This window comes from Eschrichtius robustus, chromosome 8, assembly GCF_028021215.1.
Source record: "Eschrichtius robustus isolate mEscRob2 chromosome 8, mEscRob2.pri, whole genome shotgun sequence".
NCBI classification, from domain to species: domain Eukaryota; kingdom Metazoa; phylum Chordata; class Mammalia; order Artiodactyla; family Eschrichtiidae; genus Eschrichtius; species Eschrichtius robustus.
In genome coordinates, this window is record NC_090831.1 from 129,132,124 (window position 1) to 129,275,576 (window position 143,453).

The 143,453-nt window shown below is 46.0% G+C and overlaps 1 protein-coding gene across 4 annotated transcripts; it reads left to right on the forward strand.

Moving 5' to 3' along the window:
• Positions 1-1,066: 1,066 nt before the first annotated feature.
• Positions 1,067-119,119, forward strand: UBE3C (ubiquitin protein ligase E3C). Of its 4 annotated transcripts, none has more exons than XM_068549769.1 (23): positions 1,067-1,486; positions 22,718-22,771; positions 26,078-26,152; positions 27,002-27,148; positions 31,335-31,450; positions 38,602-38,759; positions 41,483-41,636; positions 42,052-42,272; positions 42,776-42,930; positions 45,596-45,783; positions 53,375-53,461; positions 58,343-58,500; positions 58,660-58,892; positions 66,794-66,898; positions 68,914-69,001; positions 69,327-69,424; positions 70,231-70,363; positions 78,870-79,117; positions 96,303-96,515; positions 103,131-103,319; positions 103,422-103,488; positions 108,112-108,242; positions 117,564-119,119. In XM_068549769.1, the coding sequence occupies exons 1-23, from the start codon at positions 1,421-1,423 to the stop codon at positions 117,732-117,734; spliced, it is 3,255 nt and encodes a 1,084-aa protein (XP_068405870.1). In that variant the 5' UTR covers positions 1,067-1,420; the 3' UTR covers positions 117,735-119,119. The 4 variants fall into 4 exon arrangements, with proteins under 4 accessions (XP_068405870.1, XP_068405871.1, XP_068405872.1 ...); XM_068549770.1 differs by having other exon boundaries at positions 69,330-69,424; XM_068549771.1 differs by lacking the exon at positions 26,078-26,152.
• Positions 119,120-143,453: the final 24,334 nt, after the last annotated feature.

Below are 143,453 nucleotides of genomic sequence, written 5' to 3' on the forward strand. Positions count from 1 at the left end.
GTAGCTTATGTGTTAACTGGAAAACTGCACTAATCACTGGCTTTCAAAGTCTTTTGATCCTGACGATTGTGACCTAATTCTCATATATATATATGAGAATATATATATAGTAGGTGTATATATGTGTGTGTGTGTGTGTGTGTACATGCAGGATTTTTCAAACTGAGATTGAAACCCATTAGTGGGTTGTGAAATGTACTTAGTGGTTTGCAGCTGGTATTAAAAAAAAAAGACAACAGAGTAAAAAAAATAGTGCATCCCACATAGCAATGAAAAACATTAGTTTTTAAGATTTGATTTCAGTCGTGTGTATATGAAATATATGTACGTATATGATATATATTTATGTATATGTGTACGCAATATATATTTCTCTGTGTATATGTGATATAGATGTATGTATATATATGTGTATATGCTATATATTTGTGTATATATTGATGTGCATGTGAGTTATGTTAACTGTATGTATGCATACATGGTATACTTTTATACATGTGCATGTGTGTGATATACATTTGTATCTATGTGTGTATGATATATATGTGTATATATTGAAATATGTGTGTATGAAGTTCACACATAACTGGGTCACAACGTTAAATGATGCACTCTCTACGGGCATTAAGTAATAAAGCTGATATTTTTCCCCTCAGATCAGTCAAGTTTGGTATCATCGAAAGCGTGTAGCCCGCTTCCCAGAAAAGTGCACAAACAACATCCTAGTCTAACTCCGGGGCGCAGGCGCCCACCGACCCCTGCAGCCGCCCTCGGCGCACTGTGGAGACGGGATTCATCCGCACCGCTCGGGACGCGCGCCCCCGCCTGCCCCCCCCGCTCCCCGGGGCACCAGCGCCCCCGCGGCACCTGCGGCCCCCCTCCCCGGGCACCTGCGTCCCACCTACGCGCCCCGGCCCCGCCCCTCATCCCTCCCGCCGCAGAGCCTGGCACCGCCGCTTCTTCCCACGCTCCGGCGCGCCGTCGATGCGGGCGCGCGCACGCGGGCGGGGCGCCGGGAGCAGCGCCGCGGCGTCGGTGTCGGGCGCGCGCACGCCGGCGGGGCGGCGCACGGCAGCGGCGGTGGCGGCCATTTTTCTTCCCGGCAGCTGCTCCGGGTGCAAGTGCGGGGTCCGCGGCCCTGCCGGCGCTCGGGCTCGACCGGAGCGGCGGGGAGGCGTGGATGAGGGGGGAGGTGGCCGAGGGCTGCCCCCAGTGTCGCCGCCCCTCCCCCCCCAGGGCAGTCCGGGCGGGCAGAGCGCCGGCGGGCGCGGGCTCGGGGTCACTTCCTGGCGCGGCCTCGTCCTTGCCGCTCCCGTCCCGCCGGGACCCTCCCCCGGTCGCTGTCCCCGCCGGGGACCCTCCCCCGGGGCCCGCCCGCGCTCTCAGGGTCGGGCCCTCCCAGATGGGATAGGCTGTAAAGATGTTTAGTTTTGAAGGGGATTTCAAAACCAGGCCCAAGGTGTCCCTGGGAGGCGCGAGCCGGAAGGTAAGAGCGGCCTGCGTGCGGCAGCGCCGCGGGGCTGGGCGGGGTCGGCCGCGGACTCCGGGCGGGACGGCGGGCGGGGGGCCGGCTCGGGGCCGGGAGGGGTCCATCCCGGCGGAGGGAGGCGCGGGGGGCGGGCTGCGGGGTCACCTGCTCCGACGGCTCAAAGCGGGTCTGGAAGGAAAGCTGATGGGGAAAAGGGCTTTGTGGACCGGAATCGCCCAGAAGCTGCAAGGATGCTGAGGGTGGACGGCCTTTTATACTTAGGTAGTGGAAAACTCAGGGCAAAGGACACAGTGTTTCTTTCAGAAATGAACTTTAGATACTTTATCACACTTGACATCTGATGGTGGTTGCATTTAGAGTACTACGTGGGGGGTCTTGTCTGCTCTAGAAAGTAAGTAGAATGTATTTGTTCATGACAACAGTCTCTGAAGTTGAGGCGGAACTCCTCATCATTGGCCACGTGTTTGAATCCAAGGCCATGAAAGTCGTCCTTTACCAGCCTTTTGGAAACATTTCTGGAGAGACTCTAGCACGTTTTTTCTGTTACGACTGGTCGTATGATTATTCTTAGGATAGCAGTTTAGAATAAGGGCGGACAAACTAGTTACTGTGCTGTCCTCTCTGATGACTGGCATATACTGATTCGGTGGAATTGCTAACAAGTAGCTCAGCGTCAGTGTTGCTTCATTTGCTTGCTTTTTACCACTTCTTCACTGGATCCCTTCCCTGCCTGTTTTAGTTTTGTCAGACTAAAAATAAAGTGTGGTCGCCCTTGCTTAGAGTGTTGAAAAGTTCAAGTGAGTATAATTAGCGGATTGTTTACTAAATAATTTTCTAAAGTGTTCTTTCAGTGGTTCGTCTGTTCTTTCTTCTGTATTAGTGTATCCTGTATGTTACACTTAACGACGGGGTTGGCACATGACTCTGAGCGGATGCTCAAGTCCATGTAAGAATATCCGTTTTAAATTGTACTATGGGGTATGTATATGATGGTTTCTGAGGGTAGAGGAGGGGAACCCAGCAGGGATTTGGGAAGGAAGTTTGCTGATAATTTACAAGCTTTGGGTTTTGCGTGATGGTGACTGGTTAGAGGCTGCAGAACTAGGTGCCAGACTAGGTGCTGTGTAGGTGTTGTGCAGGGCTGGCGTGGGTCACATTCAGTGGCTTGGGTGTTCATGAAAATTCCAAATGAGATCAAAGGACTTCTGCCATTGGAAGGGGCCTTGGAGAACCTCTGGGCCAGATCTAGTTTACAGGTGGGATAGAGAGCTGTTGAGTGATTGTACAGCCACATAGCAAGCTGGGGGCAGGTCACCACCTTAGAATCCATGTCACCTCACTTATGTAGGACCTTGTGACTTCTGTTACAGACAGGAGTGCCCTGGCAGGTCCTGCTAGGGTGTTGATCCTGTTTTCTCACCACGTAACACATCTCTTCTTTAAGGAAAATAGTTATCTATTGATCAGAATCTCAAGGGGAGATTTCACGTCTTGCTTTTCAGCTGTGCGAAACAATTTTTTTCCCCTTTTTATCACCCTTTTCATTGAGGTTTAGACTTAACATACAGTCAGGGTTACAAACATTAAGTGTCTGTGTCTTAGGCCATGTCCCCTAGAAGCCTGAGGAGGAAATCCTTGTGCAGGTGACATTGAGGAGGGAAGAGGAGAGGGCAGGGGACAAGGGGTTTTCTGGGTTGGAGTTTATCTTTAGCCGGATCCCAGCGACAACTCTGGAGCGTGGCTGGCGTCACAGAGTTGTTCCTTCTTGAGGTGAGGGGGCTGGCATTTTGTATCCCCGTATCATTTAGTCGTTGTCTGCAGGCTGCCCCTGGGGTGGGTGGGAGTATAATTCTCCAGAGAGGGTGGCAGTAAGGAGCCCACCGCAGTCGCTCTGCAGTGGCTGGGGGATGGGTGCATTGGCCTGGTACCGGAATCTGGGCAGGGGATTAACTGTAGTTTCGGCTGGAAGGATTTTTACATATGAACACACCCGTGGGCCCACCACTCCCATCAAACAACATGCGCAGCATTCCAGAGGCCCCCATCTGCACCCTTCCATTCTAAGCCCTCCTACCCAAAGGTAACTACTATTCCGACCTTTATTACCACAGATCAGTTCTGCCTGTTGAACTTCTTGTGCGTAGCGGCCCCTCTTTTTGGAGCTGGCCCCTGTGGCTCAGCATTTGGTCCGAGAGGTGGGATCCATCATCTTATTCTGGTTGCATTGTCTGAACGTACATAGCACAGTTGATCCGTATTTGTTGTATGTGTCTCTGGGTGGACGCATGCTCTCACGTGCTGCTCACACATGGCAAGTGGGTTTAGCTCCAGTGCACTCTGCCTCGTTCTGAGCGTTTCAGTGGCTCCACTTCCTTGCCAACACTTAGCGTTGTCAGTCATTTTAATTTGGCAGTTCTGGTGGGTGTGTAGTTTCATTGTAGTTTTTTTTTTTTTTTTAAAGTTTTATTTATTGATTGATTGATTGCTTGATTGCTATGTTGGGTCTTCATTTCTGTGCGAGGGCTTTCTCTAGTTGCGGCAAGCGGGGGCCACTCTTCATCGAGGTGCGCGGGCCTCTCACTATTGTGGCCTCTCGTTGCGGAGCACAGGCTCCAGATGCGCAGGCTCAGTAGTTGTGGCTCACGGGTCTAGTTGCTCCGCGGCATGTGGGATCTTCCCAGACCAGGGCGCGAACCCGTGTCCCCTGCATTGGCAGGCAGATTCTCAACCACTGCGCCACCAGGGAAGCCCTCATTGTAGTTTTAATTTTGTTTCCTAACAACTAATGATGTTGAGCACCCACATATGCTTATTTTCCTTAATTCTTTTGCTGCAACATAAATCCCTTGCCTCATTTAAAAAACGAAAACTTATAATGATCTTTCCCCCATGTCTTAAGAAGGGAAAAGTTCAAACAATAATTTAAGTTTAGTGGAAACTGAATAGTTGCCACTTTTTGAATAAATACATCTTCCCCCCCCCAAATTAAATGAATATTTAAAATGTTTATTTGTAAAGGTTCTTTGAAGGATCTGAAACATTGTAAGGAAAAGTTCATGCGTTGTAATCTTGTTGGGGAGATAAGATTTACACAGTTAAACATTAAATAACAATAGAGAGAGCAGTTACCACATTCTGGGTTTCCCTTGGGCTGATTCAGGAAAGAATAGAGTTGGTTGGGGCTTAGTCTTGAAGGATGCGTGGAATTAGGGTAGCTGGGAAGCAAGGGTATTCCAGGTGGGTGGAAGGGTATACATTGAGTAGGTATATACTGGATTGGGTAGGTATATACTGAGTCTAAGTCACATAGGTTTCCACTTTTTAATATTTCTAAAGTCAGGATACATGGTGGCATGACATAGTTTATTGGCAGTATCTTTTTCTATTCTTGGTAGTGCATAGAAGAATATCTTAATGGTCATTTGATTACAAGTATAGAAATCCACTGTTATTAGCATCTTGCCTTAATGTGGTTCATTTGTTACATTGATGAACCAATAGCAGTACATTAAGATTCATTCTTTGGGTTGTGCTTTAAGTGGGTTTTGACAAATGTATAATGACATGTTTCCGCCATTACAGCATCATAGAGAATAGTTTGTTGCCCTAAAAATCCACTGTGCTTTACCTATTCATCTTCTCCCTTATCCCTCACACACCGCCGCCCCCCTGCCCCCAATCTCTGGCCACCGCTGATCTTTTTACTGTCTCCATAGTTTTGCCTTTCTAGAATGTCATGTAGTTGGAATCATACGGTGTGTAGCCTTTTCAGATTTGCTTCTTTCACTTAGCAGCATACATTTAAGGTTCCTCTATGCCTTTTCATAGCTTGCTAGCTTGGTTTTTTATCTTATTTTTTATTAACAGACTATTTTTGTAGAGCAGTTTTAGTCTTAACAGAAAAAACTGATGGGAAAGTACAGAGAGTTCTCACTCCCTCTTCCTAGCACATTGTTTTCTCTATTATTTCCATCTTGCCATAATGTGGTACGTTTGTTACAATTGATGGACCAATATTGATACCTTATTATTTAAAAAAAAAATTTTTGTTATTATTTATTTTATTTTATTTATTTATGGCTGTGTTGGGTCTTCGTTTCTGTGCGAGGGCTTTCTCCAGTTGCAGCGAGCGGGGGCCACTCTTCATCGCGGTGCGCGGGCCTCTCACTATCGTGGCCTCTCTTGTTGCGGAGCACAGGCTCCAGACGCGCAGGCTCAGTAGTTGTGGCTCACGGGCCCAGTTGCTCCGCGGCATGTGGGATCTCCCCAGACCAGGGCTCGAACCCGTGTCCCCTGCACTAGCAGGCAGACTCTCAACCACTGCGCCACCAGGGAAGCCCCCCTTGATACCTTATTATTAAGTCAGTTTATATCAGGGTTCAATCCAGGTGTTGTACGTTCTGTGAGTTTTGATCTTTTGAGACTGGCTTCTTTAACTTAGGAATATGCTTTTAAGGTTGTTCCAGGTCTTTCCTGGCCTGATGGCTCTTTTTTTTTTTTCCCCCCTCTAAATTGCTGAATACTATTCCATTGTCTGGATGTGCCACAGTTTATTTGTCCCTTCACCTGCTGAAGGAAATCTTGGTTGCTTCCAAGGTTTAGCAGTTATGAATAAAGCTGCCATAAACATACACATGCAGGTTTTGAGTGTGGACATAGTTTTCAGCTCCTTTTTGTAAATATCAAGGAGTGTGATTGCTGGATCGTATGGTAAGATTATGTTTAGTTTTGTAGTTAACTGCGAAACGGTCTTCCAAAGTGGCTGCACCGTTTTGCGTTCCCACCAGCAGTGATGAGAGTTCCTGTTGCTCCACATCCTCGCCAGCATTTGGTGTTGTCAGTGTTTAAATTTTGGCCATTCTGATAGGTATGTAGTGGTATCTCATTGTTTTAAGTTGCATTTCCCTGATGACATGTGATGTGTAGCATCTTTTCATATGTGCTAATTTACCATCTGCGTATCTTTGTTAAGATGTCTGTTCAGGGACTTCCCTGGTGGTCCAGTGGGTAAGACCTCACGCTCCCAATGCAGAGGGCTGGGGTTCAATCCCTGGTCAGGGAACTAGATCCCACATGCATGCTGCAACTAAGAAGTCCGCATGCCACAACTAAGAGTCTGCATGCTGCAACTAAGACCGAGCACAGCCAAAATAAATAAATAATAAATAAATAAATATATTAAAAAAAAAAAAAAAGATGTCTGTTCAGGTCTTTATCCCAGTTTTTAATTGGGTTGTTTGTTTTCTTACTGTTGAGTTTTAGCAGTTCCTTACATACATTTTCAATGTATTTGTATATATTCTGCAGATATAAACTCTTTTCAGAGAGGCCTTGTGCATATATCTTCTCCCAGTTTTGAGCTTGTCTTTTCATTCTCTTAACAGTCTTCTGCAGAGCAGAGGGTTTTAATTCTAATGAAGTCCAGTTTTATCAGTTTTTTTCTTTCATGAATTGTGCTTCTTATGTCGTATCTGAAAAGTCATTGCCAAACACAATGTCACCTGGCTTTTTTCCTGTGTTAACTTCTGGTAGTATTATAGTTTTGTATTTTACGTTTAGGTCTGTGATCCATTTCGGGTTAATTTTTGTGCAAGGTGTTAAGGTCTGTGTCTAGAGTTTTTAATTTTTTCTTTCTGTTTTGGCATGTGGATATCCAGTTGTTCCAGCATATTTGTTGAAAAGCTGTCCTTTCTTCATTGAATTGCCTTTGCTCCTTTGTCAAAAGATCAGTTGGCTGTGTTTTTATATGTCTATTTCTGGGCTTGCTATTCTGGTCCGTTCATCTATTTGTCTGTTCTAGATTTTTTTGTTTTGCTTTGTTTTTGCCAGTGCCGTACTGTCTTGATTTCTGGAGCTTTATGGTAAGTCTCAAAGTCAGCTAGTGTCAGTCCTCCGACTTTGTTCACCTTTTTCTTCAGCATTGTGTTGGCTTTTTTGGGTCTTTTGCTTTCCATATCAACCTTAGAGGCAGTTTGTTGATATTCACAAAATAACTTGCATATATTTATATATATATTTTTAAAGCCACTGTATTTTAGGTGTATTTGTTGCATTTGTTTTTATTGAAATATAGTTGATGGTACAATATTATATAAGTTACAGGTGTACAATAGTAATTCACAGTTTCTAAAGGTCATACTTATAGTTATTATAAAATATTGGGTATGTTCTCTGTGTTGTACGAACTTATTGGGATTTTGATTAGGGATGTGTTGAATCTGTAGATCAAACAAGTTAGGAAAAATTGATCTCGACAATATTGAGTCTTCCTATTCAACATGAAATGTCTCTCCATTTGTGCATTTCTTTGATTTTATTCATCAGGCTATTGTGATTTGCCTTATATAGACCGAAGTATTTCTTTTTTGGGGGGTGCTAATATAAACAATACTGTGTTTTTAATTTCCAGTTCCAAATGTTCATTGTTGGTTTACAGGAAGGCAATTTTGTTTTGTATTTACCTTTTTACCAATTTCTCCCTATTTCCCCCACCCCTATCCACCCAGCCCCTGGCAGCTACTTTTCTACTCTCTTTTTTGACTTTGACTTTTTTTTGGTTTTTTTTTGTTTGACTTTTTTTGGTTTTTTTTTTAAAGATTCCATGTATAAGTGATACCTACAGTATTTGTCTTTCTGTGGCTTATTTCACTTAGCTTAAGGCCCTCAAGGTCCATCCATATTTCTACACATGGTAGAATTTCCTTCTTTCTCTTGGCTGAATAATATTCTCTTGTGTGTATGCACCACATCTTTATCTGTTCGTCTGTTTGATGACCACTTAGGTCTTCGTATCTTTATTATTTTGAATAATGCTGCAATGAATATAGTGGTGCAGATATCTTTTCAATACCTGTTTTCATTTCTGTTGGATAGTTACCAAGAAGTGGGATTGCTGGACCATAAGGTAGTTCTATTTTTAATTTTTTGAGGAACCTTCATATTGTTTCCATAGTGGAAATGTTATTTATTTATTATTATTATTATTTTTTAAATGTCAAATTCCAGTTCATTGATGGAATATGGAACAGCAATTGACTTTTGTATGTTAATCTTGTATCCTGCAGTATTGCTATAATCACATATTAGTTCCAGGAGTTTTTTGTTAATTCTTTGGGATTTTCTACAGAGATGATCAAGTCATCTGTGACCAAAGACAGTTTTATTTCTTTCTTCCTAATCTGTATAGCTTTTGTTTCCTTTTCTTGCTTTATTGCATTAGCTAGAGCTAATGATGTCAAAAAGGAGTGGTAAGAGAAGATATCCTTGCTTTCTTCCTGATCTTAGCGGGAAAGTTTCTAGTTTCTCACCATTAAGCATGATGTTAGCTGTAGGTATTTTGTGGTGGTTCTTTATCAAGTTGAGGAAGTTCCTATCTATTTCTAGTGTGTTGAGAATTTTTGTCGTGAATGGGTGTTGGTTTTTTTAATTTACTTTTAATTTTTTAAATTTTTAAATTTTTATTTTCTTTTTTGGCCATATGGCGTGGCATGTGGGATCTTAGTTCCCCAACCAGGGATTGAACCTGTGCTCCCTGCAGTGGAAGCATGAAGCCCTAACCACTAGACTGCCAGGGAATTACCTGGGTGTTGGATTTTGTCAGATGCTTTTTACTGTATGATCATATACTTTTCCTTAGTCTGTTGATGTGATGGATTACACCAAGTGTTGTGTGAATGCTGAACCAGCCCTGCATACCTAGCGTAAATCCCACGTGGTTATGATGTATAATTCTTTTTATACGTTGTTGCATTCAGTCTGGTAGTATTTTGTTTGGGGATTTTTGCATCTGCGTTCCGGAGAGAGTAGCTTTTATTTCTCGTGATGTCTTTTTCTGGTTTTTGTATTAGGGTACTGCTGGCCTCGCAGAATGAGTTTCACTGTAGAGCCTACCGAAACCAGCTACTGTAATTTTAATTTCCCCTTTCGATAAGTCTAGAATACTCTTAGGATTGTAAGCACTCTGATTGGTTAGTTTTATATAACTGTCTTCTATTGTGTAATTGGAGGTCTTACCTAAAATATTTTAACCTAAAAAAAAGTCCATGCTATTTCGTTTTGAAAAGCTGGCAGTTGATGTACATGTTGTCGTACTACTCTGTGTATGTTGCAGTGGAACATAAACTGTTTTTTATACGTCTGACATCAAGTAAAGTAGAAACGTTTTCTAAAATCAGATTTTAAGATTTACTGTCAGAACTGGTATTATTACCTTCCTGTTTTATCTAGCAGCGCCACATCTGTTCTCTTGAATATGATTTTCCATACTCTTCACATACGAGACAGAACGCTGTAAGTTCTCTGTAGCATATAAGGTCAGGAACTCTTGATCTGGTTCCTAGGGAAACCAAGCAGAGTGGAAGGGCTGAGACTTTGTCTAATTCTCTTTGGACTTCTAATCAGGGTCTAGGGTGAGGCAAGCAAGGCACGTAGGGCACAAAATTTAAGGAGGCTCTGACTCGAGATGCATAGGTGCAGGGCTTAAGGTGGCACTCGGGTTCATGGCCCTGAGAGTGAGTGCCTCCTTAAATTTTGTGCTCAGGCACCTACCTGGCTTGCCTTCCCTAGTCCTGTCTGGCTTTGCACACGCCAGTGTGTGCTGACTTTCTTGAGTTACAGAGTTAGTTGCCAACTAGGTCTCTTAGCTAAGGTAATAAACAGGTCATCTCATAGGACTGTAGAAGAGCCCTCAAAAGAGGTTATTGCAAAAGCAGTAAAGAGTTTTCCTCTGTCTCTTTCCCTTTTTTCTTATAACTTTAAAGAATGCGGGCACCTAGGAGTTTGGAAGTTAAGCATTTTATTCTTTGACCATGACCCTTATTTTATACCACCGTGTCCTTGTTCTCCGGCCACGGCCTCTTCACGCCTTCTGTTGCCTGTGCCGCTCGTGAGCATGAAGGCAGGAGCAGGAGCTTCCTTCTGGCCGAGTGTCTCCGGAGTCCATCACCTTCAGTGGTGATCAAGTTAAAGTTGGAGATGCCTGCTGGGGGGTGTGGGTGGCAGCGTAAATCGGCACAGCCTGCCTGGGGGATGGTTTAACAGCACGCATCAGGAGTCGTAAACAGGTACGACCCCTCTAAATCCAGTAAGTCTACTTTTAGAAATTTATTCTAAGAAACTAATTTGACGGGTGCGTGGGATAGATGCGTGAGAAAGAAAAGATGGTGTTTGTGGCATTACTTACAGTATTGAAAAATTCAAAACAATCTAAATGTCTAACGATAGGAGATTTGTTAAATGGTATCACAGTGCGGTGGGGTACTATACAACTGTTCAAAGTGGTCATGATCTATATTTGTTAATATTTATCATTTATTGATGTCTACTCATTCTATGTATTAAACTGTGTCATTGTTAGTGGAAATAAGCAGGTTGCAAAGCAGTAGTGCAGTCTGCATTTAAATTATGTTACTCTGAACAGTCATGATCTCTGCTTTACCAGTGTCTTGATTTCCAATGAACAGAGGTCTGGTTCTCTGTTCGTCCATCATAGTGGCTTAAAGCAGCACATTTTTGTTCTCGCGCTCTCGCTCTGTGGGGCAGGCATCCGAGAGCAGCTTGCAGGGTGGTTCTGGCCTAGGGGCTCTGGAGGCTCAGGCATCGGAAGCCTTGCCTGGTGCTGGGGGAGCCACTGTGGGGCTGGCTCATGCCTGTGCCTGGAGGCCAGTGATGGGTCCTGGCGGGAGGTGTCAGCTCCTGCCACTTGGACATCACCTTAGGGCTGCTTGAGTGTCCTGCTGACCTGGCAGCTGGCTTCCCCGGAGCCAGTGACGCAGGAGAGCAGGGAGAACGAGGCAAAGCCTGTTACGAGGGAGTCCTGAAAGTCACATGTTGTCACTTTTGTCCTATTTTATTTGTCAATCCAGTCCACACTCAAGGTGAGAGGAATCAAACTCCACCAGTTTGGAAATGTAACAAGGAAAGAAGTTGGTAAACTAGGAACAGCTTAGAAAACTGGTGAAATAGAGAACTGACTTAAAATTCCCTTCTCCCAGGCAAGGCTCCCTGACTGTGAGCTGGCCTTTCCTGTGAGCTGTTAAGCTCTTGCGTTCCTGCACGGTCTTACCTGAAATGTTATCTGTTAGGCAGTTTATTTGAGGTAAGCATCTTCCTCAAAAAAGCCTCAGAATCATGAGAGGCTGCCATTTATTTGCAGCAATTTGAATTCACTTAGATCATTTACCTTTTTAATCCAACCACCCTTGGAGAAAAGGGGGGAAATATACAGGGGAGTAAGTAATATGGGAATGAAAGTGTTTGGCTTGTCACTTTGACAGCCATAGGGCAGGAGGTAGATGCATCAGGCCATTGGAGAGAGGGAGTGAAGTAGGAGAGCATCAAAGTACATTTCTGGCCATCTGAGAGCTGCTTGGGGCGCCTTGTGCCAGAACGGAGGGAGGGAGCCTGTTTCCCTCCTTTTCCAGGGCCTATTCTCAGGGCCCTGGGCGGGCAGCATAATGTCAGTGCCCTCGGCTCTTGTGTGCTGGCCTGGGATTCTCACCACTGTTGACAGATTGAACGTCGTTGCCACCAGTTAGAAGGATCAGCACGGGCAGAGGCGTCCGACCCTGGAGAGGTGGCAGTCACCTACAGACTGTTCAGCTGGCTGGAGTTGGGGGCTGGGGAGACGGGCAGTCACGGGCCAGGTCATAAAGGGGCACCTTGGGAGCCACTGAAGGCTTTTGAAGCAGTGAAGTGACCCTGAGCAAACTCAGGTTTTAGAGAGACGATTGTGGGGCAGTGCAGGGGCTGGACACCAGGCGAGAGACAGGCAGCTGTAGTTGTGCAGAGGAGTAGTGAGGGCCTGAAGCAGGCGGCAGGAACTGAGTGGAGGGGTTCAGGGCTGTCGAGGAGCCAGAACTGATGAGCTCTGGGGGACAGGCGTCACGTCAGGTGTCAGTCTGGGGTGACAGGAGTGGACAGTTACCCCATAATCCGACACGATGCTGAGTTCCTAGGGACGTGTTCAACGCAAGATGCTTGGGGTCGCTCACTAGGCAGGTGGGGTGCTAGTCTGGAGCTTCAGGTAGAGGCTGGGAGTCCGTCGGTCTATCAGTAGGTAACAGCTGAAGTTGTGAGATGCTCTGGAAAGTGTTCTGCTGAGAAGACATGTGGGCTCAGGACAAAACTCCGAGGGATGCCAGCATTTACAGAAACGGAGAAAGAGGGGCACGCAAGGGAGAGGTGCTGCTGGGACCGGTGCGTGGCCAGCCAGCAGGCGTGGCAGTGTGCGCAGACGGTAGTAGTGACTGCGAGGCCGCGAGCAGAGCAGAGCTCATTAGAAAAGCAGGGCTTGTTGGAGGACCTCAGACCTTTTGTACTGGTTTTGAGGTTTTATTTGCTGTAGCTGTGACTGGGTCCTGTGGACAGACCATAAGACATTTATGTGAACTCTAGGTTATTCCAAAGCTGAGGATCCAATTGTTCAGTCTATTTTCTAAAATTAAAATTTCGTTTTCTTTTTAAAATTACCGTGCATGTTCTTTGTATGAGCTGTGTATGATGAAGTATATACATGTTCATCCTTTACTTTTGGACATTTAGATTGTTTCTATTTTGTTGTGAACAACATCTTTATAGCCAATGATTTATAATTATTTTTTAGGATACATTGCAGAAAGAAGCTGAATTGCTTGGTCAGTGTGCACATAGGCTTTTGATGTGTTTTGTTCTCTAGAAAAAATTATGTCAATTTCCATTCCCTGGTCTTAGCAGTTAAGTGCTGCCTTAGCCTCTGTGCAGTTGCAGGGAGCCCCCGAGGGCACTTTCTCGCCAGGGTGTCTCTGTTTTCTCTCCTTATTTGTTAGTTACCTACACTGTGTCCCTCAGGGTTTGTCCTCCTGCTTGTTGTATGCTCTCGCCTCTTCTTGACTCCTTCTCTGTGAGGCGGAGGTGTTGGCAGCCCGTAGAGGAAGAAATCAGGGCTCAGAGATTCCACATCATTTAGTGAAGTATGTGAACCCTGGTCTGGCTGTTGGATGTTGTGTAGCCTGCATGTCTTGTGTTGTTTCTCGCTTTGCTTAAGCTCTCCTTTAACTGCTTGGCAAGTTGAGGACCGTGTCCTGCAGGCACTGAAAGGATGGCTTTTAACAATCCTATGTCTTTTTGAATTAATTTTTCTTATACTGCAGCTTTAGTGCTCTAACTTTTTTAGGAACATTAGTAAACTGTAGTGTGTTGGCAAGCAGCACAGTTCGTAGCACATCTTTACTGTGAAAGATGAAATGTAAAAAGTAAAATGGGGGCTTGAAAAAATGCTTATCTTCCTAACCAATTGTCTGCAACTTATTCATCTTTTCTGGGCTTCTTGTTTTCACATCTTGTAATGGGAAAGTCATAATTCTTGATAATGAGAAAGTTAGATTATCACTATAATCTTCCTTGGTCTAATAACGTTTCCATTTCCAATCTCCAGTCAGTGGCCCTTAAAAAAAGTTACCTTTTTTTTAATTGAAAAAGTTAACAAAAACTGAGACTCTTCTAAAGGGCATATAATGAAGTCTTCCTGTCACTGAGACTCCAAACTTCCCCACTCTTACCAGTTTCCTCAATCTTTTCAAAACTAGAGTAAATATAAATAAACATGTGCCCCTAGCTTTTTAAATAACAGTGAGAGCTACTGTTCTCCTCAGCACTGTGTCTTAGTGACGATTCCACACCAGCACCTTTACGTGTAGTTTCTCTTCATGGATGCATAATATTCCACTGAATGGTTTGTATCATAGAACCACTTTCCTATTGATAGATGTATGTGTGCAGGTTGTTTCCAGGGTTTTGCTAGTAAAACAGTGCCATAATCAATACACAGTTTTGGTGTAAGAAAAGAAGGTCTTTAAAAAAAAAAGAAAAGAAGGTCTTCTGGAATTTATTGTAATGAGATATAAACGATTGCATTTTATTTTGGTACTTTATTTATTTTTTAACAAATAAATTAATTCATTTATTGGCTGCATTGGGTCTTCGTTGCTGCACATGGGCTTTCTCTAGTTTCGTCGAGCAGAGGCTACTCTTCATGGTGGTGCGAGGGCTTCTCCTTGCGGTGGCTTCTCGTTGCAGAGCACGGGCTCTAGGCGCGTGGGCTTCAGTAGTTGCAGCATGCGGACTCAGTAGTCGTGGCTCGCGGGCTCTAGAGCGCAGGCTCAATAGTTGTGGCGCACGGGCTTAGTTGCTCCGCGGCATGTGGGATCTTCCCGGACCAGGGCTCGAGCCCGTGTCCCCTGCATTGGCAGGCGGATTCTCAACCACTGCGCCACCAGGGAAGCCCGGGTACTTTATTTTTAAATGCGCTCTTTTCACATTTTATGCTCTTTACACACGTTAATATGTGCATAAATTTTGTTCTAGTCTTTTTTCTATATAGTGTTTGAATTGGGAATCATATTGTACACTGTTTTATAAATATAATTTTTAGTAACTTATTACTGTATTTTGATGCACTTTTAAATATTTGCATGTATGTGAAGTTGGTTGCTGTTATATTTTCATAAAGGTTCTTTCTAATGGGTCTATAAAAGAAGGAAAAATCCACAGATCATCGGTTGTGCATTATTTACAAATAAAACTTTTGCTAACTTTTAACATTTTAATTAACTCAAAGTATTTTTCTTGAATATTCTTCAAATTGTGTAAAACTGTTAGCATTGTGTTAGTGCATGAGAGTGGGAAAATATACTAACTTGAAACATGTGAAACTGATTGCTCTATTTACATTGGTAAATGGAGTAAATTGCTAATGGAAAATAATCCAAATATTTTGGAAACAAAGGAAATCTCACAGTTTTTTAAAAATCAAGGTATTAATAAACATGCTAAACTTATTTTTATAAGTGGTTGGCAGTCAATTTGAGCGTTTGGTTTTATGGAAGTTGTCATGTTATGTACGTTTACTTTGACCTATACTCAAATTTTTGACCATAAATTTTTTTTTTTGATTCTGATGGTTAATGAAATCTAATTTAAACTATATATGACTTACTTCTTAAAAACTTCATTTTGTTCCCACTAAATTCATTTGCATGAAGAAAGCATTTCCCCCCCTTTAAAAAACATCTTTGTTAATGGTATTTGTGAAGTTTGGCCATATTTAATTTTCAGAGAAGATAAGATAATGTGCCTAAGGCTCAAAGGTCAAATAGAGAAGTTTGCGGTAATTTACTGTTGTTTACATATTGATGAATAGGGTTAGTGTCACAGCTGTGGAGGTGAGAGATTAGCTTTGAAAGCAACAGGTTTGCCATAGGAACAATAGGTTGAGTCATTCCAAAAACAGTTGGTTCAGTGTACTTTATGAAACTTGTATAGAACTGGGCTGGGAAACCCTAACTTGCCTAGGCCTGTAGACTCTAAAAGGTAAAAGCTATTTTCAGTTATAATAAATTGAAACCAAAAATTTGCTAAGAATGAAAATCTAAATGTGCGTTTTGCTGGTACCTTATTGTTCTCTTCCTGCCAGCCACTTAATTAATGAACTTATTCTTGGCTTTTTTTTTTTTTTTTTTTTTTTTTAAATATTTATTTATTTATGGCTGTGTCGGGTCTCCGTCTCTGCGCGAGGGCTTTCTCCAGTCGCGGCGAGCGGGGGCGCCTCTTCATCGCGGCGCGCGGGCCTCGCACCGTCGCGGCCTCTCCCGTTGCGGGGCACAGGCTCCGGACGCGCAGGCTCAGCAGTCGCGGCTCACGGGCCCGGCCGCTCCGCGGCACGCGGGATCCTCCCAGACCAGGGCTCGAACCCGCGTCCCCTGCCTCGGCAGGCGGACTCTCAACCGCTGCGCCACCGGGGAAGCCCCTTTATTCTTGGCTTTGTGGAGCTGTTTTGAAAAACTTGGGTTCTGGTGTAGCTTCATTAGTACCTTATTGTAAAAAAGTGAGGAAGTACTACACGTACTTGGATAATAATTCAAGCAGTAGAAAAGAAAGATTCAAACAAAATGATCATCTCCCTGCCTTTCACCCCACTGCTCGCTCCCCGAGTCCCTGATCCTTGTCATGGGTCTGTCTGTGTTCCCAGGTTCTTCCCTGTCCTCTCAGAGCTGCTTTCTGCGCATGGAATCACTGAGATGTGCACTCTTCTCTTGTTTGAACACACGCTAGAGCGCGTTGAACAGACTGCTGTGCTTCTCCCTCCAGCACGACGTCTGGGCATAGTTCCAGATCAGTACAAATGGATCTACTGCATTTTTCAAAAAGCTGTGTATGGGCTTCCCTGGTGGCGCAGTGGTTAAGAACCTGCCTGCCAACGCAGGGGACATGGGTTCGAGCCCTGGTCCGGGAAGATTCCCACGTGGTGCGGAGCAGCTAAGCCCGTGCGCCACGACTACTGAGCCTGTGCTCTAGAGCCCACGTGCCACAACTACGGGAGCCCGTGCTCCACAACAAGAGAAGCCACCGCAGTGAGAAGCCCGCGCACCGCAACGAAGGGTAGCCCCCGCTCACAGCAACCAGAGAAGCCCGCGCACCGCAACGAAGACCCAACGCAGCCAAAAATAAATAAATAAATAAATTAAAAAAAAAAAAGAAGCTGTGTCCGATACCCCATGTAACGAGTGTTCTGTTAAGTTATTTAGCTGTCGTGTATTTTAATGGCCATATAGTTGTTTTCAGCTTTTTTGCTAATTTAAACAGCACTGTGGTGCATATATTTGTATATGTGCCAATAATATCTGTAGGTTAAATTTCTAGAAGTGCTAGGTCAAAGGCTGTTTTCATATAGATATTTCCAAATTGCCCTCTAAGGAGATCATATCAGTGTAAGAAAGTGGCTGCTGTCCACCTTCATCTCAGTGTGTTATCCGAGGTTTAAAGTTTGCCAGTTAGATGGGTTAAAAAGCCTATCATTGTGTTTTTATTGCATTTTTTCCTAAAAATGAGTAAAGATGAAGTTCTTATGTTTAAAATATATTTTTGTTTATTTCCCTATGTACTGTTTATAGCTTTTGCTAATTTTTCCATTTATTTATTAACTTATTTTTGGCTGTGTTGGGTCTTCGTTGCTGTGTGCGGGCTTCCTCTAGCTGCGGCGAGCGGGGGCTACTCTTCGTTGCGGTGCGCGGGGTCCTCATTGCAGTGGCTTCTCTTGTTGTGGAACGTGGGCTCTAGGCATGTGGGCTTCAGTAGTTGTGGCACATGGGCTCAGTAGTTGTGGCTCACAGGCTGTAGAGCGCAGGCTTAGCAGTTGTGGCACACGGGCTTTGTTGCTCTGCGGCATGTGGGATCTTCCCAGGCCAGGGCTCGAACCCGCGTCCCCTGCATTGGAAGGCGGGTTCCCAACCACTGCGCCACCAGGGAAGTCCCATAGTGGTATTTATTTCAACACCCAATAGAAAAATTGAGCTAGGACATCGAGTCTGTGGCTTCCCTGAAGTGCTTGTTCTTTTTTTTTTATTATTTATTATTTTTTATTTTTATTTTCTTTTGGCTGCGTTGGGTCTTCGCTACTGCGTGCGGGCTTTCTCTGGTTGCGGCGAGCGGGGGCTCCTCTTCATTGCCGTGTGCGGGCTTCTCATCGCACTGGTTTCTCTTGTTGCGGAGCACGGGCTCTAGGAGCGCGGGCTTCAGTAGTTGTGGCGCGTGGGCTCTAGAGCGCAGGCTCAGTAGTTGTGTTACATGGGCTTAGTTGCTCCGCGGCACGCGGGATCCTCCCGGACCAGGGCTCGAACCCGCGTCCCCTGCCTCGGCAGGCGGATTCTTAACCACTGCGCCACCAGGGAAGCCCTGGAGTGCTTGTTCTGATGAGGCAGGCGTGGGAGCCAGGGATGGACTGCTTCTCTAACCCTGGCCCGGACGGCTAGGGTGAGTTCCTGGACGCTGACTCCCATTGTGCACTGTGGTAGGTTTGTTGGTTTGCTCTTTTCGCAGCCTGGTGAAATTTCACTTCGGGAAGTTGATAGTTATTTACTGGTCCGAGCCATGTGTAGGCACTCAGAATTGCGAGTTAGGATCAGGCCTGTGCCTTTATTTTTCCCAACTGACTGCTGGGCCTGACATACTTTGATCATTCATTACTGCTGTTTTAAGGGATGGAGTTTGTTTTGTTTTCTTATTTTCTGCTCGTCTTCAGAATAACCACACCCCGTCTGGCCCTGTGTGGCGTAACCTGCTGAAGAGTGACCTTCCACGGCATTTGGTGGCCACATCTTTGAGGATGGTGCCCGTGTGGCCTCCAGGATTCTGACTAGTGCAGATACAGTCGTTTGCTGCATGTTGAGTAGTCAGCCCTGTGTGCTGGGTACCCCGTCTGTGAATGTGAACTCACCCGTTCATTGTGTGGAGGAGTAGGAGTGGAGGTCATCTTCTCTTCATGGAAGAGATGACCTTTTAAGCTGAGTCTCACCTAAGGCGAGTGGGCGCTTGCCAGGTGCATGTCAGTGCCAGGAGGGAGGGCCAGGCTGGGGAGGGGTGGGGGGTTTGAGACTTGGAGGGTAGTTGGGGGGCACGCCGTGCTGGTGGTGCAAGAGAAAGAGGAGGAGGTGTTTGACCGGAATATTCCTGCGCCCAAGGCTGTGTTTGAACTTGACCCCTTAGAACACACTGGCCGTTCTCAAATTACGGTCTCAGGCTACCATGAAGTAGGAAAATAAGTCCAGCGTGGTAGGTTTTACATAACTTTGGTTCATGTAAATAATTGAGCATTGAGGAGAGATGGTTCCGTCTATAGTGTCCAGTGGTCTCTCAGGAAATGAGTATTAGATATTGCAGTTTTTGTTTGTTTTAAAGGCGTAGCAGCCCTCTGTGCAGGTAGAGGGTGGGAAGCCACGGAAGGAGTTTAAGCTTAATTCATGGGTGATTTGAACTCTGAATTTTCAATCCATACTTCTTCCCTGTTCTTTATTGCCTGTTGACTGACTTGTCAGTCCCAGAGATGTCTCAAGGTCAGTGAACTTTAACTTCGTCCTCCTCTCCCTTCCATCCCATGCTGTCTTGGTATATGGCTCACCTAGCCAGAGATGGGGGTCTCCCGTTCCCTCTCGATGCTGGCCTCGAGGTCTCAGCCCAGCCCCTCCCTCCAGCCCTGCTTCCTGCCCAGCGCCCCCTCTCGTGCCTCTGCTGCTTCACATGCTTCCCCCCTCTGCTGGGATGCTTTCCATCTTGTCATCCTTCTGAACACAGCCTTCCAAGATTTCTTTCGAATTCACCTTTTCTCCTGAGAGTTCTCTGAGTTGCGCAGGCAGAGTGCCTGTCCTTTCTCTGCGCTGCCTTGTCCCCGGCGCCCACCTGTATTGAGGTGTGCGCTCCCGGGGCGGGGCCGCTCCTGCTGACTCTGCTGTATTGCTGGTGTCTGGAATCGTGTCCGGCCCGTGGTGGGTGCTCCGTTCATAGGCTTCTTCTGCTCCCACCAGACTGTGCTCTCCTTGGGAACAAACACTTTTGTTACTTTTAAAACAGCCAGTGCCTAGCACGACGCATGAGTCAGCCAGTATTTGCTGAGAATAAATTCCTCTCCTGTGCCTCGTTTGAATGTCTTTTGAACAGAGATGGTCTCTGAGTTGGGGAATATAGGAAGAAGCTCCGGTTCTGATGTGGAATTCGGTAGCTAGTTCAGGTGCTACATGTGATCGTGTACATAATTTATAGACATCGATTAAGTGCTCTGTCACACTTTTCTTTCTGTGCTGAACTGGCTTTTTATGGCCACCTTTGTGTCCCAGGCCTTTGCGATTGCTTACTTCGCCTTTCCTGGGCATTCTGGATCCTTTGTTTCTCACCCGCTCCTCCTCCCCATGCCTCTGAACTCACGGTACATTTTGGCGGCCCCCCCCCCGCCCCCCCAGTTTTTTTCTGTGGCCTCCCCTCCCCACCAGCCTCCTTTCCGATATATCTTCCAAATTACGTATGTATTATGAAGACAAAAGAGTTTTAAAAATTTCTCAAAATGTGAAATAATATGATCATACTTAATGTTGTTGTTCAAAGTAAATAGTACACTGCTTAATAGCTTAGGCTCTGGACCCGTCTTGAGTTCAGATCTTGGCTCTGCCACTCTTGAACCTCACTTTTGTCATCTGTAAACAGGAAAAGTAATAGTACTTAAACCGCATTGGGTTATTCTGAGGAATATGTGATGAACCAAATCCTAGGGTTTAGAATGTTGCTTAGCACGTGGAGGGTAAGCCCTCAGTCCGTGTTAGTTGTCTGTGTGCTGGGGCACAGTGGTCGGCACAGAGGAATCGGTGTTGGTGGCAGCTGGCGCTGTCCTAGAGTCTCCTGTCCCATGTGGCTGACGTGGCCTGTGGGGTTGGTTGACCTCCCCAGCAGACCTTTCTCTCCTCCCTAAAATATTTAGGGAGCATGCGTACTCTTTGAAAAGACCTTCACATTATTTTAAACTACAGTTGAAGTCACATGTAAGGGTTTTTGTGTGTGTGTCCAGGACTTTGGATTTGCTTGCTGTGCTTATTTTATAATTTTTGAAATGAGCTGTTTTAAGTAGGAAACTTTACAGCCCTCGAGCACAGGTAAGAGAAGTGACCTTCCATTTATATGGTGTCCTCTGTCCAAGGATTTTAATCTACAGGTCATCAAAGGGTAAGGATATTCATCCTCAACACATTCCGCATTGCCTCTGGTGCGTGCGTTCATAGCCATCTCATATCGTATGCTTCAAACTTAAAGTATTCACTTAGAATCCAGTTATGCTTTTTGATAATTGGTACCTATTTTGATTTTTAAAATACTTCAACCTCGGTGCTGTGTTGTAGGTATTCAGAAGTGCTTTTCAGCTGTTATGATTACTCCTTTTAGACTACTTTGTTTTACTTAAAGGAAATGTTCGTTTGTTCATTTTTTAAATATTTATTAAATCCCTACACGTGGCAGACATTGAAGCCAATGATAGGGACCTGGTGGTAAGAGACAGGCCAGGCCCTCAAACCCACAGGGCTTTTAGATTAGTGACAGCTAAGCTTATGTGTGAAGTCAGTTTGGTGACTGTTTTGCTGGCATGTACCATTTTTTTAAAAGTAAAACGTGGGTTTAATTTCAGACATTATGTATATTTTCTCGTAGTTGTAACAGCATGTATCATTTTAAGAAATCTTAGCTCTTTAACTATAACCAAGTAATGAACGTATATTAAATCTGATTAAATGGAATAGACGGAAGAGAAATTACAGACATGTATTTATCACTCCTATTCATAAATAAAGATAATGACCAGAAATATGGCTGTATTTTTATCTAGAAGCTTTCCATAATTCTGAGCACTTTTTACTTTAGATTTTTCCATTCCTCCTCCTCCTCTTAATTAATCAGTTAAAAAAGAAATATTTTTCTGACCTTTGACGTGATAGATAAAGACTTCTTATTTGAATTCAAGAAATGAAATTCTCTGTAATGGAAAACATCTGGAGGATTTATTTCTTTGGCTGAAAATTTTGTCAGTTAGAAACTTTTCGCTCTACACATGTATTCCTTCACATATCAAAGTATTCTTTTTAAATTGGCTTCATTACTTGCTTTCTGACTCTATTCTGATGAGTTGTATGTTTGTGTTAAGAAATTTAGGTTTATTAATTTTTCTAATGATTTATATGTTGATGTCTTAGGCCTTTAATTTTATTTTGGATTAAATTTACAAAAATAAAATGCCCATACAGTATAGGCTGGAATGGTGCTGGGGGGGTGGGGAGGAGGGTCGTCTGTAAGTATTTTTATTTTATTTGAAATGTTTAACTTTCCCATTTGTTATTTCAGTTCCTTCTACATATCAAGTAATTTTATTCAAAATACAGTTTTACTTACGATGAAAAGAATTTTAAAAATTTTGATAACAATGAAAGATTGATTTTTTTCACTGAAATTTTTAGTGAGCTAATTGTAGACTCACATGCAGCTGTTAGAAATGATACAGAAAGGTCTGTTGTTTGCATTGCCTAATTTCCCCCGGGGGTTGTATTTTGCCAAGCTGTAGTATGTGCTGGCAAGCAGGATATTGACACTGATAGAATGCGCTGATCTTACTCAGATCTCCCCGGTTTTACCTGAACTAACCTGTGTGTAAGGAAATCAGATTTTATTCTTAGAACACTACTGAAATACTACAATTAGATCTGTGACCTGGGGATGGGGGTGAGGGAACCATTTAGCCTCTTGTGCCTCAGATTTCTTACTAAGTCAGACAGTTTGATTGGATGATCTCTAGAATCCTTTGGGTCACAACATTCTATAATTTTTGTATGAGAGTATTTTATAATTTGAAATTATAACCTTTATCTTTTCTCTCTTTTTTGTGTTTAGGAAGAAAAGGCTTCTCTTTTACATCGTACTCAGGAAGAAAGAAGAAAGAGGGAGGTAAAAACAGTTCTGTGATAGTCCCTGTAGATAAACATTTTTCCATGGCATCTAAATAAGCCTTGGTTTTCCTGTTTTATATATTAGATATATGTATGTTATATATGTGACATAACTTCAGTATTTATATGTATGTTAAACTTCAGAAACATTTCTGGATTTGTTGGATTTTATGTAGGTCATTTATTCTGGAACCAATGTAGAAAATATGGACTAAAAGAGCAGTTTCCAGAATAGAGGGAGAAAATAGGCTTTCAGTTCACTTACTTGCTTATGATACGGCTTCCAGAAGATGTAGAAAGTCTTCATGTATAGTGTTCATGTTTTGTCAAGCAAAAGGAGAAAACTCCCTGTCGAGGCAAGTTATCTTAACTATTTGTGAAGAAGCTGAATAAATGAAAGGAGCTAGTGACATTTGGCATTTTAGTCTTTATTTTACATTTTATCTTTTGGAGGTAATTTCTTAAAATGGCTTTACTTTGTTGGTTAATCAGCAATTGTGGTGTCTTATGGCCTGCTTTTCTAGGTCATTTTTTGTTTTGTTTTTTAATAATTCATCCATTCCTTTAACAAATATAAATTGAGAGCTTGTTATGTTCCAGGTACTTTTCTGCTGGCTGGGTATATAGACAGGGAATAAAACAGTGTTTCTGCTGGGCCGTAGAACACAGATGTTCATCAGGATCCTGAGATGGGGACTGCGAAGGTCTGCTTTGGATAGGGTGTCGAGGGAAGGCGTCCCTGAGCTTGGTGGGAGTCGAGTGGATTTCTGAAGGATGGAAAAGAAAAGCTGTGGAAGGCCGGAAGAAGAGCGTTCTTGGTCAAGGGAACAGCAGATGCAAAAACGCTCAGGCAGGGTTTCTCCACCTTAGCACTTTTGACATTCTGGCCAGGTAGTCCCTTGCTGTGGGGACCGTCCTGCACACTGCAGGACGCTTGGCGGCATCCCTGGCCTCTCCCCAGATGCCGAGACACCCCCTGCCCCCGCTGAGACAGCCACAGGTGTCTCCAGAAACTACCGAACGCTCCCTCGGTGGGGACTGCCCTCACTTGAAAATCACTGCTCAAACAAGAAAAGTGTGTACTGGTTGGTGTATTTTATCTTTTCTGGAAAATTCTCAGTCAGCCATCTCTCCCAGTCGTGCCTCCGCTCCATCCTCCCTCTCCTCCTCCTCTTGGACTCACGTGACAGAGATGTTCGACCTTTGCATTATGTCCTGTGTGTCTCCTGTACTCTGCTCGGTATATTTATTCTTTTGAATATCTGTGCTTTGGTTTGGCTATTTTTCTTCTGATCTAACTTCTGATTTACAAATTATCTCTTTTAGTGATGTCTGATTATTAAGTACATCCATTGAGTTCTGATTTTCAGTTTTTATTTGAGTTCTAGAATTTTCTTTGATTCTTTTATTTCCCTGTTCTCTTGTCTTTTCATTTCTTGTACGTAACTGTAGATTTTTAAAGATAATGTTTACTCTCCAGTGTTTGGAATTCCTGTGGGTTCGTTTTTGTTGTTTGTCCTCTTGATTTTAAATTCTTGTCTTTGCCTGGTTATTTTGGTTGAATACCGGACATTGTATGTTCCAAACTGAAGCGATATCTTCAGGATTAGAATATGGCCTCTTCTTTTTGGAGAGCATTGCATTTGCTTCTGGCAGGCAGTGGGGGAGGGATGAATCCCCTTTAAAACAGGGAAGAGCTAATGTGAAGCTGGCCTCCAGGCCTTGTGAGGACTCGCCTGTCCTCAGCGCACCTGCCAGAGAGCTGGAGTGTTACTGAGACTCTTCCCCAGCAAACAGCTGAATGAGTAAAAATAAGTGTTTTGAAAATGCATGGGATGTTATATGAGTTTTTAATTAAGTGCTGTCAGAGTCATCATAGTTATGAATAGATTCCCAAACTAGGTTTAAGTTCAAGGGTTCCCTTTTTGTAACCATCTGAAGCTCAGGAAGTACACTTTTGTGACCTGATGTTCTCTAATTCCAAGGTTGCGTGAGTGTGTATGTGCCTTTCAAGCCTGGTAGGTGGCACTCGTAGAAGATGTGAAACATTGTCACGTGATGAGACAGAGTACAGATTTTGGTGTCACACCTGAGTTTGCTCTCTGACTCACATCTTTTGGCATCACTTACTTAATCTTTATGGAAGTCTCGGTTTCTGTGTCTTTAAAACAGGAGTAATACTCACCTGTAAGGTTATTGTATGAATGCATGTGAAGTGTCTCTCTTAGGGCTGGCACATAGTAGGCTCTCAAACACTGTTAGCTGCAGTGGTTATAATGATGGTGAAGGATATATATTTTTGCTAGGTCACTGAAAGTTTTTTTTTAACATCTTTATTGGAGTATAATTTCTCTACAATGGTGTGTTAGTTTCTGCTTTATAACAAAGTGAATCAGCCATACATATACATATATCCCCATATCTCCTCCCTCTTTCATCTCCCTCCCACCCTCCCTATCCTACCCCTGAAAGTTTTAAAGACAGAGTCGAGTTGATAAAAATTGGAGTTTTCTGCTTGGAAACAAAGTGACCTTTAAAATAGATGCTTCTGTTGTCTGTATATTTTTTAATACTTAAAACAAAAACTTTAAAAAAAGGAAGTCTTTCTATGCTGGTAGAATTGTAAAATGGTGTAGCTGTTTTGGAAGACAGTCCAGCAGTTCCTCAAATGTTAATTCCATGCCTAGATATACACCCATGAGAAATGAAAACCTATGTCATAGCCCCGCAAAAGCTGGTACATGAATGTCCACAGCAGCATTATTCATAATAGCCCAAAGTGGAAAGAGCTCAAATGTCCATCAGTTAATAAGTGGATAAACAAGATGAGACATCCGTACAGTGGAACAGCCATAAAAAGGAGTGAAGTACTGACACATGGTACAGCGTGGATGAACTGTGAAAACATCATGCCAAGTGAAAAAAGTCAGACACAAAAGGCCACATATTATGATTCCATTGTACATAATGTCCAGAATAGGCAGTTCCATATAGACAGAAAATTGATTAGTCATTGCCAGCAGCGGGGGGGTCGGGGTGGGAGGACAGAGAATGAGGGATGACTGGGTAAAACCCCTGGGTACAGGGGTTTTATTGGGGATGGGTGATGAAAATGTTCCAAAATTAGACAGTGGCGATGATTGCACAACTTTGAGTATATTAAAAATTGGTGAATGGTACACTTAAAAGAGTGAATTTTGTGGTACGTGAATTATGTAGCTTTTTTTTTTTTTTTAAGTCTTAACTAGTATTTGTCGTTTTCACTGATCCTGACCCATTGTTCCCTCCTCCCTGCATTATTCAGGAAGAAAGACGAAGATTGAAAAATGCAATAATTATCCAGTCATTTATTCGAGGCTATAGAGACAGAAAACAGCAAGTAAGTTTGTTTTTAAACTGAGAAGGAATTAGGTATGAGAGAGCTTATTTTATTTTATTTATTATTATTTTTTAATAGATTGATTGATTGATGGATTGATTGGCTGCGTTGGGTTTTCCGTTGCTGTGCGCGGGCTTTCTCTAGTTGCTGCGAGCGGGGGCTACTCTTCATTGCGGTGCAAGGGCTTCTCATTGCGGTGGCTTCTCTTGTTGCGGAGCACAGGCTCTAGGCGCACAGGCTTCAGTAGTTGTGGCACGTGGGCTCAGTAGTTGTGGCTTGCAGGCTCTAGAGCGCAGGCTCAGTAGTTGTGGCACATGGGCTTAGTTGCACCGCGGCATGTGGGATCTTCCCGGATTGAACCCGTGTTCCCTGCATTGGCAGGCGGATTCTTAACCACTGTGCCACCAGGGAAGCCCCGAGAGCTTATTTTAAATATGGCCTTGGATTCTTAGAAGTGGAATTCATTTTGTGCGTGTTTTTGTGTGTACTTGTTTAATGAAAGTTAATGTGGATAATAGTATTTTCCCCAATGGTTAATTTTATTAGTTTATATAAAGATTTATAGACAGATGAGTTTTTTGGTGATTTTTAAATTATTAAATGCAAACATAGGCCAAACCATGGCTAAAGATCACAGTAGAAGGAGGTGGTGGAAGACTCCTGCATAGGGCGTTCATGGCGCTGTCACTACATTCCAGGCTTTTTGGGTTTCATTAACCGTTTACCAATGATAACTCCTCAGTAACGGAATCTTAATTGTCAGTTTCCACTACTCCAGTTTAAACACTGAGTGACCATTTAGACCACACGATCACGTGATCCTGTCTTTGTGTCTCGTTTTGTTGTCAGTACTCCATCCAGAGAAGTGCATTTGATCGCCGTGCCAGCTTGTCCCAGCCCGGTGGCACGTTTTCCATCGCCAGCGGTCCCAACCTTACCCTTTTGGTGAGGCAGCTTCTGTTTTTTTACAAACAGAATGAAGACTCAAAACGCTTGGTGAGTGTTGGCTACATTTTCACTAACCCTTGTTAATGTGTTTTCCAGCTTTTGGTTTAATGTGGTCAGAAAACCCCTCCAGCGTGTCTCACCCTTGTGACTTCCTCAACCAGCGGTAATAGGTCGTCTTGGTGATAACGTTTTACCTCTTAAAAATCGATACAGATTTTCAGTAGGCGTTTTCATTTTTTTTATTAAGGAAAATTTTGAATATAAGAAACAGCAGGCTACTCTGTTGTGCTGTCCCCGTTACCCAGTCTGCACAGACAGCTCCTTGCTTTGCACAGAACCCTCCGCCCTGTGCCTTCGTCCCTGTGACGGGCATCCTCTGTATCATAGCCTGTTAGCTGTAAATACTTAGATGTGAATCTCTAAACTCTAGGGTCTCTCTCTTGAAACATCTAAAATTTAATTGTGTAACTTAAAAAATGTTATAGGTTTTGATGTTATCAGCGATGAGGAACGGTGTGTATTAACGGAGGAGATACGTGGATGAATCATCTTTAAAAAGTGGAACTTGTTACTGTGTCCAGTTTCCCAGGAAATATTGAGATTCATTAGGTTAAATACGTATTTATTCTTAGACATCCTTATTTACCTGGGTTAAAAATCTCTAAGTAAAACATGGGTATACAGTGAAAAGTAAGTCTTCCATGCTCCAGCCGTACGTACTAGAAGGATCCTTGTGTGGACTTTAAGTACAGAAGACATAGGAATACTTTATTGCTTATCTGGTGTTGGGCTTTAACACCCAGCGTTGCTTCCTGTATTGAGCTAGGCTGGGCCATGGGAAGAACTTTCCATAAATCTTTAGAGGCAGTAAAGATGGCTTTCCTTAAATGCAGGCTCTTTTTTAAATTAATTAATTAATTAATTTTTATTTACTTTTGGCTGCGTTGGGTCTTTGTTGCAGTGCGTGGGCTTCTCATTGCGGTGGCTGCTCTTGTTGCGGAGCACGGGCTCTAGGCGCGCGGGCTCAGTAGTTGTGGCTCGTGGGCTCAGTAGTTGTGGCTCGCGGGCTCAGTAGTTGTGGCACACGGGCTCAGTAGTTGTGACTTGCGGGCTCTAGAGCGCAGGCTCAGTAGCTGTGGTGCACGGGCTTAGTTGCTCCGCAGCATGTGGGGTCTTCCCGGACCAGGGCTCGAGCCCGTGTCCCCTAAAGGCAGGCTCTTTCTAGGCTTTCTGTCTGAAGTCTGTGAGAAGGAGAATGAGAAGCGTACAGCAGCAGGTCATCTGGCTCTCTTTCTGGAGCAGTCTGTTCCTTCCTCACGTACTCTGACCTTGCGGATTGAAGGTCAGACGTGGAGCACAGCCACGTGGGGGTCAGAAGGGCCGTCAGTCCTGTCTCTCCAGAGCACCCTTCCCTTTGGAGAACTGCTTCTGCCCCGCCCTGAGGTCTGGTCGGCGGTTCCTGCATGGCTTCTGCACGTGGTGCAGCCGCCCAGTCCTACAGGCCCCGTGTAGGATTAGAATTAACCAGGCCCTCAAGCCTGGTTCATATGAGAACAGCGAACTGGATTGTTTATTCAGTGTGCACACAGAAATGCAAGAACAATAAATCAGTCATATGTGGAGGGAAAGTCTCCTGCCCATCTTCAAGTACCCTAATTCCTACTTTAAGAGCAGGCGTGATGCCACTTTTGATCGTTTTTCTAAGGTGCTCTGTGCAAAACTGTGCGTATATGGCTCTCCCTTCCTCACCCACTCCCTTGATTTATTTATTTTTTTCATAGTTCTTTTTTTTTTTTTTTTTTTAAACTTTGGGTTTGTTTATTTATTTATTTATTTATTTATGGCTGTGTTGGGTCTTCGTTTCTGTGCGAGGGCTTTCTCTAGTTGCGGCAAGTGGGGGCCACTCTTCATCGCGGTGCGCGGGCCTCCCATTATCACGGCCTCTCTTGTTGCGGAGCACAGGCTCCAGATGCGCAGGCTCAGTAATTGTGGCTCACGGGCCTAGTTGCTCCGCGGCATGTGGGATCTTCCCAGACCAGGGCTCGAACCCGTGTCCCCTGCATTGGCAGGCAGATTCTCAACCACTGCACCACCAGGGAAGCCCCCTTGATTTATTTTTTATTATAATGACTGTAAATATGGTTGCTGCTAAAATAGTGTACTGTGATTGCATTTTCTTTTATGTACAGTTTTCTTGAGTTATTCTGGAGTCAATTATTGTGTCATTTCTGTTTAATTATCTTTGAATCTCTTTATGGTAAAGTCTTCTTCCACCTCCTAACAGTAAAATAATTCTCAGTACAGTTTTCCGTGATTGGAGAGTCAGGTCACGGATGCTCTTTCCCCGCGAGCCGTTCCTTCTGCGTCCCGGGAACTTGCTGCACGGTTTGGAGTGGTTGCTCTCCACGCCTGCCATGTTCCTGGGAAGACCTCCGCTTTGCTTTGCGTCCGTTTCAGGTCCTCTTTCCTGATTCCGTGTCTTTTTGCTTTCTTGGTTTACTCCCTTGTTTTATTGATGTACAGCCTCAGTTGACTTCCTGAGAAAGGATGGATAAGACGGAAAGTTTTTGAAACTCTACTTATCTGAATTTAGTAAATAACAACAAAAAGTTAGGCAAAGCAGATGTTTAATGTACTTAGAACTTTGGGGATGATATTGGTGCATTTGTCAAGAATGTAAAAAACAGTATCAAAATCCAGTCCACTACAAGTATATATTGTACAGCACAGGGAATATAGCCAATATTTTATAATAACTGTAAATGGAGGCTAACCTTTAAAAATTGTGAATCGCTGTGTTGTACACCTGAAGCATATAATGTTGTACATCAACTATACCTCAATTAAAAAAAAAAAAAAAAAAATTCCAGAAAGTGTTCAAATAAAATGCTTTGAGGTTTTTTTTTTATGTCGTTGAAACGTAATTACTTGATTAATGTATTTACAGCCTTATTCTTGTACTTCCTACGGTTGGCCTTCAGATTTTTATAATATTTAGTTACCGTACATCCTATTTTTATTTGTTAATGGGTAGTATTCAATACAAATTTTAGAATGAACTGCGTGTCAGATAGTGCAGAAAATATTTGTATGACGTTGGTTCCTGAGAAAATATGAGCAAGTAGCTCCAAATACCTCAAGAAGAAAGCTTGTGTGTAGGTAAATTAACATTCGGATTGGGTCTCAGAGTTATTTCCACCCAACCTAGGACACACTCGAATTTATCATGCAAAACACATGTGTTAGTACTTTAATTGTTTGATAACATTTTATATCAAATAAGTGTTACTGTCAGAGGAGAAACTGTAAAAATGACAGGTAAAGAAAAGGTTCTGTGGCACATTTAAGAAGCTGTCTTAATTTTAACGCTTCTAAATGGGTCTCATGAAATGAACAAATAGCAACAAAAATATTGTAGAGGAAGTATAAGAGATTCCTGTTCAGTGTTATGTTTTCAAAATCACTTCTGGCAGCTGTATCCACACTAGAGAGGCCTCCTGGATGGGAGCTCAACAGAAATCTAACTCAGCATTTGCCCACCGCGATGGCCATCACCGTGTCCGGGACAGCGGGGGTTCTGGCCATCCGGACGTGTCTCTGACCTTTTTTCCCTCCAGCTGTGTGGACGTATAATTGACAAATAAAATTGTAAGATACTTCAGGTGCACACTGCAATGGTTTGTATAAACATTGTGATAGGATTCCTTCTGTCTAGTTAAGTGACACATCTCTCGCCTCACATGCTACACACCTGGCCTTTTATCGGGAATAGTGGGACTGAATGATTGCCTTTTCTACCGAAATTTCATGGAGTTAGGGAAGGAGAGTATCCACAGGAAAGGTGCTGGAAACTCAGAGGAGAAAGGTAAAAAGAAGGAACTGTTATCCTTTGTAACTTATGATTAAGATTGTGATTCTCATATGTTTTTATTGTGGTTTGCTGATTTTTGCAAATGAACTTTTTGTTTTACATTTACATGAGTTTTAAGTACTTTTAGTAATAAATTTAGTAATTTAACTTCATGCTGATGTGCTTTCTTAAGATGGAAAATTCAGGACGTGTGTGTACTACTATCTAAAACCTGACTTAGAAGATTTACTTCTTCTTATCATGTTTTGATTATTTTGATTAAGTATTTACCAATTAAGGAAATTTTGGTATGTTTGTAATTAGTAAATAATTAGCTTTTTATGGACTGAGAGTTATAATTGTATGTTTTGCTGTTTCTTTCAGATATGGATGTATCAGAACCTAATTAAATATAGCTCTTTGTTTGTCCAGCAGTTGGATGGATCTGAGAGACTTACGTGCTTGTTTCAAATAAAGAGGTTGATGAGCCTCTGTTGCAGGTAAACCCATCGTTGTCAGCAACTTGTGTAACGCGGTGATCACTTTGTCTAGAGGAATACGCTTTGGTTTTCAGTGTCTGCGGCAGTGGTTTTCCCTTTTTTTTTTTGAGACTGGAATGTTCTATGTATTACAGTTTTCACTCCTGTGATTCTCCCTGTAGAAATTAAAATGTAGATATAAATACCTTCCAGATGATGTTTTCTTTCAAGTAGGCTCTGGAATTACCTTGTGGAATATCAGGGGTCCTGGTTGCTAGCGAGTGGATGGGCCACCTGAAAGGACTCCTGCTGTGAGGATGATCCCATTCTCCTAGGGTCTCTGCCCTAGGATACAGGCTCTTTAGAGCAGGCCTTTCATCAGGCTCTTGTGATTTATGTATGGACTTGAAATAAGTCACTTCCATGACCTTCCTGGATTCGGTCTACAAAGCACATTTAGGTGATGTGAGCAGTAGTACCGGAATGAGAAAACAAATTAACATCTTCACTGTTTTTCTCAAAATTGCTGATAATCTGCACAGTAGCAAACTTTCAAATGATTCTGAGCCTTTAATATAATTTCAGCTAATTTTCTGGAAGTTGCATGTAGTAAGGTTTATTTAGGATTACTGTCAGAGCTAGGCCTTGTTAACTGACTTCCAGAATCCTGAGCTGGACTAAAGGTAGAGAAGAACCTTTATGAAGAGAGAGAATCTGGAAGATCACCAATCCCAAGAAATCTTATGTTTTTCAAACCCCTTTTATTTCTTGGGAAAACTTTTACTTTGAAAAACACATTGTATGCATTGATTCGCTGGAGCAGGAGTCAGCAAACTTTTTCTGTAAATGCCTAGATGGCACGAATTTTAGGGTTTGTGGGCCACCTGTGGTCTCTCTTACACATACTGTGTTTTTTCTTACTAGCTTTTAAAGGTGTCAGGAGCACCCTTCACCCGAGAGCCACTCAGCCTGTGGCTGGTTCCGCGCACGGGTTGTAGTTTGTGGACACTAAATGTCCTTTCGAAGGTATTCATTTAGCAAGTAATTTTAATAGATGATAAATCCAAATGTAATTTCTCCTTGTGTTCCCCAACTTTTTGTTTTGGAAAATTTCTACCACCAGTAAAGTTGAAAGAATACCATATATCCTCCACCTAGATTCAAAAGTTACCATTTTGCCACATTTGCTTTCTCTCTCTCTCCACACCTACAGTTATGTTGTTTTTCTAAAGCATGTAAAAGTAAGTTGCAGACATCATGACGCTTCACCCGATTCACCGTACTTCTCCTAAGAAAGCATTCTCTGATAACCGTAATGCTATGTTCACATCTAAGAAAATGAATAGTAATTCTCTTAATATCATGTGGTATACACACTCCATATTCAGATTTCCCCAATTATCTCAAAAGTGTCTTCTCTGTTTTGATGATCCTAGGCTCCATTTGTTTCACTTCTTCCTTTGTCTCCTCTCTTTCCTTTAAATTGGATGTCAGTTCTAGAGGAGAGTTTTTCAACCACACCCTCTTCATGTTTGGGGCTGAACCGTTCTGTGTTGTGCATGTGGTCCTGTGTGTTGTAGGGTGTTTAGCAGGATCCTTGCCCTGCACCCACTTGATGCAGGTGGCACCCACTTGATCACAGAGGTCTCCAGACACTGCTGAGTGTCGCCCCCATGAGAACCACTGACATCGGTCTGTACTTGATTCAGTTTAAGCATGTTCAACAAGAATGCTTCATAGCAGATAACTGTGAGAGTCCTAGTGCCTCACGTGAGACATAGCCCATTCTCAGTGAGGCTGAGTGAAGGTTAAAAACTCCTCTCTAGATTGTGCAGGTACATTTCCTTCCTTGTCATTAGAGTACCGCCTTTCACCCAGTGGTTTGGTTTTGCATTTGATGATCTACGCCTGAATCAGTTGTTATATCCATGGTTTATAAAATGCTGATTTTTCTAATTCTGTTGTTTCTTCAGTGTTTGTTAGTTGGCAGTATTTCTGAAGAAGCCCCTGCCTCCTTTTCCCTTTAGTCTCAGTCAGGCCTCATGTATTTTTAGATGCTGGGTAGAGGGAGCCCTTATCGGAGCCCCATTAGTGTTTCGAAGCATCTTTGCTTTCTGGGACACGCTATGTTGGGCTCTATTTAACACCTCCCCGGAAAGCCCCAGGTTGGGGCTGTTTTCTCTAAGGAAGCTGGTTCCTTTAGATGAGGAATGAAGTTTTAACAAAGTAAAATTAAAATAGCAATCTGTTAGAAACTTTATTTCAAGTGTGTGATGTTAATAAACCAGTGAATGATCTTACCTGCCGTGTGCAGGGCATTGAACTTTAGGTGCTTTGGCAAGTTACCAGAGATGGGGACGTGTGCTTTCTTCCACTCTTTTGGTCTCCGTGGGAATTTAAGATAACTTTTTCAGAGCTAGAAGAGTAGTTTTATGTGAAAGAGATGATGTACCTCATTGTGTATGAAATCTGTGAATGAACAGATAACACGGAAGTTGACGCCACCTGAGTTCAGGATAAGCGGAACTCGGGTCAGTATAGTAATGAAGTAGAGGTCAGGAGACTGGATTCTAGTACTGCCCCTGTGTCTCGCCAGCCTAGGGCGTGACGGAAGTTACTGGATCTAGTTTTTAGCTTCATTCTAAAGTGAGGAATATTGGATGAGACTGGTTCTTCCAGGCCCCGTATTTCAGTGCTCTACTGGGTGCTTGGACTGATGGGTAAACCTCTGCTTAAAAGAAGATGGTCTCCTGGTCACCTCCATCCTTCAAAGCCATCTTTTTGCCTTTCCTTGGGCGCTGGAAGCATCATTGAGGGCTCAGGGATCTAACGGTACAGGGGTCATTGTTGGCATCTAGTACAGCTCTCAAAGTACACGCTTTCTGTCATTCTTATTTAGTGCTAACGTTGTTTGTAAACAGCTGCTTATCAACTTCAGTAAATTTATTTTGAAAATAAAGATAATTTTTTAAAAAGGTAATGAATACTGACATTACTTACATTTTTTCTTATGTGAGCATCCATTAGGAACAAAATTGGGATTGGCTAATCAGTTAATAACTTCGTTGATTAAAAAAGTTTATGGGTTTGTGACCACCTAGAGGGATGGGATAGGGAGGGTGGGAGGGAGGGAGATGCAAGAGGGAAGAGATATGGGAACATATGTATATGTATAACTGATTCACTTTGTTATACAGCAGAAACTAACACACCATTGTAAAGCCATTATACTCCAATAAAGATGTTAAAAAAGAAAAAAAAAAAAAGTTTATGGGGTTCCTGCTAAGTGCTTGGCCCAGTTCTCAGCACTGCATGTGGCTGTGACAGGCAGAGAAGGGACCTGCTCTCCTGGAGACTGTCTTCTGGGAGACCGAGAATAAGCAAGAATAAGGAACATATGAACGTCTTTATGTGACAGAAATAAATGTTAAATAATGAGGAGGATAAAAGGAGGAAAGGGGGATTGAAATTTGGGGGTGTAGTTTGACTTTAGAGAGTCTGGCGGGAAGGGTGGCCCTGAGTGGGGGGGGGAAGCACAGCTGTGCAGGGACCAGAGTCCCCCCAGGCTCGGGCAGGGAGGCAGAGGGAGGGCCCTCCGGGCACATCCCAGCATCTGGAAGGGACTTGCTTTTTTTTATTTATTTATTTTTGGCTGCATTGGATCTCCGTTGCTGTGCACGCGGGCTTTCTCTAGTTGTGGCGAGCGGGGGGTACTCTTTGTTGTGGTGCGCGGGCTTCTCATTGCGGTGGCTTCTCATTGCGGAGCACAGGCTCTAGGCGCGCGGGCTTCAGTAGTTGTGGCTCGCGGGCTCTAGAGCGCAGGCTGAGCAGTTGTGACGCTCCGTGGCATGTGGGATCTTCCCGGAAGAGGGCTCGAACCTGTGTCCCCTGCATTGGCAGGCGGATTCTTAACCACTGCACCACCAGGGAAGCCCTGGAAGGGACTTTCTTTAGGACTTTGGCTTTCAATGCTGAGAGAGGAGAGGAGCCAAAGGAGAGTTCTGAGCCAAGGGTGACATGACCTGAATTTTCTTTCTTCCCTGACTCTTATAATGTTTTTATTATGAAATTTTCAAACATAAAAGAGTAGAAAAGTGGCACAGTAAGTGGTCATCTGCCTGCCATCCAGAGTCGAGTGTTTTTAACATTGTTGACCACTGTTAACATTTTGCTGAATCATTTCAGAGTAACATAGTGACTTCCCACTCCCAAGATACTTAAGTGTCCATCTCCCCAAAGAAGGACACTCCTGCAAACAAGAGTTTCATTAGTACACCTTTAAAAATGATTGAGAGTAATATTAACTCTCACTAGGACCACCAGTCTGGTTTGACAGTCCCAGTAATAGCAACCTTTGTACTAATATTAACTCTCACTAGGGCCACCAGTCTGGTTTGACAGTCCCAGTAATAGCAACCCTTGTACTTAGAAATGACTCAGGTTGCTCATCTTGTCTAGTACTAAGTCCATTTTCAAATTTCTCCTGTTTTCAAATTACATTGAATAGCTGTTTTTCTTTCTTTCTTCTTTTTAAAAAATAAACTCTAATTGACCACACATAACCTTGGATGTCTCTTGAATCTTTTCATCTGGAGTAGCCCCTGCCACCCTGCACTCCAATTTATGTTTTTCTAGAACTGTTCTCACTAGTGTGCTGCAGAGATGGGGATCCGCAAGAGACAGCAGTGGTCCATTCCAGAAATGATGGTGTCTTGGGCCTTGGTGATCTCAGTGGGAGTGTCATGAATTTGGTTGGAACCTAGAGTGCACAGGATTTACAGACTGGATGTGGGGTTTCAGAAAGTAAAGCCAAGGATGCATACCAGCTTTTGGTTTGAGCATTTAGAAGGATGAAGTCGTCTTAAACACTAAGGAACATAAACATGCATGAGATTAAATGAATTGTGTAGGAAGAGAACCAAAGACTGGTCCCTGGGGTCCCCTGACATCAGGATGCTGTGGGGAAGAGGAGGAGCTGGTGATGGAGGAGGAGAGTCCAGGGCCCTGGCCTCCGAGCAGGGAAAGCACGGGGGAGGAGGGGGGAGGAGGGCGGTCAGGGAGGGGCCACCAGCATAAGCGGAGTCGGAGAATTGATCATTGAGTTGGTAATGCTCAGTATTGTTTTCCAGGAAAGGTAAAATCGGGACTCCCTGTGAACATGTGTCAGTGATCTTATTTAACTGGTTAATTAACAAGGGAACCAGTGAGCTGTTACAACTGATTCAAATAAGGATTTGCCTTAGGGAATTTATATTCTCTGGCAGAAGCCTTTTGCATTGCCAGGAACAGGAATAATTTGTGTCGCTCTGTATGGGAAACATTTGCATTCCTGTCAGTTTTCTACAAGTTAGCTTCTGTCTCTACGGAGTTGTAGATCAGCCTGGTGGGAGGCGAGGATGGAGGTAACACAGTGAGCGAGCTGGGCCGGCCACCAGTCTTTCCTGCCCACTTCACAGTCTGGCGGTTTTCCCCGCCGTAGCACCGTAGCACCGTTGGTCACCTTGATGAGGGCAGCGGTGGGGAAGGGCCGGTTGGCTCGGGTTTAAGAGGAATTGTGAATGGTGAAGAGCTCTGCACAGGGGCAGAGACATGGGCCAGGAGTGGGTGAGGCAGTGGGGTCTGGAGACTAAGGTGGGAAACCTGAGAGTGCACTTATCCAGGATCCAGGTGGGAGGGGAAATGGGCCCGGGGAAGGGGTTGCTGGAGCTCGGCGGAATGAGGGCCAGGCGGGTGCGGCCTGGGTGGGCACCGACAGTGTACTTGGGTTTTCAAGAAACAAAGGGCCCACTTAAAAGGTGGAGCACTTTTGAAAAGCAGACACACGAATGAACAATAAGCACTTGAAAAGGTCCTCAACATCATAAATAATCACAGAGGTGCAAACTCAGATCACAGTAAAGTTCAGTTATGCAGCCATTAGCTTGGCTAAAACTTGAAAAAGGGTTAATACCAAGTGTTTCGGGCACGGAGCAGCTGGGACTCTCACATACTGCCCTTCACACTGGACGGTTTCTTGTCAAGTTAAATGCTGTCTGGCTACCATGTGATCCAGTGGTTCCTCACCTAGGAATTTACCCAAGAGAAATAAGACAGGTCCACACAGGCTATCCTTGAACGTTCATACAGCTTTATTTATAACAAGAAAGGTCGTGTCCATCAGCATATGAATACGTAACCAAAACATGGTCTTCCCATGCTGTGGAATGCGACTAGCAGTAAAAGGACCGTGTGTTTAACATGTTGGATGAATCTCAGAAAGATGCTGAGTGAAGCATCTAGACAATGTGTGCATGCCGTATGGTTCCTCGCGGATAGAATAGTAGGAAATGCAGACTAGTCTATGTGACAGAAGAAATTGGTTGGGGGTGGAGGAGTTGGAGGGAGGAAGTTACTAGAGAGGGCCGAGAGGAAGCGGTGGATGGATGTGTCCTCGTTGTGGGGTAATGTCGGAGCTCATTGCGTTGCATACTTTAAATGAGTGCAGATTATCATGTGTAAATTGTGTCTCTGTAAAGCTGATTCTAAGAAAAGAGGGAGGGGATATATGTATACATATAGCTATTCACTTTGTTGTACAGCAGAAACTAACACACCATTGTAAAGCAATTATACTCCAATAAAGATGTAAAAAAAAAAAAAAAGACAGTCTCTGTTTTTAAGTAAGACTTAGTTTTGTGACAGCTAAGCCTTCCTTTCTGCCTATAATTCTCATAGTAAGAAGGGAGTCTTTAGTCAAAATGCTAGATGACTTAGGATCAGAAATATACTAAGTGTTCTTCTTGGGAGATACTGTGGGCATGGAAAGTCTTGCAGGCACTTGTGGAAAGATCCTTATCTGAGTTGGATTAGATGTAGCTTAGGTCAGTGTATCATACCCTTCCCACACGGCATTGGTCTGTTTCTCCCTCTCTGATGGTGCATTTTTCTTCTCTAAACCGGGCGCCGTCATTCTATTTGGCACATAATAAGGACGCAAAAAAAGTGTCAGTGACACGATGCTTGGTTATTTCCTGTCTGTCTTGGAGTCACGTCTGTTTTCAGGGATATTGTAGTGCTAGAACAGAATGGCTCGAACGCTTACCGTAGAGAAGAGAAGAATTTGACGAAACTTTCGGTGACGCTTGCCATCTAGTAAGTGTGTGAATACTTTTTTTTTTTTTTCGTTTTTACAGGTTACTGCAGGACTGTAATGATGACAGTTTGAATGTTGCACTTCCAATGAGAATGCTTGAGGTGTTTTCCTCTGAGAGCACCTATTTGCCTGTTTTACAAGATGCTAGCTATGTGGTGTCTGTGATTGAACAAATTTTGCACTACATGATTCAGAATGGTAAGTCGGCGGTGTAAGAACTGGGGGTGGCGTGGTCGTGAGCAGTCGGCACCGGCCAGGGCACCTTTCTGGGCGGGAAGCGTTGTGTGAATCACAGATTCTAACATCTGTCCTCGTCTCTACCCACCCTCAAAATTTGGAAATGTGTCTGCTATCTTTACCTCACTTTTCCTGTTGCTTGAAAATGAAGTAAGTTAGCGTCTGCTTTCGGAAGTTGTTCCAGGAGCCCTGGGCCCGCAGTGCAGGCCTGGCTGCCCTGGCCGAGTGCCGCGGCCGGGTGGTGGGCACAGTCACGCCGCGAACACAGCGCCACACCGACCAGGGAAGAGCCTGTCCCAGGAGTCACAGTAGTTCAGTAGAGGAGACGAAGGTGCTCAGTTTATTTGAATTTTCTTATTAACTCGGTGACACACGTCTTAAAGTGACTGCATTCTGTCAGGTATAATAACCTAGATCTGCAGTTCCTCTGAGAAGGTGTTAGTGTTGCCGGCAGAAAGACTATGAAGTGCATATGATTTTTAAAACTTCTATGATAATTAAGTAACATAAAGTAAAAAATTTGATTCCCAGGGACTTCCCTGGCGGCCTAGTGGTTAGGACTCGGTGCTTTCACTGCCGTGGGCCCGGGTTCAGTCCCTGGCTGGGGAGCTGATCCCACAAGCCGCGTGGCGTGGCCAGCAAGGACAACGGCAACAAAAATCTGACTCCAAAAATCAGCTGCTTCAGGGCTCCTGGACTTCAGGAGCATTAACGTTAGAATGGGTGTGTTATGAGTCATAAAAGAAGCTATAGGGTGTTCTGGAAAGCAACAGTTACTGATAAAAACACAAATAATTTTGCTTTTTTTTTTTTGAAATGGACTAATCTGTTGATGGGTTAAATCTAGCTAATTTAATTCTCAGGATTAAAACTGTAGAAATTAAATTCTTATACATCCAACCTTACTGTTTGGCTTAGGTTTAAAAAAAAAAAAGAAGCCCTACTTAGTTCGTTGAAAAATTAGGGAAACTACTGAGTTAATCAAATTGAAATTTGTGGAATTTGATCTTTTAAAAAGCAAATTCATGGCAATTGTAAATGGTCCACTGTATTAATTGATGTATTATTATATATCTTGACTTAGGACTAAGCATTCAATGAGAGTTTTTACTCTCCTTGCTGTCAAAAGTGCAAAGATGGTAACTAAGAAATATGCATTATTTTAAAATGTGTCCTGAACTAGGAGATGCTTCAGAATCTTCCACAGAAGGTGCTGCTTCCAGTGTCTGTGGTATAGCCATGCTTCATCTTTTTTGATAAATTACTTCCTGACGTTACCAGTCTGTAATGTTTTAGCGTCGTGTTCATTTACTAGTTCATGTTGTTATTGTACACTGTATGTTGACTTAACATGAAGCTTTTTAACAGTTGCAACTAAACTACTTGATGCTCTGTTCATGCTGTCAATCTGCACATATTTGTGTTAATATATTAATACTACGATACTTTAAAAATTTTTCTTGATGTGTTTAAAAATTTTTTTTGATGTATTTATGTCTTTTCAGTTTTATAGCAAAGAGCTTTCAGGCTTTCTTGTTGCGCGTCACTGGTAATCAGTGTGTGTGAGGTTAGAGTTGGGGTAGTTGCAGAGCAGGTCTGGTGATCCCGTGCGGAGACTCACTGTTCAGCGACCGAACGTCGGGTGCAGAGCTGGAGAGAGCAAACCAAGCAGGTGGAGTGCGTGTTAGTGTGAGCTTACAGTAACGAGATGCCTGCAGACTATGCCTGAAGGTGCTCTTACTGCCGTGCAAGAAAGGGGCACACGCTTCTATAGGACTGCGTGACCTGAGTTGTTAGTGGCGGCAGAGTTATGTTCACCGTACCCCTAGAAAGCCCACCAGCAGCTTAGAAAGGCCATGCCAGGTGTTTCTGCTTCATAGAGGTCGTCTTTAAAACATGTGAATCCCTCGGTGCCCACATTGTGGTCTCCAGAGGGATCCTTTCCTTTAGAAGGGATTGAAGAGTCCCTGGTCCTGATTGGGAGATGAGAAGGTGAGACTGGGCCCTCTTGTCCCATGAGGAAGCAGAGACGCTCACCTGACTGCACCCCATCAGCAGTATGGTGATGGTCAGGAGTTATCAGCAAGTAGAACAGCTGCAGTGGATGGAAGTCTACCCAGGGGTTAAAGTCCTGGGTTCAACATGATGTTGTTTACAAAACCACAAAAGGACTTAATTACTTGAAGGATGCTTGAGAGACAGATTTAAAAAATCACAATGTATGGGGTTTACTTGGATCCTGATGCAAGCAAACTAGTTAAATAAAATTTATAACATGAGTCAGCTGGAGACTTGAACACTGATAGGTATTTGTGATATTGAGGAATTATTACTAATTTATTTTAGCTGTGATGATGGTAGTTTTAAGAAAAATAAAGTCCTTTGATGGTATACTGAGATAATTATATCTTGGATCTGCTTCCAGATGAGTGGAGGCATGGATGACTGGCTGTAGTTGATAATTGTTGGTGCTGGGTAGTGGGTACGTGGACTTTATGCATCACTTCAAGCTACATGGGTGCCTACAGGTTTTCTTAATAGAAACTTGAAGAAAAATTAGCTTGACGTTGTACCTGTGGAGATTTATAAAAAGCATTTAAAAATTGACAAGTTTTTTTTTCCCCTCCTTATAAGAAAAGGTATGAATTGATACAAATTATAAATACGTTTTTCTTTTCTTTTAGGGTATTATAGATCTCTCTATTTGTTAATTAACAGCAAGCTTCCATCAAGTATTGAATATTCCGATTTATCTCGAGTTCCTATAGCAAAAATTTTGCTAGAGAATGTTTTGAAACCATTGCACTTTACTTACAACTCCTGTCCAGAAGGTGCAAGGTGAGACTGGAATTAATTTATTGATTTTGTAATTTCACAAGATTGTATGTGTCCAACAATAACTTTGACATAGGATGCTATGTTAAATATAGACTTGAAAGTCAAATTTTTGCTTTATTAGTGTGACTCAGTTTAAAGAAAAATGTACTTTTTCTATCTGTCCTGCACCCTAACATAAATTTATAATTCTGATGACCTGGTTATTTTCTTGCTTTCTAGAAGCTATCAAAAGTTAGCAAAAACACGGCAGAGTTTTTTTTTATAGGAAAGACACAACATTAAGTTCAGGGTAATCTAGTTGATATTGAAAGCTTAACATTGATTAGGAAGATATTTTGTGACCAGTGATTTGAATCAGTGATTTTGTGAACAGTGTGTTTTGGTTTTATTAAAAGCTTCCATTTTTCTTTTTAAGGCAACAAGTTTTTACAGCCTTCACGAAGGAGGTCCTGGCAGCCCCCTTCACGGAGCAGGTCTTCCACTTTGTCATTCCCGCCTTGGCCGACGTGCAGACCGTCTTCCCCTATGAGCCCTTCCTGAATGCACTGTCGTCCATAGAGGCTCCACGCTCCAAGACCAGTGGTGGAGCGCCGTGGCTCTTCTACTTTGTTTTAACTGTTGGTGAAAATTATTTGGGTATGAAATACAAGATGTGTCTTACCCGAACTCACATAGAGGTGGTATTAGCGCATAAGAGCAGGGAGTGTGGTGGCGGGTGTCCCGTTGTCGAGGTGGCCTCCGGGGTGGGGATTTCTGGAAGGGCGTATTTGCTGAAGGACTGTGCCCTGGGCAGTGTCCCTGGGGAAGGTTTCCAGGCACAATGAAAAAGTCTGCTTTAAATACATATTATAAGGCCTCACAGATTAAGAAGAATTTTAGAGTTGAATGGGAGAACTCCTGGGAGTGCGGGGATGTTTTCCCCATTTATGCTAAACTGCTAATGTGCCTGTTGTAGAAATTTGGTATCTTCCTCTAGTATATTTTAATGCACACATCTATATATGAATTGTTAAAGTTTTAATAAGAAGTCCTGGTCTCTGAGAAATGCCTCCCTGAGTACAGGAAAAGTGTTAATCTGAGTTTTCCAGTTTCTTTTTGATCCCTTCTAATTAACGGTTGTAACTCATTGCTTTACAAAGGGACCCTCTCTGAGGAAGGACTGCTAGTGTATTTGAGAGTCCTCCAGACCCTCCTTTCTCAGTTGCCGGTTTCACCTGCCAACACAAGCTGTCAGGATTCAGCCAGTGACTCTGAAGATGAGAGTGGAGAGACAGACACGCAGACAAGTGCTCCAGTAAGCTCCCGGGTCCTATGCGTCCGAGCACAGCTTCATCTGACGTCGGAAGTCAGAAGCTTGTGTCCATCCTTATTTCTAATTATATAAGTAATACATCAAGACATTCTTATTGCAAAGCCTTCAGCTGTAGAGATAAGGGCCCCTCACCTGCACTGCCGTCGTGCCCTTCCCCAGAGAGAGCCGTCCTCGTGATTGGACACGAGTTCTTCCATACCTTTTCCTTACGTCTGTCTGTACAAGGTTATGTGGAGATACATAGTTTGGTGTTTGGTTTTTTCATGTAAAATAGGGTCATCCTGTATATTAGTTGAATCATTACTCAGGAAATAGTTCCTAGGAGTGAAATGACTGGGTTAAAAGCTGCTAGTTCTCAGGAAGCGCACTTACTGTGTGTCAGGCACTATTCTACTTTTTCTTTTCTTAAGGAATTTTTAAAAAATAACTTCATTGAGATACACTTCACCATAAAATTCACCCTTTTATTTTTATTTTTTAAATATATTTTTATTTTTATCTATTTATTTTTTAAAAATTGGGTTTTTTTTTGGCTGCACGGCATGCAGCATCTTAGTTCCCCAACCAGGAATTGAACCCGTGCCCCCTGCAGTGGAAACGCAGAGTCCTAACCGCTGGGCTGCCAGGGAAGTCCCGAAATTCACCCTTTTAGAGTAATACACAATTCAGCGACTTTTCCGTGTAGTAACATAACCGTGCAGCCGTCACCGCTGTCTTAATTTTAGAGCGTCTTCATCACTCCACAGAGAAACCCCAAATCCATTAGCAGTCAGTCCCTTTCCTCCTTCCCCTCAGCCCCTACAAGAAAAAATGAGGTTAAGTTTCTTCTTACCCCGTCTTGTGAACAGCACACAACGTCTTTGGTCAATTTTCGCAAATTTTATAGGTGATAAATACCATGATTGGTTCTTAAACTCATTTTACGAACAGTGTCACATGTTACCTCCCTCTTCTCAGCGAGTGTTGTCTACTGTGCATTTTCAAGGAATAAAAAGCCTTATGTCACTTATACACACAATTTGCCACTGACGTCTTTTTCTCTTAATTACACAATGGAAATGGCTTGAGGTGTGGCTGTACTAGGTTTTAGATATATATTTTTTTTGGTTAGGAAATTTCTCTTTGGTTAATGCCGAGTCTAGTCCCAAGAGCAGTACACTTGAGAGTGACTCCTGCTGTGTGGGGTGGGAGTTGGGGGTGTCGAGTGAAAGGGCACAGAGGCTCCCTTAGCAGAGATGAAAAAGCCATAACAGGAGGACGGGGAAACAGATGAGTGGTTGCCAGGGCTTAGACCAGGGCAGGGTTGATTACAAAGAGACAAAACAGAGTTTTGGTGGGTGCTGGAACTCTTGCATCTGTCAAAACTTAGAACTGCAAACCAAAAAGTGTGAATTTTATTGCATGGTCAGAAAAAGAAGTGGGATCCTGTAGATGAAATGTAGATAAAAGTTCTGTTTTTAGAAGACAGTTTGTTAATACTTAACCTTCTAGAGAATCTGTGAAATTTAAATTTTATTTGTAGAAGCATACCTCATTTCATTGCACTTCTCAGATGTTCCATTTTTTACACATTGAAGGCTTTTGGCAGTTCTTTGTTGTCAGGTGATGGTTAGCATTTTTTAGCAATAAGGCATTTTTAAATTAAGGTATGTACATTGTTTTTTTTAAAGACATAATGCTATTGCATTATGTATTTAATAGGCTACGATAGGGTGTAAACATAACTTTCATATGCACTGGGAAACCAAGAAATTCATGTGAATCACTTTATTTCGCTGTTTGCTTTACTGTGGTCTGGAACCAAACCTGCAGTATCTCCAAGGTGTGCCTGTACAAAATGCGATTTGTATCTTAAGTGAAGAGAGAGAGAGAGAGAGAGAGATATATATATATGTATATATTAGATACATCTCTAATACAATGTTTTATTTGGTAGACTGTTATAAGTTACATAAATTATATTCATCCAGGTTTCCAAACAGTACAGTCGGTAATACCCAGTGTTGTATATATATAGTCATTTTTATATACTCATATGTATGTACATATATATGAAGAAAGTACATATCTTTGGTTAATATCCCAAATAGGTAAACTGCATCGAATATTAGCTCAGCTTTTAGTCAGTGAATCAGATATTCTAGAGAAGTTAAGCTGTAAAATAACAGGTTTATGTATTTCATTTGATGTTTTTTAAGTTCTTTAATATTCTGACTGTTTTGCTTAAACTGTGGTATCTCAAATAATTTAAAATTTTATCAGATGGTAATACATTTTCACACATGTATGCTTAGTATAATGCAATCTGGAAAATATGAAATAAATTTTTCTTAAAATGTAAGGCCTAAAAATATTATCACATTAGTAAGCAAAAGCTGAGTGTTCACAGCTCCTGTGTTGTTATGCTGGGCAAAATTGGTACCTACCATAGATAATGACTTTGGATCTCCAGAGGGTTTCAGCTTACTTTAACGGGTGACTTGGTAGAGATATTGATAATGTTCGTTGTGATGTGGATAATTTTTAGGTAACGCCTTTCTTATATTTTCAGTTGAAGGAAAATAAGATTTTACGTTACCTTTGTAGTGTTGAGCTGAGTTCTAATAGAACATGGTTAACGCAGACTAACCCATCTGGTGTGTTTCAGGAGGATGGTAGACTGTCAGTACCGTACATAACCGAGGAATGTCTGAAAAAGTTGGATACGAAACAGCAGACCAACACCCTGTTAAACCTGGTCTGGAGGGACTCCGCCAGCGAGGAGGCCTTCACGCTGATGGCGGCCATCTGCCATACCCTCATGGTGCAGTACCGCGTCATGGTGCCCAAGGCCAGGCAAGTCTCCTGGGCGTGGGTGCCTCGGTTCCCCGGGGGTCTCTCCTCCCTCTGCTGGCCAGCCCCTCCCTCCAGCCAGCGTCATGGAAGATGAAAGGTTGTTTGTTTTTCTTTGCTAACCCAGCTAATACTGTTTAAGTCCTTTCCCTGGCCTTTGGCATGTTAACCAATCCAAGAAGCTCCTCCTGTGTGCTGTCTGGGGTGAGGGGAGCTTAGTCCTGGCCACCCCTGTAAAAAGTCTGACTCATGCCTGGATGACAGAACCAACATATTACTTGTCTCTCTAGGCTTTTTCATAGCACTCTTTTTGTCATAGTGCCCTTGACAGTTTACTTTGGTACCTGAAAAATTTTTGTTCTTCAAAACTTTGAAATGGACTTTTGAGAGGGACAAGAAACCTAGGAATTTAAACGTGGCTGATGAACGTGACAGTGACCTTAAACTATTGATATTCTGTCCCTCTATTGTGAGTGACAGCAGTTTCCTAGAATTTAGCAGAACGATGCTCAGAGGAGCGCAGTGAACCCGAGTGTAGTGGTTCCACTAGGAACTGAGGGGCCACCCTGTGTGAGGCGCGTGGGTGCCTGAGTCCTGTGTGACCAGACAGAGTCCCCTCTGTTTGTAAAATGCTACCCCGTAACATGAAAAGAGCGGTTTCTTTTGCTAGGAAAGCGTTCTTTGAAACGAGCTGTATGCAGGGAGCTCATCACCTGCAGCTGCCTTGTAAACACTCATGCAGCCAACTAACTGGGTGCTGTCCTAGCTCACTGGTGTTTATTACCGTCGGACGCAGCAAGATGCCAGGGAAACTGCGAGCCCGGGATTAGGTGATGAGCTCTCTGTGGGCTAATTGCGTCAGAGCAGGATGTGAGATCTGAGGCTCTTGCAGCTGCACTGGGCCCCTTGCTTTTATGGGAGCACAGAGCCCATTGCTTTGGGTTGTAATGACCGGGTTCGATGCATTGCATCGCTGCCCTGCTCTGGGGTTCACCGGTGAACCGCTTCCAAAAGGTGTTTAATGGTGAAGGAGCTTTATGTGTAGCCTGGATTTTATGGGCACAGCACCTATTTCCTCTAAGAAAGTGCTCCAGGAATTTTATTTATGGCCCAAATATATTAGGTTTTGAGTATTTAGAATGTTTTTCATAGCTCATAAAAGAGCAAATGGGCTTATTTTAACTGTGGTAGATTTTAACCACTTGCAACTTTTTTTAAGGTGCTTAAAAGATGATTATTAAGTTTCTAGGCTGATAACTCACTCTCAACTCTTCCCAGGCTCATATTAGTCCCTCTTATTTTCAGGGTTGGGATTTGAGGTTTTAATTGCTGTTTAACATTGATTGTCAGGATGTATAAAGGAATTTGGAGGCCCTCCCTACCTTGATAATGGAAAGATTTCTAAGATATATGTTTAAGTAAAACAAAGGAAGATATAGAGCAATGAATAATTATCTTTTGTGTCTGAAAGGTGGAAAAAGTAAGCATGTGTATTTGTATTTGCATAAAGAAACCTGGAAGCATTCATTAAGAAATTCATGGAAGCGATTACTCACACGTCTGGTGCAGCTGGGGAGGTTGAGGGAGGAGGAGAGGGTGGACGTGAACCCTGTACTTTTTAATATGGTTTGAGCTTGGTTTGGATTATGGGAATTAGTTTAATTTTTAAAAATTAAGTAATGTACTGCCATCTCCTTTTATGAAAGCCAATTTGTAAATCTTACCATTGAACTTGGAAATCTGAATAAATTTTTGGATTTAAAATTCATATTCACTAATTTTAAATATGAATAAATATTAACTGGTTGTATCGTGGGAGGGGAGAAAAAGGCAGGCACTATCCCAGTATCTAGAGAACTAAGCCTGGAAAGTGGGATATTTAAGTAGACACCTGAGGACAGCCTGTCGGCAGGCGCTCAGCTTTACCCCTGGCTGACTCAGAATCAGGCTTAGCGGGCAGGGGTCTGGTGTCGTGTGGGGCGGATCCGCACTGTTGGGAAGTGTCGTCCACGCTGGACGAGGGCCTCGCTCGCTGCTCGCTGCCGCCCCTTCTCCCTGGGGGCCGTCTGCTGCCCGCCAGTGACCCTGAGCCGCGTCTGCCCCTCCTCCTCCTCCTCCCTCTTCTTGAAGCCGTTTTGCTTAAGACACTGGATTCTCGTGAACTTCCCTTGCGTCTCAGGCGTCTCCTTCTCAGTGCTTTCTGTGGGTTCTTCTTTGTCTCTTGTTACAGTGTTTCCTAAACCTTAGACTCTTCTCTTCCTGTTCAGTTCCTTAGTTCCTTTCTGCTCAGTGGGTTCTCTGGGTGATCGCGTCCACACAGGCGGCTTCACCTGCTTTCCGGAGCTCCGGGCTCCCATTCAGCCCCTTATTAGCAGGGGCCGTCCTCACGCTCCTTTCCTGCTGCCTGAGATTGAACTCAGCAACTTTCCCCTGAACCTGGGGGTCACGCTGGGGCTGCAGTGTCCTGTAGGGCCGCCACTAGTGAAATGTGGCCACTTCCCTTTGAATTAATTAAAATTACATAAAAGTACAAACCCAGTTCCTCAGTCACACTAGCCACGTTTCAAGTGCTCAGTAGTCATGTGTGGCCCGTGGCTGCCACATTGGATGGCACAGTGTGGACCAGTTCCACCATCACAGAAAGTTCTGGTGGACAGCGTTGCCTGAGAGTTTGGGCTCTCTCCGTAGTTCCCTGTCTGCTTTGTCACCATGGTATGTGAGTGCTGCGTACTTTGTGTTGTGTTGCCAGACTGAATTGTCAGAAATATAACCCACATTATTTCATTCTCTTGCCTGAACGTCTAGCAGTGAATCCCTTTGGCTCAGGACAGCACTCGCATCTCTTTGCCTAGTGCTGTGCAGTGCCCTCTCCTAATCCAGTGTTTGGTTACCCCTCTAACTCCGTTTCTAGCCATAAAATTAGGGCTTTTTGCCCCAGCCATGCTTCATTACTTTCATTTTCTTGCTATTTTTTATGCCTGCAAGGTATTTCATGCCTCTCCCCTTTTGCCTGTGCTGGTGTCTGTCCAAAACGCCTCTGCCCTCCTTCTTGTCTTTTCTTGGCTGAATTGTCTCTTAGAGTCATGCCAAGGATATCATCTTTCAGAAGCCCTCCTGAGTTTATATCCTGAGCTTTCACCTGTAATTACAGCTTCTAGTGAGATTTTCATTTTATGGTAGGTACTCCCTTAAAAGTTGATTTTAAGGAGTTTGGATTTATACTTAAGGTGGGTGGATGAGCATATTCTTTGGGGCTTTGGTTCTTCTGTTTCGTTAACATCTAGAGACCTTGAAATGGAACTTTAAAGGTAGTGTTTTAAGGATCAGAAAGGTTGGTGTTACAGTTTTCCTCTAGTTCTCTTGTTCATACCTCATAAGCCATCAGAATCAGTTTTATTGTATCAGGTGCTTGATTTTTCTACCAAAAATTAATAGAATGAGCCAGCTTAATTGTGTCTTGTGTTATTAATCATTGTGATTTGGACAGTTGTGTGCCCTGGGAGCGTATAGCCGTTTCCTCATCTGTTTTCTCAGCACTGTTAAGTAAATGTGATAATGGATACCCCCTTTCCTCTTGATTTGTAAGTTCGTATCTCTAATAATTTGAGATAGAATGATTGTGCAAATGACTTCCACGAAGAAAAATGCAGATTTGTGTTGCATGGGTATTCCAGGAGTACTATATACTGTTCATGTTTTTGTAAACAAATTTTTATAGTATTTTAGAAAAAATACTGAGAATGTACCTACAGAGAGAAACAATTATTATTATTTTTGCCTATGATTTCATGCTTGCTTTTATTATCAGTGATATTTTTGGTATAAACAATAGATTTAAGCAGCTATTGCTTATTGTTATAATTTGCATTCTAACGAAGGTCAGATACAATTTGTGAGCTTTTTGACATTTCATTCAACACAGTGATTTTATTATTGCCTATCTTGAAATCATATATAGATTATCAATGAATTGGCAATAGTTATTGTGAGAGGCATCAAATTGATAAAGTAGGCCTGCTTTAGTCAAATTTAGGAATATAATTTGTAGTGAGTTTTGAAACTTCTAAGAATTTTCTAAACATTTGAGGATGACAAGTCACAGGAAATACAAGTGAACTTGGAGAAAGCATACACAAAGGCTACTTAAAAGTTATTTAAAGTTTTCTTGAAAGAAATAAAAGGGAAGGGAATATCAAGGAAGGCACCTAAGGTAATGAATGCTGCTTTCTCCCATTTTAATTTAAACTAATATGAGGGAAGGCACATTTTTTCAATCGGTTCATCTTAAAATTAAAGAAAATTAATTACCAGGGGAAAGGGAACTGTCTGTTTACCCTGGTCATGGTTTCAGCACTGGGATGTTAGTTTAACACAGCTGTATGTCTGAAGCTTATCTTCCGCTCTTAGTTCCTAGTTTGTGAAGAAAATATGTTTTAGGTTGCTTCAAGCTGAAATACGTCTTAAAATTTTTATTATCAGTAAGGCAATTTGGAGCTTATTTTTAGTCTTGCATTATTCACAGGTGAAATTTATATGTGTACTTCAATATTGCTTGTGCCAAAAAAGTGATACTTTCAGCAGGAAAACACAAAGTATCACATTTGCACTTGTGTGCGGCAAGAGCAGAATGGTCTTTGGGTGGGTGACTTGTCATGTTTCTCTTACCTGTGACACCTTTACATACAGAGGAAGTCTCTGAGAATGCCTTGCTGTCATGACCTTTACTGCCTCTGTGTGAGCGGGAGTCTTCCATTGTGTTCTCTTTAATAACTTGAATAGTCCTTTACTAATTAACTCATAGGGTTGTCTCAGCTAAATAAAGCTTAATGGGTAATTTTTAATATATCCCAGTATATGTAAAGAATACTTCACTTCCTTACCTTTTAGCAGGAAAGTCCCAAATAACCTTTATTAATTTATAAAAAAGGTTTAATAATTTGTTTTATTATTGCCTATTGAGTGATTAATTTAGGAACTGTAGTTGTTTCAAAATTAACTTGAAAACAATTAACTTGAAATATAACTTTTGACATGTGTAGCCATTAAAGTGATGTTTCAGAAATATGTATATGTATTCATGTGGAAAGATGTTAGTTAACAATTGTAGGTGAAAAACTGTGTTGTAAGAGAATGTATTGGGAGAACCCATTTTTGTTTACATCTGTCCACCGTGTCTGGATGATTTATTCCGAGGTATTAACTGATTATTTTTGGGAAGATGGGATGAAATGTTGCTAAAGATCTTTTCCCTTGTGGTGGTGTTGTTAAGAAAAAAGAGCAAAGGAAACACCTACTTACGGTACGTTGTTCCTCAGACCTTTGGGGTGCCAAGTGTTAGTATTTATATTTAACACGAATTTAAGAAATCGTGTCAGTAAAATTATACTAGATGGTACACTCTTTTAAAAGACCTTAATTTCTTGATGAAAGAGAAAGAAGGCAAGCAGATACTACCTTCTAGAATTCCTTCATGTTGAAAGTTCATGTTTTTTATAGCTTTGTTTTTATTCTGTTTTCCATGGTTTATTTAATTGATCTCCTATGATTTATTGTGTTCTTACCATTTTTTGTTATAACAATAATTTTTGTTTTAATTTCTCAACCTAATGAATTAGTGTAGTGTTGTTACCATTTATTAAGTATGTACTTGTGACAACCATAACTCACTTTTGTAGAATCATCATATTTTTAAGCTGGAAAAGACCTTAGAATTGATGTAGCACAGTCCCCTTGTTTTCTGATGAAAACAGGTTGCTTTTGGTCTACGTGACACTTGAAGAGTGGCTGGGCTAAATGATCTAATAGATTCTTTCTAGCCTAAGATTCATGATTCTAGGTAAATTTCACATATTCTTTTATGCTTCCACTATTTTTTAAATGATTGTGCTTTTAATGCCATTTGAACGTCTCATAATGCACCACACTAAAATTGGATTGGATTTTTAAAAACCAGTACTCCGTAATCCCTGTTGTAGACTCAGAAATTGCTAATGCTGAAAAATCTATCTGCTGTTTTTGATTGAATGCAGGAAAATAAGCAATTAAATTTGAGACTTTTATATTGAAGAGTGACTTATTTATCTAAACCCTATTCCTTTCTCTTCCACTATGGGCATTTAAATTAATACACTTTTTTGCAAAATTTAGTCTATTAAAATATTTTGTATTATACTCAGTACAGTTTACAGTAACTGTGGTAATTAACTCCATAGAGAATTGTGGATACACACTGCATAGTGCTTTTATTTAGTCAGATCGTCCAGTTACTGTTAATGGCCATTTCTCAGGAAAGGACCTGGGGGTGGTCTCAGGAGACCCCAGGGCTGGTGGTCGCACTGTTGAGGAGATAGAGGAGCTCTCTTCTAGTTCCTCAGGAGCCTGGGGGCTGCTACTTGCTCCGTCATAAGCTGACTTGACAACTTTGGGGGTCAGACACCGTCTCAAAGGTCTTTCCCCTGAAAATCCAGTGATTCAGTGTTAATTTCAGCATCCCATAAAAAGTAGATAGGACTAGATGATATATGGTTATTAAAAATACGGAATTCTGTCCTCAGAATACTTTCATCTTCAAGTTTTCATTCCGGGATCATTCCTTGTGCCTTCTCTAACACCACAGGGAAAGCTTTCGTGCTCTTCAGTTCTGCTTGCTACCCAGCTTTGTCTTTGCTCTTCTAGCTTCTTGTTCTTCTGAGATGGTTCTAAAGTAAGATCACATCCCTCTCTTAAAACCGCATTTTCCTACCATCCTAAACCTTTGTTACTGTGATTTAGTCTCATAAGTTTGAAATTTGATTTTTGACTCCTGCCCTTCTAAAATTATACTAGATAGTAGTACCCTCTTTTAAAAAGAGTGTAAAAATGGTTTATGCAGGTTTTTTCTCCTGATTATAACTTTGTGACTAAAAATTACATCCTATTACAAAAATGCAGTATACTAAGTAAAGCTAATTTAAAGTTAAACTTGGTTACCCACAAAGTTCCTTAGCCTTTTTAATCAAATTGATATTATACAGGAGGGGTTTTTAAAGCCTTTAAAATATATTTTTAGATTTAAATTAGTTTTGAGATGTTAGTTAACATTAACTTTAACATTAGTTAACATTTTTATGTGTTTGTTTTAAAGGGGGGATGTTAAAATCAGTTAGATATTAAAATATTTTTAAAATTATTAAATATAAATATAAAGATTATTAAAATATTTTTAAAATGTTAATGTGTATTGGTAGTAATAATATTAACAATACATAATATTGTGATGTAGTAATATGCTATGATACGTACTCAGAGGGGCAGCAAACTCAGCTTGTGCTTTAAAACGGCCCGCCCGGTTCTCTTTGGGGTTGGTCTCATAGGCGCAGCTCAGGGCCAGCTTAGCTCCGTAACGGTAGACAGTGGCTCTCACAGTTGGGGTGCAAGGACTAGTTCTCATTTGTACTCCTTAAGCAGCCTGCTGTAGGAAGGAAGTGATTTGTGGTGTTAATACAGACATTTTCTAAATTGTACATTATTTTCAGTTTATAGCTTTTTTCTTTTTGAAGAAGTATATTGAATGAATGTTTGCTAACTCTTTCTTATTTCCCCTGTTCCTTTTTAGGCTTCTCTACAGTTTAGCCTTCAATGCCAGGTTTCTGAGACACCTTTGGTTTCTCATATCTTCTATGACAACACGGATGATCACAGGGTATGTGTTATACAGACTTAGAAATTGAGCTTAAGGACATGGAAAGTGGCGATCTAATAAAAAGCACTGTAAGAAGGTACTTTTAAGTACTACTTATACTTAGCTTATTTCATATTAGAAGAAAAATTCTAGATGGTCTCAATTTCACAAAGTGAAAAAATTAATGCCTAACTTTACAGTTGTTTATCTGTGTATATTATTAAGAGTATGGCTTTATCTGAGGGTAAATTTGTTTTAAAAATCCTAGTCAGGACTTCCCTGATGGCCTAGTGGTTAAGACTCCTCTGCAGGTGGTATGGGTTCAATCCCTGGTTGGGAATTAAGATCCCGCGTGCCGTGTGGCACAGCCAAAAAAAAAAAAAACTAGTCATGTTTTGAAAATCAGAAACTTGAAATTTCTTTGCTTCGTATGTCTTTTCTCTGCTTTTGATAGTGAAAATGTAGATTTGAAGCAAATTTACCACCATTACGAACATTAAAACATATAAAGTATTGTAGAAATTGGTTTCTAAACCTTTTTGTTGAAATAATTTGATTTTTTATGTGAATCATGTAACTTGAAAGCTAGAATCTTTAATGTACATATTTATTGAATGCATAATATGTAGAGAATTTAATATTCAAAAATCCTTCACGGTAAATGGACGGAGGCCATTACCATGATGAATTTCTCCTCTGTCTGGGGTCTGAGCCAATCCTTCTGTACTGTAGTGTGAAAAGAAGTGTGTAACTCAGTTCACTGGAGACTCAGCTTCTAAAGTGTACTTGCGTGCCGTGGCGATCACAGCCAGCACCGTATTGCCTGCAGCCGCGGGCCAGCCTGTCCTGGGAAGCAGAGCACTTCTTCGTTTTAGGGCAAGCCTTTGGAAAGAAGAGGGTTTCCGTTTTTTTTTTTTTAAAAAAAAAAAAAAAAAAAAAAATATATATATATATATATATATATATTATATTATATTGTTCATTTATTTTTGGCCGCGTTGGGTCTTTGTTGCTGTGCGCGGGCTTTCTCTAGTTGTGGCGAGCGGGGGCTACTCTTCGTTGCGGTGCGCGGGCTTCTCATTGCGGTGGCTTCTCTTGTTGCGGAGCACGGGCTCTAGGCATGCAGGGCTTCAGTAGTTGCGGCACGTGGGCTTCAGTAGTTGTGGCTTGTGGGCTCTAGAGTGCAGGCTCAGTAGTTGTGGCGCACGGGCTTAGTTGCTCCGCGGCATCTGGGATCTTCCCGGACCAGCGCTCGAACCCATGTCTCCTGCATCGGCAGGTGGATTCTTAACCACTGCGCCAGCAGGGAGGGAAGTCCTCCTTTCCTTTTTCAAACAAATTTTATACTCTTTTGAGACAAGAAATAGCCTTCCTGGTGGGTGAGTTTGGGGTGTCCAGCATTTCACTGTGCATCCACCTGCAGTCTTCCTTGGTCTGTGACACGGTACACGTGTGGTGCTCTTTGGGTCTCAGGCTTGTCACTGTGGTGTGTGGAGGACGAGATGGTCCCGTTTCAGCGCCTTCGGGTGAGTCCCAGCCAGCCCTGTGCCAAAGGAGCCCAGGTCCAGTCCTCTTCTCACTGCTAGAGGAAGGGCAGGGTACTCGTAGCGTAACTTTGAGTTACTTTCATGTTATTTTCATGTAATTTTAATGCATCTTACATGACTGAAGGGAGTTTTGAATGACAGCACTGGAGCTGATGAAACTCAGAAGGGTGGAGCCATGTATCTCGTATCAACAGTGTGCAGCAGCAGGAGAGATGTGAGAGAGATAGCCGAAGGTCTAGAAAATATCTTTTATATCCTGTTATTTTCAAATTAAAATGTAAGGTTTCTAGTTGTGTGTGTGTGTGTGTGTGTGTGTGTGTGTATTTCAAACACTTATGACTATGCCCGCCTTGGCATTCACGAATGACAGGTTTGTTTAGGGCAAAAGAAGATTGGGGATCATTGGAACCGGAAGTTATCATTGATCTCCAAGTGTCTCAGCTTAGCAACAGAGGTCCTGCTCTGGCTCTGCCTGATGGTTGCCTGTTTGTTTATGGCATTTGTCTCCTGGTGAGGAGATGGAGTCATGGCGTGTGAAAGAAAAATGAGATAGTATTGATTATATTAAATTATTAATATTATAAGTTAGTAAAGTTATACAAATTTTTAAAAACTCATTATTTCTTAAAAGCTCATTTGAGAATGAATTTCTTTGTAATTTAATTTATTAAAATAAAGTCCCTCAAGAAACTTACAGTGTATTAACACATTCCTAATGTGTATCTCATCCTGCTTATTATTGGAATAAAGTTAAGATGAAATGCCTGATTTTCCTGAAAATGGCTTTAAGTGTAACTTGAAAACATCAATGGTTTCGTGGCGGGACTTACACAGCCGGGACTTCCGAGCTTCAGCGAGCATAGGGCTCATTAGAGGAGCGTGTCAGAGTGCAGGCCTCTTTGCCCCAGCCCTGAGGCTTGGGTTCGGGGCCTGGGTTAGAAGCCCGGATCTGTGGCCTCACGGGCTCCTCGGTGACTGGGCTGCAGGTGAAGCTGGAGGGGCGTATGGGCAGCTGGTTTCTGTTTTCTGATAGGCCTCTCTTTACCAGAGCCTAACCTGAGGGTGTTTTGCCCTGTCACGGGCCTGTGTGGTGAGGCTGGTGTGGTTCGTTTATTGTCTTTAACTCAGTAGGGCCTGTTTTGAGTATATCCTGCCCATTTCTTTTCACATTGACTCCAGTGGTTAGTAGTACTTACAGTAGCCCTCTTAAAGCTTTTCAAGGCAAGAATGCATTCACTAGAAGCTTCTAGAGACGACGAGAAGCTCTTTCACTTAAGGGGGAGGGGGGCAGTTGCCCGGCCCCCTGTGGAAACCCCTGGTCTGAGGGTGTGTACAGAGGTGAGGGTTTGTCTGAGGTCTCGTCTGTGCTCCTAATCCAGCCAACTCTCCGAGTCACGAATCAGTGTCTTTCCTTTCATTACGGTAAATTACGGACTTCTTATTTGCACATAAGTCTTTGACCTGTTTTGAGAGGAGTATCTGAGTCGGTGTTGATGGCGGAAAGAGCAGCCAGCAGAGAATCAGGAGACGTGTTTCATTTCAGTCCCAGCTGGATGAGGCCCCAGGCGCGCAGCTGACCCTTCCTGCCCGTGACGCTTCCTCTCATTCACATGAACACGGTTAATTCCTTTTGCTTACCTCACAGGGCGTTAAAGAGAACAAATAAACTAATGGTGAATAATTGCCCTCATCTTTCTTTAGGGAAGCAGTGCAATAAGAGTTTTATGCGTCCTGGCATATATGTGCATAACTGACGCCGATGCTGAATTTAGACCCAAGGATTATTGACGGGTCACAGCTGAAAGCGGCTTTATCGCCCTCTTAGATTCAGGAAATACTTTCTCCGCGTTGCAGCTGCTTAACTCGACCTGTGCCATGTCCCCCTAAATAGTGTTTGTCAACATTATCCACTGTTTTTGCACTTCTGCAGTTAGTGACAAGGGAACTAAAAGATACAAACTATTAGTTTTACCAGTATCAGCAAAACAAATGACCGTACCCTTTTGTTCTCCTGTGTGGATGGCACAGGGCTAGGCTTGGTGGGGGTGACCTGGGGGAGAAGGGGGCTGCTGTCCTCTTGGGACTTGGCCACTGCTGTGCGGTGCCCCAGGCACACAGCCTTTTTCTGTCGTCCCCAGGTTGGCGAGGAGGGAAGACAGCCTGCCTGTCCCTTTGTGTCTGCCCTCACTGCACTTTTATTTTGCACGGATGGCTTTCACTCAGCGTGGTGCTCTGTGCTGAGCGCTGGGGCCACGCGGGGCGCTGGCCCGAGTGTGCCGCTCCTCGGCGGGGGCCGAGCCCAGGCTGCACAGCTGGGCCCTGCGCTCCAGCCCCGGTGGTGGCCTGCTGTCCCCTGAACTGTGCCCCGTGGACACCCTAGAGCTCCAGGTGGCTCATCCGAGCTGACCAGAGCCCCCAGCGAGGACAGCGCCTCAGCCAGGCCTCAGCTCCTGCTCTGCTCGCCCATGTGACTTGGGACAGCGGTGGACTGGCCCCTGGGGAATTTGCGGTCCTGACTCCTGGTCACACGTCGCCTCCTAGATAACTGTGGTTTGGGGGAAATTGATGTTCGAGGTGCAGGTGCGGATGGAGGAAGATGAGAGATCGATCTTGCCCACGAGGTCTGCGAACCCAGGACCGCCCGGACACACTGGAGCGGCGGCGGGGCTTTATCGTTGGGGAGGAGCTCACGGGGAGCCTCTGGGAGCTGAGTGCTCCGCGAGGGAGGGAGCCGCGTTTAACCAGGAGGGAGAAGGAGACGTGATAGCTCGCAGCTCTTGGGAGGGGAAAGAGACCGGGCGGTCTCGGGACTCCTCGTAAAAGTGGGAGCAGTAACCAGTGACGGTAACGGGGCTGGTAGGTGGAAACAAGGCCCAGCATCTAAAGGGGAGACAGCCTGAAGGTTCTAATTTGGGCTCAACATTTCACTGTTTTGAATGTTCCTAAATGTAAGTGGCTGGATAAATTTTTCATGAGACCAGACCCATCTGCCTTTGCAGAGGGGAAAGGGGGTGGTTTTCAACATAAAAGTAAAGTGTGTCTTTAAGAGTGGCGTTACTTACTCTCTGTTCTTCCAGTGAACCTTGGGACCACTGGCTCACTCTCAAATTACTAAGTTTATCCAGTTGAAGATAGTATAGCAGGAGCATTAATAAAGACTGGTGGCTTGGTGTCCTATTCTTTAATTTATGTTATTTGTTAACCTGTATTATTAGAATGACTTTGCCTCCCCTGGAAGTAGTTTAATTGCTAATGTAAACGTTATTTTCCCTGATTATATTTGTCTGATGTCATGTCTTAATTTGTTCCCAAACTAAATCATTGTGGGTTTTTTTCTCCTTTTTCCCGATTCTAGGTCTATGGTACCATTGCTTCAGGTGATATCAAGGGGTTCTCCTATGTCCTTTGAAGATTCTAGTAGAATCATCCCACTCTTTTACCTTTTCAGCTCCTTGTTTAGTCATTCACTGATTTCCATACATGATAATGAATTCTTCGGTGATCCCATAGAAGGTAAGAATTTTGAGGAATTGGTTTGTTGCTGGACTCATGGCCTGTCCATTTTCATAGGTGATAGAAAAGTTTTAAGCCTTTTAAGTCTTTCAGTGTGTGTTAAGAAATGAAAAAAAAAAAAAACCCAAATATGATAGAAACTTGGATTATGTGTTTCAGTTGTAGGTCAGAGACAATCATCAATGATGCCTTTTACTTTAGAAGAGCTGATAATGCTGTCTCGATGCCTTCGAGATGCGTGCTTAGGGATCATCAAGTTGGCTTATCCAGAAACAAAACCAGAAGTTCGAGAAGAATATATTATAGCATTTCAGAGTATTGGAGTTACTACTAATTCTGAAATGCAGCAGTGTATACAGATGGAACAGAAACGATGGATTCAGTTATTTAAGGTAATGAGTATATGAACATTTTTGTTTACTGAGGTTAAATAATGTACAGATTTTTTTTGAATTGACTCATTTTAGAAGAATAGAAATACAGGTTTGTTTCAGGCATAATTGTTAGTTTGAAAAACTTTTAAGAAAAGTCATTTTCATTTTACATTTGCCTCCTTTTAAAGCCTTGTTTCTACATTGTTACATGTATCTTTTATAAATTGCCCCAAGTACTTCCAATGACAAGGTGATGTATAGTTGACATTTTTTTAATGTTTTCAGTTTTATTTTTCACTAAAAAATCTCTTACAGATTTTATGTATTTAATCTTTTAAGAAATTGAGTAACAAAGGTAGAATAAGATCATTAACTTAATGCAAGCTGAATATAAGTTATTTTAAAATATCTTCATTTTTAACCATGCAGAAAGAGAAGTTACGAGTTACCATGGCTGGAATGTTGGCAGGAAACCACCACCACTGAGAATAGAACTACTGGGGTAGAAAAAAAAGAAAAGAAAAAGGGTGCTTGACTTCCCATGAAATTTCTGCAGCAAACACATCTAGTCAGCTAAAATCGCTCATTAAAGGAGTAAGAGCAGAAGAAATGCATTTTCCAAATTGAATGCTAGATTTACAGTCCGTTTAATACTGGCGACCTCTCGCACGCTAATGTTCAGTTCGAGTCATCAGCTGTCCCTTTAGGTCTTTTATCACTGCTTTTGTCAAGCTATCTATTTAATTGAAAGAAGTTAATTGAATGAAAATGATCAACTAAGCTTGTATTAATATTGCTAATGGAACTTTCTTCTTGGCCATGTTTGGAGAAAGATGTCAAGCTAGACTTTAGGAAAGGCCCATTAATGCTTGCACTTAACCTGATGGGCTAATTAAGGACTGCTTATTCATCCTACGAGCACACGATAGGCTCTGTCCAGCCCATTCTGCCCGATTTTACAACACATTTCACTTACGAGCACGAGCATTAGTAGCAGTGAGAGTAACTGATAATGTTTTGATTGCACTGAATACAGTGCTAATGCATCATTGAATTTATAATTTGTGCAGATTGATGTAATATATGTTTGCACAATTTATTTCAATTACCTATCTCTATATTTCTAAGTAAACTTTTAGGGTCACTTGTTGAGCCCTTTAATATATCCTTGCTTAAAGACTGACACTTTTGCATCTTTTCTAAGTTAAAAATAAGCTATATCGCCCATTTAAAACTTGTAATTCTTATGGAAGCTTTTCCTGGGTATGGGTATTAATGGTAGCATGTATGTTTTTCTTTTAAGTATTTAATTAAACTCGGGGATCTTTGTTAGTAAAACTTTTCATTATGTATGTTATCCGGTTTTGTGTACAGTATCAGATAATTTCATTATTTTATAGCATCTAGACAGAATTTCATAATTTTCATATGACAGGCTTATCTTTAGGACCCAGAAGCGTCTGAATTTAATAATGCTATATAAGGTGCTTTTTCCCTGGTCCTATTTTATTTTGCTTAACCATTAAATGAAAATTTTGTAGTGAATTTTTTCTTATGCCTGTAAATGACTCATTACTACTTTATTAAGGATTGAGGGTTTTTTTTTTTTTTTTAAGAATTAGGGTAAAAGTTCACCTTTTTTGGAACAGGATTGTTTTAGGTTTGAAATTGAGTTGTTATAAAGATCTTCTGAGTTTAGAACAGACTTGTTTGAAGACAAGTTTCTGAATGAGATTCCTGTTCTTTGAAAAAGATTGTTTTTTTTTTTTGTACTGCCTGCTATTGAGCTGAGCCCAGAAAACAAAACAAAACAAAATCAAGGCAAGTCTTTGAAAGGATTCAGCTGCTATTAGTTTTTCTTTTAAGAAAAAATTATCCGTAATATGAAATAATAAGAATTTAACCCTCAGTGATTGCTGTGTTTCAGACAATATTCTAAGGGCTTTACATATATTAGTTCATATAAAGCAATAATTCTGTGAGGAGGATACTATAATTATCCCCATTTTACAGATGAGGTCACATAGCTAGTAGATGATGGAGGCAGCGTGTGAACTCAGCTGCTCCTCTCCATTGTCCCTCTGAAAAGTATGAAAATAAACGTTTAGCATTTTCTGTATATTTCAGTGTCAGATTTTAGCTGAAGAATTCAAGGTAGAATCAACCAAAGGAAGCAGTAGCATTTTGCCAATGACTTCCTGCCTTCTGTTGATTTTGGCAGAGTTGCACATGATGAGACCCGACTCCTTCAACCACCAACCATTTTCATTTTTCAGCCTCCTGATGGTCCTCTCAGACTAATTTCTGAGAGAGGCTCTGGGGGCTGGTCACAGAACATAGACTTTTAAGTGGATGGAGTCATCTTTCTTTGTCACTGTAAGAATTGAGGTCAGTTTCCAAGCCCTGCATTGACACTGCTAAAACAGTTTATGCGTTTATCAAATTTATAAACTCCTCTTGAAGTGTAATTTACAGCTATAATCGCTTTAGCCCTGTGAGGTGATGGGAGCTCCTGTTTGATTTGCCTTTGTGTGCAGCTGCCAAACTGAACTGGAGCCGCCTGAAAGGAGGGACCGGGAGGGAGGCCTCGCGCCTGCCTTACCTGCGTGCACCGGACAGACAGACAGACAGGGCTGCAGTACGAGGGAGTTTCACTTTCCTGGTGGTTGGTTTGCATTTTTCAGTTTCGAAAAGACTCTTTAAAAAAGTTAACCATGAAAGCCACAGCAATGCCTCATTGTAACGGAAACGTGCCGCTATTGACCGTCAGTGTCGGCCAGTGAGGCGAACCCAGGCTCCCTTTGAGGTGGCAGAGCTGCCCCGTGTCCTTCTCTATGTTTGACTTCAAGAAATAATTTTGTAGTGTTTTAAACATGCTGCAGAATACTTTGACTTTTAAAATAAACCAACTTTAACAAATGGTCACTGTTGACAGCAGGAATCCTTACACTTAATGACTTCTGTAGGCTAGGATGTCGTTGTTGTCAATTATTTAAGCATTCGCGGTGTTATCCCAGGACACTGGCTCCACCCTGTGCTGGGGAGTCATAAGTGAAGTGGACGGAGTCCCTGTTCTTTGAGTGTCACTACATAACGAAAAAGAGAGACTTTCAACGGACGATGTTGCGCTAGAACAAAGCTAAGAGCACGCGGGATGGAAAAAAGAACTGCTGAGGTCCTTCTGAACTTTGGATTACACTAGGAAAATCGTCATTCTGGCCTTTCATGAGATGATAATCTTAAGAGCTGGTACTTCACTGGTTTTTCTTGTATTTCATTTTTTTAAAAAAAATCATTTATTTATTTTTGGCTGCGTTGGGTCTTCGTTGCTGCGCGCGGGCTTTCTCTGGTTGCGGCGAGCGGGGGCTGCCCTTCTTTGTGGTGCGCGGGCTTCTCATTGTGGTGGCTTCTCTTGTTGCGGAGCATGGGCTCTAGGTGTGCGGGCTTCAGTACTTGTGGCGCGCGGGCTTAGTCGCTCCGTGGCATATGGGATCTTCCCAGACCGGGGCTCGAACCCGTGTCCTTTGCATTGGCAGGTGGATTCTTAACCACTGCACCACCAGTGAAGCCCTGTATTTCATTTTTACATATTCTTCATTATGAAATCAAAATCTAAAAAATTCTTTATTGTATATTTATCACATCACACATTTACCACACTTAGGTACCCATAAATTATGTGCTGTGTCCTATGCTTTGTTTTGAAGTTTTAAAATAATTACCTAAGGTGTTCGAATTTACATACCAGATTTAAGATAAAAAGAGATTATTACAGTTGCCTTTCAAGATTTGGACTATATGTATTTTCTTGTTGCAATAATAAAGCTAAATATCAGTGATCTCCATTGAGAAATATCATAGTTGAACATCCGTTGCTTTAAGTCGTCATCAGATATATTATTATTTATGTATATAAATTTATTCTATGATGTAATGTATGTAATGCTTAAGATTATTTCCCTACGTTCATGATTTTCTTGGGATCATCATAGCCAGTGAAGTTTCATACGTACAGTAATCTTGTGGAATAGTGCGTGTTAATTCAAAATCTTTAACTTGGACCGTTGTCAGGTGTGATTTTTATGAGTCATCTGTGTGTTTCTGATCAGTCATCTGCTTGGTCCTTTTAACATTGGGGTTAAGGGAAACCTGCTTGTAGGTGTCACCTGTTCTGTTTTTTGTTGTTTTTCTTTCGTCTGCGCGGCTTGTGGGATCTTAGTTCCCCAACCAGGGATTGAACCCTGGCCCTGAGCAGTGAAAGCACAGAGTCTCAATCCCTGGACTACCAGGGAATTCCCTGGTATCACCTGTTTTTTATTTCAGTGGCGAATAATCAAACATGCATAACAGTTTTGTGCATTTCTGAGTATTTGCTTCAGTAATTTTGTTAGTTTTTGAGTATTAAAGTTTAGGTCCAGCACGGAAGAAGATGACATGGGAGACAAGAGTTAAACGTATCATGTAAAATATACTACTACTATATTTGTAACTGTTAAAGTCTGCCAAAACTGTATTGAGTGAGGTACGTGTAGTTATCCCAGTGTCTGCTTGTTTGCTGTTTTACTTCATATTTCTTAACACACTGGTTCTCAAGTCTCACTGTGTTTCACGATCTCCTAGGGATCAGTTAACAATTATTGACGGGCTCACCTCAGGTGAACTAAGTTCCAGTTGCTGTTGGTGGTGCCCGTTGGGGTGTTTGTCAGCAGGAGGTTCTGAAATGCAGCTGGGTTGACCCACAGGCCTGACTGTGCGGTGAATTCCCTTTGGGCAGATATTAGTAACCTCTGTCTGATCTCAGTTTGCAGACTTGCACCCCATGGCTGAAGTTAATCCTGCCAGGCTCTGGGTGCTGGTCCTGTCTTCTGTAGTAGGCATATCTGTGCGAGGAGATTTGATAAAATTAACTGAAAGAGAAACTGTCTTTTGATCTCAACACTGGGCGTCTGTATTGATCCAGTGTAAAATCGTTACTTCAATTTTCCTTACCTGTGACACTCTTTTGTCAGTTTACGTGGTTTTTTAATAGTTAACCTATGTAAACTTTGCTTTTTCAGTACTAAATATTTCTAGCAGTTTGTGATACTGAAAATGAATGCAGAGAAAGGGAATGTGTTTAAAGGTGTTCTGAAATCACAGAATGGATCCAGTTAAAATTTTCATGGTTACTTAAAATTTGTATTTTTCTCTAAAACTTAGAAGAAAAATAGTTAAAGGAGAAGAATGTTTTTTAGGGGATCTGACATTTCTAAAATATTTGGGGAATTGGTCCAGGGCTCATAATTGCCAGATTTAACACATGAAAATATGTGTCACCCAGTTAAATTTGGATTTCAGATAAACAACAAATGCATTTTACATACAAATATGTCCTGTGCAATATTTTGGATACATTTATACTTTTTAAAAATCAATATTTGAGACATATGCTTCGAATGAAGCAATCTTTGGGTCATGTTTATACTAAAAAATTCATTTGACGTTTATCTGGAATTCAGCTTTGTCTAGGTGTCCTGTATTTTCTCTGGCAGCCCTATTTAGGGCTCGTCTTCAAGTTTTCTTTCCTGTCAGCTTTAGTTAGTTAAGATACGCTTTTTCCACAGTGCCGTCTGTTGACATCCCTTCCTTGCCGTATCTCAGGCCCACATCACTTTGTACCTTCTGCTTTCCTCCTTTCTCCCCCGACCCCCCGTGCCTTCCTTCCCACCTCTCTCTTTCTCTCCTATATTTTTGAAAGAGGATCAGTGATACTAGGATAGGACATTTTATGTTACTTCTTTTTCATATTTAGAATATGAAAATATGAAAGGGAATGCCATATATTGAAACTTTATAATGTTTAATTTCACAGTAATTTAAAAGAGGAATGTAAATTACGGCATTAATTACCTCTTAGATAGTTTGATAATGTTTGTGACCTATAGAAAAGAAGTGTCCTCATCAGCACAGATTGGATGGTGGTGAGTACCAGGAGGTGGATGACGGCTCGCTCCTCGGGGTCAGGCAGCTGTGAACTTGAGCGTGTGCAGTGGGGATGGTGTCAAGCGTCTGGGGTGTTGTGTGAGAGCCATAAGTTAATGGGTGCAATTAAATAAACACACATAAGTGTTTGTCAGAAAGCACGTCTTTTGTCAACAGTTGTGGTGTGTTGGGGGTGAATTTCAGCACAATGTCTATTAAATCCAAATTTACTCAAAATACCGATGTAATTGGTTAGGTAGAAGGAGAGGTAAGACATAACGTGCGTCCTGCCACAAGACTGTACTTCACTCTCCACTGTTGGAAGAGCATCTGTTGGTGCGATCTGTGTGGACCCGACTGAATTTGTCCCAGACCCAGAGAGCACATGGAATGAACTTATTGGGATCTCGTCTTTTCTTCTGAAGAGCGGTAGCGAGAGACTTCCCAGAGTTGGTGCCGTAGGTCAATGGCCTTACTCTGTTTATGCCCAGCAGTTAACCAGATAGAGCCAAAGACCAGGCCTTTCTCAGTCTACCTCAGCTGCACTTAAAATCAGTCATCGTAAAACATTGCATGTGTGTAACCTGACCCCTGAGCAACTGACTGCTTACCTTTGCTCGTTTCTGCTGATTCAAAAAGGACAGTACCATAGTATTACAATAAGCTCTAAAATACCACAAGGTAGACATCACGGCTAAATTGGCAAGATACATCCACCAGTGTACAGGCTGTGTTCTAGATCTTGAGAGGTTTTTGCTAATGTGGTTTTGTCTGGATGGCCAAACCGCTCAAGCATTACTTTTTCTCTGTCACTGGGCAGATCATCCAACCGGTGTTGGTGTCATAGTGGCCTGAGATATCAACCAAGGACCCTTTCTTACCCACTTTCGTTGGACACACAATGACATTTCCTAGTTCTTTATTCAAATTATATTTTACTGAATTAGAGGCAATGTGTACAGAAGCCTGGCTGACTTTTTCAGAAAATACCATCATAGTCATTAACTACATAGTAGTTGTATGATCAACTCCTGGTTGTAAAGGTTTAAAACTTTGGTATTACAACTTTGTGTTGGTTTATCTTTGTTTATTACAAAACAAACACATTTCTATTTAATGTATAACTTCCATGTCTTTTTTAAATAGACAGTACCATTAAGATCTCTTTAATCGTACATCACAGAATTTATTATACAGTTGTCCATCATCAGGTACCTACTAGTTTTCTAGGTAGGTACTTGGGTTCTGTTCATGGGGAGCTTACCGCACAGCCAGAGAGGGGCAGATGCTCATCGGGAAAACAGCAGTGAAGGACTAGACTATGATAATGCGGGGGCTGGGGTAGCCAGAGCGTGGGGGGAGGCTTTCTGAAGGACGTTACGCTGAGTTTGCGTGGAATTGCACTGGGACGCAGACCTAATTCCAGAGGCTTGCGTAAGGGAAACACTGAAATCGTCTTTCTTTTTGGAAGGTTGACAGGTGTGTCTAGGACACCGCTTCCCGCCCCCCACCCCTCCCCCGCTGCCAGCAGCCTTGCATAGAGTGTTTTTTCAGAAAAATAAGAAATGTGTTTTACCTTAGGGAAATTGCTGTACTTGGAGATGTCTTTTATTAGAGCTCAAATGGGCTAGTACGTTTCCCCCATTTGTGTTTTAAAACTTAATTACTGCCTCCCTTGCAGTTTTTAAGAAATCAGCCCTTGCACACGTTTGTGTTAACAATTTTCCTCTCTTTGCCGGTAGATATTAACCGCTTTGTACCTAAAACTAACTCCTGTAATCACAGAACGAGGCACTTTTCTGCAGACTGACCTGGTGGCAGTCTAGCCAGCTCTTCACCGCGGAAGCCTGCGTCCTCGGGCACGGAGGTGAAGCGGTGCCGCGGCCTCTCGCTCCTGACCAGAAGTGTTGCCACAGTTCCCGAGCCTGCGTGTGACGTGTTCCTGTTCTTCCTCTCAGGTTATCACCAACCTAGTGAAAATGTTGAAGTCCAGAGACGCGAGGAGAAATTTTTGTCCTCCCAATCACTGGCTGTCAGAGCAAGAAGATATTAAAGCAGATAAGGTGTTACTTTTAAATCTTTTAAATATTTTTCATTAAACGTACTTTTTCAGCTTTTATCTTTTGGGGGAGAAGAATAAATCCTTTAAAGTTGTTTAACTTATTATGTAACTAAATATTAACAGTAAACTTTTGTGTTACTAACTCTTAGTTCACCTAGTAGAACGTAGAGCAGTATCAGTATCATTGGCTTCCACGAGCATCCTGCATTTGTTGTTAATCCTAATTTGCTCTTAACCACAAAGTATATTGAAGCATAATGGGGTTTTGCGGGGTTGAAAAAAAATTTTTGCTTTTATTGTTACTTTCAGTATATATTTGGTACTTAAGAGACGGAACTTATTTCTGGTTTTCTGAAGGGACAGAGAAATTTGAATATTACTAAGATCTAGATCTGAAGTCGATTCAATAGAGTAATCTGTTTCAAACTAAATTAGGATAACATTAACAAAGGACATGAGATGTTTTCATTGTTGTTTGTCAGAGAAACTCATGACTGGATTCATCTCAGAAACTCGGGGCTGGGGGCAGAGGGTGGTGGGTACGGAGGACGCAAGATCACAGAGATGTTCAAGAAAACCGGGCTTGTTTTAGAAGCATCGCTTTGTCCACATGGAGTATCGTCTCTCTGAGTTAAGCGTGTGGCTTGAGCTCTGCCCACTGGCCAGGCTGAGATGCTGTGGCAGGTCCTGCAGCAGTGAAAGCCCCTGGGGCCCATGTCAGGGTTTCTGAACATTTCCCCCCGAAAAGAAAGGGTCCTCGGCACAGTGGTTCGCGGCAGGTCCAGGGAAGAAGTGCGCGAGACGGTGGCGTGTTCTTCCACCTGAGAGCGGGGGCCACGGGAGATTGTGTGAGGGCCGGGGGCCGTCTCGAGGGGCTCTAGCAGCCGGAGGCGGAGGCGAGCGCCAGCACGGTAGGTGCAGAGGACTAACCGTCAAGTGTGTTTGAATCTGTGAGTTCATAAGGATGCGAAAAAGAAGAACTTCATTAGCCATCTTTGTGGGATGCAGAGGAACCACCCTCGTCTTAAATGCTGGCAGGAAGAAGGAAGTAATCACACCTCTAGCCTGCCTTTCCTTTATGAACTGTTCGTGGGCTAACCATGGAGTCGATGCTGTGAGAGCCTCCTCGACGTGGAAGTGTTCCAGCTGACAGTACGTGAAGAAGGTGTCGGCCCCCCACTCAAGTACGGTGGAGACGTGGGCCGGAGGCCTGGGAGGCGAGGGTCTGTGCTGCTGCTGTGCTCCAGGGAGACTGTCAGCTGAGCCAAGCAGTGTGTCTGGTGCCTGCTGACAGCTGACTGCTGTTTTCCCACAAGTTCTCGCTCGCATCGCCGACCTGCGACCAGCGGTGCTGAGCGCGTGCCTCTCGAGCAGAGGACACCGTCCGCCTCCGAAGTGTTTCTGCCGGAAGCCAAGCCTGGCGAAACTTGCAGGTGTAACGACAGATGTATAGGAAGTGGAGGGGCTAGAAGTACATGCTGACACCATGATGCTGCGATTGGCAACATCCACACGATGGGGAAGATGACAGGACAGGCGCTTCTGTTTCCTCATCACAGTCGCAAGGGCAGAAACAAGGGCTGAAGGGCCTGACAGGTGAAAAGGAGGCAGGGACAGTATACGATACCAGCCTTATTTGGATGCTCATTCAGACGATTTTTTAAAAAACTATGAGAGTGAATATTTGGTGATAGTGAGAAATTAATTTTTTAAGGGTGACGTGGTTTTCTTTGTAAAGCATATTATGATGATTTACTGTGTCCAGATAGTACACATCGTTAAATAGAACAAGTAGAGATTTCCCTGGAATGTATTTAGAACAAATAATTACAGTGTAAAAGAGCAGCCAGCGCAGGAGAGAGGTTACGAAAAGGTCTCCTGAAAAGGACAGGAGATGGAAGAGAGGGATGTAACTAAATAAATGTGAAACACTGATGCAGCTCGAATGAGGCAAGGTAGAAGTGTGTGCTGGGACACGGGGAAGGGCTGACTAAGCAGGGTGTCTGGTCCCCACAGGTCACCCAGCTCTACGTCCCGGCGTCCAGAAGTGCGTGGTGGTTCCGCCGAATGGGGAGGATCGGCCCCCTGCGGTCCACCCTGGACGGTGAGTTCCCTGGGACCTCGCTCTTTTAACTCGAGTTTATTGAGGTCTCCTTCGCATACTGTTGAAGTTCGCTCTTTAGTCTACTGGTCTGTGATTCTTGACCATGATCAGCCAGGTAGAGGAGTTTCATCGTTCCGGAGAACACCTCATGCCTTGGTAGCCAGCTCCTTGTCCCGGCCCCTGGCAACCACAGGTTGGGTTTTTTGTCCCTGTATGTAGTTCAGCTTTTTCCAGAATGTCTTTAAATGGAACCATACAGAGTGTAGCCTTGTGAGTCTGGAAAGGAAGGTACACACAGTAACAAAGGTTTTAAACTGTGTTGCAGTAGGTCTGGAGTCCCCGCCACTGTCTGTGTCTGAGGAGAGACAGCTTGCCATCCTAACAGAGTTGCCCTTTGTGGTTCCGTTTGAGGAGCGAGTAAAGGTATGGAATTTGGTTTCTTTCCATGTGTTTCGTGGTTATTTGTATCATCTCAGAGTTAAAAAGTAACACCGGTGGAAAAAATCTAAAGTTGCCTAGTGCCTATCTGATTAAATAATTTATGTTTTTCTCATTAGATTGTTAATAGTTGACCATGATTTATGAAAGCATAATCCAATCAAATACCTCTTGAAAAAATGCTTTGCTTGTATTCACCAACTTACTTAGCAATTTCTAAAAACTACTACACTTCTCTACTTAGGTGATGGCTGCAAGAGGGTGTTTTTTAGGTCTGCCCACTCTTTTCACAGGATGAACATTTAAAGCTATTGACATTTCTTCATTAAAACACATAGACACTCACATATACACATGGTGTTGCATAATTCCCGAGTGCCCTCTACTGGATTTTTAGCATAAAAAAAATTACTTGAATTTTATCACTATAGAGATATTCCTACTAATATTAATGTACAGCTTTCCAAAGCTACTCTTCTTCCCTCCACCATCTGGAGTTTTATGAAAGGTTTCCAAAAGGAAATATTGAAAATATGCCATAGCATGGGATTTTTAAAATTTGTTGTAAAGTGGGGAAAAGGAACAATATTACAAATATATAAATACTGCACGTTTACTGATAAGGCATAAAATCAGTATCTGATACCTTGGCCTTTAAAATCTGTTTCAGAGTTTATGGAGATACAAAAGTTAAAGTTAAGATTTATTTACCAGTTTTTCCTTTTGGTTGCTTATGATTATAACGAAAAATCTGTTGTTTTCAAGTAACCTTATAATTTCCCCTCTGTTAGATCTTTCAAAGGTTGATTTATGCAGATAAGCAAGAAGTTCAAGGAGATGGTCCATTTCTGGATGGAATTAATGTCACAATAAGAAGAAATTATATTTATGAAGATGCTTATGACAAACTTTCCCCAGAAAATGGTATATATAATTCTCTCTGTATGTGTGCATATGGCAGGGGGGGCGCTGTGGGAGTACAGAAAAAGGTGATCATTAAACAATTAGTGTTGATTATCTTGTTCTGTAATGACTGTTCAAAACAAATGTAGTAGGTCAAATTTGGGGGATGTATATTATCAAATAATAATTCTAAGATTAACAAATAATTATTGCTACAGAAGCCTTTCAAATATTGATTTTTTTTTTTAAGGCAAAAAGCTCTTCTTTCCCCCAAGTGTCTGTCTCTAAAATTTAGTTGACAAAAAAGCTACGATTCTAAAAATGTCGTATATAACAGTCTATTTATGTAAACATCATAAATTGTAAGCCAAGTTAAATACACTAATATAAACATCATTGCAATCCAGATTTCTTTATCAAAGGTTAAGTGTGCTTCAGTGACACTGCTATTAGATAAAAGAGAATTATATTGTAACAATAATTTGGACAGCATTTAGAGGTCAGTGACACATTTTGTCTTATGTTAATCTTTGACACCCAGTGTTAAAAGTTTTAGTGTTATTAATATATATATTAATAATTTTAACTTCAGAATATGGTATCCATGATATTACATTAAATCAGTGTTATATCAATGCAGGTATTAAAAACGAAAGCCCTGGCAGGCTCCAGCTCACATCTTTGGGAGGTGCTGGCAGGTTGTCAGATACAGACAACCTTTTTGCCTTTTCTTCCAGTGGAGTAATTTCATTTTCTTCTAGGAAAGCAAAACCTCTCATTTTGAATACTTTTCTTTCTTCTTAGATAAAGAGCTAATTTTGTCATATTGTGGAACAGTGGAGGAACACTAATGTCACTTGTTCCCTTACTCTGTCCAGGTTTTGTGTGCAGAATTTTTGTCTTTCACCCAGCTTAGTTTTGTCGTTTAATCTGTGCCATTGCCCTCTGAGGTCAAGTATCACAGACTGAGACAGAGTTTTAACTCAAGTCTGACACAGGCTGTGAGCTCTCCCCTATACCAGGTTACTGTTGCCTAGGATGTTGTGTTTTCAAAACGTTTTGTATGAGTGGGGCAGAAATCAGGTATTCTGACACCTAGTCTAACGTATTTTTGGGGAAAAAAAAGTTCTCCCTCCTTTGGGATCTGCAGTCCTTCATAATGAATTACAGTAGCTGTGGTGTGTGTTACGTGTTACTGTGCTAGCAGTTTCTGTGTCTGTGTCTCCCGCTTGACGGAGGCCCTCACGGTCTAAGATGGGATCCTGAATCCTTGTTCAGCCCACCCAGCTAGCTAGTGCTCACTAGACGTTTGTTGAATTTGTGATTGAAAACAAGAAAGACAAGAGCTCTAACGGAGTCATCGGTTGGCAGACGGCTGGCAGAGTGTTCAGGGAAGAGCTGAGATGTGCTTGATGCTGGAGGGCTTCCTCAGATGCAGGGCGTGAGCCAGGACTTGGGGAGCCGTGCCTCCCAGGCTGGGTCACCGCGAAGGGCGTGGACGTTCACAGCCGACCCGGTTCTGCACTTGGTGGACTTGGGCTTCCTGCAGGTCCTGCTTCCTGCAGGCTAGTGTATGTCCGTGAGCTCTTCAGCCAGAATGAGAACGTGTGCTTAGCAGCGATTTTCAGTTAACTTTATTTCATGGAGATTAAGACATTACTGCTCAGTGATAATAAGCCCCACATTTCCTAATGAATCCTTAAGCTTAAAAATGATTTAAAGGTTAATCACACTCCAGCTCTCTAGTTGTGCAGGCTGATAATCTCGCTGAGCTTAAAGATTTTGGAAAAATCTTACAATATTTATGTTATAATGCCTTAAATCTTTACAAGTGTTCTCTCAGTCAGGCCTTCTTAATAAGAGTTTTTAAACCATATGTCAAAATTGTTTGGTATTTTGCTATGCAAATTGTAAAATTAAATATCATCTCAGAATGTTTAATTTACTTATGGAAAATTGGTTTGAAGTGCTTCGTTGACTGATCATTTACATATAATCAATTAATAGGATTATTCCATACATCATCTAGTCATTAAAGCAAATCCATTCTTTATGGGTTTTTATATCTCATATCATCTCAGAACAGTGTTCTAAAATGTGGGTTTCGCCCCATCTGGCAAGTGAACTGACCTGGTGGAGCTCAGAGAAGTTGAGTGACTTCTTTGTGCAGTAGGGAGCTAAGCAAGCAGAGTGACACGGGTCCTGGCGCGGTGATGCCACGCACGCTCTTTCCACCGTGCCACCACCCGGCAGCATTTTACCTGGGTGAGAGCGTGGGTTGGATGTTAATTTCTCCTTGTGGAGACTATGGAGAAGTGACCGTATTGGCTCTCAGGAGTGTTGTGAGGGTTATAGAGCTGGTACGTACGTCACAGTGAGCTCTTGGTGTCATCCATTGTCTGGGATGGGATTTGCTAGAGCTGGCTCTGAGCTGTTCTGGACTCCATTCCTGAGAGCCTCACTTGTGCTCTTGTGTGTTGGTTGGTTTGATTCTGTTTTGCTGAATGGGCAGGGTTTATTACATTGTTTTTCTGAAGAAGAAGTGATAATTGGGTAAAATCAAAGTACAGTTGACCCTTGAACAATGCAGGTTTGAACTGTGCGGGTCCACTTATGCAGATTTTTTTCAAGAAATATATTGCCAAACTTTTTGGAGATTTATAACAATTAGAAAAAACTTGCAGATAAACCGCGTAACCCTAGAAATACTGAAAAAATTAAGAAAAAGGTATGTCATGAGTGCATAAAATATACGTATTGATAGATATTAGTCTGTTTTATCATTTACTGTCAGAAGCATACACAGATACAAGAAGTTAAAGTTTATCAAAACTTACAGAAACACTTGTAGAAGGTGTGTGGCGCCCTTCACGGTTAGGAGAAATGTAAACAAACGTGCAGGTGCCTGTAGCGCACGCTGTCCTGCTTTAACGATCTCTTAGCCGCCTCTTGTTGCTCCTGCACTGAGTTCAGTGTGGTGTGGACCCCCTTGAGACAAGCGTGACCCTCATCACCTCCGCCTGAGCACGTCCCCTCCAGGAGACCGCGAATCCAGTAAAAAGTGATCGCTCGCGGTCCTCGTTATTTTCCCTTGTGTCTAGTGCAACCCTGTGAACTTAGCGAACACCAGGGGCCAACACACAGCGCTGCCACTGATGCTGGACCTGCTCCCAAGAAGCAGAGAAAAGTCACGACGTTACGAGAAAACGTTGGGCTGTTCGACGTGTACCTGCAGCTCTGGTTACTGCCGCTTCAAGACAAATGAATCCACCGTGAGGACCGTTGTAAAAAAAAAAAAAAAATAAGAAAAGGAAATTTGTGAAGCTGTGGCAGCAGCTACACCAGCAGGCACAAAAACCTTGTACTTTTTGTGACATACTTTTTTTATCTCATATTGAAAATGCGTGCAGGGTTGCTGTAAGAAAGGCATATCTGTAGACTCTTTATGATTTGAGAAAAAGTAAAAGTCTTTATATATGACAACTTTTTTTTCTTCTATGCATGTTTTATTAATTCTCTAAATGTTTAATTTCCAATGACATTGATGTCATTGAAAATTAGTAAGAAACTGTGATGTATTCTTTTCATAACATAATATTTTAAGTTTACATAGTTTATTTATACAAAAGCCAGATATGTTTTCAGTTAATTTACTTTTTCTAAAAAATTTTCAAACTCAGAAAATATATCCAAATGTTTTGTTAAAGGTTTGCATTTCCCTTAGATACTTTCAAATTTACTTTCTCTTACTGGTCGTAAAAAAAGAATAAACCGGGCTTCCCTGGTGGCGCAGCGGTTGAGAATCTGCCTGCCAACGCAGGGGACACGGGTTCAAGCCCTGGTGTGGGAAGATCCCACATGCCGCGGAGCAGCTGGGCCCGTGCGCCACAACTACTGAGCCTGCGCATCTGGAGCCTGTGCTCCACAACAGGAGAGGCCGCGATAGTGAGAGGCCCGCGCACCGCGATGAAGAGTGGCCCCCGCTTGCCACTACTAGAGAAAGCCCTCGCACAGAAACGAAGACCCAACACAGCCAAAAATAAATAAATAAATAAATTAAAAAAAAAAAAGATCTTCATTAAAAAAAATAAATAAATAAGCCATCTAATAACCATGTTGTTTGTTCAAAATAGCGTGTTATACTGCTACTTCGTATCTTATATGACAACTTAAAGCAAAAGGAAGGTGAAGGATCAAGAGCTGAAGAATTTAATGCCAGCAAAGGATGTTTTGATAATTTTAGGAAGAAGTGTGGCTCTAAAATTGTCAAGATAACAGCAGAAGCAGCATCTGCCCACCAACAGGCAGCAGACGAGCTCCCAGACGCTGTTAAGAAAATCGTTGAGGAGAAGTGACATCTGCCTCAATAGGTTTTTAATGCAGGCAAAAGTGCCCTATTCTGGGGAAAAACTGCCACAAAGGACATTTTTTAGTAAGGAAGAGAAGTGAGCACAGCATTTAAGCAGGAAGGGACAGGAGTGCAGTTGGGTGTATGGTCAGGACTGCCCTCATCTGTAAAGCTGCTCACCCCCAGCCTCTAGGGGAGAGATAAACACCAGCTGTCTGTCTTTTGGTTGGACAACAAGAAGGCCTGGGCAGTGAGAGCCCTTTTTCTGGATTGGTTCCATCGATGCCTTGTCCTTGACGTCAGGAAGCACCTTGTTGGTAAGGGATGGCCTTTACAGTTCTTTTGGTATTGGCAATGCCCTTAGCCACCCAGAAACCCATGAGTTCAACACCGAAGGCGTAGAAGTGGTCTGCTGGCTCACAGAACACATCTCTAATTCAGCCTCTAGATCAGGGGGCCATAGGAACCTTTCAGGCTTATTACACATGGTGCTCCGTGGAAAGGCTTGTCAACGCAATGTCAGAGAACCCAGCAGAGAGAACATTGTGAGAGTCTGGGAGGATCCTACCACTGATGATGCCATAGCTGTTAACAGAAAGAGCCCTGAAAGCCACCAAGCCAGAAACAGTACAGTCCTGCCTGGGGAAAAGTGTCCAGATGCTGTGCATGACTCCACAGGATTTACGTCAGAGCCAATCAAGGAGATCATGAAAGAGATTGTAAACATGGTAAAAAAAGGTGGGGTGAAGGCTTTCGGAATACGGGTCTTGGAGAAAAAAGGCAAGAGCTAGTAGACCCCAGGTGAGAGGAGCTGACGGAAGACGAATGGGTGGAGATGAGAGCCTCTGAACCACAGCCAATGACAAGGACAAGATGCAGAAGAGCACCTGGCAGCAAGCTGACGGCAGGCCACCTGGCAGGAGGGTTCTGATTGTCCTACCTTGCTCCTGGCTTTTACACCTTGGACCCTTCTGTGATATGGGCACTGAAACTAAAGCAAACAGTGGAAGAAGGACCACTTCACAGTGAGTAGTCAGCACGCCGCACAGCGAGCACCTCAGCTGTTGTGTATGTGAGCGTCTTCCTGGGAAAGTCCAAGAACTGTGTGGGACGTTTCTGTGTCATCACCATCGTCACCCAGGTGTTCGTCGTGCAGACAGACCATCGTGTGCAGGACTTGTATTGAAGTGGACAGCCTGTGCTTACGTAGGTGCAAAGTGAGTGATACTAACTCTAAAATTAATAACGTGTTAGCTTTCTTACTCTCAAAACGTTGCTTTCAAAGTTACGTTACTGTGCAGTGTGCCTCCCTCTCTCTTGTAATTGGAGAAACTGCTTATCAGCTTATCATCACAGGTAAGTGATTTTTAAAAACATGTAACAATGTTACCAATACTGTATTATGAATATGACTGTAATGGTATATGCCATAAAGATTCTATAAGGATTCATTCCTCAGTGTATAGGCTAGGCTACCGTAAACAATCATATTCTTGATGCTTTTGTTATCAGTGCATGAATCGTTATACCTGTAAACAAGTAAGAATTTCCTTTTCACATTATCGTTTCATTTTTGATGTCTAGTGTTAGTAATGTGTATAACATCTACAGTGTTTTGTATCGTATAAGACAGTGTTGATGTAGGTATTGACAGCCAGGCGATTCATCTTGAAAGCAGATGATGTAAACTTGACATGTCAATAAATACAGTACAGTACCGTGAGTGTATTTTCTCTTCCTTCTGATTTTCTTAATAACATTTTCCTTTTCCTAGCTTACTTTATCGTAAGAGTAGAGTATATAATACGTATACCATACAAAATATGTGTTAATCGACGGTTTATGTTGTCGGTAAGGCTTCTGGTCAACGGTGGGCTATTAGTAGTTAAGTTTTGGGGGAGTCAAAAGTTACACGTGGATTTTCAACTGTGTGTGGGCCCCTAAGCTCTGAATTCTTCAAGGGTCAACTGTAATATATGACTTAGGTCCCCCCGCCCCAACCTTACTGTATAAGTAGGTACTTTTAATTTGCCTTTTGAATCAAGTAGTGGCAAGATACCTAGAAGACTAGATTTGATTCTAAAAATATTGTGCTGTTGTATGTTGCTGTTTACAGAAATGAGCTGCAGGGAACCACAGAATCTCAGTTCTAGCCACAATTGAGGAGGTGACGTCTGTGAGTGGCTGTGGGGCCTCTGAGATACAAAGACCCGCCCCCCGCCCCCCACCACAGCCTCGAAGATTAGTGCTGCGGTTAACGGGCGGGCCTTGGCTGAGCATTTACCACTTACAAAATGTTTACACTTCGAATTTTTCAAAAACCTGCTGCTGCTAACGGTTGACATTCAGTTTGAGAAATACTGTGCGTGACAAATAAAAGCTTACAGTTTATCCTGAAAACTGAGTATTGAGAGGATATATGTAAAGGTCGCAAAGAGCCAACTGTATTTTTGTGTTGCATCCACGGTTATCTGCCTAGAATTCTTTCTGCATTTTACCTAGGCCTTGAGAGTGAACATATTTGGTAATTGTATTGATCAAAATAGATGCAGATAACATTGTTTGTGGAATTTAATCATCAGTGAAAAGCATGTTCTTCATTTAAGTGTAGTTAACTTTTAAAAATAAAAGAATGTGTTTTAGTAGAAAAGAACCTGTGCTTTGTAGGTAATAGACATGTTTTAAAATTACAGCACGACCCTTTACCATATTAGCTGTGTGTCCTTGGGTAAATCATTCAACCTTCCCTGTCCTTGGGTTTCTCACACGAGAATGGGGACATTCTTAACCCAGAGGTTGTTAAAGGGTTGGAAGTGATTAACGTGTGTGAAATTCCTGGCGCGAGTTCTGCCGGCTCTCGGGGTAGACGTCAGCGGTGGTTATTCCCTCACAAGCACGAGCGCAAGAGGGCGCTGCTGCCGCCTCTGGTTGGGTTTGTTTACCCCTGAGGGAGGTGTGGGCACTGCACTGCCCTAGAGGAGAGCTCGCCGGGCGCAGCTTTTGTCCCTGTGGCAGGATGGGTGGGCGGCCCTCTCCTGTGCAGGCGCCGTGGGCCTCAGTCCACACGTTAAACTGTCGGCCCTGTTTGAAGTGTAGTATAGAATATTCACACCCCAGGTCCCGTGACCTCAGTACTGACACTCGCACATCACAGTGCTGGGGTTCAGCCGAACCAACATTCTGCTAAACCCCTTCCCGGGGTGTTTTCTAGAGCTCACCTGTCCCCTGAGATGCTTTGGGTCAGATACGTGTGGGCGACTGCAGGCTGCCGGAAAGACAGCTGCAGCGCGGACGCGGGTGCAGCTCTGCGACCTGGGTTCCGTTTCCCTCCACCTGCGGCTCTTGACGTGCAGAGCACCTGAAGGACGTTGGTGGGCAACGATGAAGGACGTGTCAGTGACTTTGTCAGACCTGTTCCCTGATTAAGCCTGGGAGTCCCTGGCTTTGACTTGTGGTAGAATCACGTCTGCTGGCCCGTATTTGGGGCCTGTGTCGGAGGCTATTGTATTCATTGCAAGTGAGTCCGGGGCCTGGCGTCCCTGCTTTTGCAGTGCTGTCCTTATGAGGACCTGTGTGGAAATGCCCCTCACATGTCAGGCAGACTTAAGCAACTTAAAAATTGCATATTGTGGCACATTATGTAACCAAAAATTTCCCCCATTTTTCAGCCAAACATCGTTTTAACTGATGTAGATTCTGGTGTTCTGACTCTCGTGTCCTTTGCCTCTTTCAGAAGGTCTTTGTAATGTTAACTTCATTGACATCTGCTTTGTTCATTTATCTTTTTGCCTTTCTTGGTAATAGTTTTCTGTTCTAGTATTATCCTTAGGTCCTCCATTCCATTCCCCTCCTCCTGGTATTTGAGTTTGTTACATCCTTTAGCATACGTGGGATAACTGTATTTTCTGCTAAACACACCTCCCCCCGCCTCACTCCATTCTTGATCTGTCAGTATCAGTGCAAAGGAATGTCTCTCTTCTTCCCATTGTAGGCTCTGAGGGAAATACTGGTCAGTCTGTCTCATGGTCTCTTTTTAATGTTGATTTTTTTTTTTTAAGTCTTGCATTAAAATATTTTTAATATTCTTGCTCCCCTTACCTAATTTCCTATAATACCAGCTTATTTTATTGCTTTTTAAAAAAATATTTTCTCCTTGCCCCATCCCGCCTCTTTTAACAGAGCCTGATTTGAAAAAGCGGATCCGTGTGCACTTACTCAATGCACATGGCCTGGACGAAGCTGGCATTGACGGTGGTGGTATTTTCAGAGAGTTTCTAAATGAACTACTGAAGTCGGGGTTTAACCCCAACCAGGGCTTCTTTAAGACCACTAACGAAGGGCTGCTGTACCCCAACCCAGCTGCCCAGATGCTTGTGGGGGAGTCCTTTGCCAGACATTACTACTTCCTGGGCAGGATGCTTGGAAAGGTAAAGTAAACTTTATGTCAAAACGGATCTTAGACCACGGGGTGTGGAAATTCGGTGCTTCTGTGTGGTTACCGTCTGTTTCATTGAAGATCTTTATTCAGGATTGTTAAGTAATTTTGATGAACCCCTGAATCGTGTTTTCTTACATAATAACTGCTTTATAGCATTATACATTTCATACACTGTTAACGTACATTAAAAAATTATTGATATAGTGTAGAAAACATGGGAAGCATGATATAAAATTCTGTCTATACAGATAAAATTCTGTTTATCTGCTAGCATAGGTATGAGTATTGTAAATATTTTGTCTTTTCACAGTTGCTCTTGTTGATAATCAGTGTTAAAAGTGATTCTTTTAAGGTTCTATAAAATTTTCAAAGTGCTGTGAGATGGAATGCCATAGTTATTCAGTGTAGTTTAAGTGTTATATATGTTGTATGCAGATTCTTGAAAATTGGCCACTTAAGGATGTTACGGTAATGCTGTAGTAACCAGAATGTTACACCTGATGGTATACACCATCTATACAAACGCACCTTACCCTTTATTGTAAATGAAAGGAAAATTTAGTTATATAACGTAGTGGAAACTCCCTAGTTAATGGTGAAACTTTCAAAGCACACCTTCCCATTAAGGTCAGGAACAGGACGAAGGTACCCACTGAGGCCAGTTCCACTTATTGTTGAAGTAGAGCAGTGCTGGCCTTAGTCTGTTCAGGCTGCTGTAACAAGATCCCACAGACTGGGTGGCTTACAGACAACAGAAATTGACTTCTCACAGTTCTGGAGCCTGGCGTCTGAGATCAGGGCGCCACGTGGTTTTATCTGGTGGAGGCCCCCTTCCTGGTTCAGGGCTGATGCCTGCTCCCTGGGTCTTCACATGGCGGAAGGGGGGCGAGGGAGCTCCGTGGGGCTTCTTTGCAAGGGCTCTGATCCCATTCACACAGGCTCCACCCTCGTGCCCTAAGCACCAGGGGCCCCGCCTCCTGACGCCGTCACAGTGTGTGTGGGGTTTGGGGGAAACGCAGACGTTCAGACCGTGGCATAGCTTGTGGGCTGCCATAGGTGGGGCGCAGGAGGTGGGGCGCCAGTTACGTTGGGAGGGGCTCTTCCCCACAGCTCGGGTCCAGTCCCCCAAGAAAGGGATTCTCCTTTCTTTTCTTTTTAATTGATTACTAGCATTTTACGTTAGGGAAACGTTTACATACAAGGTTATTTTGTTTGCTTCTTTGCATTTAAATAGTGTTGATGATTACTAATCCTAACAGGATGTGGCTGGCAAGTGTCCCACTAAAATCAGTGATTGAAACTTACGCCCAGCTGCTGCAAGTGGGGCGGAAAAATCATCTGGTTATTCCCAGAGGAAATTGAAAATGAATGATTCTTGGTTTTTGAATGAATGAATGAATTCATTCCACCAGTCGTAACTTACAGAGCATGGTGCGTTTGGGGAAGTGTGCAAGGATTCCCCGGTACTCAGACTAACTACCAAGTACTCACGGTCATGACAGACAAAAAGTTTTACCCCAGGTCCACCGTCTGAGTCAGCGGCCCATTGCAGCGTCTGGCGGGTGGAGGTGGGACGACCGTGCGGGTGCTGTGGTCCAGCCTCGGGCCTCCTGGCCGGCCCGCCTCGTCAGAGTGAGGAGACGTCTTCTGCCCCCTTCCTGGCTCCCAGCACCCACTTCTGCCAGGCACCGGGGCCCAGTTCAGAAGATCCCCTCCTCAAGTTAGTTCCCGTTTCTCTTCGTACTGGGATGTTTCTTGCAGTGTAGAAGAAAGAGGTAACTTCTCCCGCTTCTGTGAAGTATCGTGCATGGTGCACACACCGTGGCCACTGACTGCTGAGGTTGATAATAAGTGAAGTTCATGCTTTATGTTGCCCAAGAACCTGGGTGTGTTGTTATACAGATAGGTAAACATTGTTCATGGTATTTTGGGGAAATTTGTTAGGGTTTTTGGATCGTTTAGGAATGCATTTTTATTTCCACTGTTTGAAATAGTAGAATAGGAACGCCTGATATTTAATATTTACTATCCAACACATTTTTAGAGACGGGCTAGATTATAACACAAGGATTGTAATCAGTACGGCTTCTGAAAGTCAAGGGAGTGACCAGAGGTGACAATCTGAAACTAAGGGCAGCAAACTACAGCCCCTGAGCAAGTCTACCCACCTATTTTACTGTTTGTTTGTTTTCTTTTTTTTAAAAAAAAGGCTTTACTGGAATGTCACTTCCATATTGTCTGTGGCTGCTTTCCCCGGGGGCAGAGCTGAGCGGTGCTGAAGTATGTGCTGCTGGGCCCTTCCCAGGACACGTTTGCCAGCCCTGCTGTGGAACCCGCCGGCAGCCAGACCATAAAGGGCCGGTGTGTCCCATGATGAAAAGTTGGCTCTTCATCCTGTGGGTCGTGCAGAATCACTGTGTTCAGCAAATGGCTGAGGTGACAGACTTAGTGCATTTTTAGGGAGACCCTGTGGAACCCATGCGGATAATGGCTTTCAGAGACGAGGACAGCGATCCGGTCCTGAGTGACGGTGCCCTGATTACCTAGCGTCATGCTGTGAGGTCAGGTCAGCTGAGGACTGAAATGTGACCTCTGCATTTATCAGCAAGTTTTTGTTTTCTGGGTGCTTTTTTCTTGTAACGTTTTATTGAGATAGAATTCTCAAACCATGCAATTCACCCATCTAAAAAGTACAATTCAGCGGTTTCGGTGCATTCACAGATTTGTACGACCGTCACTACAGATTTAGAACATTTTCATCACCTGTATCCATTAACAGTCACTTCTCCCTTCCCACCCCCAAGACCGAGGCAAACACTAATCTACTTTTTGTTTCTTATTCTACTATTAATTAATCTATTAAGGTACCGTTTGTCTCTTATTTGTGTCCTTATTCTGCACATTTCCTATAAATTGAATCATAAAATATGTGGCCTTTTGTGATTGGCTTCTGTCACTTAGCATGTTTTCAAGGATCACTCAAGTTGTGCCATGTGTCAGTACTTCATTCCTTTTATTGCCAATTAATATTCTGTTGTAGGATAACCACATTTATGTAACCATCCCTCGGCTGGTGGACATGAGGGTAGTCGTTCGTGATGTTTTTTTAGTGGGGTGGCCTGATAGAAATGAGTTTGCTTCGGGGTGAGGTAAAGGAAATGGAAGGTTTACAGATGGAAAGAGTGTCGGTCGCCTTTTCGGCCGACTTGGCTCCCAAGGGAAGGAGAGAGAGAAGAGCTCTAGAGAAAGAACAAGTTCCAGAGAAGAATGGGTGGATGGTTTGGTTGGTGTTCAAAGATAGGGTAGCAATCTTCGGTGAAGTGTCCATGGATAAAGAACCAGACCGGGGGGCGGCCTGGGATCCTGGGAGAGACACAGGAAAGAACCGATGAGCAGGTGTGACCCAGAGCTGCAACCTCTGCAGGAACTTGCTGCGATGGCGCACATGTTGTCCGGCTGCCCTGGGGCTGGTGCAGGGAATCTCCTTGTGATGTCGTCGTTCTCATCAGCTTGGGTGTCAGCAGCCGCTGTGGCTCGTGGCTGCGGCATTGAGCAGCCCTGGGGCCGGTGGAGGGCCAGGGGCCATCTCTGCTAGACGAGGCGAGAGGGGACGGCCGCTGGTGAACGCCCGGCTGACGCAGGGCTGCACTGTGGTGTCTGGAGAGACTGCAGAGTGAGCACATGGGGAGGAGGGCCCGAGGAGGTGGGGTCTCAGTAGGGAAGAAAGTGTACCGAGGAGGAGGGGCGAGCAATGTGCTGAAGGCAGCTGGGAGGTGAGGAAGGTGGGGCTACGAGGGGCGCAGCTCTGCTCAGGGCGGTGACACTGAGCCAGTGGCAGGCTGAGTGCAAGCCACACTCGGAGCTCTGCGTCCAGGGGTGATTACTCAGCAGCTTTACCGTCTTTGAATAAGTAATTAAGAAACTAATGTTGCTACGTAATTATTTTCTATAAAAATTAATCAGAACTATAATCATTTTCAACTTTACAATTAAATTCCTTTATTTGTAGTTCTGTTCTCTGTGGTACGTATTATACTAAACAGACCTTCCCTTGAAGCTTAGTGTATGGAGTTGCCCATTTGAGAAGCAGCTTAATTAAAAATTGATGCCTGCACAGCAGATGATGCTCTTGTGACTTATTCTGAAGTAACACTTTTTTTGAAGTACGATTCACATTCCATAAAACTCAGCCTTTTAAAGAGTACAGTTCAGTGGTTTTTAGTGTATTCACTGAGTTGTGCAGCCATCTGCACTATAATTTCAGAACAGATCCTGAAAAAGGGAACCCCACGTTCATCAGCAGTTGTTCCGCGTTCTGCTCCAGGCCCATCAGCCCTGGGCCCCCACCAACCTACTTCCTGTCTCTGTGATCTGCGTGTTCTGGACATTTCTTATAAAGGGAATCACACAATATGGGGCCTTTTGTGACTGATCTCTTTGCCTCAGCGTAATGTTTTCAAGGTTCCTCCATGTTGTAGCATATATCAGTACTTCATTCCTTCTTTGTCTGAATAATGTTCCATCCTGTGAATAGGTACCGCCGCTTATCAGTTCATCATGTGATGGATTGTTGGGTTGTTTCCACTATTGGCTGTTATGAGTAATGCTGCTGTGGACATTCGTGGACAGCACATTTTCATTTCTCTTACCAAGAAACACATACCTAGGAGTGGAAGTTTTGGGTCATATGGTGACTATATCAAAGTGTCCGCATCCTTTTACAATCCCACCAGCAATGTATGCGAGTTCCGTTTTCTCCACATCCTTGCCAACACTTACTATTGTCTGTCTTTTTTGTAACAACCGTCCCGGTGGGTGTGAAGTGGTGTGTCATTATGGTTTTGATTTGCATTTTCCTGATGATTAATGATGTTGAACATCTTTTCGTGTGCTTCTTGTCTTCTGTGGAGAAATGTCTATTCAGGTCCATTGCCCATTTCTTAAATTGAGTTGTTTGCCTTTTATTAAGTCCTTTATATATTCTAGTTTCAAGTCCCTTATCAGGTGTGTGGTCTGCGAACATTATCTCCTTTTCTTTGGGTTGTCTTTCATTTTCTTGGTGTTCTCCTTAGAAGCACAAAAGTTTTTAATTTTGTTTTTCTTTTGTTGCCTTATCTAAGAAACCATTGCCTAATCCAGGGTCACAAAAATATATACCTGAATGTCCTTCTAAGAGTTTTGTAGTTTTAGCTCTTACATTTATGTCTTTGATTCTTTTTTTTTTTTTTTAACATCTTTATTAGAGTATAATTGCTTTACAATGGTGTGTTAGTTTCTGCTTCATAACAAAGTGAGTCAGTTATACATATACACATGTTCCCATATGTCTTCCCTCTTGCGTCTCCCTCCCTCCCACCCTCCCTGTCCCACCCCTCTAGGTGGTCACAAAGCACCGAGCTGATCTCCCTCTGCTATGCGGCTGCTTCCCACTAGCTATCTGTTTTACGTTTGGTAGTGTACATATGTCCATGCCACTCTCTCTGATTCATTTTGAGTTTATTTCTGTAGATGGTGTGAGTTAGGAGGTTCCTCTGTATTCTTTTGTGTATGGATGTCCAGCTGTCCCAGCACCATTTGTTGAACAGACTGTCCTGGCACTCTTGTTGAGAGTCAGTTGACCACAAATGTAAGGGTTTATTTCTGAACTCTTGATGCTATTTCATTGATCTCTATGTCTAGCCTTATGCCAGTGTGACACTGTTTTGATTACTGTAGCTCTGTAGTAAGTTTTGTGTTGTGTGTGTGTGTGTTTGTTAATGACAAATGGTAATGGAACCCCAGGCCTAACAAAGCAGAGGGGTAGTGAGAATCGGTATGTCCTGGATGTAAAAATCATGCTCCTTTATTTGTATCTCTTTGAGATGCATCATTATAGGCCCAGTTATTATTTATTTGTTCAGATTCCAAATGTTGCTATTTTAATAATACAGATTTTAAGTGTTCAACTTGACCTCACCATTTTAACAGTATGTTTTCTTCAGGCTCCCCTTATTTCAGTGACAAATTTCAGGCATTGACCTGATGTTAGATTCCTTAGCATAAAGTTCAAACAGATCATTTTCTCACCTTAATTCATTTTAAGGCATAATGTATCTCTCCCAACTGGAGCCGTGTGCTGTCCTTGGTGTCAGTTCTCAGGGAGATAGTATCTCTCCCTGTCAGTGGTCCCTTTCGACTCAGTCTCAGCTCCCTCCCAGGGATGTGAGTTTCATAACTCATTGCACGAAAATCTTTGAAAGGATGTGCTATCGTTCTTTCTGTGAAGATGAGCCTTTATTTTGATAGCCTAACCTGACACACTCCCTAGATTCAGTGGTTCTTATACAGTGCAGTGACAGACAACAGAGTAATTTTATTTGCATAAATGAAATCTTATTACGGTTCTATATTATTTTTCCTTCCTGAATGTATGAATTGTCCAATCTTGATTAACGTAGAGGCAGGATAAGTACTAGGTGATCCTGGCTCGCGAAAGCTTTCTGGCTCACTGGTAGCTCTGTGCGTCCCTGGTCAGTGACGCGCTGCTCGCATCAAGAATTGTCCTGACGACACAGTCTTGGAAAGTGCTGTAGATTCAGAGGGGATAACAGATCGCTCTTACTGCTGTACTCTGGAATATGTTACCTCTTTATTTTCTTTTTTTTAATTCTATTTATTTTCTTTTTGGCTGCATTGGGTCTCTGTTGCTGCACGCAGGCTTTTCTCTAGTTGCGGCTAGCAGGGGCTACTCTTTGTTGCGGTGCGCAGGCTTCTCATTGTGGTGGCTTCTCTTGTTGCAGAGCACGGGCTCTAGGCACGTGGGCTTCAGTAGTTGTGGCACACAGGCTTCAGTAGTTGTGGCTCGCGGGCTCTAGAGCGCAGGCTCAGTAGTTGTGGCGCATGGGCTTAGTTGCTCCGCGGCATGTGGGATCTTCCCGGACCAGGGCTCGAACCCGTGTCCCCTGCGTTGACAGGTGGATGAATAACCACTGTGCCACCAGGGAAGCCCTGGAATATGTTACCTCTTTAAACCAGATTTCCAGGGAGAAAAGTTTGGCATCTAAACCTTTCTCCTAAAAATGAAGTTTGTGTAAATTCTGTCTCAAAGCTCTTTAAAATAATGAAGTTTAGACAAAACCAGTAACAAAACTATAGTTATTTGAGGATGGTACTTAATTTAGTTCCTCACTTTAAGGATTTTACTCATATAATTTTCTGCATGGAAATTCCTAAGGGAGCAGTAATTTCTAAAACATATCTGATCACAAATGGTTAAACTTTGTACCAACATGTTAAAAATTGTCCAGATCTAAGTGAGTGTAATAGTATAGCACTAATAGTGTGGTATCTGAACATTAAATCTTTAAGAGAAGAAAATTGTATATTGATTGATTATGATATTTATTGGGTCATAATGTATTTAAATTTTCTTTAATGCATATGTTAGTGATTGTTTACTGTGATGAAGTGCAAAGAGGTCTTCAAGAGCGCTCCTACGTAGGAAGAATTACCTCATGTCACTGGTCACTTCTCCATTAAAAGTTCCATTAGCGGATGATTCCTACTTTGGTGTGGGTTGTGATTGCATTTTATCGCCTGTAAATCAGGCTCTAGACAGGGAATAAATAAACAGCTCAAGGATGTGGTAATGTCATCTTGAACTTTTTTTTTTTTTTAACAGTTAGAAGCACCTACGTCCATTTAAGCCGATTAAGTTCAGAATATTTATTGAAGGAAATCTTTCATCATATTTGAATTCTATTTGGAACTAGCTCTTTTTTTCTTGCTTCAGAATATTGATTTAATTGAAACAGAATGCCTGTAAATCAAATTATTTGGTAATATCTTGATCATATATTTCAAATTTTTAATTAGCAGATGGTGAAACTTCAGCATAGTTTATAATTTTGTATTGAGTAGAATTCAGCACTTATTGTATCGTAGAGTATAATATTGGCAGTTAACAGTTTATCCTGAGACTTTTGAGAGCTGGGAGAATTTATTTTTCTGTTCATTAGAGTCCTTTTATAAAATGCTCACAGAATTTGCAGAGGCTTTAAAACTGTTGATTGAGGTGAATAGTAGTAATTTAAGTTACTTTGGTCCTTAAATGGCAAAGCTTCTCTTTTATAACATCTTGTTTTGAACTCTCAGACTCATTAAGGGTCAGTGTAGGTGAGCTTCCTCATCTGATTGTCATCAGACTAAGCGCTCTGAGCTCTAAAGTTAATATTATCTTTCCCTTAGATTTTCTTAAACATAACATTCAGTAAATAGTTGAGCTTTCTGTGCTTATTTAGCACAGGTCTTCCAAACAATGTTAAGACTTTTTTTACTTTGATATCAGCAAATTTCAGCAGCAAGCTTTCTCTGAATCTCCCAGTTAACCACAGTGGACGATTCATCATGAGTTTGCTCTTGGTGACCTTCAACTTCTTTTGGAAACAGAAAAATCAAAGATCATAATTTATAAATATGTACAATTTATAATTTACGAATGATTATTTTATTTGAACCCTATCCCTTCTGAGAATTGTACCTGCTTTTATAGCATTCTAATCACAATTTGTATTCTTTTCCATTAAAAACAAAGCACTCCCAAATCTGGAGATGATTCTTCTTGCTAGTTAAGGTCATCGTTTTCTATATAAGTTTATTTCTTCAAAATTAAACATGAAATTAAAATAGTTTACTGTACAGTAAAAATGGCAGGTGTATTCCAGAATTCAGTTGATTCCAGTACCAAAAATATTATTGTAGTTTTAGCCATTCTGAGATACTCACCAAAATTCTCTCTGCTCCCACATAAAGTAGATCTTGCTTACTATTGAGATATCCCTTCTCATATTTTTTAAGCACTCCCAAACACTAGTTTAACATGGGTCAGTATTAACACTGGGGCCATTTTCCTTTTCCTAAGCCGTGTTAGATTCTCACCGGGAAAATTAGGAACACAGACCCTTGCTGGTGCTGCGTAAAGTGTATTGCATGTCTTTCCCTGCCTTTATTTGTGCAATAAGGGCAATAATTATCTAAAAATAAAATCGGCCCATTTAAATCCTTCTAAACACTTAAAATGAGTAAATTTCCTTTATGAAAAGGTAGCCAAGTGAAGATGTATATTGCTACTCTTGTTTCTAGAATTGGGATAACTTTGTTTGGGAGATAGCAGTAGGTTGTTGCTCTCCTCCGTGAGTGAGACAGACCAGGCTGGGAGTCCTGGTTCCAGCAGCGGGGATCTGAGCAGAGGAATGATAGCATACGAGTTATGTTTTAACAGGCCTCCTGGCCTCTGCTGTTAGAAGTAGCCCAGGGCTTCCCTGGTGGCGCGGGGGTTAAGAATCCACCTGCCATTGCAGGGGACACGGGTTCAAGCCCTGGTTCAGGACGATCCCACATGCCGCGGAGCAACTAAGTCCGTGCGCCACAACTACTGAGCCCACACGCCACAACTACTGAAGCCGCGCGCCTAGAGCCCGTGCTCTGCAACAAGAGACGCCACCTCAATGAGAAGCCCGCGCACTGCGACGAAGAGTAGCCCCCGCTCGCCGCAACTAGAGAAAGCCCGCGCGCAGCAACAAAGACCCAACACAGCCAAAAATAAATAAGTAAATAAATAAATAAAAAGAAGTAGCCCAAGTGGCAGCAGGAACCCAAGGACTGGGTGATGTCACCCAGGAGTGGGTGTGGCTACAGAAAAGGCCTTTCCAAGATTTAGAGTTCAGGGAGTGAAGGAGAATTTAGCAACACACGTTCAGAAGAAGCAGCTAGAAAGGTCAGGAGAAAACCAGGAAAGTGTTCTTTTGGAAGGGTTTATCTGGAAGCCAAATGAAGACTGTTTGAAGGGAGAGAGAATGACAGATCGGGTCAGATGCTACCCGTAGGTCAGATAGATAAGGACTGAGAGGTGACCATTTCTGTCAGCAGTGTGGGCAAGCAGCTTTCCTGGAGTGGTAGAGGCCAAAGCCTCCGCACACGGGTCGAGAAAATGGAAGCGGTGTCTTCCAGAAGTACCTACCTTATGGTGTCCTGGAGCCTGTATCCCTACAGAAATAGTGCGTATATTTGGCAAAACACACGAGCTGGAGTGTTTCTAGCAGCGCGATACTGCACAGCCCAAACTGCAACCCGCAGGGGCCCGGGGGCCTGCCGGCCGCGCTCGGAAGGTCGCAGAGGTCGAGGGGTGTCTCGCGGGGATGGGTGGCAGCCGGGCCACCAGGGTCGCCGGCCAGGCGGGTGCCTGCGTGCTGTTGCCCTGGGGGGGCGCTTTCCACTGGGGGGGCTGGGCTGCAGCCTGTCCCACGGCTGGGGAGGGGCTGGGGAGGGGGGCCAGCGGGCAGCGACCCCCAGTCTTCTAAGGGGTGGCTGCCGGAGGGAGACGTGAGCAGTGGCTTCAAGGGACAGGGGCTGGTGAGCCGTGTCTCTGGAAAGGAGGCAGAGCTGCTGCCCTGGCGGCGGGGAGGGAGGGAGGGAGGGTCGGCACTTTGGAGCAAGGCTGAGCTGGCAGGGCTCGTGGGCGGCAGTGCACAGCCTGGTGCCCAGACGGGCGCGTCCCCGCTCGGGACGCCTAGGGACTCTTGAGAGATGGGAAGCAGACCCTTGACTGCCCGGGGCTGGGGGTGTGCAATGTTCAAAAACCAATCGTGGTGATGGTTGCGCAACTCTGTGAATATCAGAACCACTGGATTGTTCGCTTTAAATGGGTGAATTGTCCGGTACGTGAATTATATCTCAACACAGCTGTTACCAAAAGTAGTGCTGTAATATGGTAGTTTGGGTAGAGCCTTAAGTGTCAGAGGGGTTAGGGGAGGGGGAGGTCAGTGTGAGGTGGCTTCGTGGGTGGGGCATGTCACAGACATCGTCACCCTCGTTAGCAAGGGTCCTCAGTACCTGGGGGTGACGCCTCCTACCCTTGAGGGACACCAGGATCCTCACAGTTCAAAAGCGTAATTAATATTTTATTATCCTGGCGGTGAAAGTAGAATTTTTAAACCTGCAAAGTGTTTTCTTTTAATTACGGAGAAAAGTTCTTGGTTGTATGGGGTACCTTAACGAGTGTCTTTCCAGAGCAGGAATATAACAGCTGCTCTAGAACTCCCAGATACTTACTTCTTTCTTTTCTTTTGACCGCGCCGTGCGGCATACGGGACTCTAGTTCCCCGACCAGGGATCGAACCCGTGCCTCCTGCAGTGGAAGCGCAGAGTCTTAACCACTGGACCGCCAGGGAAGTCCCAATATTTACTTCTTGTGGGTAGAAATGGGAGTGTGGGTTTTGTTACTTTGGCTGTGGAGACGTGAGTGCTTTATCGTCTGGAGACCTTCCGGTGGGCACAGTGGGAGGAGCAGAGCAGCCTCTGTGGAGCCTGAGCTGGGGGGGGGGGGTGGGGGGTGGCCTGGGGGGCAGCGGTCGCTGCACAGAGTCGCTGCCACACCGTGGTGGGTTTCTGGACGCCCAGTGAGGAAAACAGGATCGAGCAGGGAACTCTCACCCCCACCCGTCTAGGATCCTCGCAGGATTTCCGAAGTGAGAGAGCTGTTTTTGAAAATAAGGCTGTCAGACCCTCCGTGCGGGTTATCAGTTGCCATGAACAAGTAAAAACCTCTCCTTCGCTTCCAGGGCTGGTGGGACACCTCGTCCCCCTGGGTGGCAGTGGCGCAGGTGAGACCCGACACACAACGCGTGCCGTGTCGCTGAGGGTCAGGCAGCGGTGTGGACAGGGGTACGGGAGTGAGCAGTGCGGGAGGGTTTGAAATGAATCCCCTACACGTAGTTTCGCATAACCTGAAATGTCTCAAAAGAGAATAAATGGTTTTTTGCAAACAAATTCATGGATGCAGAATTCCATCCTACAGATCAGCGGTCCCTAGCACACAGTTGGCACTTAATAAATCTGCTAAATGACTAGGCACTGTATGTTGTACGTAGACTTGCACCGAAGATCAGATGTGTTTCCTGCCCTGCAGGAGCTTATCATAAAAATCAATAGTAGCCCCAGAGACCATGTTTTTCAACCCTCAGTTATTAATTCTGAAGCAAGCTACTAAATTAAATAGCATACTGCTATCGGCTTACATCCTTATTTTACATACCTTTTATTTTTCAAACTCTGAGGCTAGCATGATCTGAAATAATTAAAATTATCTCCTTGCTCAATTAGAGTGGCTTTAAAACAAGACATCTCTGATACAGTTTTTAGATTAAGTTATAAATGTTCACTTTAGAACTACCTGAAGATTGATAGAGATGCATTTGAAAAGCATTATTTTTTTTATTGATTCTTAATGTAGTAAATTACTGAAGTTATTTGGCCGCAAACAGAAACGGCCTGAGATGCGGCTCACATTGACTCTTCCGGTAGGGCCATGATTTGCATTAATTGCATTGCGACTGCACTTACTTATATTAAAAGGCTTCTACCATAATTAATCCTTTTTATTTCAAATCATTTTGGCACAATTTCTAGCTATAAACACTCATAAAAGACAGACAGTTGAAAAATGCGTTATAGGTTTTTTTTTTCCATATACCTATTGCTATTTTTTTCATGACAAGTAGTTATTGATATGCTTCTACGAACAAGTGTGGTGCAGCTGACTGAGAATTAAGGCCAGTATGAAAAACGCTAAGTGGATTATTTTGCATAAAAAATTGGCAGTTTTTGAAGTTGTATAATTAACCTGTGTTTAGAAAATACCTTGATTTATGCTTACATTTGTATCTCAGTTGCATACATTATGGAAATTTAATTTATAACCCATTTAGCTGATGCAATCATAGTTTTTAGTGCTATCATTTATTAGTGCTTGTATATTAAATGCTCTAAAGGTTTAAACCTGCCTCGTGTAAAAAATTATACCTATGCATTTACATTTTATGAGTCACAGTGGAATTTCTGTTTAAAATTCAGGTAGCTCTGATAGATTTAACAAACTTCACAGGTTTATTGTTACTAATGCAGAAATGGCAAACAATGACCTTATATATTGAACATCAGATGATTTACACTTTGAGTTTACTTTACAGTCCACTGTACAAATGAGGCTTTTCTTCCACACCTGGGATCAATCATGTCGTCTTCTGCAGAATGCTCTCCTTGGCTTTGAAGGCATCGTTCATTTAGAAGTAATGGGGTTTATAAGTGCTTCAGGTTAATAGTATTAGCCATTCTTAACTTGAAGCAAACCGTGGCTTCTCAAAACAGCTCTCTCTGTACATTATCAGTAGATGACTTAAGTGCCAGTTGCCATTTTATTACTCGTTCTCTAATTAAGAAGTCCTTTTATGCCATCTTTTCAAAATTAATTGGGTAATCATTAGTCTTCAAATCAAATAAAAGCACAGGGACGTAACACTCCAGTTTTCCTGGCACAGAACATCTGTGGTCTTCACTGGAGGGAGGGAAGGTGGGAGCCTGAACTCCTGAGACGCGGTGACCTCCCTCGGGAGTGTGGTTCAAGGTGCCTGTCAGTAGCTTTCTGAACATAAGCCAGTGCACTCTGGATGTTTACTTCTGGGAGGATGTTTCATAGCTGTTTTCTAGTTTCCTCCAGTCACGTTAGTGGGTGAGAGTGTAAAATGTGGGTCTCAGGGGGTATCTGAGCTTTCTCTGGACGTTTAGGGGGGAAGGGGGAAGCGTGCATATGAGTGCGTAAGACTGGTGTGTCTAAGGGTCAGTGATTATAGACTGCCTCCCGAGTATGAGATAGAACAGCGGTCCCCAACCTTTTGGGCACTAGGGACCAGTTTCGTGGAAGACAGTTTTTCCACGGGGCGGCGGGGAGGAGGGTAGGGTTGAGGCGGTAATGCGAGCGATGGCGAGCGGCAGGTGAGGCTTCGCCCGCCCCCCCCCGCCCGCCGCGCACCTCCTGCTGCGGTACCAGTCCGCAGCCCGGGGCTGGGGGACCCCTGAGATAGAGGGTTCAGTCGTGCAGCAGTGCTGGAAGCTGTGACTACGGAAGGGTCCCTCCCACGGTGCACAGTGGCACAAGGCTGCCATCTTTAATGTGGGGAAGGTGGGAGGGGCAGTGCCAGCTCACTCTGGCGTTAGTTACGGCACACAGGTCTGTCTCACTAAACCCTGTGCTTAGCCTTTCGCGTGTGTGGGTGTGGCCAGGTGGGTGGCCTCTTGGAAGAGTGACTTCTGAAGTGAGTTTCATGGCTGAGTGATCACCCCTTAGATTAACTTTTGCTTTATTTTAGTTGCATGCATAGCAATAGCACTGAATCCTCAAACAGTGGTTTGAAAAAGATCTGAGTGTGTCACAAGGCATAGCTGATGGTAGTGGTCGCTAAGGCAGAGTTAGTCCAGCCCTCACGCCCTGTCTGTCTGTCCTTCTGGGGTCACAGACTGCCCTGCAAACAGAGAAAGGTCCATGATCCCCTGCGCTCAAGGCGACGCTTCCAGCTCCGCATTTACCAAGCGAGGGACTGACACCCCTTCTCCCCTGAGAGCGGGGGTGACTACAGTCATGGGAGCTTCTCAGAGGATCCGTGTCTCTGCAGATTAGATGTATTCTAACAAAAGTGGCCTTTGTGGGGGAAATCCAGATTTCCCCTTGACTTGCACATAAGAATCACTTTTACCTTACAGTCAGTTGGATTTTCCAGGGGGCCAAATGGAAATGCGGACACTGATGTTGCCTGCTTAGCAGAACGCCTGTTATGTAGCAAGCATTCAATAAGTGGTAACTGTTATTTTCATTAGAACTTTTTTTTTTTTTTAAGTTTTATTTATTTATTTATTTATTTATTTATGGCTGTGTTGGGTCTTCGTTTCTGTGCGAGGGCTTTCTCTAGTTGCGGCAAGTGGGGGCCACTCTTCATCGCGGTGCGTGGGCCTCTCACTATCGCGGCCTCTCTTGTTGCGGAGCACAGGCTCCAGACGCGCAGGCTCAGTATTTGTGGCTCACGGGCCTAGTTGCTCCGTGGCATGTGGGATCTTCCCAGACCAGGGCACGAACCCGTGTCCCCTGCATTGGCAGGCAGACTCTCAACCACTGCGCCACCAGGGAAACCCTCATTAGAACATTTTTGACAAGAAGGATTTGTTGGGGCTTCTAAGTCATCTGCTACAATAAAATAATAACGCTTCTGAAAATTTTACAGCACATTTCTGATTCCTTGTTGCATTTTACAGCCTCAGGCCATAGGGATATTTATCATGCCAGGTGAACCCTGACATTATATTGGAAAACTTTATATAATTGTATTTCCTACCCTCTTTTGCTGGAGAATCTCTGGAGATTAATATAGTAATACTAACACTTAATGTAATCCAACACCACTGGTCATCAGGGAAATGTAATTTAAAACCACAATGAGATTCCCCCGTTGCACCAACCAGAATAACTAAACTTCAAGAGTGACAGTACTAATAACTGGTGAGAATGTAGACCAGTTAGAACCTTCCTACATTGCTGGTCATGGCGAAAAGAAATTGTATTTTGGAAGACAGCACGTCAGTGTCTAATATAGTTAAACCTACCTCGTGTTCCAGTACTTCCACTGTCACCCAACCTGCTCAAGTGTATAATAAAGAGAAATCAGAGCACAGACCCACAGAAAGGCAGGCCAGTGACTGATACAGCAGCTCTATGATCGTAGCCGAGACTGGAGACCACTCACGTGTCCATCGTCGGGTGACTAGGTAGAGCTGTTAACAGCAGTAACATAGGTGAATCTCTAAAACAGTAGGTTGTGGGGAGACAGATATAAAAGAACACAGACTGTATAGCCCCAGTTATGAAGCTCCAGAACTGGCGAAACTTACCTGTGGTGGCAGTAGAGTGAGGGTTAGCCTGAGGGAGGGAGGGTGTTGACTTGAGGGCTGCGGGGACGCGGGGTTTGGGGAGGGGTGTGAACGTTCTCTGTCGTGAGCTGAACGGTCGTTACACAGCTGGGAGCAAGTACTGGCACGTTGTACGTTTCACTTTATGTAAGTTATACCTTAATATGAATAGTTGCAAAAATCATTACACATTGCCATCCTTAGACGTAAAGGTAGACAGTAACTTACAGTGAAAACACTGATCTGGGCATCAGGCAATCTGGGTTTTGACACCAGTTTTGCTGCCTCCTAACTCAATATCTGGACAAATCTCCAGAGTTCTAAGGCCCAATTTCTTCATTTTACAATATGTGTTGGCAAACTACAGCCTGTGGGCCTATAGCCTGCCACCTATTTTTGTATGGTCACCGAGCTAAAAATACTTTTTTTCCCTCCCATTTGATGGTTGAAAAAAAAATCTAAAGAAGAATAATATTTCTTGACATTGGAAATTTCATGAAACCCAACTTTGGCGCATAGCTGCCCTCATTCCTTCACACACTGTGCTCCTTTTGTGCTACAAAGGCAGAGTGGAGGGGTGGTCACCGAGGTGGTCTGGCCTGCTATTGCGGGTAGAATTTTGACCCCCAAAAAGATATGCTCAAGTCTTAATATCCTGTACCTATGATGCGACATTGGGAAAGATGAGTCTTTGCATATGTAGTCAAGCTCGGGTGAGGTCATATTGGGTAGAGTGGGTCCCAGAATCTAGTGACTGGCATCTTCATAAGAGAAAGGAGAGGGAGATTCGGACACAGAGAGCGAACGCACACAAGGGGAGAGCAGCACGTCCAGAGGCAGAGGCTGGAGGGGCACAGCAACAGGCCAGGGCCCAGCAAGGTGCCGGCAACACCGCAGCTGGAAGAGGCAGGAAGGACCCTCCCCTAGCGCCTGCCCAGAGAGCGTGGCCCTGCTGCCACCTTGATTTCAGGCCTTCAGACTGGTAGACAGTAAGTTTCTGTTGTTTGAAGCCACCCAGTCTGTGGTGCTTTGTTACAGCAGCCCTAGGAGACCGATACACCTGCAAAACACTTCACGGAAAGCACCTGGCAGGCTCTTGTAGCATGAAGGCTGTGGCTCTTAAAAATCCCCATTGGCATTTCAGCCCTAAAATTCTTTGGTAGTCTGTTCTAGAAGTTTCTACATAGTGAATGTATGCATTGAATGCTTGAACTGTGGCCTGGCACGTGGTAAACGCTCACCAAATACTAGCTTCCACCATCCTCCTCCTCCTCATGGAGAAGAAGTGGCTGCTATCTTAGGATTCTGTTAAATATCAAATTGGACATACATTTTCTTATTTTTAGAAAGTATGAAAGAAGAGTTCCTGTGAAATGCTGATCAGTGGTCTCTGTTCTCATTTGAAGGCTCTCTATGAAAATATGCTGGTGGAACTGCCCTTTGCTGGCTTTTTCCTGTCCAAGCTGCTTGGAACCAGCGCGGACGTGGACATCCACCACCTGGCTTCCTTGGACCCCGAAGTGTATAAGAACTTGCTTTTTCTCAAGAGCTACGAAGGTGACGTGGAGGAGCTGGGGCTGAACTTCACTGTGGTGAACAACGACCTCGGAGAGGCACAGGTGAGTCGGGGCTCTGGTGTGCAGAGACGTTTGCGTTCTTCTGTATGAGCTTGTGCACATTTTCGTTGGAAGAGTCCCCGGGGCTGAGAGTAGAGCTGGGGGAGTTCTGGTGGTGAGTGCAGCCCTCGCCACCCCTCGCGGTGCCAGGCTGCCAGGCACAGCAGCCGTCCTCCTGTGAAGGTCACTCGCGTGGCTGTGAGTTAACCTTGCCTCTGGCCTCATTTTTGGAGCCTTGCGGGTAGGTGGGGCTCCCTTGTTCCTCATCCACGCCGAGTGGCCCTCGGCAGCTCTAACGCGGGTCGCAGACCTTCACTATCCATCTGGGTGCTCCTGTTATTTTTATCCTTAAAAAAAGTAAATAACATACTAGAGAGTCAAGCTAAGTTGTTGAATAGCTGCTTTACTGAGATACAATCCATGTACCATAAATTCGGCCCTGTAGCCTGTACAAGGCAGGTTAGTACGACCAGCTCCAGCATCCACGTTTAGGACACTGTTATCACCACGGAGACACCGTGTGCCCAGCAGCAAGTCCCGCCCGTCCCCAGTCCAGGCAAGCACTGGCCCACCGCCTGTCCCTGTGCCCCTGTCTCTTCTGGATGTTTTTCACACCTGGAACCTTAGGGCGTGTGGCCTCTGGTGCCTGGCTTCGTTTACTGGGTGTTGCAGGTGTACTTCACTCCCTTTTCTGGCCAAATGATGTATGGATATACCACATTTTCTTTACCAGTTGATAGGTGTTTGGGTTATTTCCACTTTTTGGCTCTTAGGAATAATACTGCTATGAACGCTCATGTAAACCATACATACTGAACGATTAAACACCCGGGATTTGCTTCGGATGTCGTGAGAACAGGGCCAGTAGGTGAAGGCACAGGTGGCCTAGATTGGCCGCGAGGTGGCGCTTGCTGAAGCCGGTGGTGGAGGTGGGCGTGGGGGTCGTCGTACCATCTGTCTACCTGAACACGTGCGCAGATGATGCCACAGTCTGCAGACCTTTAAAAGATGCACACAGGCAAATCGAATTGTTTGAGCGCTTTGGAAGTCATATTTGTTAATATCTCATTGGATTTTTGAAGTAACCAACTTGTACTGTAATGCTGATTGGGTCATCGTGTTTCCGGTTACTTTTAAGTGCCTCTTGCTTCCTTTGTGCAATAATATCCAGTTAATTCTGGATAAAATAAGGAAGATAATGAGTGACCCTAAAGGTTAAGCATTAATTCACTTGGAATTTAAGACTGTAGAGCAATTTTGACTAACTGAAGGATAAACGCAATTTTTTCTCCCTGATTAAAATAGTTCCATGTAGCATTTTCGCTTTATATTTCTCCGTATCAATTAATTTCTCTTTTCCTATTAGCTATACTCCATCACTGCTATTCCCATTTTCGGAAGTCTTTTCTCCGTTCTGCCGTTTAATATGAACGCTTTATTTGGTAAGAGTTTAAGTGAACTGTGTACATAAAATATAACTATATTATGTTACAGTTTCATTTAACATTCTAATGAGGATGGATTGTGATGAATTTAACTTTCTGGTCATGTAATATGTTAATGAGATACACTAACATACTAGGAGAAATGATAGGATAGAAATCAAATGTTTAAGAGTCGTCATGACCTGATGTCTCTTTGAAACTTTAAAATCATCTTACTACGTGTATATTTATATTTTCAGTCAGATTAAAAACATTCTAACTCTTAAAAAAAAAGAGTAACCAACCGTGCTTTTCTGACTTACAGTTGGTTTTCGTAGAAGTTGTCTCTTCCGCAGGAGAGATGCATCTTTTCTGCTCCTCTTATGTAGATGGATAATCTTTTCTGAATCTAGTAGTTGGACTTTAACTATGAAAGTATTATCTTTAAACTTTGTAATTGCTTCTCTAAATTTCTGTTATTCCTTGGTTTCTAATCCAGGCTTTCAAAGGTTATCAGCTTTGCCAGCTTAAAAGTAACTGTGTGTTCAGCAGGTCCTTAGTGTCCCATCCAGGCAGCCTGAAACGTGCACTGACCCCACAGGTGACTGACCCCTGGGGCGCAGCGCTGACTGTTTATTTTGGTGACCACGTACGCTGACCCCGTCTGGATCGACGCGGCTTTGGGTTTTTTTCTGTGGTGTCGCCTACTTGCCTCTCCATGCCTGTTCTTCCCTCCTTCATCATTCAGGAGGGGTTGGTGGCGCTCTGTGTGCCAGCCAGTGGGCTGTGAGGAGGAGATTGCCTTTAACTGTAAGAGCACACTCATTCTAACTAGAGGCAGATACGATCTGCGTTGTGAGATCTGTAGTTTAGTAGTAGCTCAAAAGGAGTGCTCCCATCCCAGTAGGTCAGGGAGGGCTGCCTGGAAGAGGCTCTGGGTGGGTGATGAGGTGTCACCAGGTAGGTGAACAGGTTGATTTGGAAGAGGCTGAAGTTTCAGAGGCTTGGAGGAGAGTAGGTAGACAGAGCCGAGAAGCCTGGGCTTTATCCTCTCGTCCGTGGAGAACCTTTTAGGGCCTTGGGCTTTAGGAAGGCTAAACTTACACTCAGGAAGAGAGCCGATGTTTCATTCCTTAACTGATTTAGGGTATTTCGGGGTAAGAGAGCCTAACAGGTGCGTTTCAGAGCTAGTAGGAAAAGTAATGATAAGACACTTGCGCCTCCTGTCAGCGGAAGCTGAGGTTCTGGTTCTGTGAGTCAGGGCAGGTCCTGGGGATTCTCTGGGTCAGGTGGTTCCAGAATTCAGAGAAACCACAGTTTGATTAAGCAGTGAAAAAAAGTTTTTAATGAGAGGAGTTTGACCGTAATTTTCATTTGTAAAATTACGTTCTGTGGATCAGTGTCTTGGACTAAGTAGATTTTATTTGAGTCGGACGAGGGGTGGGGCAGGCAGGACTTACCAGAGTTTCTTCTTTTCCAGGCTGATGAACGTGCCGTTGTTGGATGTGTCACGTTTGTTTATCCATCTGTCGATGGACATTACAGTTGTTTCAGCTATCGTGAATAATGATGCCATGGCCGTCGCTGTATAAATATCTTTTGGGGTCCCTGTTGTCAGTTATTTTGGGTGTATACCTGAAAGTGGAACTGTTGGGTCATATGGCAGTTCTGTGTTTAACTTTTTGAGGACCCTCTGTACTGTTTTCACACGATTTTACATTCCCGCCAGCAGTGCCCAAGGGTTCCGATTTTTCCACATACTTGTCTGTACTTGTTATTTTCTGCTTTCTTTTCTCTCTGTTTTTAAAATAATAGCCCTCCTAGCGGGTGTGAAGTGCCGTTTCACTGTGGTGGTACATACAGTACACAGCGCTGTGCTGTAGTGCCGAGGGTCCCTCAGGAAAACTAAGAGATTTAGTATCTTTTCATTGGCTTCCCCCCTAGACTACAGAACTGTTCCGTGGTTTATTCTCCATCGTGATGTCTTCCAAAACTGAAGCAAAAAGCGTACACAAAGATTTATACATCCTGCTGTCTAAACCTTCTGGATATTTTTTAAATGATGATCTTTGTGGTTTTTGAGTTTTCAGTATGTTTCTTAGCCTTTAAAGCTACCTGTTTCAGAAATAAGTGTGGACTGAATCCTAAACAGGAATAAAGGAAATAATGCTTCCTGAGACCTCCTCCTTCCTCCTGCTTGGTCACGTCTGGGCATCTTTGAGAACTGGCATCGATGCTGTAAGATAAAAGGATGAGGGGTTGAGAACCATATTTCATTTGGTTGTTTTGTTTTGACCTCTTCTTCCATCTCATAGAGCTGAAATTTCAGCACTGCAAAATTGAGATGTTCTTTTAAAGACGGGATTTATTATCGTCAGAAGGAAACGTCAGCGTGCAGATAGTGAAGCCGGTGCTGCCTCGCTCCACCTAGTGGCGCGACTTAGAAGAAGCGAAATGAAAGCTTTGGGGCCGTCGCCGAGGCCTTTGCTAATGGGGGTGTTTCCCATCTTCCTTCTGAAGTAGACGGTAATGGTGAGATGTCGCATATGTAAGAGTTCCATTAAAGCGCCACTGATAATACTGGAATCTGCTAAAAGCAAAAGTGTGAAGTCAAGATGTTCCAGTTATTCATAGAAATTCCCACTGAGTAGAGAGATTATAGATGATAATGCATAAGAATCATTATACTGAAGAGTCTAATTGGAAAGATTAAAGTCACTGGTAAAGTACCTAATTTGGGGAGAGATCGTATGGATTTCTGTAGAAATATATAAAAATATATATATATATATATATATATATATATATATATATAGAAATATATAAAAACCTAGTTCTCATATACAGGTTTAGGTTTATAAAACATCATGATTTAGAGATTTGTAATATGCAAATACTTCATTATGTTGGCGGGTTATGTTAATGAATCTTCCCTTTTAAAATAATGGTGTTGCTCTCCAGTGTTTTCTGTAGTGTAATCAGTATGGCTTGCTTGGTAGCCTGCTCAGAAGTGAACCTGAAATTTTAGATGACTAATTTACGCACATATCTCCCTTGAGGAAAACGCTCAGGGTTTAAGATGGATCCATAAATAATCATCTGTTCTGTAGACGAGCACTGAACTTGACTCATGAGAGCCTGGCTAAAGCCCTGTTTTTGCTGCTTTGCTGTGAGACCTTGGGCGAGTCACAGACCCCCGTGCTCATCTTCAGAAGGGGATAAGCTGCCGTGAGGATGAAATGAGCCCCTGTGTGTGAGTGACGGGGTGGGGGGTGGGCAGAGGGGGCGGTGCCTGTGCACTCCCAGGGGCCGTAAGGTGTAGACGTCCAGGGCGGCAGAGAGGAGAGCTCTTGCTTTAAAGATTCCATGTTTAAAGATTTAAATATGCCCCTCAAAACGGAACTCTGAGGACAGATTTGACGTGATTTAAACATACATAGCTTTTTAGGTGTAGCCTGAGAGAGGAGTTTAAATTACCAGTGTAACCACTTTAAAGTTACTAGAAATGTCAGTGCTGTCTGATTAGTCAGGTAACGGGGGCTTTGGAAGCTCTTCAGACGATACCTTCACGGGTCCTTTTTCTTCCAGATCACACAGTACATCATCATTTATTATCTGCCTTTAATCCACTTAAAGGAAGGGGGGTGGTGTCTTAGCTGTGGAGACGGAACAGCCAGCTCCTGTGGCTCGGGTGACAGGAGGCCTGTTGGGAGAGCAGCACGGGAGGCAGCGCGGCCTCTCCCCAGAGCCCCTCCTCGGACCTGGCGGTTGCAGCACTGAGAACGTGAATTAGTGAGCAGTGAGCGTCATCTGATAAAGCTGCACAGCTTTGATAGCACTAGATGGCTGTGTGACCATCAGACAGGATAATTTAAGTAAAGCCATCACCAGATCCTAAACCAGCCCCTTCTGTAAAGTGATAAAACAACTGGGGTAAAATGCCATCGCCCAGAGGGAGGGGGTGTCTTTGCTGCACTTGGAATATAGTAACTACCAAGAGGCTAAAGGCTGTGAAGGAAATCATGGCGGGGTGGGGGGAGGGTATCAGTCATTTTCCCGTGGTCCATAATCTAAGCATTCCTCTGCTTTTACCCCGCAAGTTTGCCCGCTACTTCCTAGGCGTATTGAGCCTGTTTTGAATGTTACCCAGTTTCCACCGGCAGAAGTCCCCTTACGAAATAACTCCTCCACTCTGGAATGTCTTTATTCACTATTTTGGATGTATTTATATTTCTTTATCCTTGGCATACATTACCTCATCCACACGCCTTGAAAATGCATTTCTTTTGTTTAAGCGCTAGTAAACAAGGATTCTAAGTCTACTCTGGTAAATTAGGCTTCCATATTTGTAGCTGTCTGTGGAGTTTTGTCTAGTCAGCTTTGCTTATGTGAGTTTACATAGTCACAGTTCCAGGATGGACAAAGCAAGTATCACCGTGTCATAGAGTTCAGGGCCGGGTGACTTCTCTGTGGCACACACTGAAGTGCGGTGCGGGGCACCCGAGTCCGGGCTCCCCATCTCCGCTGCGGCTCATTCCCCCAACGCTCCAGGGTTGCTTCCCGGGGGTTCCTGACCCTGCGATTTTCTGAGTGTCGTTACACAGTGATAAAGAAGTTCTTTCTAATGCTTGCAGATACATGAGAAATGGAGTTATTTCTAGTGATTACCACTACCCTGTATGTCATATTCCAAGTACTTTATGGTAGTAATATGGAAACACAGAGAGAAATATATGCTACCTATATGTACAAGTAAGAATAATCATTTTACTACAACCTTAATTCCTTAAGCTGCGTTTTCTCCAGAATGAATCCCTTCTGACTCGTGCTGGTCATTCGGTTCATATCTTTGCACTTCGTGATTTCTTTTTTTTTTTAATTAATTTTTTTTATTGCCCTGTGTAATCTCATTTTTTTTTTTTTTTAACGGAATTGCCATGATGACATTGTAGCATCATTGCCTCGGCACTTTGGAGAAAGCTGGGGTGGTTAATGATCTTAAAGACAGAATAAGATGCCAGGCTCTGGAGGGTCCCATCAGAGGACTCGTCCACCTGTGAGGCCACACGGGCTGGTTTTCACTAAGAGTCTCGTGTACAGAGCAACACAGTCAGGTTCCCTTGAAACAGTTGCTCTTGCTCTTGTTTTACCCTGTACTTTGAGAAGCTTTTGACTCTCCCTTTAATATTCACAGGTGGTTGAGCTGAAACCGGGTGGCAAGGATATCCCGGTGAGCAGCGCCAACCGGATCGCGTACATCCACCTGGTGGCCGACTACCGGCTGAACAGGCAGATCCGCCGGCACTGCCTGGCGTTCCGGCAGGGCCTGGCCAACGTGGCGCGCCTCGAGTGGCTGCGCATGTTCGACCAGCAGGAGATCCAGGTCCACTTCTTGCGCCTGCGGGCACGGGTGTTTCCTGGCGGGAAAGGCCTTCTTCGGGCCTGCCTCCGGTTTTATAACCGGAACTTTTTTTTTTTTTTCCAGGTATTAATTTCCGGTGCACAAGTTCCCATAAGCCTGGAGGACTTAAAATCCTTTACAAACTATTCAGGTATGTTACCACTACTAGTTATTCATCCCTGAAAATGTTACAGATGGTCATATTTCCAGAGTAATTTCTAACATGCTTTTTTATATGGGTAATTCATTCATGATTTGAAACCCAGCCTGTATGGGGTTACAGGGAACTCCTCTTCCTGTCTCATTTCCCACCATCCCATTCCTCCCCTGCCCGTCCCCACCAGGAGTAACCACTCTTCTTGGTGTCTTTACATATTTACATATAAATACAAATTTCATTCTTATTTTCCTTGTTTGTATACACTATTCTGCAGCCTGCTTTTTCTTCTTCACAACTTACCTTATTAAGCCTCTTCTTATGGCCACTGGGTTGCTTCCAGTCTTCTGCTTTGAAAAATAGTGCTAGGCCAAAAAAAAAAGAAAAACCTAAAAACTGAACCTCATCAAAATAATTTACTTTTGATTAAATTAAACTTAAAAGTTTTTACTCTTCAAGAAAATGAAAAACCAAAAAGAAGATGTATAAATGGCCAATAAGCATATAGAAAGATGCTCAACAACATTAGTCATTAACGAAATAACAAAAGCATAACTAGGTTGTTCAGAGTTGGATTGGTGTACTCTTTGGGTGTTTGTGAGGTTTGTTTGTTTTTCTTTTTTTTCTTTTGGCCGTGCCACGCGTCATGCAGGATCTTAGTTCCCCAACCAGGGATCAAACCCATGCCCCGTGCAGTGGGAATGTGGAGTCTTAAGCACTGGACCACCAGGGAAGTCCCATAAACTTTATTTTATATACTTGGGAGCAGTGAAAAGGAAAAAAAAAATCATCCTTAAAACAACCACTATTATTTTGGTTTGTTTTCCTTAACCATAGTCTGCTATTCTGGTATTTTCAGGGTTTTTGGTAAAAATCAGCAGACTGATTTTAAAATTTATATGGAAATGTGAAGGACCTAAAATAGCCAAAACATTTTGTAGAAACAAAGTTGAAGGATTATCACTCTGATTTAAAACTTACTATAAAACCACAATAATTAAGACGTTGTGGAATTGGCACAAGGGTAGGCATTTTGATCAGTGGAACATAATTGGGAGTTCAGAAACAAATCCTTAGATTTACAGTTAATGATTTTTGACAGTTCACTGGTGCTGGAACAGTGTGCACATGGAAAAGAATGAGCTTAGACCTTGACCTCACCGCCGTATGCAGAAATGAATTCCACAGGATCAGAGACCTGTAGGTAAAAGCCGAAACTGTAAAACTTCTAAAAGAACATGCAGGAGAAAATCTTCATGACTTCTGGATTAGGCAGAGTTTTTAGTTGTACAGCAAAAGCATGATCCAGAGAAAAGAAATTGATAGAAATTTGGACTTTCTCAAAATTAAAGATTTTGTGCTTCAAAAGATACCATTAAAAAAGTGAAAAAAACAAGCCAGAGATTAAGAGAAAATATTTCCAAGTAATATATCTAATAATGGCTTATGTCCACAGTATATAAAGAACTTTTGCAACTCAATAATACAAACAACTGAATTTTAAAACATGGGCAGAAGATAAAGTGTTTCACTTAAGAAGATATATAAGAATGTCTGGTAAGCAAATAAGCACATGAACAGATGTTTAACACCATTAATTATTAGGGAAATGCAAATTAAATTCTGATGAGATACCACTACATACCCACTAGAATGACTGTTCTCAAAGAAGACAATACTAAGTGTTAGTACGTGAAGAAATTTGAACCCTCTTGACTGGTGGCAGTGTTAAATGGTAGAACCTCTTTGGAAAAGTTTACAGTTATATGAGAAGTTAATTGTAGAACAACTGGATTTTTGCAAAAGAGTGAGGCTGTACCCCCACCTCACACCATATGCAAAAATTAACTCAAAATGGATCAAGAACTTTAATGTAATACCTAAAACCATAAAACTCTTAGGAGAACACAGGAATAAATCTTCATGACCTTGGATTTGGCTGTGGGTTCTTAGATATGACACCAAAAGCAGGAGCAACACAAAAAAGTAAATAAATTGGACTTCATCAAAATTATAAGCTTTGTGCATCAAAGAACATTATTAAGAAAGTGAAAAGACAGCCTTCAGAATGGGAGAAGATATTTGGAAATCATATATCTGATGAGGGTCTGGTATCCAGAATGTGTAAAGAACCCTTACAACTCAACAAGAAGACAAGCCGGTTCAACGACGGGCAGAGTGCTTGAATAGACATTTCGCCAAAGAAGATATTACAAATAGCCAGTATGCTCAAAAAGATGTTCAGCATCACTAACCTCTATGGAAATGTAAACCAAAACCAGAGGGAGATATATTCACATCTATTAGGATGGCTGTTATTACACACACACACACACACACACACACACACACACACACACACACACACACACACACACACAGAAAATAACAAGTGTTGGCAAGGTTGTGGAGAAATTGGAACCCTCATTCATTGCTGGTGGGAATGTAAAGTAGCCAACATGGAAAATGGTTTGGTGGTTCCCCAAAAAGCTCAACATAGAATTACTATATAATCCAGCAATTCAGGACTTCCCTGGTGGTCCCGTGGTTAAGAATCCGCCTTCCAATGCAGGAGACGTGGGTTCAATCCGTGGTCGGGGAACTAAGATCCCGCATGCCTCACACCACAGCTAGGGAGTCTACGTGCCGCAGCTATTAAGCCCGCACACTCTAGAGCCCGTGCGCCACACCAAAAGATCCCACGTGTCGCAGTGAAGATCCCACGTGCCGCAACTAAGACCCGACGCAGCCAAACAAATAAATAAATATTAAAAAAATAATAATCCAGCAATTCTACGCCTAGGTCTATATCCAAAGGGATTGGAGGCAAGGACTGAAACGCCTGTGTTCATGCAACATTGTTCACAGGAGCCAAAAGGTGGAAACAACCCCAGTGTCCACCTACAGATGAGGGATAAACAAATGTGTTGTAGACATACAATGGGAATATTATTAAGTCTTAAAAAGGAATGACGTTCAAATGCACGCTACAACGTGGATGAATCTTGAAAACATTATGCTAAGTGAAATAAGCCAGACACAAAAGGACAGATACTGTATGATTCAACTTCTATGAAATACCTGGAAGAGGCAAATTCCTAGTCACTGAAAGTAGATGAGAGGTTACCAGGGGCTGGGGAGGAGGCACAGGAAGTTACTGCCTAGTGGTTGTAGGAGTGTCTGCTTGGGGTGATGAAAACGTTTGGGTTGGAAACAGCAGCGATGGTTGCACAACAATGTGAATGTAATTAACACCCTTGGATTATACACCTGAAAATGGTTTAAATGGTGAATTTCATGTTACATATTTTACGACAATTTTAAAAAGAAACCTATCCAGACTCCTCTGTTCTGTTGAGTGCTGTTTCCCAACCTTTCCTCCCAGGTAAATTTTGAGAAGGTTTTGGAAATGGATCCGTAGTGAAAGTTGCACAGCACCGTGAGTGCAATTTCGTTTAGTGAAACATCTTTAAAAGCACCCTGAGAGACAGACCAGATCATGGTTGTCTATGGGGTGGACATGGGGGTTTTTGAGGAAATGGATATGTTTTAAAACTGGATTGTGGTGATGGTTTCAGAACCATACATTTACTAAAGTAAATTACGTACATCCATGTGTGTATATTTATATGTATATAAATGTGTGCATGTGTCTCCCCTTTCTGTCATTAATTTGTATTGCTCTAAATTTGAACTCTAAAGGCAGATAATACCTAAGGTCACATTGTCCTCACTATCAAGTCTTCTGTTGAAAAGAATGAAATCAATCCAAGCTTTCCTTTGCCAAGAAGTGGTCTTGGCTTCTTTGCGTTATCCTGTCTGCACTGAAAGCGTATGCCTTTAATGATCCTAGCTATTCCTATTCTAGTAAATAGGTTTAAAATATTACCATATTCATTTTGGTGCCAATTAATGCACTTAAGATATTTTATTGATGATACTTCTGTAGTATGTTAACAATGAGGGAACAACATACAGCAATTATTTCAGTTTTAGGAAGCACTTAACTAGATTAAAAGCTGTAGGTAGCAGATATCCCACTTCAGAACAGTGGTCTAATTGAGTGCTGGGGTTGGTTGGTAACCATGGTCTCTACCTTGTTGTTGGAAGGATGGGTGATAAAACAAATTTAGATACTAAGATGTGTTGGCAAAGTAACTAGCTCTATTAAAAATAAAAATCCCAATGTTTCTGCTATCTCTAGGTGTGTGACAATCATGTAAATCCTTTGTTATTTAGGGTTTGCTACTCAACAGAGGCTGATTTTTAACCCCTAGCAGAGTTCTTAAAACTCAGACCCCTTTGCAGCATCTTTTGCTGCCAGGGTTCATCTTGTAGCTGCAGGGTGTTTGTTCCTCATTCTGGCCTTTGGTACTTTACCTTCTGAAGCTTCTCTCCCTGCTGTGTACTTGCCCATCATCTACCAGGACAGAATAAAGGTGTTTCTCTAGAGTCGGCTTTCAGCCATGAGCTGAGAGAAGAAAAGACTGTTCATCACTAGACAGGCACGACGAAAAGGAATCACTCTTATAAGTTTGTTCCTCTGGTGCCTTTAGGAGAATCTTGCTTCTGTGGTTACCTCGTTTTTAATAAAAACGTCTGTTCCTTTTGTCATAGGAGGCTATTCTGCTGACCACCCCGTAATCAGAGTCTTCTGGAGAGTTGTGGAAGGGTTCACGGATGAGGAAAAGCGCAAACTGCTCAAGTTTGTGACAAGCTGCTCCCGCCCCCCTCTCTTGGGGTTTAAGGTACACAAGCTCGCCGCAGCTGGCTTTAAACACCAACTTGTAACTAAGAAGGCCAGCAGGGTAGCAGATGGGGCTGAATGAAGTAGTGCGTACACATTGTTTTCAGAGAATAGTATTGACAGTGTGTCAAAACACCTGGTTTATTATTTTGGTACTATGTTTTTAGCCTCATTAACTGAGTATTTCAGCTCCATCACTGAAGGATTGGTTATTATCTGTGTATCCTGGTGCTGGTTTCATCTGGGGTTTTTTTCCCTGCGTTCGCAGTGTCGACCTGTTGCTGTGAGGGTTGTCACTGTGCTGGGGGTTAGAAGCGAGGAGCTGTTGCAGCCGGGCTGGCGCACTGTGCCGTGCGTGAATGATCAGTGTCACGCGTCTGTGCGGCTCAGGCTGGTTTCACTTTTGAACTGAAAAAAACACAGGCTACGAATGTTGATGTCGGGTGTTTGGGAAGAATGATGCATGAGCAGTAGTATATTTTTTCCTAGTTGCTCACTGTTACTTATTTCATGTTACCTGGCCTTACTGTGTCGTTTCTGGTAATTCATGTTGATCTCATATAAACTGGCTTAATATTCTTCGCAATTAAAATTGGTCATGGGGGGCTTCCCTGGTGGCGCAGTGGTTAAGAATCCGCCTGCCAGTGCAGGGGACACGGGTTCGAGCCCTGGTCCGGGAAGATCCCACCTGCCGCAGAGCAACTAAGCCCATGAGCCACAACTACTGAGCCTGCGCTCTAGAGCTCGCGAGCCACAGCTACTGAGCCTGTGTGCCTAGAGCCCGTGCTCAGCAACAAGAGAAGCCACCGCAATGAGAAGCCCATGCACTGCAGCGAAGAGTAGCCCCCGCTCGCCACAACTAGAGAAAGCCCACACGCAGCAACAAAGACCCAACGCAGCCAAAAATAATAAATAAATAAATTTATAAAAAAGATAAAATAAAATTGGTCATGGGACAGTTTATATTTTCCTTATTCCTAGTAAAAGAAATAAAGCTATATTTAATAGTTTAAAGAGGCACATCAATGGTATATATAACATAAAATAATATCAAGTTAGGTAAACATTGTATATCGCGTCTGCTTGTGAAACCTACTGGATTGGCATTCACTTTCCAATAACCTTGCATTGGACACTGAGTTATGTATCGGTTGTTCTTTTCTTCAACTTTTTACTTTGAAATTATTTAAAATGTATAGAAAAGTTGCAAGAATTGAACAAAGAACTTATTAACCCACTTTGACCCATTGTTAACATTTTGACACATTTGTTTTATCATTCTCTCTATATACGTATATTTCTTCTCTGAATCATTTGGGAGTAAAAGCTGAAGACGTCATGTTTCTTACACATTTTTCCGACCACCTCAGTACCCTCTTACACAGCCACAGTTAAGTGATCAAAAGTAAGGAACGCGCAGTGATGTCCTGAGCTTGTCTGAGCCTCTGCTTCACAGAGTGTGGTCCTGAGACCAGCAGTCTCAGCACCACCTGGGACCTTGTCGGAGTTAAAACATTCTCAGGCCTCGCCCAGACCCCCTGAATCCACTCAAGGAGGGGGCTCAGCCCTCCTGTTTGCACCTGCCCCTCGGTGTCCAGAGCACCTGCAGTGGCCCAGCCGTCCCGCAGTGTCCTCCGTGGACTTTGACTTCCCTGGTCTGCAGTCCAGCCCGAGGCTGCACGCTGTGTTTACTGGCCGGTTTCCTCCAGCCTTTGTTTAGCATTTTCAGCGGGTCCTGGCACGTTATCCGAGAATATCCCTCAGTACAGTGGAGCAGTTCCACTCCTGGGAACGAGCGGACTCACGTGTGTTCACACAGTTCTCACGGGATCGCTCAGAGCAATATGACTGATAATGAACAAAAACTGAAACAGTCCAAATGCCCATAAACTGGTCATGGATAAACAGAATGTAGTCTCTCCGGGCAACGGGATACATTCAGAAATTGAAAAGAATGGATTGCTGATACGGACTACCACGTGTGTGAGCATTGAAAACATTGTGCTGAGTGAAAGGACTCAGACAATGGACTACAGACTGTGTGATTCCTTTTACATGAAATGGCTTTAAATGGGTGGAAGTGGGGAACTTTGGGGGGAAATGGCAACATTCTGAAGTTGGATTTATTTCTTTTTATATATAAATTTATTTTATTTATTTATTTTTGGCTGTGTTGGGTCTTCGTTGCTGCGTGCGGGCTTTCTCTAGTTGCGGCGAGCGGGGGCTACTCTTCGTTGCGGTGCGCGGGCTTCTCACTGTGGTGGTTTCTCTTGTTGCAGGGCACGGGCTCTAGACGCGCGGGCTTCAGTAGCTGTGGTGCCTGGGCTTCAGTAGTTGTGGCTCACGGGCTGTAGAGCGCAGGCTCAGTAGTTGTGGTGTACGGGCTTAGTTGCTTCGCGGCATGTGGGATCTTCCCGGACCAGGGATTGAACCCGTGTCCCCTGCATTGGCAGGAGGATTCTTAACCACTACACCACCAGGGAAGCCCTGAAGTTGGATTTAAATTGTACATTTAAATGGGCAAATATTACAGTATGTAAACTACACCTCAGTTAAGGTGTTTTTTTAAATTGACATCAGTAGCTTAATACAGCATCCCCAAAAGTGCCATCAGAGCTAGAGCAGTAAAGTAGAGAAATGGGGAAAGGGGTGTGGCATAAGTGCAGTGACTCTGTTTTTCGTAGGAGGTGAATCACTGACTATTTCAGGGGCAATGAATAATAAAGACAGGAATATAAACAATTATTGAATAATATTATTCAGTGATCTAGCAGAACTAAAATCCCTTCTCTATCTTCCAAATTCTCAGAGGGAGAAATAAGCATGCGAAACAAGACAACCAAACCAACTCTATTTACCAGATAATAGAAAACAAAGTTAACGTGGACAATCATAAAACAGAAAACAGAGAAATGAGAGCAAGCTGAGCTGCCACAACAGTGAACGTGCGTAGGGTAAACGCATTTATTAGAAGAAAGACACTCAGACTGAGTCAGAAAAAAACTGTGTGCAAGTGACACACCTAAACAAAGTGACTCAGGAAGATTTAGTGATGCTTCTAGCTTGGTATATAATCCCCCCTCCTCCCAAAAGAAATAGATGGATCTACTTTGTGGGTTTAAGCCCTGGCCTGCAGAACCAGATAGGAAAATTGGCCTCTGTGACTCTAATGAAAATTGGGCAACAACGTGAAAGAAACATGTCTCCGCGTTTTGGTTCCTCTTGGGCTTGTAGCGAAGTCTTTAAATCTGGCCGTGTAGGATCTAAAGAGCAGGAAGAAGGCAGATGAGAAGTGCCAGCGGCACAAATACATGGAGCTAATATAGGAGGTTTCCCATCGGAACAGTTAGTGTTGTCTCTCTAAACAGTCATATGAATTAAATTCTTATATATGAAGATTTTAACATGATTAGGTAATTTTGTCAGTGACATTTATTATGAGAGACAAAGCTTACAGTATCTTCCAGTTTCAAAACCACACCAAACCTAGAAGTAAGAAAACTAAGCATCTAGTTTCAAGAAGGGAAGTTTGGAGGGACCTACTCCATCAAAAAACTGGGTGGAAGACCTAGAGGTTTCTGCCAGCTCCTGGTTAATTAGTTAAAGCCCGTGGTTTTTGCTTCAGTAAAAATTAGGAGTCTTGCTGGAAGGTTCTAGACATTCTGGCAGCCAGTGGAAGAGCCAGTAGGAGTATTACAGGTTTGGAGGACAGGAAGAGTTGAGGGACTTAACATTAACTTTCAAAATCCCAAGTAGAATTACAGTGAAAATTCTCTGGTCCCGTGTTGATGATCCCATATAATCACAATTGAGTTACCATTATACCATGAAAAATAACTTTCTGGAAGCCATGAGACAGTCTTCCTGTTTCACATTTTTTTCAATGATCTGAAACATTTTAAATGCGAAACTTATTTAAGAGTTTTCAAATGCTTTTGTGGTTGTCATTAGACTCCAGATTTGGGGAAATCACCGTAATGTTTATGCTTCCCGGTTGGCTCAGTGTGCGTGCTGAAAGGGCTGACAGAATTCAGATTTGAAAGAAGAGAATGGCTTTTAGTTGAAGTACTATCAGTAGCAGTGGCAGGCATGCATAATTTCAACGTTATGAAACTCCTTATTGCCAGGTTATTGGCGAAGAGTAGCATCTGCTAAAGCTAATTGAGGTTTAATATGTTTAATGAATGTGATTGTTACAGACCAAAAAAATCATTAAAGTGCTGTAGAAAATTGTTAAGTTGCCATCAGGCCACGTAATAAATTGATGATTTTTCTCACTCTGAATTAATGCAAATTCCCGTTGTACTCTGTTTAGTTATGCACAAAAATGGTACCCAAATAGGACATTCAATTAGCATTATGATAGAAACAGTAAAATGTGGCATTTAACTGCAAAATGTATTTCAAACTTTCCATTTACCAATCATTTATCCATTTACCCAGTACTCACTGACCCTGCCTTCAGAGACCCTTTTCTGTTTCAAAAATGTGATGTTTTTATTTTAGTATATTCAGGCATTTGAGAAAATTGTTGCCCTCAATGTACTCAGAATGCTAAATAATAAATGTAATAAATGTTATTTCTGTTTCTCTTTTGGTTCCGTTTCTAACATTTTTATGAGACATTTAAAGTGGCACACAGGGGCTTCCCTGGTGGCGCAGTGGTTAAGAATCCACCTGCCAATGCAGGGGACACGGGTTCAAGCCCTGGTCCGGGAAGATCCCACGTGCCGCGGAGCAACTAAGCCCGTGCGCCACAACTACTGAGCCCACGTGCCACAACTATTGAAGCCCGCACGCCTAGAGCCCACACTCTGCAACAAGAGAAGCCACCGACCGCAATGAGAAGCTGTGCACCGCAACGAAGAGTAGCCCCCGCTCGCGGCAACTAGAGAAAGCCTGTGTGCAGCAACAAAGACTCAACGCAGCCAAAAATAAATTAATTAATTGAATTAATAAATTTATTTAAAACTAAAAATAAAGTGGCACATAAACTGTAATTAGGGGTAAAGACAGTGGGTTTTAGCACCTATTAACATGCCACATAGTTTTTGTTTCTTTGTTTTTTTTTGCCTGCACTGGGTCTTCGTTGCTGTGCACGGGCTTTCTCTAGTTGCGGCGAGCGGGGGCTGCTCATCATTGCGATGCGCGGGCTTCTCATTGCGGTGGCTTCTCTTGTTGCGGAGCACGAGCTCTAGGCACGTGGGCTTCAGTAGATGTGGCGTGTGGGCTTCAGTGTTTGTGACACGCAGTCTCCGTAGTTGTGGCTCACGGGCTCTAGAGCGCAGGCTCAGTAGTTGTGGCTCACGGGCTTAGTTGCTCCGCGGCATGTGGGATCTTCCCGGACCAGGGCTCGAGCCCGTGTCCCCTGCATTGGCAGGCGGATTCTTAACCCCTGCGCCACCAGGGAAGCCCCCACAGGGATTGTATAAATGAAGTTTTTATTTGCCAGTAGAGAACCGCGTAAAGACTGATGGTAAGAAACGTGTAAGTCTCTGGAGTCAGCAGTTCGTGGCTGTGCTCTCACTGCTCGGTTTTGCCCACGTCATAAAGTATGTGCTAAATTCAACGTGTAGATGAAACAAAATCCAGTTGAAATGCAGTTTGGGCCCTTCGGGCACCTGTCGTGGGCTGACGTGACACATGCTCGGGGTCCCAGTCAGGGCAGGAGCCGCACTCCTGTTTTGTTCTTTTTTTCCTGGTAACAAAATTAATGTTTTCATTATAGAAAATTGGAAGTTGTGGTTAAGTATAAGGAAGAAAAAAAATACCTATAATTGCTCCCATTCTAACCATTATCGTGTTTTTACGTGAATGTGTGTTTGTATCTATATATATATATATATATATATATATATATATGGGCATGTGTTTATGCAGATAGACATGATTTTAAAATATAACTTAAGCTGTATCATGTTCAGTTTTACAGGCTGCTTTTTTCACTCAGCATTACATCAGGATCATTTTTCCACATATTAAATAGTTTTTGAAATATTTTTAATAAACTTCATAATGTCCCATCATGTGAGTCTACCACAACTGATGTACTGTTTTTTTTTTTTATTAGTTGTTTACAACTGTTCCTTCCTAATAGTGCCGTCAACATCCTTGTACCTAAATCGTCTGCATCTCTGATTATTAGGATCCACTCCTAGAAGTAGAGGCTGTGGTGAAGGATGTGAATGTGTGTGAGTTCCTGCTGCTTCCTGCCAGGCTGTCCCCACAAAGTTATCAGGTTACACCCACAAGAGGAGGATTTGGAGCCGGTGTCCGCAGAGACCACTGAATAGACTTGCCTCTGCAGTGGCATTTGAAGCGTTTTCGCTCCTGTCGCGGCTCTAGGGAAGGAGCATGCTAGTGTAAAGGGCGCCGACCAGAGGTCCACCGTCCTGGTTCTCACTACTCACCAGGCACCTGAGCTGGGCTGCCATTTTGCTTTTCTGTCGCCATTTTCTGCATACGTTTGGCAAGGAAGTTTAACTAGCCAGGCTTCTGAAACCCTGCAGTAGTGGAAAGGCAAGAGCACGCAGGCCCGAGAGCTAGCAGGCTGAGGCTGTCTGGGTAGACAGTCCCCACTTGACTGTGCTCCTGCTGGAAGGGATCATATACATCACATCTTGTATCTAATGACATTCACGTGTCACAGAGAGAGTCACTGGTTATCTGTAACCATCAGAGGACCTAGCGTGTTCAGTCTGGAACAGTGTCTAGGAGTTCAGCCTGCAGATACTTCTGCCCAGCGTAAAATGACTTGAGGACATGGTTACTTATTGCATCATTGTTTGGAAAAAGTGGAAACGACCTAAGTGTCCATTTACAAAGAGTGCTGCACGTGCCTGCTGGGACCCGTGCAGCTACAGAGAAGCAGTGGGGAGACCGGCTTGGTGCGGGAAGGCCACAGAGACGCGTTATCAGATGGAAAACCGTCAAGGTGCAGACAGCGTCTATAGTGTGCTAGCGCTTTATGCTTGTTAGGTGGAGGAGGGAGAAAACGCTCTCTTGTCTCTGCATCAGGTCTCTGTGGAAGGTCCTCAAGACACCCACAGCATTGCTGCTCATGGGGTGGGAACTGGGCAGCTGGGGGAACTTCTACACCGTAGCTTAAAAAAATAGCCACAACGTCATTATTATGTCTAGAAAATGACTGCGAATGCCCGACGGCATCGGTGCGGCTGCTGCGGGCAAGCCGCAGTCCAGGCGCTGCGTCTGCCTGGGGCGTCTCTCTAGTCCTTCCTGGCCTGCAGGCCCCGCCCTCCTCGACTGTGCCTGTGGTCCGGTCAGTGGGGGAGCTGGGTTGCTTCTCTGCGTGTCTTGTAAACTGGTCGCTAGAGGTTTCAGCAGATTCTAGATGTGAATGTTTCCTCTGGCAGTAACACTGCACAGACGCCGTCGTGATGCCCACATCCTCTGGCCGCAGCGTCGGACCCAGGGGTCGTGAGTCACCTCTGCAGCGCGGCTCCGTCTGTTTCCAGCATCCGGGCGTCTGCGGGGCTGAGCAGTCACTGTGCTCGGTCACCGCCTAGATCCATCCTTCACTGTGGTTAAAAACAGCCGTCTTCCAGCTGTATCATTTCTTCCTTTCTTAGCTGATTTTTCTATGAAGGAAAACTTTACTTTTTCTCATCAACTCTTTGGTTACCCTGAGGACTGTTTGTACAGCCAAGACACAATAATCAAGTAAATCTTGATTATTCCTCTTTTACAAGTTATCAGAACACTGAGGGGGATAACTGGCATCTTCTAAAGTGCATTTTTGGTTCCTTTATTATCATGGTGAACTTTTAACATTTGATGTGTTTCAATCCATTGCAGTCACTCTTTGATATTCAGTATCCCATACGTGGGTGGGCGAGGGCCTTCATGTGGGCTCCGGAGTCCCAGGTAGCTTTGGGTTGCTTTCTTGCTTTTTGGTATGACAAGATAGTAACACTTGTCACGTACATTTCCTGGCCCACGTCTGGAATCAGATGTTTTCCCAAGAAGCCGTGTTTCCTTTCTTCGAGAATAGGTTGGTAGAGACCAAAACCCACCCAGGCACTTGATCTGTTCATTGTCACAGGTGGTCGTTGTGTCCAGGCCTTTTCAGTGGACAGAGCTAGGAAATGGGCGTTCTTTTGTCCCCAAGAGGAAAATTCATCACAAGTTCAAACTGCTATTTCAAATTGAAATTTAGGCATATAAGGTTTTTATTTCTTTGATTTTTATATTGGGGTCTCTCTTTACCTATGATAATCTTGGCTCCTGTTAGTTCATTTGCTTCCTCTGATAAGTTCTAGGGTCCTACTATAAGTTATACTTCTGTCTAATACTTATATAATGGTGGGACTTCCCTGGTGGCGCAGTGGTTAAGAATCCGCCTGCCAGTGCAGGGGACACGGGTTCGAGCCCTGGTCCGGGAAGACCCCACATGCCGCGGAGCAACTAAGCCCGTGTGCCACAACTACTGAGCCTGCGCTCTAGAGCCCGTGAGCCACAACTACTGGAGCCGCATGCCACAACTACTGAAGCCCGCGCACCTAGAGCCCGTGCTCCGCAACAAGAGAAGCCACCGCACCGCAACGAAGAGTAGCCCCTGCTCACTGCAACTAGAGAAAGCCCGCGTGCAGCAACAAAGACCCAACGCAGCCCAAAAAATTAATTAATTAAAAATTAATAGCAGCCATAAAAAAATACTTATATAATAGGTCTACATCATACTACAGTGGTTTTAGAACAATACCAATAATTTACTGTGACATTTCTGAAAACCGTTTAAGATCTCTTTGCGATTCTAAAACACTGGAAATATTCCTCTCTGTGTGATTAAGCCACCAATAAATAGGTTTATTTGTTTCATTTTGCTTTCGATATTTAGAGATTGCCTTTTTCTCCCCTTGACTGAAATTGTTTTACGCTTCCTGTTGCTGCATCCACGTAGCTCCTGAGCCTAATCCACACAGTGTGGTTCGTTTGGAGAAGACGGGCTTCTGCCTTTCCTGTAGTTTGGTATAAGCAGAGGTTTATATATTCAGCTCTTTACCCTTGTACCTTTTTGAATTTTAAACACATTTTTAAAAGACTAAAAAATAAAAGCTTTAGAGGCCCTGTTCACTGACAAGGCTGTGTCTCCCATGAATTAATGCTATTCTTTATCCCTTTTTATGCGTGGAGCCCAGGGTAGTATTTGGTAGAAATTCAGAGCTGAGTCTTGAGCGCAGTGAAAGGGCGAGTGTCCTTTTAGGGAAAGGTGACTGGGGGCGGCAGCTGTTGTGTGTGAGTCTGAAAAGCTCATTTCAGGCCGTGCTTGTTAACGGTCTCCTGCGGACCCGCTGTCTTCCAGGAGCTGTACCCCGCGTTCTGCATTCACAACGGGGGCTCCGACCTGGAGCGGCTGCCCACGGCCAGCACCTGCATGAACCTGCTGAAGCTCCCTGAGTTCCAGGACGAGGCACTGCTGCGAAGCAAGCTGCTCTACGCCATCGAGTGCGCCGCGGGCTTCGAGCTGAGCTGAGCCGGCACGGCCGCGGCCCACCGTCGACGGCAAAGGCCAGGGCCTCCGTGCGGCACCTCCGGCCAGCAGGGTGCCCAGGCTGGACCCCTGGCTCTCCTGGGTCCCTCCCCCGCCACCCCTCTGCCTGCATTTTTAAATGATTTATTAAGTTGTGCTCTCGTATTTAGATGGGCGTTGCTTTTCAAATAACTTAAAATAACAAATGTTATGTGCCACGTGGCTAACTTAGTAATTTTGCCAAGAAGAGCACAGTTGTAAGACTGGTGGCAACTCAGTGAAATTAACCAAAGATGAAGCTTTGGCTTTGCTGGTGGAGCCGAGCGCGGCCCGACCGCCGCGCGGCCCGGGCTCCTGGGAGAGGCGCTGCTTGTGGCTCGGCCCAGCTCTGGGTCTGCAGAGAGACGGGCCTGAGGGCGGAGGGGCTCGCTCTCGCTCTCAGGGCCACTGCTTCTCGTGTGGTTGAATCGTTTACAAGCCTAATTGGTAAAACTAAAGGCTTTTTTTTTTTTTTCCCCCTGCTGCCTTTTCCCACAGTGGTTAGGCTTGGAAAGTAGATAACAATGGTAATATTTTATTTGTGTTTTTTAAGCCATTTCCCCAAAATGGGACTAGCATGCTTGTTTCCGGCCTGCCGCTGACCTGCATCTTGATGGTTTGGACATTACTGTGTGAGGGTGTGTATGAGGCGGGCACTTCCTTCTTTTTCCATTTCTGTCTCCACCTTGTGCCTGGAGAGCTTTCAGGGGAGGGGGTCTCGGTCCAGTCCCTGCGGCGTGTGACTCACGATGGCTCGGGGAGAGGAGACCCTGCAGCGCCGTCTCAAGTCACTTGAACCAAAGTGGCCCTGCGCCTTTGCACTGCGGCCCGGGCTCCGCGGGCCGGTCCTCCTGGATGTGCGGGGACGCCGCGCTTCCGCCCCCTCTGCCCCCCCCCCCCCCCCCCCCCCCCCGCCGTCGGTGCTGCTGTGTAGGAGGGGCGGGCGGCCCAGGCGCCTGTGGCCTGGGTGAGTCTCTCGGGATTCGGCACTTTATCAGGACCTGGGTGGTTTCAGTCTCCACAAGTCTCCAAAAGCGGAGAGCGTTTCAGAGCGTCACCTGTGAACACAGATGCTGGGGCCGCGGAGGACCCTGGACCGCGCGCGACTTCTCTCCCACGGCTGGTGTTTCGCTGCCACTGGAGCTCTGGGCTGTCGTGTTGAACTGGCCAGAATTAGCAATATACTTCTAAATGTGGGGGGACTGAATGACACTTTTGAGACCGTGACCGTTATCGAAACAAAATGTATAATTTCTTAATTTGAAGAATAAATTAAGTGTTTCAATGCTCTTTGTAGTCTTGATATACAGAAATAAAATAATTAGGGTTTGTCCTTGGTTTTATTTTTATTTTAGGTCGTTTTGTGTTGAATGTTCTATATCTTCTTTACTTATTAGTTGATTTGTATATATCATTATCAGTATTTTGGAAATGGAATATCTGGGACTGAAGAGAAATGGGCAGTTACACTTATTTGGGTTTTTTCCTCAGCTATTCTGAGCATATTTATTTGTATGTTCCAGTGGCTAAATATTTGCATTAAATTTTTTCCCAAGTCTGTGTTGGAGTCGTACCCCAAATCATTGTAATTAGTTCTGTTCTGCCCTAGTGAAACCACAACTTCTGAGCGTTAGTTTTATCAGGCTTGTTAAATGCCATCAGTTCATACAGGGTACAGCCGCCTACGCTTCAGAGAAGGTATGCTAGACAGTAACGCCTGCCGTCTGAAATGCACTGAGCGAGGCTTCGAGAAGGTTGACCTGTAACAGCCCTTGCCGTACGTGCTCTGGTGAGAGCCGGGCCCTCCAGGAGTGACCCTCACCTCGCCAGGTCTCACTGGGTTTAGCATTACATTACTGAGAAAATTATACTTCAGGAAGATTCTCCTTTCTCCATCGTCTCGTTTGCCGTTTCCTGGTTCCGTTCTGCTATCTGCTTGGTGCTGGTAGTTTTGTGCTCACACCATGGGAGAGGCTGCAGATACTTCTCACAGGCTGTGTCGGCGAATAGACTTCTTCTGCCTGGTGTCCCGGGAAAGCTGATGAGGGCAGTGGTATCACACCGCGGTGCTCACGCCGCCCTGGTGCCACTCTGATACTGGCGATGTGTTGGTTCCGTGGCTCTTGGGGGCAGGGGCGGGTGTGCGTCTACGTGGCTCGGCTCTGGGTACCGCGGGGGCCCGGTAAGGCGGCCCCGGGCAGACCAGGCCTGCGGTCTGTCAGTCAGAGGCAGACAGTCGCGCTGATCACGGTGTGACCTGCACAGACCTGGGATGCTCGTGGGCTTGGAGCTTCCGGGGGCAAGCTTCCTGAAGAGGGGAGTGCGGAGGTGGAAGTAATTTAATATTTAAGAAAGACAGTAATTTGACACTTAAGAAAGGTAAACAGCTAGAGGTGCATATTAATGCAAATAAAATAGAAATTTTATTTGAGCTAGCCTAAAGGAGCTAGCCACACTAATATTTAGCTTATTTCCTACAGTCGCCTCTTGCAAATTCCTCTGCTCCCGGTCATGAAAGTGTTACGTACAATAGCGTAGTAATCTGTGCCCCAAGTAACAGCCACGTCTGCACCACACAGGTCAGCAGATCTCCCCTGGGGTTTGTTTTAGGGGAATCACCCCCACTCCCCAAAGGGTGAGTCGCTGAGCCCGACCTTGGCTTCCCAAGGCTTCTTCGTGGCACCACAGTGGTGGCCGGAGTGGACGACCGGAGGCCGGGTGACCAGCAGGTCCAGGTGGGAGGTTGGGCGAGAGCTGAGAGGATGGAGGCAAGGCCCGGTGGGGGTGCCTGTGGCCTCGGAGCATCCCGGACCACCCAGAGGTCTCTGCTTCCAGAAAACTGAGTTCTTAGCCTGAGTACTTCGTGCCTCAGCTTACACATCTGTGAAACGGGGATAATCTAGATGCAGGTCTCCCCCATTAAGAAGGACTCACTTCAGTACCTGGTTTTGCTAACCAAAAGAAATTTGAAGAGGATTGGCGCTTTTACCCAAAAAAAAAAAGAGGCGAAAAGGGAAAATCTCATTCAGCTCGGCGTGTTTTGCAGCGAGCGTTACAGAGGCAGCGCCCACCCCAGCAGTGAGAGCGGCCCCGCCAGCTCCTTCCCGGAACCACACTCAGCATCTCAGCATCCAGCCGCCACCGTGAGCTGTGAACCGTGTCTGTGAGCCTCTGTGCTTCATCTCGATTGACTTTGTGCGTCCACAAGCAGGACGAGTCCTCAGGTAACTGCTTCTTGGCCTCACGCCTTTTCGGCTCAGGAAGGGTTTCCTCGGATGCTCTTATTTTCGGAGAGTTGTGGAACCTGTACTTTGGCTTCACAGGGATGTTACACCCGTTTGATGAGAGTTGTGAACAAGCTTTTGATGTCAACATATTATAAACCCAATATAACCTTATTTTCACTTAGGTGGTTTGATGTCACAGGTTGCAAATGTCACATTTTGACATTCGTGCCTTAATAATAACATTGTCGGGACTTCCTCGGCGGTCCAGTGGTTAAGAATCCGTCTTGCAGTGCAGGGGACACCGGTTCTATCCCTGGTGGGGAAACTAAGATCCCACATGCCACGGAGCAACGAAGCCCGCGCGCCACAACTACTGAGCCTGCGCTCCGCAACTAGAGAGACGCCGGCGCGCACACCACAACGAGGATCCCGCGTGCCGATCCCGCTTGCCGCGACTAAGACCCGAGGCAGCCAAAAAATAAACTAACAATTTTTAGAATAATCATAACATCGTTGCCCGTAGGCCACATCATTCCTTTTTCCTCTGCGGAGACGGGCAGAAAAGTCACCCTTCCGCGCTCTCCTCTCCCTTGCCCCACTCTGGCTGTGAAGGGTAGCTGTCCTGGTAGCTGTGCCTGGTGCTTGTCGGTGCGACTGCAGACGCGGCTCTGCGGCTGGGCTCCTCCTCCGTCGCCTGCTGCCGGGCCGTCGGCTTGTGTGTGTAGACTGACGACTCGCTGTGTCGTTCCCGAGGTGCCTTCTTCGCCTTTGAAACTTGGTGCGGTGAGGATCTGCCCACCTTCCCCTGCGCTGCAGTTCAGGGACCGGCGCCCACCCTGGCCTCCTGGTCCTGCCGAGCCTCCCCCAGAGGCCAGAGCCACAGGGGAGGACTTCGCTTGCGGAGGGCGTGTGAGGTCGGGCGGGCGGTCCAAGCACGGCGCTCAGTGCAGGAGCTGGGCCTAGCTCAGGATGGCGGCATCAGGAGGGCACGCCAGCTGGGGACGTCCTACAGCAGCTTCGGCTCCGACCCAGCACGAGGTGCTGGCCAGTGCTGTCTGGCCGAGGAACCAGGAACCGGAGGGACCCGTGAGAGCCCGAGCCGGGGGAGGGCCTGTCTAAAGGCACTCACGTTGTGCGACATCGTTAGCTGCCTCTGGCTGCTGGAACCTGGTGCCACAAACGGCATGACTGAAACAGCACTTTTACCCTCTTGCGGCTCTGGAGGCCGTAGGTCTGAAATCGAGCGTCAGAGGCCCCGGGGTGGGGGGACACCCGCGCCCTGCCCCTCCCGGCTCCTGTGCTCCCAGCCCGGCCGTCCTGGACACGCCACCGCCTCTGTCGGCGTCCCACCTCCCTCTGTGTTTCTCCTATAAGGACGTTTGTCCACTGGCATCAGCCCCCCCCCCGTAACCCAGAATCACCTCACCTCCAGGTCCTCAGCTAAGTTACATCTACAGAGACCTTCTTTCAAGTCAAGTCAGTTCATGGTTCTAGGGACTGGGCCATGGACATAACCGGGGGTGGGGGGTGGGGGGGGGGGCGACCATCCCCCCACTACGCGTGTTTTTCTAAGAGGCAGAGGCTACCACGCCGTCTGAAAACCGGAGCAGCGTGGAAGGTGGGCCTGCTCGTGGAAAGTTGGGGCCGCCTCATTCAGGCTTCACCGTAGCCGCGTGGCCTGGAGCAGGTGTCTTGATGACCCTCCGTGAGATGAGGAGGCCACGCCACATCCATGTTTCCCAAACCTGCCTGAAGATGATCCTTTCCCTAGTGCTGGGGTCATAAGTCTGTGTCTTGAAAGCGTCCCAGGCAACCCTTCCCAGGTAATTACAGGAAAACAATTAGATAACCTCCAAACTTCCAGTCAGAGGCAAAGAACTTGCCAGGCGGGGCCACACAGCATTCCAGCCCAGGGAACCGTTCCCTCTGCTGGGAAGTCCTGACCCTCTGCTGCTGGGGCAGAGCCTTGCCCCCAGCTGAAGGGTCTCGGCCCCCTGCAGGGTGCGCAGGGCCGGGCTCTACCTGCAGCCACCGCCCGCCGCAGGCACCCAGGCGCCTCTGCCCCTGGGACTCGTCTTCCAGAAGCTGCGTGTGGCCCACGGGCTTGTGGCTGCAGCAGGAACTGCTCTGCACCCACCATCCACCTCTGCACCCCACGCTGCACCCCTGCCAGCCCTCCTGAGGACACGGCAAAGGCTGACGACTCCTGGCCGCTTTCTCGGCCACCTCCACGTCCCAAGCCATGACCTCGGGGTTGCCTGGATCTGCGGTGGCCTCCAAGTCTCTCCCACCCCTGACCTCACTAACCTTCAGTCTCTTCTCAGCTCAGAGCCAAAGGAAGCCCCTGGTCCCACGCCAGCCCCTGCCGCTCCTCTGGCAGAACTTTCCAGGGTCTCCAGCTCAGGAAGAGCGGGAGCTCTGAAGATTCGGCACCCAGCGCCCGCCCTCCTGCTAACCGGGCCCCACTGGCCGCCTTGATTTCCTCCCCGGCCTCAGGGCCTTTGCACACACTCCTCCCCTGGGAAGGCTCTTCCCGCAGACGCTCAGCTGACCTGCACCCCCGCTTCTTTCCAGTGCCCCTTTGCCCAGTGTCACTTTTTCTTCCCACCGTGTTAAAAGTGGTAACCTGTCTGCTCCCTGACTTACACCTCTCTCCATGGCACTAGTTCTGTCTGATACAGTATGGATTTCACTCATTTATTGTTTTTTCTCCCCACCCCCTAGAATGTGAGTTTCATTACCAAGCTCCTAAAATAAAGCCTAGCACACAGTAGGTGCTCACTCATTATTTGTCACACGGATGGGTTTTCCTATGAAGTTAGCTTTTCTAAGCAAGGTAAATGTTAAGTTAATGTCTGTACAGATGTTCAGATTCTGAATCACTGGGCCGGACCAGAACCCTTTGCCCACGTGGTAATGAGCTTGCTGCCCCGCCAATCCAGCCCCGCCAATCCAGCCAGGGTGGCTTTCCTGCCCTCCCGGTGCTGACTTCATTCGCGACGACTTAACAGCCTCCAGCGGGTGGTCCCCAGGGGGCAGCTGCAGCCCAACAACAGGTCTGTGCGACTAACGCCGTGACAGGTGGGCCCCGCCTGCCCTGGCCGTGAGTCGCCCTGTTTCTCTGGGTGGTCCCACCAGCGGCCACATCCACCAGCCGGCGGCTCCATCAGGACAGCGGGTGGCCATGCCCAGCTGTCCCCAGCACTTAGCGCCACGCCTGGCGCGGGTGGACACAGCTATATCTCTAAGGAGAGAAGGCGGTGGGAGGGAGGCTGGGAATGAGAGAAGAAACATCCGTGAAATCAATATGTTGAGGAATTTATATTTTACTTTTTAAAGGGTCAAACAAATGAAAAGTCGTTCATCCTGGAGTGTGGTCACCTGAAGAAGAGGCCCAGGTCGTCTGGGTAAATAATTGCCGTCACCTTACAGACCAGATGGATGGCTTTCCTGACGGGTGAGCGTCTCAGATCCCACATCCAGGACAGACCTCACGGGCACCTTCCCCTCCCCACGGCCATGCCCACCCTCAGCCCAGGGCGCCCCAGGCAGGCCTGACCCCCCAGAACCCTCAGGAGGCCGGGCTCACCGTGGGGAAGGGTGCAGATGAGGGTCTCGGGGGGAGGGGCGCACGGCGGGACCAGAGGGACCAGTGCCAGCCTCCGGGGTCCCTGCCAGGGGGCCGCACAGCACGAGCACGGTTGCCCAGGGAAGCTCACCGGAGCCCAGCGGCCAGGGTTTCGGCGGGTCGGTCACGTAGGCACACAGCACCCCCATAGCCCACCTGACGTGTTCCGCCTGCGGGCGCAGAAGTGGCCCAGGCCGGCCCGCAGAGAGGGGCACCCAGGCCCGGGCACGAAGGCTCATCAGCCAGGATGCTTCACGAGCCGCCAGGCTGTCGGGGGCCCGAGACCTCGGACCGTGCGGCCCGGCCTCCTGGGCACACGTGGTCTGGCACACCCGCCGTCCACGCCCAGGGCCCTCCGGGGACCCCAGCCTGGACTCCACAGGCGGCATGGAGAACCTGCTCTCTCTCGGGGGGCCTGGGGCTGGGTTGCAGCCCGCAGGGAGGGGAAGGGTCTGCCGGTTTCAGTCGGGATGTAAATACTCCCGCCCTGTTTTCATGCGGCTGGCGGGACGGCACGCGCCTCCCGGCGCTCCTGGAACTGGATGGACCCTCGGGGGCACACAGCCCCGCCCGGGGGGCTTGCACACGCCGGGACACGGGGGCGGGAGGGGATTCTGGCCAAGAAGCCAGGTCAGGCTTCTGAGGAGGGAAGGAGGCCCCTGGCAGCGCCTTGCAGGCTGTGGGGTTTCAACCGCAGGCGTGGGATGCGAAGCGCTCCGGGAAACGGGGACCACTGGACGGGGCCCCTCCAGGGATGGACCGGGAGTTCGGCTGGCTCGGCAGGAAGACTTGGAGCCTGTTGTGTCGGGAGCCCCGCAGCGTCTGGGTGGAGAAAACGAGGACCGGGTGGTCCTTGCGGCAGGTCAGCATCACCACCCAGACCGAGGCGCCCAGGATCACAAAGGTCTCTCCCCTGGGGGGCGTCTCTCGTGACAACGCCCACCGTCCCTTCCCCGCGCGGGTCGGGGGACACCTGGAGGCGACTCTGATGGAGGCAGAGAAACAGCTCCCGACACTGGAGCAGGAAGGCGGCTTGTGTGGGACGCGGGGATGGAGGGCCGGTTCCCAGCGGACCCTCAGGGCCCAGGAGGGAGTGATGACCTCTGCATCCCTGGTCCGCCGAGCCTCGGGGAGGACTGCCTTTGGCCTGTCTCAGGTGAGATGTCCAACCCCAGCTGATTACCCATGGCCAGAGGGTTGGGTCACATCTCACAAAGGACTGCTGGAACCCTACTCGGTCATGCCCACGACTAAGGGGACCACCACTCCCAGCTGCCCACGGACACCACTTGGGAAGTGGGTGGGGGCCCAGCCCAGGCTGGGGCAGCACTCGGCTGGACCTGAAGGAAGGCCGAGGGTGGCCTTGCCAAGGGCCGGTGAACAGCCCAGCCAAGGCCCCGGTGGGTAGGACCAGGCCTGCCAGCCCCCAGCGTGCCTGCAGCTTCACCAGGGAGGGGAAGCAGCGAGCAAAGACGAGACGAGAAGCACAAACGCCAGGGTCAGGAAGGAGAGGAGCTGGGGGTCATGAGGGACCACTGCCCGCAGCTCACGCTCAGGATTTAGGACTTAGAAGTGGAAGCATCCCAGTTCTTGAGCTCCGGGAGGTATCTCTACATGCACCCGTGTCCCCAGCTTCTCGGCCTCACAGAAAACAAGGGCTTCGGAACAAAAAGGGAGCCCACAAGTGCGGGGCAATTCTGGACGGAGCTGGGACTGGGTGCGTCCGAAAACCCCAGGCTCAGGTCCAGAGGAATGCTGTCACCCCAGGCAGGGCTGCTGACTGCGAGGGGGAGGAGGAGACCCCAGGGTCAGGCGCTGGGGATGGTTCCCCGCGCTAGGTGCCGTGCTCTGCAGGATGAGCCTGGACCCCCAGAACGTGCAGTTGGCACTGCTTCTGTGGGACCTGGTGAGACAAGGGGGAGCCTGGGGCCGGCGCCCACTATCTCGGCCCCTGTCCCAGTTCCGGGGCCCCCCAAACCGTCCGCACAGAGACCCAGCCCACCTTTCCCTGGGACCGCCAGCTCCCCTGGGTCGCCAGGCCTGGGTCACATGCCGCCATTCCCCGTGTGGCCAGCAGGGGCCGCTGTGGCCGCACACACGGGCCCAAACACAAACACAGCACCCAAACGTATGTACATGTACACACTCATACACACACAGTCACACGCAAAGCGTGCACACGTGTATGCACATACCCGCCCCTGCGGAGCCAGCCTGGGGGCTGGGGGCTGGGGGGGTGGAGCTGGACGAACCCCTTCCCAGGCCTCAGTCCTGACACATGGGACCACTGACCAGATGCCACTTCCCACTTCTGTGCCCAGCACAGCCTCCCCAGCCACCCCAAGCCCCCTGCGGGTGGTGCAAATGGAGACACTCCCTGAACTCCGTCCTGGGGGTCCCGGAGCCCCGAGCTTGGGAATGGCAGCAGGAGGGAGGGGACCCCTGAAGGGAGGGAAGTCTCAGCCCAGTGTGGGTGTGCAGAGGACCGACGGGGACAGACGGGACAGGCCAGAGGACAGACCAGGGGACAGACAGGGGACAGGCCAGGGGACAGAGAGGGGACAGGCCAGGGGACAGGCCAGAGGATAGGATCTGGCCTCCTTGCCCACCTCCCCTCCCAGACCTGAGGACAGGCCCACACTGCTCATGGCTGGCCCTGCCCTGGACGGGTAGGCAGTCCCCTGAGGGACACCACTTTACCATATGAAGTAACATTCACAGGTTCTGGCATGAGGGACCTGATGCCCTCTGGGGCCGCCATTCAGCCCACCACAGGCAGCCCTGATATATATATTTTTTGGGCCACACCGCGAGGCATGCGGGATCTTAGTTCCTCGACCAGGGATCGAACCCGCGCCCCCTGCAGTTGGAACGTGGAGTCTTAACCACTGGACCACCAGGGAGGTCCCGGCCCTGATATATTTTGGTATCACTTACTACACTGCTTTGGTGGTGATTTTTATTTTTAAGTCTTTTCTCAGCCCCTCACTCTTCTGGGCCTGTTTCCCTGGTTATAAACTCAGCCTTCTCACCGACCTGCGGCTCAAAGGCCCTTCCGAGCCGGCAGTCCGTGAGGGGCCAGTGCTCGGGGCAGGGACCCACACAGCCCGCAGCAGGGACCCGGCCTTCCCGTCCGAGCGCACACCCCACCCCTTCACCACGGGTGGCTACTTTAGCTGCTCCTAGATCAGCGCCGTACAGGCACGTGGCATGAAGAGCCCGTTAATCCTTTAACGTGATAATAATTTAAAAAGAACTCCCTGGCCCCCGCACGCCACCGCCTGAAACCCTCCTCCAAGCAGGGCTGCCGGGCACGGCATGTGGAAACGCGGGCCCCTGTTAGGTCTGCAGGCGAGCAACGAGCGGTCCCACCGCAGCTCTTGAAATGTGTGGGACACGCTTGCCCTGAGAGAGGGTTTGCTGCTCAGCTGGGACCCTGATGTAACTGGACGGCCGCTGTGTTACCTGGAAGCCTCCCTTCCAAGCCAGTTCCCGGAGCCCGAAGATGGAGCACCTGAGTCCCCGCCGTCAGTCGCCGTGGTTGGTCAGGTACTGGCCGGGCTGGGTCCCGTGCGGGACCGCGGACACCTCGCTGGGACCTGGGGGGCTGCTCTCCCCCCGGTGGGACGCCTGGCGCTGGGCTCCTTCGGGGCCGAGAGCACGGCCCTGGCTGCCCCGTCATCTGTGTGAGCACCGGAGCCCACCCAGAGGGGCCCCTCTGTTTGCCGATCTGTGCCCCGTTCCGTAAGTATGTACCGAGCGCCTATCCCGGTCCGGCTCCGGGCGCTGAGCTAAGCAGACACCATGCGGCGGGGCTGCGGGTTTGGACGGAGGAAGCGCAAGGGCAGCCCTGCGCTCCTCTCGGGTCAGGAAGCTTCCCCAGTGAAGGATGGGCTGAAGCGTGAGACCTGAGGGCCAGGGGGTGGCCGCGCAGGGACTGAGGCGGGACGGGGCAGCCCCGGAAGGATCCGGGGAGAAGGGGCTTCCGGGGTCCGCCGGGCCGCCGTGGGGACGCGGGTAGGGGGACCTGCAGAGTGCCCGCGAGGGGCCCAGGCACTCAGGGCGGCGCCCCTGCCCAAGGCGCTGCTCTCAGCTTGTCACAGGCCTTTGGGGGCAGGGGGCTCGCTTCGACGGGGGAGCAAAGCCAGGCGCAGAGAGCAGAGTCGCCGGCCGAGGTCGCCCTGAAACCCGGAGCTCTTTAGTGACCACACTGGGCACCGGCGTCAGCACGGCTGCCAGTGCCGGCCCGAGGGTGGCGGCCCGGGTCACTCAGGCGACACCTGTACCAGGCCGGCCGCTGGGCTGTGCCTCCTCTGGTGTTCAGGCCCCAAAGACGGCATTTCCGCTGGGCCACTCCCGGGGGGCGCCCGGCTGGCCCGCGGAAGGGTCCCACCGCCAAGGACAGCGTGGCTCGGTCTGGCCTTGGAGGGAACACCCCAGGCTCCTCCAAGGCCCAGCGAAAGCGGCCTCCCCAGACGCGCGTGCAGCGGGGTCTCCGCCATCTCAGGCACGGAGCGGGGTGTGTCGTCACCCGCCGCCCGCTGGCCTGTCTCTCCCGCTAGGCCAGAGGCTCTGCGGTGCCCCCAGGAGACATCTGGCACCATCTGGGGACATTCTTGGTTGTCACAACCAGTGGGGGAAGGGAAGCCCGACACGAGGTGGGTGGAAGGCATGGCCGCCGTGACCCGCCTCCCAGGCTGGGACGCCCCGCAGCCCAGAGCGGTGGAGGTGGCCCGGCCCTGCCGATACACGGGCGGCCGCGTGCCTAAACGTTTCACGGCCGAGACACTTGATCTCAGGTCTCATCCTGCCAGCTGATACCCTCCCGAGGTTGCCGGCTCTCGGATGCCATCGACATTCAGTTTTTATGAACGGGGGGGGCGGGCACCAGGCCGGGCTGTGGGGTTTGTAGAACACATTTAATCTTTCAAGTAACTGAAGACTTAGTTTCAGTTACTCACATCTTCAGCAAAACCATCAGCCGTATTAAGTGATCTGCCGTCTGTGCAAACACCTCTCCCCGCAGGACGGCGCAGGTGGCCCAAAGGAGGGTGGAGAAGGACGCGGCTTCTCGGACCCTCCGCCGGGACCCCCGAGAACCAGCCACATGGGGAGGCCACAGCCGCCCCAGACCAGCGCGAAGGGAATTTCAGGCTGACAGTGAATAGCGTCCCGTAGCCCAAGCGGGCCCCGCATTGTTTGCCGGGACGGTCCACCTCCCCGAGTCCTGTGTCTTCTCTGGCAGCCAAAGCAGGGGCAGCGCAGTGTGTCCACAGGTCAGCACGGGATGCACAGCCAGGATGACCAACCCCACTGCCAGCCTCTCCGGGCCGCGTGGCGTCTTCCAAGTCCTCCTTTGGGTCACAGCGGGGTCTGGGGGGCAAGGAAGCTGGCCTGACTAGGAGGGCCCCAGCCTGGCAGAGGTGGGCAGCGGAGGGCAGAAGTCATCCGCCCAAGGTCCAGATGCTAAAAGAGCCCAAGGTCAGAGGCTGGGACAGAGCACTCGGGACAGGGTGGACGCTGCCCTCTGCCCTCTGTCCTCCGCCCTCTGCCCCAACCCTGCCCTGGGGACAAAGGGCCAGAGCCTTAGAGGCTGGAGACAAGAAGGAAGGTGAGCACAGCCCCGGAAGGGCGGGGCTGCGCATGGGGAGAGGGCAGGCCCCTGACTCACCTCCATATAGCACTGGGGGCAGCCAGCTGGGCGGGGGTGGTCCCCTCCACCCCTTGCACCCGGGCCACGGCGCACACTCCACTGTCCCGAGGACTCACGTGGGAACTGGACGCCGCCCTCGAGATGGCTCCGGGTCACCCAGGCAGGCTTCACCGCCGGCCAGGGTCACCCTGTGCCAGGGGCAGGGCGGCTGAGAGGTCTCAGAGCCACCTTCCCATGAATGACCCTCATCCCACCCTGACCGGTGCCCTGATGCCCCCGGGCTGGCGAACCCTCCTCAGATGTCACCCCAGCCTTCCCAACAAGGGTGAAATGAATTCACATTCGCACACACCTGTGTCTACACCCGAGGCAGTGTTACGGGTCCGTCTGTGAGCTGCTCTTCCTGTCCCTTCCGAGGGACGCCAGGAGCCTCTGGTCCCTGCAGCGAAGGGCCCTGGCCTCGTGAACAACGCCGTGTGCAGGATAAATCTGTACCGGGGAGACCTGGGCGGAAGGAAAGAGCAGGGGGATGTGGAAACGTGACCTGGGAAGTCACCCCTTTGCTGCCCCTCTAAGATGTGCCGGGCAGGGAGGGGATTGGGGGGCCTGCAGAGTTGGGGGGGCAGACAGGCGGCAGGAGGGGCGCGGAGGCCAGAGGCCCCGGGTGGAAAGTGCCGGGATCTGCAGGGAGGCCTGGGGACCAAGGCGGTGGAGCGGGCCGAGCGGGGCTGGGCCGCAGAGACCTGGGCTTTGCTCCCTCGCCACGGAGCCGACGTGTGTGCCCAGAGGCCCCGAGCGGCTGTGCCGTCGGAGACCTGGTGGTGGGCGCGTGGTGGCTAGAGGGGACCGCGTGCACGCCCGAGCTGACGGACAGGCCCCCCGAGACCGCCCACTCATCTGCTCCCCGTGACCGGGTCACCTGCCTGCATGTCCACCACTATCGCTGACCCCCAGTAAAAGCTCTCCTTAAGAATAAGAACGTTTTGTTACAAACCGGAGCACAGACGTGGGGCTTGATGAATCATTACAAAGCGAGTGTGGGGTACCGGCTGCCAGGCAGCGCCAGGCGCCTCAGCGCCCAGAGCCCGAGGGCCATCCCCACAGCCCTGCCTCCTGCCTGGGAGCCGCCACGCCACTGTTCTGGAAACTTCTTCCCTGTGCGGTTCATCACTTTTCCTGGTGCGAGTTTTTCACATCCTTTATTCTGAGGGATCCGCCCCTGTCTCCCCAGATTTGTTGAGGAATCAGATCCTCTGACCTGTGACCCCAGGTCGGTCCAGCAGATCACACCCTCTTCTTCCCGGAGGGTCAAGGCTGCGGGACGGAGCCCAGGGGGCCGGTCAACACCCTGTCCGAGAAGGAACCCAGTCCAGGAAGCAGGGCCGTTGTCCTTGAACGGTCTCTGCCGTGGGCGCAGAGGGGTCCTGGTGGTCCGTGTGTGAGGGTTTGCCTTCCATGCACTCCTCAGCAAGGAGCCTGGGCTTGGAGCCGGCCAGACGGATAGCCCCACCCGTCCCGTCCCCACCACTTGATCCTCTCAGCCGCCCCGTCCTCGCCTGTGATGAGCTGCGTGCCTGCGACATGGGCCGCCCCACCAGCAGAGATGCCCTGCCCAGCGCTGTCCCTGAGAGCTCAGACTCCACCTTCGAGATGCTCGCTCCAGCCGCCCGGGAGGAAAGCCTGGGCCCTCGGGCCTCTCGGGGCTCCCCGGGAGCGCTGGGGCCGCAGAGGGGCTGGGTTGGACGGGGTGGGGCGGTGGGGCCCTGGGGCAGAGCTGGAGGCCAGCCAGGGCCAGGGATTGGGAGGGGCTCTGAGGCTGGGGGCTGCCAGGCCGCCCTTGGAAATGCTCCACGGGGCAGTAACTGGTACAAGGCCCAGGTAACGACAGGGATGCCCAGCTGGAGGGCTGCTCCTGCTGGTGGAGGTCTGCGAGCTGCCACCAGCCCCCGGAGCGGGACCACGCCCAGGGCGGGAGCCACGGGCCCAGCCATCACCGGGGAAGGTGCGGGGCCCCGCGGGCCTGTTGTGAGGCCCTGTGGAGCTGAGCCTGGACACGTGCGCGGCAGCTGTTCCCACAGTGGCTGCACGAGGAGGTCCACCGCCCGACCTCGCCAGGCAGCCGCTCACCCTTCAGGCTCCCGGGCGGCGCGCCCCGCCCCGCGTGAATCAGGCTGCCCAGCCGGGTGGGGCCCCAGACTTGATGACCTAACGGCGTTGTGTCTGATTGTGCGCGCACATGCGCTGTGCACGCGGGTGGGCGTCCGGAGCCCGGCCCACGGGGAGGGGGCGGGCGTTCCCAGGCTGTCTGCCGGTGGTGCCGGGAGGGCGTCCCCCGGGCCCGGAGCTCTCGGCGCTGACCTCGCCCCTGCTCCCCTCCGCCCCTTCCTCCCCAGAGCTCCCACCCTCCCCACCTGGGACGCACCCTCCTCTCAGGCCAGCCTACCCGGTGCGTCTCCTTGGCATCTTTCTCGGGGCAGCGGTAGATAATCCATCCTGCTCTAAACACCTGTTCACGGCCACCCCTGCCTGTGTGACCTCCTGGAGGGCAGGGCCCATGTCCACTCACTCTGCATACCAGGGCCCTGCCCCGGGCATCGTCCGAGTTCAAGAAACGTTTGTCGAATGAACAAGGGGCCCGATCTAGCTGGGGATGGGCAGGATTGGGGACGGGGGATGGGCAGGAGGAAGAGGATCGTGATGGGCTCGGGCTGCCCGTCCATCATCCCAAATTCCTGACGGGTTTGATGAGATGCGGACGGAGAGGACAAATGTATGGACACCAAGGGGGAAAGGAGTGGGGTGGGAGGAATTGGGAGACTGGGATTGACACATTTACATTATCGATACTATGTATAAAATAGACAACTGGTGGGAACACACTGTACAGCACAGGGAGCTCTACCTAACGCACTGTGGTGACCTAAACGGGAGGGAAGTCCAAAAGGGAGGGGATATCTGTATGTGTACGGCTGAGTCATTCTGTTGTGCACTGGAGGCTAACACAACACTGCAAAGCAACCAGACTCCAATAAAAATTAATGAAAAAATAAATTAAAAAAAAAGACCCGGGATGAAAGTCAGAATTCCTGATAATTATCATGAAATCATGAATTAGTCTGTATTTGTTCTATAGCACTTTATTTCCATGTCCCTGATATTGATTGCTTAAAACGAGTGAATCATTTTCCTATGATAGGGTCATGTTAAAAGTTTGGGGGCTTTTCTGTTTTGTTTTGTTTTTTTTTCTGGCCGTGCCGCATGGCTTGTGGGATCTTAGTTCCCCGACCAGGGATCATTCCAGGCCCTCAGCAGTGAAAGAGCCAGGGAATTCCCTTTTCTGTTTTGAAAACATGTAATAATAAATGCTATGATTTAGTTGATTTCTTTTATCGGTCTTAAAATACTTGCACCATTTCTCAGACTCTCTGCATCGTTATGGATCTCTAAAAAGTTCCCTTTAATAAGGAATATTAAGCTTAGCCGCACTTACAAGGGTCCACAGCCCCCAGCAGACACTCGAACATTCTCGGGGAGTGTTGGGATGATGTGGTGATGCCCGATCGGCCAGCGAGGTTAACCCCAACCCTGACCGAGAACCAAAGGCCTCCCAAGTACACTACTCCTCAACACATGTGGCAGGATTTGAAGAGCATGCTGGGTGTGTGTGTGTGTGCTGACTGGTGTGGATTTTATCTGCAGGAATGACGCACCGCCAGCAGCGCCGGCCCTCTCGCCTCTAGTGCCGTGGGAGCAGCTTGGAGCAGTGCCGCCCGATCTCTCCCGCATTCCAGCCACAGCCCTGGTTCCCAGACAAGCCGCTCCACCGTCAGCACTTCCAGCTTCTGACTGGACACCAGGGGCTTCCCCAGCTGGCGGCGTCTTTGTGTTGATTAGTAAGTTCTAATTCTGGCTGGAGAATTATACTCCTTTTTCCTGTCGTGCCAGTTTCTCAACTGCTCTCTCCTGGGATTCAGAAACACGTATGTATTTCTTGAGAACTGCCTGGAAAGAAGTTCTCCGGGGAAGCACATCTCGATCAGGTTTCGCCACTAGCCGGCCAGGCTCAAGTTGATCAGCAGGTCGCCAGGGCCAGCACCGTGTGGGCGGGCAGCTGGGGCCCAGCCGAGTGGCCACAGGGGCTGGGGGCGGGCCCTTCGCCCGGGTCCCTCCCGGCCCAGGGGCTAACAGTTCTCCTCTCGGGTTAATCAAGCAAGTGGGCACTGAGACATCTATTTGGCACGGGGAGAAAAGAGAGGTTCTATTTAGATTTAACTTTTTAAAAAAATATTAAGAATGTAGGCTTTATTAATATTTCACATATAGATCGACTTTAAAAAAAAACACAAATTTGGCTATTTATTAGCACGTTAATTCTTAATTTGGGGACAACACTTTAGCTTAGGTTTTGAAATTATCAGCAAGGAACGCCCGTCTGCTCCAAGCCTGATGGGGCTTCGCGCGGTGTGGATTTTACAGACGCACGTCATGGCGCACACACCCCTTTTATCCATCGCGGTGTCCGACCCTGGAGGTTTGACCACTGGCCAGACCAGGAGTGGCAGAACACTGCCCCCAGCCCCAGGAGGAGCCAAGCCCGTCACCCGAGGGGCTTTGAGAGCGCAGGGGCTGGGGGGATGCCGCCGGGTCCACCGGGACATCAGGCCCACGAGGCCCTGCCCGGCCCGGTACTGGGGCCTCGGCGCCCTGCAGGCTGGTTTTGGCCAGGACTCGTGTGGTGTCCCTGGCTTGGGGGCCACCAACCGGTCCTGCTGAGGCAGGGGGCTCAGGCAGGGCTGACAAGGAGAAAATAAAGTGCTCACTAAAGACCCAGCTTCCCACAGAAGCTGTGAAAAGTGGATGGAGTTTCCCTGAGACACACTCTCAGAGGCTCTGCTCTACAGGCTGCTCGGGGACAGCGACGTCCCGGGGCTGGTCCTTCCTCTGGGCATCCCTGGGCTCCCCTGCCCCTCCTGCTGTCCTGGCAGCTGGTCCATCTGGAACCTTCGGGGGCCCACACTGTCCTCCTTGTTTTTGTTAAGGGCCTTCTTAGGAGAAAGTGCTTTTTGTTTGTTGAGACTTCCTCCCCTGGACACGCCCGCGTTTTAGAACAAAAGGACAGTGCTTAACCCAGGTGACCAGACCTGGGACAAGCCTGAGTCTTCACCCTCCTGCAGGCTCACGGGGCACCAGGGTGGCGCCAGCTGACCTCTGAGCCCAGCAAGTCCTTCTGTGTCACCAAGGCTGGCGCTGTTCAAGCACCGTGAAAAGACGGCCAGTCGGAAGCAAAGGCAGCCAGTGTCCCCGTTCACAAAATGGGCAGAAACCCGAGACCCACGCGGGACTTGGCCCCTGACAGAAAGAGCCGCCTGGGAGCCAGGCCCGCTGGGCGGTCAAGGCTGGTCCCCCGCGCCGCCCCCCAGGCTCACTCAGACTCAGAGAGGAGACCATGACGTCCCGGGTCACAGGGCGGCCCTGGACGAAGTGGGGGGAAGCAGGCCTTGCTGCCGGCTCGTGCCGACCCCGGGAAGCGGCCCCGAGCAGGGCAGGAATCCTGAGAAGCCCCTCCGCCCTGCCTGCGTCCCGCCTCGTCTCCCACGTGCAGGCCTCTCTCTGGGAACCTGGGGCCTTGGGGCCGGGCCCCTCCCAGCCCCGCTCTCTGGGAAAGAATTGCTCCTCTGGCTCCGGACCTGCCTGGGCCCTGAATGGTCCCTCTGTCTCGCCAGACTCAGCTCATTGGCACAAACACGTAACCAGCCGCAGCCTCGGGCCTAGCAAGGCAGCACCACCGGAGGGTTTCCTCCAGGGGCGCCCGGGGGATGCATCTCCCCCAGAGAAGGTGTGCGGGGGTGGGCTGGGATGGGCACAGCTCGGGGGCTGGAGCCCTCCTGCCTGTGGGCGGCGGCAGAGCCGGGTGGAGCCCAAGGAAGGGACGGGAGTCAGGCAGGACGTCGGGCAGGGTGTGTCGCCGGGCAGAACTAGCCTTTGAGTCCAGGGCCGCCTGAAAGGGCTTCTGTCCCCAGCGATCGCCCCATCTGCGGGCTCCACGCCTGCCACCCTCCCTGTTAGTCCTGTCAAGCAAGGCCTCAAAGGCTCCCAGTGAAAATGCCAACGTGTTCCCAGAACAAAGGCGAGCGCCCAGGGCCCAGCAGGTTACCTGGGGTGCCTGTGGCCAGGAGGGCGTCTCCTGGGTGCCCCAGGGAAAGTTCGGGAGAAAGGCCAGGCCTCCTGGCCTCCGAGCCTCCCAGTGGGGGAGGGGCCCCCGCGGCACGTCCGCCTTGGGGTGCGGATGCTGAGGGGAACAGTGGGTGTAACTGCAAAGCCCTCAGAGCAGCTGAGCAACAGATAAGAGTCACTTGTTGTTTCATCATCCCTTGCAGTGCGCCTCACCCCTGTTTGGGGCCCAGGAGTGGGAATTCTGAGTTGAATTCTGCAGTGTCTGGGAGGGGGGCCCCTGACCCAGCACTGGGCGGGCGTACAGGGGGTAAAGGAGAAGGGGAGCCAGCAGGGCCCCACCTTGGGTCGCGAGAGCCACACAGGAAAGAGTCTAAACAATAATTCCCAAATTATTCAGCCTCGGCAAGGGAGGAAATCCTGACACCTGCTGCAATGTAGATGAACATGAGGACGAGATGCTCACGGAGAGAAGCCAGATGCAAAAGGAAAAATATTGTTTGCTTCCACTTATATGCGGTCCTAGAGTTGTCAGAAAGTAGATGGTGGGGGCACCAGGGGCTGGGGGAGGAGGACGGGGAGTCGTGTTTAATGGGGACAGAGTTTCAATTTGGGAAGATGAGAAAATTCTGGAAATTCTGGAGATGATGACGGTTGCACAACAATGTGAATATGCTGAATGCTCCTGAGCTGTGCACTTAAAACTGGTTACAGTAGTAAATTTTGTAATGAGTATTTTACTGCAATTAGAAAAAGAAGAAAAGAAAAAATCCAAAAGTAAAGATAAAAAACATATCTGCAGGCAAGGACAGATGAGAACAAAAATGGGGGTGGGAAGTGGGGGGGTCAGGAAATGGCACTTTGGAGAGCCTGCCATGAGCAGATCTGGGCCCGTGCCAGCCTGCCTTCCAGGAGGGGCAGTGGTCCTCCCGTGGCAGGTGCTGGCTGGGCTGCCTGAGGTCAGTGGCCCCGACAGATAAGGGAAAGTACAGTGATTGCCTTTGGGGTGGAGAACTCATTCGTGCTGTTTGAGTATTTACTTTGGGCTTATGTTAATGTCACAATTTAAAACATTAGTTTTAAAGGGACTTAAAGCAAAGACATAACTAACGTTAAAGCTTAAGATGCTGGGACTTCCCTGGAGGTCCATTGGTTAAAACTTCGCCTTCCAATGCAGGAGGTGCAGGTTTGATCACTGGTCAGGGAGCTAAGATACCACGTGCCATGCAGCCAAACAAAAACAAAAATATGAAACAGAAGCAATATTGTAACAGATTCAATAAAGACTTTAAAAATGGTCCAGGGACTTCCCTTGTGGCGCAGTGGTTAAGAATCCGCCTGCCAATGCAGGGGACACGGGTTCAATCCCTGGTCCAGGAAGATCCCACATGCTGAGGAGCAACTAAGCCCGTGTACCACAACTACTGAGCCTGTGTGCCACAACTACTGAAGCCCAAGTGCTCTAGGGCCCGCGAGCCACAACTACTGAGACCGCGTGCTGCAACTACTGAAGCCCGCGTGCCTAGAGCCCGTGCTCTACAACAAGAGAAGCCACTGCAAGGAGAAGCCCGCACAGCGCAACAAAGAGTAGCCCCCACTCGCCGCAACTAGAGAAAGCCCATGTGGAGCAACGAAGACCCAACACAGCCAAAAAAAGAAAAAAAAAAGGTCAAGATGCCCCATTGCCGCAGGTCAAACATCTTCTTTGTCCTCAAACCTTCAGTGAAGGGCGATGTGATTCACTGTGAGCAAGCGTGCGTGTGGAGTGAGTGTGTGTGTGTAGGAATGAGAGTGTGTACATGTGTGTGCAAGTGTGCGTGTGTGTACCTGTGATCCTGCAGCACCACTGGCCCAGGCCTGGTCTGGAGGAAAACCGTCCACGGGGCACGGGGGGGTGGTCTCACGCCTGTGAGAGGGGCTCGCTTCCCCTCGCCCGTGGCACGTGGGCCCAGAGCCCTGACCTTCCACGTCCGCACTGCAGAGAGATGGGCCTTGGCCAGGCCCACAGGGGGGCCGGCAGGAAGGGCTGCAAGGCCTTGGGTCAAGGCAGCGGAGCACCGCCTGCAGGCCTGGCACAGGTGAGTGCTGGGTAAGGCTGGCTGGGACCTGCGGGCCCAGCGCTGGGTGGGGGACGGCAGGGCGAGGCTGCCAGGCGGCTAATTCCAGGTCAAGCCCTAGAAAGTTCCGGGCCTGCGTTGGACTGTGGCCCAGGTCCCCGTGGGTGAAGGGGCAGCCCGTCCATGGGGTGTGGCTGGGCCTGCCATCAGCAGGTGAAACCCAAGGTGCGCAGTCTCCTGGAGGCTCACAGAGGCCCACGGGGTCTTATCAGGACCCTGCCCTGCACCTGCTTCAAGCTGTGTGCCCCCCAGGAGCCCTGACCCAGGCACAGTGGACCCTGACCTCCACCTGAGCACAGGAACCTTCTGGAAATGTTCTGATCCACGGTGGAGCTGGGGCCCAGGTGAGCGCACTCTTACCTGGGCTCTGAGGGCAGGAAAGCCCTTCCCACGAGAGGGACATTCGTCCCCACTGCCCTGGGGGCACCGTATTTCCATGGTCACAGAAATAACACGAGTCCGTTTCATGAGGGGTGTTCTGTCCTGCTCCAGGGGCCCTTCTGTTAGGACGCGCCTCTCCAGGTCTGAAGACGTTTAGGCACAAAAGGCAAAAATGTCCAAGTTGCAAAGGCGAGTCGTTGATCACAACGTGAGCGTCCCACTCAGTCATCAGCCTAAGGATTGTCTCCCTGGCTTGTAGGCCAGTCGCTGCATGGTGACAGCCTCCTGCCATCTCCCGGCCACACATTCACGTGCTTGTTCATCATTTATCTGTGCAGTGGCCTCCTCCTGGGCACCTGCTGTGTGCTGCCCTGACCTCACGCGAGGACAGCGCAGTGGGAAAGGCAGACCCTGAGCTCACGGTTCCACCAACAGGCTTTTAATTAGAGCTCTGGAAGGTGCCACGAAAGGAACCGATGGGTCTCAGCTTGTTAGGATGGACCTAGCTGTACTGGACCGAACTTGAGTCTGCTCACCTGACACGCAGCAAAGCCAGTCTTCTGACACCGGGTTGTGGTGAAGGGAAGTGCAGCGTTTATTGTAGGGGCCAAGCACAGAGAACAGGCAGCTCGTGCTCAAAAGACCCAAACTCCCCAATGGCTTTCCGGGAAGGGGTTTTAGAGGCAACACTTTTGGGGGGGGCTGTAGCTCATGTACGTTCTTCTGGTTGGTCGGTGGTGAGGTAACAGGGTGGTGTTTCAGGAATCTCAGTCATCAGCCTCTGGGGGCTAGTGCTTGTGGTCAGCTTGTGGTCACCACCATCCTTCACCTGTTTCTGCAGAACAACTCAAAGATATGCCTCTGAGTGTTATGTATATTCCTTGAGGAGGAGCTAGGACTCTGTTTTGTCACTGAATTATTATCATTACTTTCCTTGCTTGACTGCTTTACCTTTGAATCTGCATTCCCTCAGTTCCGTAATTAGTAACTGCTTGAATCTGCTCTTTGGAACTCAGGGAAGGCCTAGGAGACTGAAGCCTTTTTCTACAAGCAAGAAACGGGGGATCACAGAGGGGCTTTTGTACCCGGGAGGGCCTCACAGGATCCTGCTCAGTTTCAATCCCCCTTTTCTTTTATTTATTTATTTATTTATTTTTATTTTTTGGCTGTGTTGGGTCTTTGTTGCTGCGCGCGGGCTTTTCTCTAGTTGCAGCGAGCGGGGGCTACTTTCCGTTGTGGTGTGCAGGCGTCTCATTGGGTGGCTTCTCTTGTTGCAGAGCACAGGCTCTAGGCACGCGGGCTTCAGTAGTTGTGGCGTGTGGGCTCTAGAGCGCAGGCTCAGTAGTTGTGGCGCACAGGCTTAGTTGCTCCTCAGCATATGGGATCTTCCTGGACCAGGGTTCGAACCCGTGTCCCCTGCATCGGCAGGTGGATTCTCAACCACTGCGCCACCAGGGAAGCCCCCCTTTTCTTTTTTTGTTTTGTTTTGTTTGTTTTTTTGGCTGTGCCATGCGGCATGTGGGATCTTAGTTCCCTGACCAGGGATTGAACCCATACCCCTGCCTTGGAAGCAAGGAGTCTTAACCACTGGACCGTCAGGGAAGCCCAATCCCCCTTTTCTTTGATAGTCCTCAATCCTGAGGGGAACAGGGACAGGAATAAAGTTTTGGAGAGGGTGACTATAAATTCAGCAGAGGAACTCGGTTTTAGGGGGACCTGGCTTCATAGCCTATAGAAGTGCTAATAACTCGGACTGAACTCTGAGAAAGGAGGACCTGGCCAGGGAGCGGGAGGAGGGGGCCACTGGGGGCAGGAGGGCTCCAGGCAGAGGGAGCAGCCTGGCACAGGAGGGAGCGAAGGCAGGAAGAGGAGCTCCGTGACCTCAGGACAGCGCAGGTGGGGGCCACCAGGGACGCCCGCTCCCGCTCCCCGGGAGCCCTGCGGGCAGAGCAGAGTCTGGGGCATCACATCCCCAGCTGGGGGGACCCCTCCCTCCCAGGGCCCAGCCTCCGTGCTGGGGGGAGCCCGCTCACGGGCATCACACAGGGAGGCCCCCTGACCTGCCCCAGCAAGCCATCCGGCCCACAAGAGATCATTAAACGGCCTGGGGCCTGCAGAGGCCTCTCACTTACCTTATCTCTCTTGATCTCAAAAGGCTCCCTCTAGGCTGCCACGTCTCACGGCTGCACACAAAGCCCCTGTCACAGCCAGCAGGTCCCAAGTCCTTGGCGAAAACTGTGAACTGAACGGAGGCAAGGCGGGCTCCGGTTTCACAGACAAGCGCGAGATGCGGGGAGTCAAGGGGGTTGAGGAGCGCAGGTCTCCAGTGGGGCCGGCCCACGGCCGTGACCTCACTGCCGCCCTCCCCATGCTGTTCCTCTCGCCCCTTTCACCTGAGCCTCCTAACTTGGGTGCACAAGAGGGTCTGGAGTTCCCTTTCAGTTCTCATTGATCGAGGTGGCTAATTACCCTTGGGGGAGCCATCAATGACCCGATCTGAGGGCATTATTTCTCCATCTCCCCGTTGGCAAGCTTGGAATCCCCCAGAGGGGCCAGATGATGTTTCTGTGACGCCAAAAAGCCAAGACGTCTTCCCCAGCGGCACCCCCACCCTTGGGTGGGATTCAAAAGTTCCCTTCCCTGAAGCGTTTTCCGGAAATTCTGAGGGTCTGGGGAGCTGTGGGCGTATAGGGATGGCCTGTCTACTCACTCAGCCCGTGTCCCTGGAGAGCCACCCACGGGCTGCGGGATCCGCGGTTCGTTTCTTTTTGCTGCTGGGCCGTGTCCGTGGTTAGCGTGTTGGTCACCAGCTGAAAGGAGCTGGGCTGCTCCCAGTTTGCTGCATGTATTTCTGAGTCAAGGTGCTGTGAGCATTTGTGTACAGGTTTCCCTGTGAACAGTTAGCCCTTCTCTCAAACAAATGCCAGGACGCTTTGCTTTTGTAGTTCACTGAACGCATCAATGCTTGATGAGCATTTATGTGTTAGAGAGATAGGAAATGGCTCAGTGATAGGCTCTTACAAACATGTGGTGCCATGTCAGCTGCTCCTGCTGCATCGGACCTGCCGTTCTCGGCTTCCTCTGTTTTACCGCCTGGTTTGGCCATCGTGTGGATGGACCCCCTGACCCTGACAGAGGCAGGTGCTGGCCGGTGACGCATCGAGAGCTGCTTAGGACAGGACACGGACAACACTTGAGTGGGAAGGAGGAAAACCACGCAGGATCTCCCTGGTAGAGTCCTCAGCAGAACAGCTAGAATTTCACTCATTCATTCTTTCGACAAGCGTCACTTCGAGCTCCCTAAGTGCAGGCCCCTGAGCTCCACCTGCAGAGAATGAGAGCTTGGCTGCATCCAGAGGATGAGCTACGTCCGAGCTCCCTGGCTCCCCGGACAAGGACCAGCCGATACAGGGGGACCCTGACACGTCAGGCTGCGTCCCTGTCACTCGCGTTACCTCCGCTGGGTGCTTCCCTGATTGCATTTGCTCAGTGTCATCCTTGTGGATCCTTCAGAAACTAAAACTCCACTCTTGGGACTTCCCTGGTGGCACAGTGGTTGAGAATCTGCCTGCCAATGCAGGGGACATGGGTTCAAGCCCTGGTCTGGGAAGATCCCACATGCCGCGGAGCAACTAAGCCCGTGAGCCACAACTACTGAGCCCGCGTGCTGCAACTACTGAAGCCCGCGCGCCTAGAGCCCGTGCTCTGCAGCAAGAGAAGCCACCACAGTGAGAAGCCCGCGCACCGAAACGAAGAGTAGCCCTCACTCGCCGCAACTAGAGAAAGCCCGCGCACAGCAACGAAGACCCAATGCAGCCAAAACTAACTAACTAACTAAATAAATTTAAAAAATAAAATAAAATAAAAGTCCACAATCCAGGGGACTTCCCTGGCTGTCCAGTGGTTAGGGCTCCACACTTCCACTGCATGGGGCATGGGTTCGATCCCTGGGTGGGGAACTAAGATCCCAAGACCCCCGCTACCCCACCAAAAAAAAAAAACCTCCACGATCCTGCTTCCGGTCATGGGGACAGTGGCTACAGCCCTGGGACCAAATGCAGTCAGACAGTTTTTGTATGGCCCTGGAGCCAGGAACAGTTTTTATATTTTGTATAAAGGGTTGCAAAAAACAAGCAAAGAAGAATAGACAACAGAGACCACGTGTGGGCCCAGAAGGTCTAAGATACTATGTGGCCCTTCACTGAATGTTCTCGGTCAGGCCCTGCCTCCTGCTCATAGGGTCAGCTATAGAGTCACTCGGACGTGGAGATAAGCGTGCTCTCTTAGAGTTAAACTTGTAGGTTAACAAAGGATGGATACAGTGAAAGGGGTGGTCTGTCATTACCTGATGTGGGAAACACCCACATCCAATAAAGTTAGACTATAACAGAGAGATGTGTGTCTGAAGAAAAATATTTAACAGGTTTGGGCGTTGTATTAGGGGGTTAGCAAAACCATATGACAAACAATGAGAAATCAAACCACTAAGTGATTCAGATCACTGTT

What these genes read in the sequence shown, in the direction of transcription:
- UBE3C (XM_068549769.1), top strand. Translation starts at nt 1,421, where the DNA reads ATGTTTAGTTTTGAAGGGGATTTCAAAACCAGGCCCAAGGTGTCCCTG. An exon ending in GATGGATTCAGTTATTTAAG is followed by an intron (nt 58,893 to 66,793) that starts GTAATGAGTATA and finishes TCTTCCTCTCAG; the next exon opens with GTTATCACCAACCTAGTGAA. An exon ending in CAAACTTTCCCCAGAAAATG is followed by an intron (nt 70,364 to 78,869) that starts GTATATATAATT and finishes CTCTTTTAACAG; the next exon opens with AGCCTGATTTGAAAAAGCGG.